The sequence below is a fragment of the Trachurus trachurus genome, assembly GCF_905171665.1.
Source record: "Trachurus trachurus genome assembly, chromosome: 8".
NCBI lineage: Eukaryota > Metazoa > Chordata > Actinopteri > Carangiformes > Carangidae > Trachurus > Trachurus trachurus.
The window spans coordinates 14,376,885-14,521,063 of record NC_139905.1 but is presented as its reverse complement, the minus strand read 5'-3'; the positions used below and the strand labels follow the sequence as shown (position 1 = coordinate 14,521,063).

Here is a 144,179-nt window from a genome sequence, read left to right as displayed (position 1 = left end):
ATTTAGATTGATATCTAGTAGCTATTTAACAATAAGTATATTAACAAAACTTCTACAGCTCATCAGCCTCATATTCATGCAGATTTTCTGGATTTTGTGTTTGCCATTGACTTAACATCGCATAGCAACTCGACTTTTCTCACACAATAGTGGGTCAAGCCCTGAATCTGTCAGCTCTGCTGCTCACCATCCACTTAGTTCTGCTGCCCTCTCTCCCTCCCTCTCTCAGACCATGATTCCCTTTCACTTGGAAAATTGTTCTCAATTAACTCAAATGGGGCTGTCCTAAATGCTTATTTCCCCCCCGATTAATCTATTGACTATTTTTTCGATTAGTCGATTAGTCAAACAATTAATTTTTCAACTAATCTAGCTATTTTTTGGTGGACGATTATTAATTTACAAAAACACTGTGGTACGCCATCTCTGTTTTGCAAAGGCTGCATGATTAACCATTTAACCTTTAACAGATAACAATACTATTGCTTAATTGTATTTTTAGTAGCTCCAACACGTGCAGACTCCCACTCCTGCCTTCAGTCATATTTCGCAGCAAGAAGTTAAATTGGAGGACTGACAGTATGTGCCAGTTATGCAGCAGAGTCTCCCACAGTCCCCCACGATCGGGCCATATAAGTTTAGCTTTTACCGCGCACTGCTGTCATGCATGCACGCTTCTATGTCAATAAGAAACAGTGCTATTCGGAGATGAATGAACGGAAAAATATTGCGTTGCCGAAAAAAAAGAAAAAAATAATTTCTTCTTTTGTGGCGGGCAGCTACGAATACATTAATGTGTGGGAAACACTGACATGTGATGATGATCTAACCTCCATCTGAGCACCTCAGTAGATCTGGAGCTGCACAGCTGTAGCAGCATATGTTTTATAACGACAAGAAAAAGAAAAAACCACATAGTCGATCTTCTTCTCAATTGAGGCTCACATTGCTGACCGGCACAAGCCTAGTCACAGACATTAAATAAAGCATCAAAAAGTTATTAATCGGTTAACAAGCTTCCACTTATGTTTTTGAATGTTAACATCTGTTGTGTGTTTGCGTAAATTGCATCAACGTAATCGACAACAACTCGATGGTATGTTGTCGACGTATTTACGTCACAGACATAATCAATTACGTTGATTAATTGGGACAGCCCTAAACTCAAACACCGCCCACACTGTCACTTTCATTAAGAAAAAGAAAACGATCAAACGTCCGTTTCGGCTCTGGTCAGGACTTTTTAACCACTTCTAGGTGTCCATCTGCACACTGGCAGCTCAATTTCACCACTGTCTCGTTCTCTTCCCCACTTACAGCACTCAGGACTCAGGAGTTTACGTCTCTCACAATGCTCCATGTTCACATCCACACTCCCCCTACACTTCCGTTCATCCCTGCCTACCAAACGTACAGCTGTAGTGTCCCAGTGTCCTGAAACCTGCCCTTGATGTATGACCAACCCTCTATCTTTCACAGTTTCTCTGTCCAGTCCTGTATTTATAAAGCACACAGCTCTATGTTAGATGGAGAAGTGTTTACAGGTGCATCTGTACCTCGGCTGCTTCAGACTTCTCGGTCTTTGACTTGCAATGGAATGTTCTCCAGTTTTTTTCCATCTAGAAAACAGAACTATCTGCAGCCCCATGCTGCTGTTGCTTTGTCACCACATCAGTGTGTACAGACTGAACAAGTGCTACACCACACATCCAATAGAAAAGAAGATGTGGGTTCTTTTTTTTTCCTTCAAAGCAGCTGAGAAAACCTCACAACAGGCAGTCGATCAGGCCAAAAACAACTTGGTACTTAATGCAAACCAGGACAAAAACAAAAACATATCCAATGTGATAGATACTAAAATAAGGTTTGGAGAAACTTCACTGACAGGTCAACTGAAGATAACTTGTATGACTTACACACACAGGCCTAGTTCTGACTCTTGTAAGTTAGAGGGAGATTATTGTTTCTAGTCACAGGCATTATGAGACTTATGTTATTGTCAGCATGTCTTGGGATCAAAGAGCTCCTCGCCACTGAAATGCACTTATACTATCACTGAAATGCACTTGGAAGTGAACAATACAAATAGCTGGATGTATTCCACAGCATGCTTGGCAGGAATATTAGAGGTCAATAAGGATTAAATAGCTCAAATGAAAAAATCTTCTCAATTCAGTTACAGTGCAGCCAAAATTGGCATTAATCTTGTCTTTGATTAAACATCCAGGACACAGATGCATTCAAATCCAGCAGCATGTGTCAAGACTCTGGAGCAAACTCAAAGTAATTCTGTGTAGCTAAATTTAATTTACCTGGTGTATCTATGGCTTCTCAGCTTAATGCATCCTTTGGGGTTTGGTGATACGTCTGGCACACTCTCACTAGACATATTCCTCTGGATCCATCATAGTGTCTAAAACAGATTTAGAAAAGGGATAAAATAATACGTCAAAAAAAAGAAGAAGATAAAGTCAGCTGTAAATGATTGCATTTGGAATAAAAGACTTACGCTGTGCCACTGATGCTCTGCTTTGTTGGGTGGTAAAAAGTGAGATACAATTCTGTGCCAGGGTGAGGCAGAGAGTACAGAAGGTGTAGCTGCAGTCTCCTGAACACAAGCCAGAGCACACGTCCACACACATCTGGCAGCAGATGTCACAGCAGCGGTCAGAGCAATATCTCCAGTCGTTGCACACAGAAGAGCAGCCACCAGCCGGCCCACATCCCCCCTTACTTTGTAGGCAGGAGTTGCAAAGCTTGCAAGACTGTAAGCCCATGGGTCTGCCTGTTAAAAACACACATAGACACCAGGAGATGAGATACTGGAAGAAATCACTGTCTGGAAAAATTGTCTTCTTTTCAAGTCCAGGACTGGATTTGAGGATGGATGTATATACAAAAGGAATTTGGAGGAGAAAAAGATGCTGATAATTGGCTGTCAGCCTGTCCTGAAAATTGTACAAGTTTCCTCCTATCTCGAGTTAAGTCCAAAGTTCCTGCTGCGTGCAGTATTTGCTGCTGTTCTCTGTGAGCAGTTTGACCAACTTTCAGATATAAAGCTTCGGCGTCATACTTTGGCTCCCCCCCGGGGGGCCTTACCCCAGCCCCAGCTCCATCATCCCCTACGTTCACGAGACAAGGATTCAAGTCAGCCCGAACAGCAATTCAGTGAAGAAATCTGCCCTTCAAAAGAAGCATGACAACCTCAAACGTCACTCTCAACAAAGTTTTTCTCTGTTAACACATGAACCCAAAATGCTCATAACACCGAAGAAGCATTTTTCTGTTCTGAGCATGAAATCAAAGAGAGAAGCTCTTTCTCAGGCCGAGCTGTCACGGGACCTACAAGATAGAGATGGTGGTAAGCAAGGATAGGGAGCGAATGGGATTTAATTACAACAACAGCACTAACCATCCAAGTTTCTGGGAAAATAAAGAAAGCAATAACAGTTTCTTGGTTTCCGTGTTGTGTTAAGGGGAAAACAGCGTGCAGATTTCTTGTATAACAACTGGAGCAATTCTTATTTAAAGGGTCATACCTCAAATAGAAGCAAGTACAAGAGACCACGCTTACACACTCGTGACAAACCCGATCTCTGCAGGGGGAATGCCAAATGGATACCTGTGAGTCGCATCAACAACACCTGATCATCATCACAGCAATCAGTCTAAAACCAATCACAGCACACACAGCCACAGCCATTCATTTGTGCCGCCGATCATGTGACGTACACAAACCAATGTGCTTACATAAATACCTAGAAGCAACAATTAGAGATGCGTAAGTGCGTGCAGTCATGAGGGAAAACAAGTGGTTGGTCCAGTGCATTTCAGACTAAAGTAATTTAGGCTATTGGGGTATGAATATCCAGGGTAATTGTGCTCAGTAATTACACTTAGTCTGATACAGCCCTGCAGGAAGGTTGTGAATCAACTTTATGTTCATTTTGGAGGCTTTAGTGTTTGTGGAATTGTACGGCGTTATTCGGGGAGTTGCGTCTATAGTGTTCACATTTATATTCATTTAGGATCTTCAGCAGAAGAGTGGATGAGATGATGTGTGCAGCTGTTATGAAAATCTGGCGTTTGGTGTGCAACAGGCCACGCCGTAAATAAATAGGAATTATGGGAATCAAATGCGTTTTGCCGGGCCCGTCAATGAAACATGACTCTTTAGTTTTTATTTATTATCATCTTCCGCTGCGCAGTAAAACTTATTTACAGCACGGAATGATAACAGCGTTGATTGATCAAAGTTAAAGTAACTCTCGTTTTTCCTTTGTGCTCATGGCAGATGCAACATTTAATTTTATTAAGTCTTCAACTGTCTTTGAAAAATTATCACCTCTTTTCAAAACCCAATGATCCAGCGATTAAAAATTCTCCCCAGGAAACAGATTGCCTTTATATTTTTACTTACATATTGTATTCTCATAGGAGCTATAGTCATCACGGTTAATCAAGGACAGAGAACAGGCTACATCTGTTCACATGGCAGCTCTCCTAGTGTTTTATTATTTCCCTTCCTTCTCCTCTCTGTCATTCTGTCTCTTTCTCTATTTTACCCTCTTTCTCTTTTCACACACACACACACACACACACACACTCTCACACTCACACACACACACACACACACACACACACACACACACACACACACACACACACACACACACACACACACACACACACACACACACACACACACACACAAAAACATACGCACATTCCTTCCTGCTCCCTATAACACAAATGTCAGCAAGCTGAGTGTGACAGGTGAACGACAGTGAAGCAGATTTGACCTTGACGGCTTTGAGAGTGAAGTGACAGTAATAAAAGGCTGTAGTGAGCTATTGTTGGCCCTGGGGCATCCATTAATGAATGACATGAAGCAGCCGTGAGATCCGTGGACAGACTGGAGGGAGGGGAGGGGGGGGGTAGGATGATGGAGGACATGTGGCACCAGCCCACACGCAACCCTCACCTGTGATGAGCTCCGCCGACATCTCGCGGAAGGGGGTGCGTACTTAAACATACACTTGATGGCACCCACAATGGCAGGCTGCATTTCAGACGCTAATGCGGGCACAAGCAATGCACTGTACAGTGGTGTCAAAACACACAGCCACCTACAAACTCTCGCCGTTTGAGGACGTTCTGTCAAAAGGGTGTGTTTACTGTCGAATAAATCACCGGCTATTCATTACATTATTCATGCGCAAAGTAGACCCCTCTGCACCTGAGGGCGACTTACATTTCTTTTCGCCTCCCACTCTCTCTGACTTCCATACCCGGATCACGCATCGACACAAACCCCAGTGACAATTCAGCATAATCCTCGTCTCTCTTCTCTGCTGCAGTGCATCCTGTTAGTCAATTGTTGTGAGTGTGGAAATGAGGCTATTTCAGGGATTTGAGCATCTTATATTCAAAGCACCGAAAGTACAGCGCAGTCTTGGGTTCTTACAGTCTAGTAGAATTTGTTGGTCTTTTCAACTGATATCAGGATAATTATAGATAATGAATTGATAGGGGCGATAAGTGTCAGACGCTAATGGAATGGAGTACTTAACCTCCATAATCCCTCTGTGCCCTTCACTTAGTGTCAGGAAAATTAGATTATTGCTGCTGATACCTTCTTTGCTTGCAGACATCATCTCATGCATACACACACTTCTGCCAACATTAGCGCACACACACAAAAAAAACCCCCACAGTGCCTATATAATGGACTCATACAAACTTATCAATGCCTTTGGATGCATGGGGGCACTATATGAGATAAGTAAGAAGTAGACTAGTTTTAATAAAAATGGGAAGTGTTGATAAGATTTTATTTTTTTGTGTACTTCAAGGTGCCCTGTGGACTTTTTTCACTGCTTAGTAGCGCTGTGGAGCAACACTGTCACTACTGGGACCCTGTGCACGCACTGCCAGGATGTTTCCCAGCACTGTGCAAGTTCACAGTAGGTGGTAATGCAAAATATACGTACATAGAAATGCTAGGATGTAAGTTTTACAAGGTGTTTTTGAGGAAGCAAAATGCATTTACCATGTTTGACAGACTGAAATAAAATAGTACTACTACTGCAGGAGAACTCAGTAGGGCATCTCTAATGATAGAAATTGCTACAGAGGAACACAAATTTACTTTGTAAATAGACGTCATTCTTACAAGTACTGGCATTTCCCTTTGATCTCTTAATGGACTCTCGACACTGGCAGTACTGATCTTGAAATGAAAAACTGCTATGCTCTTTTGGACAGACCATTAGTTGAGGAGTGGAATAATTATGTACAGATTTGGTGGTTAGCGTTGTGTGCCTGAGGTTGTCCCTATATACACTTGTTTGCTTGGGCCTTCACTGACAGAGGGATGGATGTTCTTGCAGTGGTTGTGTGTAACTTTAAAGTAATCACCTGAGAAGAAGTTGATTAAATGGTAAGGGATTATGAAAAACAATATGGCAGTATCCAAAGTCTGCTGATATGTGACAGGCACATGTGTGAAATGCACAATGCTCTATCCTCAAAACGTATATGTTGTAAGGAACAAGAAGCGTCTCATGTTGGATAGCTGTAATTAAAGTTCCATCTTTTCACTACGAGGCTGAACAGTGCTTGGCGTGATGTCCACAATGTTCTTCCACAACCTGCCTTGGGAGGATGGCTTGTGATAAGCAATGAGTAACAGATTAAACAGTAAAAACACTGAGAGATTTACTGAGCCTGTCAGAGAAGATATGGCAGCGCTGGGTGATATACGATGGCGGGGAGGGCATACTGTGAAACGGGCCACTCCAGCATTTCATAGGGATTGGCAAGACACTTATATTTTACCTTGGCCATCCCCCAAGGGCTCTGCTCCAGCACCCCACATCTCTACATCACTTCTATCAACTGGGTGGGAAGCAAGATCTAATTGGCAGTTAGCATGTCACATTCAGCAGTGACAAAGAGAGGAAAAGAGGGTAAGGGAGGGGAAAAGATATTAGTGGACAGGCGGCCTTGTATCAGTGAAAGAACAAGTGTGAATTCATTCCAACTATTATTGTCAAGCTAACTTTTCTGTGACTTTTTTTAAGTACTACCAGTTACATTTAGGTTTTTTTTTTTTTATCAAACTTGTCAAGACATTAAAGGTAGGGGAGGAGATTTTTTCTCGAGCATTTCTACTATATTGCTTGAAATCCTCTTCACACCCCGATTGCAACCAATTAATTGATTTTTCACAAAAATATCTGCACATACCCCTCTTCATGCACTTACCGCGCACATGCTAGAGTCTTCAACGATTTACGATACTGGAAAGACGACGCCAGAGCCAGAGCTTATGCTAGCTGGCTAAATTCAACAAGACAGTTGCAGCAATGTTATGGCAGAAAGAAAACAAGCATTGCGGGTTCCTGTGCTCTGGAGATGTGGCTTTGGAGAGAAATCTGAAGAAAAGGGGCTTGGACTTTTTAATTGTGTATTTTCACAGGATTTCACTACTCTAGTTTACTGCCCTAAGGGCTACATTTAAGGTAGAGATCCCTCAGCTTTTCTACTGACACCATTGTTAGGTTAGATTTTCACTTCTTTCAAAATTTTCAAGAAGTTTTCCAGACACATAGGTGGTTTCTGATTGGACATCCCTCTCAGCAGAACATCCACTTACACAACTTGGTTTGAGTTAAGGAAAGAGTATGATTTGGGATAAAATAAGACTGGAAAAGGTTGGGTTAAAAATACTACACCTTTAAATAACGATTGTTGCAGTGTAGAAAAGAAATCGAATCTGACTGTTGATAAGAAACAACAGCTTTTTCTGCTTTGGCAAAGTCCCATAGCCACTAGACGGGCTTATAACTTTGTTACCTTTTGGCCTGGCAGGGAAGTGCACACTCTTATTAGCATCAACACAATTCACTCTGACACAAATGAAGAGCAACCCAGAGAGCGGCAGAGTCAGAGTACACACAGGTTTTAGTGCTTTGTTTACGGGAACCTGTGAGAATAGTTGTTGGCAAAGGTAAGGGAGTTCTCACTTACTTCCCCACCCAGACCTCCGGGCCTGTCTAGAGATTTGAATGAGCAGCCATTTCAGAGGCCTGCTTCTTTAACTTTTCATGCTACAGCCACTCAAGGACAGACTAGCCATCTGGAGTGTGGGGAGACCTTTGGGACAGCGGTGACTCCAGCAGCACTGATATGAAAAACAAAAGAAATAAACGGCCCATTCTGTTTGGCTATATCCTGATTTAGACTGGCTCACATGGTCCACCGAGATGCCTGTGCACAGAGGTCATCAATTTATACTATCTCAGGAGTCACATCTTTCCTTGCTGTCAGCTGTGGAACATTGCTACCCACATACACCAAGGTAACGCACATGACTTAAGTGTTGGTGCTGAGACTTTATTCAAGCTAAATATCCCATTGCTTCTTAATTACCGGTGTCGTCTTAAAGAAGTTGCTCTACATGTGTCCAGCTGATAACATAATTACAGACTGCCGAACAGGGAGTTTATGACAGTGATGTATCTCTTTAAGTTTAAGTATACGGTATGCTAATGGGTATCAGCTTAGCTCAGGCAACAACTCCACCCACTGTTTGCCAGCTGGAAAGTGACTACACCAATTCCTTCCATCACCCATGAAGTATCAGGTGTGAGATGCGATGGAGGGGTGCCATGACAGGCCTTTCATAATGACTGATGTCATCTGCTGCACTTTCATTTACTGTTCAAAGTGATGGACAAATGCCCAGAGTGTGCCAAGGGACCGTGTCGTCAGGATGTCTTTTTGAGTGAGTGTTTCAGGCACTTGACAAGCTATAGCAGGCTGTTTCTGTCTGTTTCCATGCCTATGGCGAGGCGAGGTGATCGATTATGATTGGTTCTCCGACAAAAAAGTCAAGCTGGAAGATTGACTTAGCAATGTGTGTTGACATGGAGATCAACTGGACCTGCAAGCTCAAGCAGCTGCTATTAATGAAGCCTGAAAGAACAACTGTTTGTTAGCAAGTGGACTCACGCAAATCCTCATTTCCCCCTCATTAAGCACAACACCCACTCGTGGCTGAGCTTGTGTGGCAACAAACTAGTCCTCTGTCCCAATCTAGCACTGACTCATGTGTCGTTATGGCAATTAGACGACCCGCCGTCATGCTTAGTCAACCTTTGCTCTTGACTTTTTACACCCTCCTCAGTTGAATCTTCAGAACATGACCTTGCTTTCTTCTGTTGGCTTTTATCATTTTCTTTTAGATGATACTCTAACTAGACTTTTTTTCTGTTCTCTTACCTGAGCCTAACAAACTGCAGAAACATCTTCAAAAAGATCAAAAAAACAAACCAAAAAAGAAATATCTGTATTGTTTTCTCTTCTCTATTAAAGCGCACTGAAAAAATGGACAGACAGATATGCTGCTTCTAACTTAAACATTGTTGAATCTCCACTGTCTGTGTTTGTGTGGATTATACGCTCTACTGGAGCTTGGTTGGCATCCAGTACTTTCTCTAGCCCATTCATCAAAAGGACCAGTGCTCTTGTGAGTGAGAAGATTTATACACCATGGAAGAGAGGTGGAGAATTAGTCCAGATTTATGAGCACAGACTGCAATGGCAAGACACTGGCAGCTGCTGCTTGACATTTGAACAGAGAATGTGAAAGAAAATTGGAGACGGGGGAAACAGGAAATTGGAACAACACTGAGGTGGAGAAGGACTGAGGAGTGAATGAGACATTAGCTGGTCCAGGGTGGGGGAAAAAAGTCAGGCATGTGATTGGGAAAGTTAATTCCTGGCAAAAAAGAAAAGAAAAAGAGGGGTGCTAGATCAGATTTACATCCAAAGCAATCACCTACTTTATTCCCATTTCTTTTTATTTTCTTTTATTTTTCTGCTGCTTAACTGGAGGCACAAAGTGAATGAAAGAATAATTTGAGGAAAGAACATTTGACATTTTGTGAAATGACTTGTAATGATCTGTAAAGCGAGTGGGTGGGGAGCCTAATGCGGTCTTAGAAAGAGTTGGAGAGAAGCTTCCAGCTCATTATTCTGGTCTATATTATTGACTTCTACTGACTTTTGACCCACAAGACAGATGCCCGGAACAGAAATTATGTTTTTCTGCTCTTTTTCTGGTGGGGATCGAAAGACAAAGCAGCCGACCATCCTTGACCTGAAAGCACCTGTAATGAAACTAATAGTTGACTAAAAAGCAGCTTTTATAGCCCCGGCTCAGCATCCTTCCCACTTCCCACTCTCTACTGTCACATTGTGGTTTATAATGTGGTCCCATTCCCTCAGCAGTGCAGAGGCTGCAGCCTGTAGGTTGATGCCGGGGGACTGCTGACACACTACACATCAGTGTTCAGTTCTCAGCCTTGCAGCAGCTGAGGTAGTAATGATGTGGACAAAACATCAGGTCAGGCTTTGGATACACAACACAGCAAAAGAAAGCACAGAAAACCTTGTTTTGGCTTTATATCGGGGGGGAAAAATTAAAAATAAATAAAGTAATTTTCAAGCAATACAGTAATCCTTCTGAAGTAAGTAAACATAGTCAATGCAGTCAAACAAGACAATCCATTCTCTGTGTAATACTTCCAGCATAAGCTTGCTAGCGCACATAATTTTGTTTTGTATTAGCTTGGAGCTACAGAGCATGAATTTCTGTCATAAAACTCTTGTGTGTTTTGTGTATTTACATGATAATGGGGAATGGCTGACAGTCATTTGCACCAGATTAGGAAGGAGGATGCTGAACCAATAGGGCTGCTCACGGGGTCAAAGTTTTTTTTTTCCTTTTCTTTCTTTATACATAAAACCTCTAAAAAAGACCGTTGTTTTGCCTTGTAGGAGGAAACAGCAGAGAGAACATGAATGTCCTGGTTGGTTCTCGCACAGTGTGAGACTGCCCTTCTCACCTGGGGTATGGGAGGCCTGCTGCAACGGCTGGAATATCAGACAGAGGTGATGAAAAGCACAGAGAGGGACTCTTAGCCTTGGTGTGTACGTAGTCACATCAACTCGGGATGAATCATCATGAGGTGACACAGAGAACCACAGAGGACAGCGGGCGCTCGGCCTTGAGGCAAACATCCGCATCCAAACCGTGTCCAAATCTGACTCACAACGTCGCCGTTCAGCTTCCATTAGTCCACCGGCGCCCTGCACTCCACCGACCGACTTCATCATGATCCCCCCCCCCCCCCCCACACACACACACATCCTGTTTCCCCTTCTCCGAGCGCCAACACATCAGAGGCCGCTCTCAGTCAGGGTCACTCCCTGCCACAGCTAGTCATGGCGGTCTTGGCTCGGATGGAAAGAGCTCCAGGGGTAGTTATACCTGGCATCGGTCCGCTGTTCTTAACCATCTGAGGGCTGCCGCAGCCTGGGTGTGTTGTTGTTGTTGTTGTGTCTGATGGGCAGGGAGCCAGTAGAGCGTCTTCATCATCACAGATGCTCTCTCTTTAGCTGGAAGATCAGAAGGAGACGAGTACAGAGCAGCTTTTTTTTGGCCAAACATAGCACATGTGCAAAATGTGCCCAGGGCAGATTGTTGTGATGTGATAGAGGACAGCGTTCGGTCATAAGGTACGCTGATTCTCTTCTGACCTACCGAAATTAAGGCCAAATCTCTTTTACAGATTTTTTTTTTTTTTACCACCTGAAAACTTTTTATTTGAGTCGACAAGAGGTTCCCTGAGCGCCCCAAACATCTTTTTCTCTATACACTGCATTCAGATTTGGATTTACGATATGACAGAAAAAAAAAAAATGTCTTCCCACCCTCGAGATCAAGGAATGAAAAAAAATGTTCAAGGGTGTGGGAGCTCAGTCACACTGGAGTCTCTTGAGGCAGCTGGTATTGAATCAGGAACAACAGAGTTAAGTCAATAAAGACCTGTGAGGGCTGGACTGCAGGTCAGGATCAGAATTTATCCAGCCAAGTGCCATCTGTAGAATACATGAATTTTACACACATCTCTTCAGCCTTTCTATTACTCTTCACCTTTTAAAATTGCGTTGATATTCTTGCATGAATTATCTACACTTAATTGCAGCTAATCGTTACTTTATCTTCGCGTAATTAAGACATCATAATGACATCAGCTTAGGCACACCAGTCTCTCTTGAAGATAATTCCTAATGAAGTTTTTATCATGTGTGTGTGTGTGTGTTGTGTGTGTGTGTGTGTGTAATATTAGAAAGAGAAACATCAGTAATGACGAAGATAAAGCTGTTTCTGATGTGTCTGACTGTGATCTCTTGACAGTGGCATAAACCCCCAGCTGAAGCATACAGGCTTTGCGCTGGGGAATAGATAAGAGCTGGATTGTAAACCACTGAGACTGCTGAAGCCTGCAGGCATTCTTCCTGGAGGTTTGGAGGTTGGCTGTATAGACTGATGGAGGCTGTTGCGTCAACAGGAGATAATATCTGATTCCCCCTCTCTTACCGCCCGAGGGGGGAGAAATATATGTGAACCACGAATGCGATCACTCTATTCAATCCAAGACTGTCGTCAGAAAGACAACCACGGGCCTGCTCAGTGGTTAATGTTTAATGGACTTAAAGGACATGATTGCCCGTTGGCACTGTATCAAATTTATGGAGCAGCCATATTCAGTGCCACGATAAAAACGTTGGCTCCGTGCTCCTGATGACAAAAATGACCTCCATCGTTAAGTGTGTGTCTGCTGAAGTTACCGCAGCCTTCCAATGCCGAACGTGATGCCTTGACGTCACAAGGACACTAATTATGGTTTTGACATAATCACTCCACAAGAGCGCTCTGTGATTAGCTCAAGTGGCTCCTCTAATGAAAATGTTGTCTTGCTTTGTTAACCTTGTGTGGCTTTAACACTCAGGTGTTAAGCAGCCAAGGACGTGGGCTGCATACTGCTAATAAGAAATTGCATCAAGAATATAAGCCCTCAGTCTGAACAGCTCCATCAAACCTCATCAGCATTGATGCTGTGATAACTGGGTTATGGTTGAATGTACTTTACGGCGCACTTTATTGCTGCTTTATGAAAATCAATATGTCATTTTATGGCATATCTTACAAATACTGTCAATAAACTGTTAACAGGTCATCTAATCTCCTGTGGCCAATTCCATTAAAAAAGAGGGAAGGAGCAGTTTTTCAAGCCTCATTTACAGGACAGGATCATGTTGCTAATGTTTTAATCTCTCTCTATGGGGAATCATTTCCTAATGACGGTTAGCAAAATGCTCTTGAAAGACATCTGCGAGAAACATTGATGCCATTATTCAATACGACCAATCGATTGCATGTCAAAGTCGTCTGCAGCATTTTCTTTTTTTTTGCCGCCGCCAAAACGGCGATTCACGTCAGAACGGCTGAGTGTACACTTCTCTAATCTCAACATAAAGCCGTGTGCTCTAACCTGCCCTGTTCAGAGAGGATAAGTCACTCCACATTTTACAGTCATCTCATTTATGCAGTGCTTGTGTTGACAAAGAGAGGGAGCCGAGCCTTTGGAATAAATCCTAATTTTTGCACACACACCTTGTCTTGTGCTTTCCAGACAAGTGCAAACAATGTGCGACCCACATGGGAGCAGCCAAGCACTCTACCCACATACATTTACATTACACTACAGCACCAACTCCCCAAAACTACATAAATCACTCTTGTCTCTGCTAGGGCTACTTTGGCAATTCAATTGGCTTAAGTTTAGCCAGATAATACAATATAATGGCATGGGTACAGTGCAATAATTCACAACCATTGATCTGATTACAACAAGCACTCTGCCCCATAACTCATTGTGTTGAAGTATATGCAGACTAGAGCAAGCAGACAATAGTTTTATCTCTGTGGGATTGACACAGCCCAGTCAAACATGCTGCATATTATGTTTTGTTTTTTCAATGCAGCCCATGCTAGCTGTGAATGTATTTTGAAATCATTAGAGTCCAAAATTGTCACACTTTGTTAAACTCAAGAGGTTGTTATCACTCTTGCCTCCTACTGTACATTGCTTACAGACAAACTGTGGTATCGCCAGGTTTTAATGAACACCCTGAAACAAGGCATCAAATCCACAGAGACCCTCCACATACAGCACTACAGTAGGTCCAGAGGTCTGACACCGCTTTCCCTTTTTGCAGCCCACTGTAATGTCATTAAAACCGAGTTACAGATTCTTCTCTGTTTAGATGTTGGGGTTGAGCCGGTTTGCCGCAACAGTGACGTACGCACACAGGAGACTTATGGCAGAGTGACGACGGCTACAGGGAAAGAATTTCACAAGCTAAAAACCAGTGTGAAATTGTGAGAGACCTCTGGCTTCTATATCTCTGTTCATCCCACCTAATCTTTAGTGTGCCCAGGGTATTTTATAATGCCATGATATACCATGGCGGGGTTTATGGGCTCAAGGATTTAGCAGTGTGATGCGATCAGCCAAAAGGCAGAGTTGAGAGCTAGTAGGGAAAATAATTTTGCTCTGCATGTAAATAGCTGCTTTAATTACCTTCCAGCGACTGAATATGAAGATGACAAAGATGACCTTTATCAGCCGGTGATCTAAAATTATCACGGATATGCTCTCTAATGCTTTTTCCCTTTCACATTTTCAGCATGGCTTTTGTTTGCAGCCAGCCAAACTGTCTTGTGATTAATGAACTGCTTTAATCATTGATTACTGTGTTGCACTTTAGTTAGAAAGAAACTTCATATAACTCCACAGCGCAATGGTAAACATTGATTATTTCACTATCTGTGTAGTGCTGTTAACTTTTTTTTTTTTTTTACTCATCAGCTCCAAAGGTAATGAATGTTGTAGTGCTACAGTATGAATGAATGAATCCAGCTCGGTGAGAGAGAGAACAAAACAAAACAAGGAAAAAAAGCAGTTTTCATTCTAAACGAGGGCTCACAGAGGAAGTAGAAACAATAAATTGCCAAGTCAGTGCGGTGAAGGTCACAGGGAGTGACACAGGAAGGAAGAATAGCTACAAACATAAAACAGGCCACAACAATGTCTAAACAAATGTCAAGTTGTCAGGTAGCTGGGTGGATTCACAAGAAGAATTGCTCTGAGAGAAAACAGTCTGATAAGGACTTGAGCCCCAGGAGTGGCAGTTTAAACGGCATAACGTGAATGTCATAACGCAAAACCGTTTGCAGTCTGTGGCGGGGACAACGAGAAATGCAACGCCCGCCCGCACACGTGTTTGTACATATATACCATTCCTTGTGTGCTCGTTTTCGGCCAGCGTGTGTGGACAGAAAATTGCCGGTGGCGAGGTGCAGAATCAATCCCAATAATGTTGCATCTCTCAGGTGGAGCAGTTTCTCTTGACAACTTGAATGAAATGCACGCTTCACATCTCCAGTTTAAGACATTCAATTTGCAGCTGCTTCTTGGGGCAGAATTCTGCAGTGGAAGATCAATGCAAAATGACTGGAAAATTGCTAATGTTATTTACATCAAAGTGAGACTGGAGGAGACCAATTATGCCAGTGATTCAAGGCAATATTCCTAAGTGAGTTGTCCCTTGGGTAATAACAGTGTAATATTTTGATATTATGAATATTCTGAGATCTACCTAGTATTGTTTTTTAAGAACTCAAACTAATCTAACTGCAGGTATTTGGTATGCCGCAGTTAATTTGCTGTTAATTAGAGTCATTTATTTTGAAATACTTAGGTTTTTTGTTTTTTTTTCTGCTGGAATCCTAAAGGAATTTCAGTTGTGCCAGGTCCACAGGATGCACAAAGATATACAAATGATGCTTTGTTGCAGGGGAAAAACCAGATCTGAGGGTGACATACGTTACTGTCCTCTGATGTCTTCTCCCCAGATGCAGTTATGCATCTCGTAGCAGCAGCAGCAGCAGCAGCAGCAGCAGCTTGTTTGTATTTTTCATGTTTCAATTTGCAGTGGAGTTTACTAGTGTCTCAAGAAAAGAGCTGTGAGATGATCTGTTACTGGGGAGAACTCTGATTGTTTTCTCTGTGAAGCACTGTAGATGAAGTGTCAAGACTGATGCAGCAGCTTTGTGCAGTCTATGTACTGTATATATGTGTATTTTCCGTGTGTGTGTGTGCTTCTGTCACATCTTTTTTTTTTTTTTTTTTTTTGGAAAGCACATCCACCATGGAAAATCAACAACAGCAACATGTGTATCAAATAGCGACAGTATGTAGTTTACAGAGGAGAACAGATTGAAGAACAAAGCTAAAGTGAAAGGCTTTTTTTCTGTTTAAAACAAGATGGAGCAGCTTTACTGCTCTTTACCCACACACGTGACAGAGAGAGTCTGGTATTTCATGGTCACTTTGTTTCCTTTTGCACAATCGTGCTGGCATGGCATGCACAAGTAAGGCAGCATGGAGCCAGTCTTAAATAAAGCTCATTTCAATCAAGCCATTCCAAATCAGGCGACCTGATGGGAAGAGAGCAGCTTACAAAAGGCCAGGGCGCAACTCCCCCTCCCTCCCCCCACGCCCCCATCTCCCAGACCAACACAAGTATTTATCTAGCTGTGATGTTTTGTGGGAGTGCATTATTATACTACAATAACCTGCCAAGCAACTTTCACTGACCCTTAGAACATGCTGGAACATTCAAAGACAAGAAAAAATAACAGATATAATTACACATGAATGGTGTCTCTGAGAGGAATTGCTCTGCATATGTTTTAGAAGCATGTTAGTGCTGTGCTGCAAAGAGCATCGGTCTTAACAAGTCATGTTCTTGCAGATGAGGCTTTCAGGACCATCAAGGAAATGACACTTGATTGTAGCAAATCACAGAATCGAGCAGACTTCTTTTGTGCTTGTTATATATAAAAAAAAAATAAGACAATATCAGCTGCTTGGAGCGAGGTTTTTGTTCTTTGTTCGATGTTGTTCAAGGTTTTCAAAATTAAATTGAAAATTTGTGTTTAAAGAAAGATAAAAGAAAACAAATTCAACTTTATTGTGCGTTTCTCAGTCAAACTCAATGTCGCCAGAATAATACAGGGTCTGTCATTGCAATGTCTAATCATTTAGTCCACCCAAGGACTCATTGTGATGCCTTTTGGTTGTCATTTAGTTTTCCAGTCATGCAGCAGCTGAAGCACTTTGCCGCTACCTCAGCTAACGGAGCCATCGTGATGTTGGTGGCTCAGCGAATGAATGAGACAGTTTTTTAATGTCCTGTGCTACAATGTAAAGCTGTGTCCTCCCTTGGCAAATGAAAGTATCCATTTCCTGTAAGTATATGTATAAATGTCAGCAACACAATACCTTATTGTTTGACACAAGCCTGTGGTGTCCCCATCCCACTCCCCCACCACCACCACCACCATCATCACCACCAGTGTGGCTTGTAGCATCAGGCAGAGCCTCCGCTTCCTCTGCTGCATAACAGTTATAGAGACGGAGACAGAGCACCTGCCCTGGCGCCGGAGCAGCGTTCCCAGCAGCTTGCTAATGTCAACCTGCCTGATACGCACAGCGGGGTGGGTGCTCCAAGACAGCAGCAATTTTCCACTGCATGCGAATGAGACAGGAGAGCAATCTGCTGGCCTAAGAGCCTCATAATCAGCACATCATTATCAGGAGGGATGTGGGAGGTAGAAGGGGGGCGGGGGGGGTTTGGTGCATTGGGTGCCAGCGGGGCGAGGGAAAAGGAAATAAAGGGAGAGAGCAATGGAATGGGACCAAATGAGTCCCTAGCAGCAATGAGACGTTAAGACATATAGGGAGAAAAGGGGACGCGGGTATCTGTGGAGCAATTCACTGTGGGACAGTACAAAGAAAAGCATAAAAGGGACTGGTGAGGCAACATCCCACAGGCAGAGAGTACCACCTCTGTTTACACTTCAAATAGGCTCTTTGAAAAGCAGCGGCAGACTTTACCTTCCTCACGGTGGCTTGGATGTTCCCTGCTCGTCGCCACCGCTGGTCTTCAAAACTCAACAAAATCTAATGGCTCACACATACATCCTCATGTTTTTTTGTTGCCCTTTTTTTTTTTTCTTCCAAGGCAGAAATATTGTGACGGCTCTTTGAAGCCTCCACCTCACCCTGCATGCATTTTTCAGCAAGTGCAAAAGGAGCAAGGACAACAAAGCCTATATCACAGCCCATATGTAGCCTCCACTGTTCAGCAGGAGTGCAAAAACCATTTCTGAGTGCGCTCACTTGCCTTTCATGCTTTTTGTCTGTGTGATAGAGGAAACACTCTGTCTGGTGCATGCGCTCGCATACAGCAACACTCGCACTTGGTCGGTCTCAGACCAATTCCTGGACCACATAAAAATTGTTCAGGTGTAAGCTATTTCCTATTGCTAGTCGTCTGTGTAATGGTGTGGCTGCTGGGAGGGGGCTTTGAACCACACAACACCACAACACAGCACAACACAGAGCCAGTGCAGAATAAATAGATTCACAAACACTGCTCACTTACTTTTTAGTCTGTGACCTAGTTAATACTTTATCCTTAACAGGAAGGGGGGGAAATACATCTAAAAACAGCCATCTGGAAAGATTTAGTTGTCATCAGGTAGTTTTCAAATCCAGGCTTTTGGTTTTAATGTGTCAGCAATCAATCATAGCTGTCCGGATAGATGTGCCCTACCCCTTTCTGCCGCGTGGGGGCAATAGCGTACAGAGCACTTGTCCTGGTATTGCCTGGCTCAGGTTGTGCGCACTGCTTATCTGATGGTCAATTCATGAAAGAAAAAGAAAAGAAAGATTGCCCAAATGTATAGTGGGCGACCACCCATATGTGGAGCACAACACAGGTGGTTTATGTAAGCAGAGGGAAACCTTTTTAACCCAGATTGAGTCTGTTTACACTTGCAAACAACACACAGAGACGCACACACGCGCGCGCGCACCTGGGCGCCACAGTGTAACCTCGCGCTGGCCACTGGGTAATGGAATGGAGCAGGTGGCTTTGCAGAAGTGGCTTGCTCGGGGACACATTTTGCAAGGAGAGGAATCCATGTAAGAGACATGGAAACATTTTTTTTGTGTCTCTTTCTTTCTTCTTGAGTCTGAAGACTGACTTATGTGACTAACAAATTTCGGCTTAGACAAAAAGCTGTCATCAAGACGTCATATGAACTTGGTGGGCTGCGCGCAGTCACCACCTCGTCACGTCTTCTTTCATTTTATTTTACTCACCTTCTTCTGTGCGTGTGTGTGTGTGTGTGTGTGTTACATTCAGGGGTTATTCGGAGCAGGAGGGAGATGATGTCAATATTCCGTCTCGCACACTTGACAGCCGAGCAAATTCAATTGGACTGACTCCGCCTTGCTCATGCGGGACTTGTCCACGGGCTTTTCATACTACCGCGTGCCTGTCTGCACGCCTGGCGCTCTCTGACGGACTGAGCCCTCTCCAAAACTCTGCCACCCCCTCCCCCCTCCACCACCACCACCACCACCACCCTACAGTCAGTCACTCATCCTCCCCCCCTCCACCTCCCCCTCTCTCATCACCAGTGAGGAGCAAGTCTGACGCACAGGACCAGCAAAAGCAGCCAGGACTCTTCCCGGGGAGTGTGTGGCCACCCGAGCAACATGTTCCCAGCGTGGAGACGGGGAAGGCGCACCGGGGGCTCGACGGTGCCGCCGCGGACCATGGTTACTACGGCTGGACGGTGTGGACAGGTCGGACAGGTGTGGGTCTCCTGTTGGATTCTGCTGTCGGCGACTTGGATCCTCAGCGCTCAGGCTCAAGGTAAGATGCGCAACTCTGATTTTCCAATTCACACAGTTGTTGGAGGCGCACAAGAAAAAAGTCTGTGTTACCGATGCGTTGTAGTAAATAAGGTGCCAAAAAAAGAAGCAAAAAAAGAAAGAAAGAAATGCTCCCGATCCTGAATCCAAACTTGGACCAGTTACAGCCAGTGTTTGACTGGCTGGCTCGAACACTTAATCAGATGCAGTGTATTGTCACATTTGTCCCCCCGAAGAACAGCGTCTCTAAACTGTTGTTGTCGCCTTCACCACACCAACACAATGAACACAAGGCTGTTGAGCTCTTATAGATTCTCAAGAAGCAGCCTGGGTCTGCAAAACTCGACTCTGACATTCAGTGACAAACGCTGCAATTGAAAATGCATCGCCCACAGATGATCATTATGATGTTGTGTATCACTGTGAAGACTTCTGTGTTTGTGACTTTGAATATTCTCGACATTTTCATGTTTGTTTACAGTTCATGATGACATTTTCAAATAGGTTTGGGTGCACTTCAGTAAAGGGTAGCCTATGCATGATCTGTGTAAAAAAAAAAAAATGTTTTTAATCTCCACTGAAATCTGTAGAAAGACCAGCGGCCCCTGTTAAAAAACCTCAGAATATATTGTTTCATTCATTGCCAGTATATTGAGCCGCCCCTCCTGCCTATAGGCCACCTTAATAGCCTAGCAGAGGCAGTCATTAACTCCTCTGAATATGACTATGGGGCAGTGAAGCAGGGCCATTATACGAAAGGCTGTATTACATTTGCCTAATGTCCAATACTACTCATGCACTCTTACTTAAAGGCTGTGTGGAAGTGATGTGTGTGATACTGGGTGAATATTATCAACACATAGTTTTCATTCATGTCCAGCACGGTCAGAGACGAGTGGATAAAGGCCTGAACGTGACCCACACTAATCATTCAATTACCGTGAAATCGGTATCTGTCAGTGGCTGACCTGTACCTCTTGACCAGTGGGGTGTGAATGAGAGTTACAGTAGATGTTAGATAGGGACAGGATACCAGCAGGAGCAAAAAGAAAAGAAAAATCCTTTCTGCCTTCCATGTTTCATGATTGGAAAAGCATAGCTGCCAGATGTCACAAGAACTGAAGGTAAGTTGATAAAGGACAAAAGATATTGCATGGGCTCACTGGGCTATGAATTTCATCAGCAGACTTGATGTATATTCGCTTTAAAAGGCATTTAACCATATGTTTTAAAATTCAGCCACAAGGTCATAGCTGTTATTACAGAGGGGGGCATTCAGAACCACAAAAGAAAGATGCATGTTTGTCATACAAATCCTTGAGGCTGTCACTTCAGTAGGTCCCAAGGGAGAAAAAAAAAGAAAAAAGTCTGGTATTAGAAGTTGATTCATATGAGTGGCTGCTTTATGCACTACCCATCTTATAATCACAATGCTCGGTGCACCAAAGTGCTAAAAGCTGCATAATCCCTTTGCTTGTTTGTCTTTGAACAGGTCGCATTGCTCTAAAGTGCTCCCAACCTTATCTGAAAAGAGTCTCAGGCGTCTCTTATTATGCAGGGCACAGTTCCTCTAGCTGTTATTACCATCCTTTTCTCCAGCTAACATGCCTGGAGTCTGTGAGGATCTGTTGAGCGCGTCTCGGCTACTTCACAGGGCTTTACCTTTCCTCCCCAAACAGACCTCTTTCTCATCCTTGCAGTTGGTATTCAGGCCCCTTGAATGTTCCCGGCTGCGAATTAGCATTGGTGAGAGATTCACCCCTCTGTCTTCCCGCTCTTTCAGTTGAGAAGGACCTCCTCTCTGGTGCACAATCACTGCTCTGGTTTTTTTTTAGCGAAGACGCAATCGCAAGGCTTTGCACTCAGCTTGTTCTTCTGAAGGAGGAAGCAGATCTCGTCCTCGTGGGGGCATCAGTGTTTGTAAATGGCAACTGGCAGGGTGGCTGTGCCTGTGCATAAAGTCAGCGATGCTGTAGTCATACCCAGAGAGTGGGGGGGACCTCTGAGGATGCCATAAATTAGACGATACACAGGCACATGAGGCCCCCAGGGAAGCAGAGGTGGCATGTACTTGTTTTTCAGCAGGTTCCCACTGAGGCTCCTGCTGTGTTTAATACTCCAGGCTGCTCCATTGCACAAGAGGATACCTGATAGAGTCCACGGGGGGACCTTTCTCCTGCCATAGGCTGCTCTCAGCAGGCCATTTTAAGACTCATTTAGACCCCCTCATCGAAACAGCAAATGAATAGATGTGAGGTTTTGTCTTTCTTCACCTCTAGGCGGTCTCGGCATCTCCTCATCCCTCCTGAAAGCCTGCGCCACTGAAATCCATCCATTTGTCTTGTGCGTTTCTCTGTGCATCTTGTTGTGTGCGTCTGTTTAAAAAAAAGAAAAAAAGTGCGTGCTGTGCGTGCTGACGCTTTTGTTCCTGTCTATTGAGCTTTAATCTAGATAGCAGCATTGACATTCTGCCAACTGGTAGCTGCTGCTATAATTTTCTGGACGTACGTTATTATGCAGCCTGACAGCTGTCAGCCATTTCCAAATCTTTAAATCTTATGATAATCCACCATGCTTACAAAAAAGCATTTGTTTAAAACACTCTGAATCCTTGTGTGATTAAAACTCTCTGCACTAATGCGGGCACCAGATCATAATTCATCCTCCATCAGTGACACACTAACACACACACGCATGTGCATGCAAACACATCCACAGAATGATGATGAAAAAAAAAGAAAAATCAATGTGTACAAGATTACACAACTCCATCAGGAGAAATATAATACAGTTTTAATAGAATCAAAGGCATCTTCTTCTTGTTCCAACAAAGACTGATGACAAACTCGATCGTCTGCACCCACACGTACAACACTCCATCACAAATAATAGAAGGCTTAATCTGTTTTGCATGTAACTCCACAAAAGTAGACCCACATACTCACATTGATGCCACACTGGCCTCAGGCATCAGATTTTAGACATGATACTAAATCCCGAGCCCTATCTGATGAAATCATTGCGTTATTTTCAAAAACTTAAAGCACTTTGATCACGTCACAAGTCCCATATGGGGCATAGTCATGTGGTAGTCAGAGCGCTGTAACGTCTCAGCCATAGGATAATTACACACAGTGCATATTTATGACATATGTATCTCCCTGTTTGGTGAAATGTACTCAATTAAACATGTTTACTACTCCAGAGAGCTAACAGATGCCTGCTGAAATTTGGACTAAATGCTTGTTTTCTTCGCAACGTGGCTCGTGCCCAGAAAGACCAGCTAGTGGCTTGCACAGCCTCAGGTGAAACGCGGTGGCAGCCTGACTCCCAAATCAGTCTCCTTCTGTGTCTTCGGTGCCTGACTCCCCGTGTCTGGCTGGTTGGCTGCTTTTTTCTTTGGCTGCCAAATGCTGTCTACACATGTTTATTCATGTTGCCACAGGATGCTTTATTCACCAAGATGGAACATATCACAGCTGAATTATGAAAAAAAAGAAAGAAAAAGTGCTCACTGGCAACAACACTTGAAATAAATGAATGAAGAAGCCGGATACATTTTAAGGAAAGTAATATTTCAGAAAAAAAAGAGAAACAAGCACCTCAAACATGTTTAACGATGAGAAATGATTATGATCTACTTTACTGTTGAAGCACAATAAGGCTGCTGCGCTGTCAACGTTTTTTAGCTTCAGGAGGCCTTTAATTGGCTCAGTCGAGCTGCAAAACTGAGTTTATAGTTCATAATGGAAATGTAATCAAATTAACTTGTACCACAGGGTTTTGGCATTCACCCCTTGCCCGGTAATTGCCATTTGCCCACGGGGCTGTGGTAATGGCTATTTGCATGGGGCAAAGAGTCCTGTCTCCCACCATGTGTCTGTCATGCTGCCATGTTAGGGTAGCTGACTGAAATTATCACTTACTATGCAGGACTTTTGCTCCTTCTTTTTTTTTTTTTCTCGCTGTGCTGCTATTAAGTGCTTACTTTTAATTACTATAATGTGAGTTTGTGGCAAGAATTTTATTGGCTAAAGCAGGGCGCATAATAATCTGGGCCGTCTTTTAATGATAGGCTCGAGAATATAAGGTATGATGCAACCTGTGGGGAGAGGCACATTTTTCACCACACACAATCTCGCTGCGCAGACTGATTTCTTTTACCCACACACAGGCTGTCTTTGTCTTACTGGGTGAAAAATACAGTTTGGGAACGTTGCAGGCCACTCAAATGAGAATTTTCAATAATAGTAGCATTGACTGAGGAGGCAAGTGCTTCTTTTGGGGCCAATTTTAATCACATAGCTGAGAGTGGTTTTGTTTCTATGTCTCCTTGTTTACTGATGAGACTAAGGGGAGAAACGCTGCAGGGGGAAACAGACAAAGTCTTCACATATTAATTCTCTTGGCTAAAAGTCTAATCAATCTGACACAGGACTGGGAGGCACCTCTTCAACCACCAAGAACAAAAAGAAATGTCTTAGAACCGGCTCTGTGCTGGGACAGAAACTGAAAGAAGAAAATGACCTTGGGTAGGCAGGGTGATGTGAAGTGGCGCCATTCATTTAATTTGTCTAATATCATTTTTTGACAAGGGAGCAAAGATGTTGTGCAAGCCGCTTCATCAAAGTATCATTCTGAGAAGCTATTTGAAAAGCCCTCAAAATGGTGTCATTACTTCCATCCAGGGAAAAGAGGGATTGTACTAAGGCAGTATTCTTGGACCATACATCTGTCTTCAAGCCCCCAAGCTGTTCCATGTAAACATTTAAACAACACAAAGGCAACTCACCGAAAAACTGTGGTGAGGAACAATGCTTTTTACAGCATAATGTGTGCACTGAATCTCTGCTCTCATTCAGTCTCTCTCCTCCTGGGGACTGGTGAGTGTATTCTTGTGTTGTGAATAAATGGCAAAAGAGGCAAAGAAACAGAGAAATGGAGGAGAAACTGCGGTGGGGATGTGGGGGATGTGGGGGGTGGGATGTGGGGGGTGGGTGGTGGGTGGTGGTGGCGAGGCCCATGTTTTTCCTCCCTCTCTTAGTAAAAACAACTGGCGGTATCAATCCATTTTCCCCCCTCTGCATTCACATGAATGAGTTCACATCTTGACGTTCAGCTCCTATCCTTGTGCAGACCTCAAGTCAACATCAAAACACTTGGTTGTGTTGTCCTATCACCTGTGGCGGAAAGTAACTCAGTGCATTTACTCAGATATTGTATTTAAGTGCAATTTTGAGGTACTAGTATTTCCATTCTGTGCTGCTTTATACTTCCACCCCTACATCTATTCTCCAGCTTTAGTTACCAGTTACTTTTAAGATGGAGATTTGACACATTGAATTGTAGAGCCAGCTTTTTTAAAATACAACACATTGTCAAATATTAAATCAGTCAGTGGTTTCAAACCTTTTTGGCTTCTGACATTTGACAAAAAGCAGTGTGCAGTCAGGGTCACATTTCAGAAGTCGATTAGTTGTTAACAGCTCCATCTAAAAAATGATTTCTTTTTTCCCCGTCTGAACCTCTCGCATGGTTCATTTCAATAAAAAAAGAAAAGAAAAATCACTTGATCCAATATCTCACCAAAAATCAAAGATCAGAGAAATTCTTTATTCATCAGAACCTTTTACTCTTTCCTCCCCCATCAATAATCCTATGACCCTTCAGATTTATCTGGTCTCCCTGTATATATAACCATACATAACATAGTTCAAACCAGCTCCATCTCCAGCAGCTACGACAGGAACGTGCTGGTGCTGCAGCATTAATCATGCTGTATGCCGTCACTCAGAAGGACCAAACCAATATTTTAATGCCACAAATGGATTTTGCTGCTAATACTTGAAGTGTTTTTACATTGCAGTATTGGCACTGTAACACATGTAACAGATGAGAGTACTCTATATCTTCCACCACTGCCTCCACCAGCAGCAAGATTCCCTGGAAGTGATGGTGTGGATAGACATGCTAAAATTGCTGTTTCACTCATTACAGATAAATAGGAAAGGAAATGTAAAAAAAAATTAAAAAATAAAGTCCACAGTATACGGCAGCAAAGAGGACGTGTTTTTTTTTTTTGTCCACCTCTTCTCTGCCTGCTTGTTTGACACTCCAAGCCACGTCATCCAGCTGATGTTGCCGACTTACACCTTGCTGTTTGAAGAGAGCTTTTTTTGTATATGCACCATGCATGGAAGTGGAGTCAGGGGTCAGCAGATTGGCAGGGATGGCTGAACAGAGAAACAGTTCCAGTCTGTGGCATACTTCCTGTCCACGGGCAGGGTCTGGTCTGGAAAGAAGGAGCCTCCATGCCCTCCATCTGCAGGGCTGGGTTTTCTGCTCTGCTCAGGCTGTGCTTGGCAGCAGGCCTACCACTCCCACTAGGGGGGCTGGCGAAATGCCTCTAGCTGCATCTCCATGCCTTGTGCTCACTATTGATTAGGGCCAGAGCTGACTCTCATTCCCTATTGTCCTGCTCGTGGGCACAGGGGAACCCATATCATGTTTGACATCGGTTTTTGTTTCCCAACACCTGCCTCCTTCCTCATCCCCAAGACAGGCAGAGCTCAGCGCCGGAGCCCTCCCCACTCCTGTCACATTTTGACAGCACTCCACCTTCAACGTAAACACACGGCTTGCAACTGCGATACCGATGGGATGTCGGTGTTGATGTTCACGCACGGAACATGCAAAGGCATCGACTGTGATGAATCTGTAAGAAATTCCTACCTACAATCTCATCCTGCAGCGCCTTTGTGTTTGTTGATAAGGGATCTCTGTCTGGTCTGCATGGCAGAGTGGAGCTGGTTGTCACAGCAGCATGGCAGCGCTTTAATGTACACGTATCATTGATCACTGTCCTTGCCGCTAACATCAGCAGAGTGTCAGCTAAGAAGTGTGACGATGATGGGAGCTGACATTGGAACTGTCGGCCTCTGCTCTATGGCTTGTGTCACATCTGGATTCCCTTTTCTTGGCCCCTCAGCGCCAGCCATGAAAGCGCTTCAGGTGCGAGACTGAAAGCATATGGCAGGATTCATCCTTGGGTGAAAGCCCAGACAAAGCCTTTGTCCAATACTGAACGAAAGGCCGCTTTCCTCTCCCAAGGCCAATTGTATGTCGAGAGATGTGTACGTACTTTCTAATTTCAACCTGATGACATCTGTGATAACTTAAAACCTGTCCAACTTATTGGGTATTTACCCAACTAAATGTCTTTGCACTTTAAGTCGTTTGAATTGACTGTAAAATCCTGTATCCTTTTTTTCCCCTGATATTGGATGATTTCCGATATCCTCAACTGATGTGATTTGAATGTCTCAAACAAATTATACACAGTGGACAGGGCCTCCAGTAAGATACAGGTGGTCTGAGAGATTTGCTGCTTGAGTGATACAAATTATATAAGCGTACAGTACACAGGGAAATCAATACTGCCGAGCAGCCCCCATTGAAATCAACAAATTGAGAAAGTTGTGGTATTCACTGGGCTTCTACATGCTTAGAGGATTAATAGGTACAAGGCCATGGAGAGCCAGTGTTTGACAATGAAGCATGAATCTGCCAATACGCAAATCGAGTGTGCCATGTGTATCTGCCTGGAATGATTTAGGATCAGTTTGGGAGAGCTCCTCAGAGGTTAAGCGGGAAGACTGTGGTGCATTGCACCTCTGAAAGCAACCAATACTGACAAGGATAAAAGAGATCCTGTGCAGATGCATTTGCCTATTTATTTTAATTTCAAAGGCAGCCCGAGAAGAGGGATCCAATGAAAGTGCCTTTATTGCTCTAATGTATGTTAGCAGATGCACAAACATGCACACGGAGAGAAAAAAAACTGTGCATGTACCCTTATGCGCAAACACATTTTCTTTTTCTCTAACACATGCATCCACACACGCGCATGCAGATTGTTTCATTATCTCTAAATGCCGCTTTCTCAAAAGACCAAACCAGTGTTTGAATGCTGTTTTCGGCACAACTAATGAAAGTGGGGCACAGCCACAGTGTCTCGTGTGAATAGACAAAATCAGAATCAGCTCTTTTTTTTTCTTTTTTTCTTTTTTTTTTTTTCCAGTGTGAAGCGTCATGTTCGGATGGTCCTCTGTGCAAAATACTTTCCAATTGAACCTGTCTCCCTGCCATGCCGCACTCTCTGCCAACTGCGATGAGGTGGCAAAGAGTGAGCGAGGGGGGGAGAGAGAGAGGGGAGAGCAGGCAGAGAAATGAATATTGTGGACGTAGTGAGGAGGGAGTAGGTGAGGGTGGGGTGGGGTGGGGTCGGGGCATGGGGGTCTGGGTGGGGTATTGATGTAGGAAATAAAGGAGAGCGCTGCATCAGTGGGGTAGAGATTGCTGTAGTATACAGTAGCACAAATCCTAAATTCTGTGCAGATCCGACGGTAGCTAGGAAACAGCTGACAGTAAAATGGGGGGGATCAAAGGGATTAGTGTGCCCAGTTTGAGCCCAAACAGTAACCCTTCCACTTCTCCCACTGCCAGCCTTTTTTATACATTCACCCCTGTATTTCAGTGGCGCGCTCAGCCAGCTAGACACAACTCATCGCTGGTTATCCTCCCCAGAGTCTAATTGTTTAATTTGGAATCACCCTTTTACACACTCCTTAGCTCTTACATTCTCTCACACATCGGCAATATGCGGAAAAAAAGGTCACGGTTTCAATTTTAGAAGAGAAGTAGGCTGAGTGGGGAAAGACATCCACTCCAACTCACTCACACACACTCACCGGATACACACAAAAGTACAAATTCCTACATACACACACACACACACACACACACACACACAAATAATCCAGACACAACAAAGACGTTGTATCTGATGGAAGAGGATGCACATGTCAGACGCGATCAGCGCTGCCTTTTGTGATCTGAGTGAGATTTCCTGTCACTGGGGCTTGAGACGCGGCCTGTTTAATTCTGCAGGGTACTGCCATGTCCCAAATGCCTTGGCCACTGTCTCTTCTTGTTTCAGAACCAGAGAGACGTACAAACGAGTCCCAGCGTCCCCCGTTGGAAACATGTATTGCACTGCACCAGGAGGTGGACCTCTTGTCAATGCCAGGGCCCCTGTGCGTCTCCGCGCTGGAGATGCAGCAGAAAATGTGAACACACTCTAGGCTGGCGCAGAGCTCTACCCAAGAGAGTAAAGCCAAATCGGATCTTCATCACATGTGACGTACATATGATGGCTCAAAACTGATTTGTGATGCTTGACTTATGGTGGCAACAAAGGCAGGGCTTTGGCGCTCGTTGTTCCCCTATGTGAGCAGATTCTGCATGTGGGCACATGACGGCCACAGCTGCTGTTGGCATTGAAAAAGGCCTCGGGCTATATTTCGGTGTCATTGTCCTCAAAAGCTCTCACAGATTGCTGGTCAAGCTATTTTAATTTGCAAGTGGGGGGCTTTCAAAGAGTAATTTCCTTGTTCTTTGAAAGGAAATATTTGAGCACATATCTTATTGTAGCAATGCTGGTCATGTTCTTTGCCTGTGGGGACAGCAGAAATGGAAGAGTCAGTGGGATTATATCAGTTAAATGAAGTTGCTCCGGCTGATGTTTAATTTCATGAAATTCAATTTAAAAAAAAAAGCTTTATTTCCATTTCTGTAATCACTCAAGGGGTCGCCATCATTAGATTATAGAGAGGGAATTGTGAGAATAAATCACCAATCAAAAAATGTGTTCTTTGAGTGCTTGTTATACTGATCCGCCGGTGTCTTTCAAATGCATTGTGACTCCATCACTAGAGAGAACTTAACTGTAGGGACGTGAGGGAGAAAAGTGCAATAATGGCGCGGTTGAGACAGGAGGAATTACAGCTGTTGTGGACAATAGATGCAATCAGCTACTTTCCCTCTGTTATCTCCCTCAGATGCTCAGATTTTATGGTTGAAGCTTCTGCCATTGTACGCATGGAAAAGTGGACATCCACCCTCCAGTGCCCCCCCCCCCCCCCCCCCCCCCCCCACCACCGCACCGCATTAGCGAAGAACAGTGAGCAGGGCAGCGACAGAGAGAACATGTACTCTACCAGCCTTCTTACAAACGCACACTGCAGAGCTGACATATGCAAACTCAAAGGGTGGCGGTGTTTAAAGCTTTAATCACACCGCTGCTCAGAGCCCAATGTGGCGTTGCACTCTGCATCATTGAAAGCTTGTTTTATTAATGTTGTCCAGAGTGAAGTACGGTGGCTTAAAGGGGGTTGATGGGAGAGAGAGGGGAGGGGGGGGGGGGGGGGGGGGGGAGAGATGCATTGTGTTCTTGATTTAAAGTGGGGTGGAGCAGAAACAATGGCCATGAAAAAAACATGGCAAGTCTGTGAGAAGCAGCCCACTTCCATTACTGGAGTATAGGCACGGTGCCCAAAATGGTGCATGACAAAGTGGTTGTACAGTACGGAGAGAAAACACTCACATGTGATGGGCCTCGAGCTGTGTTTACGTGTCAGAATGTACAGAGATGTCATTTTTTTTCTTTCTAGGATATCACTCACGGAGAGAAACTTGACTCTTGCGCTCCGGTCGGCTCCGCAGGATTAGTTCATCACGCGCTTTATGTGACATATACAAACCAATCAAGGCAAAGTGTGCTGTCTTTGAGCGAGCGGGTGAAGTTAAATCTCGTGTGAGCCCGATGCCTAATTGCTCTCATTAGCAGCCGACGTTCACACCAGTTATTCTGCGCAATTAACCGGCTGCCACCAAGATGTTATGAGGCAGAATATTGCGGTGGGTCAAGGGAGGGGGGATGAAAAAAAAAAAGGTTGTAATTAATTCTCACTTAAATTAATGATTTCATATTTCAAAGGCTGGTACAATGGCATTTTTGTTGAGATTCCCCAGGCGGAGGCTGCTGATGAGTGTTTTTTATTTTTTTTGTGCATATGTGTGTGTGTGTTGTGAAAATAGGAAGCGCGCACAGTTGATGGAAATCAGAAGCCATTGTTGTTTGACAGTAGGCACCTTTGCAGTGATTGCCCGTGTTATTAATTTGCGAGATGAGAGGAGGCAGGCTCCTCCAGCCTCTGATGGTTACGCACCGCATTAAAGAACTGCTGCTATGAATGACACTCAGGGCTAATGAATATGAATACATTTATAAAAATAGGCACGGGCTCTCCTCTCAGTGCAGATTGGGAGTGACAGTCACATTGGCTGGGCATGGTTGATGAGAGAGGGAATCGCTGCCCCTGGAGATGGAGGATGTTTCGGGGATCAGACAAACAACACAAACACACACATACACACACACGAATGTCCCAGCATGATGACATTTAAAAAGGCTCCAGCATTTAAGACTGACAATCTTGTCATCTTGTGATACTATTTACAAACTGGACATAGTCTGATACAAGTATGTGCGTCTATACCTCCCTGTTGTGTCCCTGAAATAATAATTATCCCAGTATCCATCATTGCTAATTGCTCCATTTGTGCATGATATTGCTACGAAGAGATCGTTTATTGTTGTGTATGAAATATTGAGCAGTTGGGTGGGTTGAGGGAGAATTTTGCTTAGTTTTGGAAACACACAGGTGGCATATTGTTGGGTTGTGATTTATGCTGCACAAATATTTCATTTGCATTTCCTCTCACCAAGTTATAGAGTGTTTCCTTGTGGACATGAGGTGCAGTTTTTGTTGTCATTAGCGCGCAGTTCATTGCTTTCAGTAGAGTTTTGGGGACATGAGTCTGTGTCGGTTTATCTCTGGCATTTAGCACACTAGCCATGACCTAATATGGCCATGAAGAAGAAGCAAATACTAAATGAAAGGCATTTTTTTCATATTGTGTCATTAACGGAGAAGGAAGAATGCTTTTAGTTCCTTATGGCTTGTTTTTCTTTTTGTACCTGTTTGAAACCAGCAGCGGAAATATGCTCCTGTGATAACATATATTTCTTGTATCATTGTTATTATTCTTCACTTGAAACCATTTGAAGAGTAATCTATCACATGTGCAGTCCATCTCACACGGGCTCCTTTCATTTTTCTGTTTATCAACATCAAAAAGCGTGACCTCAGAAAAACCCACAGTCACGCCGCCCCACGGCGATCAGACAAATGTTCATATCACTCAGTGAGTTCTTTCTTTTAAAACATGAGAGATACGCCACACAAGAATATGCAAATGTGTTCATCTGTTTCCCCCGCTAGGCGACGATTTTAATTGATTAATTGAAGATGTTTTCTTTTTTTGTGTGTGTGTGTTTTTTTTTTTGATTGGTTGCGGCTTAATAATCCGCAATGTTATTTGTCAGGCTGTTCGGTTTAGTCGCTACGGCGTGACTATTCCCTCCGCCCCCTCTGCTTACACATTTTTCTTGGAAAGTTAATGTCCTTATTTCTTCAAGTTTGAAGCACGGGCAAAACCGATCCCTCAAAGATTTGTGAAGGACTTTGATTGAGATAAGTGGGATACTCATCGGCTCTGACAGACGTAACCTTGAGTGAATGTTCTCTGGCAGCCACTTGAGGAGCATGGCAGACTGTGAACGCCGGACACTGGGCATGACTGACACCATGGCGCTAACCTTGAGCCAGGTTCCCGTAGAGCGGCGGCTCGGTATTTAAGGCCTAGAGAGAAAACTCATTGAGCAGCTGACTTAACTGGGTTAGACTGCACCCATGGATGTGAGCCATCAAACTGAACTAATTAACAGCAGAAACAACCTTGAAAGCTGCAGACAACAGTGTGTTAGCAGCATTCGCCACCCACCCCCCCTCCCTCCACATTCCCCCACCATTTAGTGGTGTCTGTGCTATGTGCTATGCTACTCAATTCATTTATTTTGCACTTGAACAACGGTTACTTTATAATCTTTTCTCACCAGCTGAAATTAGGTTAGAAGTACCTTCCCATCAAGCCGTTCTGTTGAAAATTGGAGAGGCATAAAAGACAGATAAAAGCAATACATGTTGCCCCTGGAAAAACGAGAGAGAGAGAGAGAGAAAGAGAGAGAGAAAAAAAGAAAAAGAAAAACATGGTTGGTTTGAGGGGTTGGAGACACGGAGAGAGGGAGAGGGAGGGAGAGAGCAGATACAAGAGCAATTTCAGAAAAACGCTCATCACTTTCTATGATGCTCATGAAGATTCTGCTTAATGGGACGGCTCATTTATGTACGTTTGCCTGTTAATTTGTATATGCAGACATGTACATGGTGTTGCTTCAGAACGGGTACGCCTGCGCTTTTGACTTGTGTTTGTATGAGTCAAAAACAGCAGAAAAGGATTTACTCAAAGGGGAGACTCATCAAATTCTGTCAGATTTGAACTCTCATACCACTGAGCCCCAGGGATTCTGTTTGATTTCCTCCTGATTCAGCAAGGCTGCCATTTTCTTCTGAGGGTAGTTTGGCGTGAGCTGCTGCTGGGGGGGTCAGGGGCCAATTCAACGTTATTGAATAATAAATAAATAGAAATGTGTTCTGGCTGAAGCTGATCCCTGTTGTTTCTTCTCCTCTCACTTTCCTGAGCAGACAGACAGCAGCTGGGGCCTTGCTTTTTCTGTAATGGCCTGTATATATGCAGGGTTTCATATTTCAATCACCGGCAACCGGCAGCAGAAATAGGTGGTTTAAGATGAAGTTCAAATTGGAAAGTGGCTGTCGTGTCTGCGGGAGGAAACACATTTGAATCCCGGTGGAAAGGGTGCTTGGCAGCTGCATCTGGAATGCAGACTGACAAGTCCTTAGGAGGGGAGTTAAAGTTAGAGCCACAAGTGCTCCAGCGCCTTTCAAGCCTGAGCCAAATGATTTTACAGCGGAGGTCGCACCAGGGACATGAGATTTGAGGAAGTATTTCATAATAGCCTCGTAATCAATGATTCACCACTGGAAATATTAATGAGCCATAAATGATGTATCGGACTCTGATGAGGTAGATCTACAATCACATCGTTAAATGTCACCGGGATCTTCATTCATGGTAATAAGGTATTTGTGATAATTAATACTTCGTGTTATTTGCCTATAAAGTCTGCAAGGGAAATGACGCGCCGGTGTACTTTCATTTGATTATTGTAGTTGCACCGTTAAGGTGTCGAAAACGAGTTCAATAGTTCCACCTTAATTTCTTGCCGTCACTTATTCCTGTTACTCACAGTCTCTCCTCTCTGCTACATTAACTGAATATTCATTATGTGGCTAATAGTGGTGCCTTTGAAGAGGAATGATCATATTTAATTTTCCTGCCTGAGAAGGAACGAGTCAGTGAGGAGAGGAGTGTATGGGGAAGATAAAGGGGGAGGGAGCGAGAGAAATAGATGGTGCGATGAATGGAGCGATGCAGGGGCATGGAGTTTATGGACAGGAGGGGGTAGAGGTGGGTGGGTGGGTGGTGAGGGTTGTGGGGGGGGGGGGGGGGGCAGAGGGGGGGGGGGAGCCTCCAGATTACAATATGATTATATCAGTCTATCTGCCTGATAGCATTGATTGACCTGCACCTGTGTCTCCACACACAACGCCATCATTTCTCGATGCCTGTGCAGTTTATGAGGGTGCATTGTTCTCCCCCTCCCCACACACACACACACATTGTGCTTCTCTCCCCTGTTTTGAAGAAGAGACTCTTTCTTTCTACTTTTCCCCCTTTTTACTCTTGGCAAGAGAGGGGTGGATCAGATTATGAGGGAAAAAGAAAGAAAAAAAAAAACACCCAACCCGTGGCCGCAGCGGTATTTCTTCACTCCAGCACCTGCAGTGCCTGGCTGCATTTATCGCTTTATCGATTACCATCACAAGGCAGTAATTTGCTGGGACTTGCAGGGACATGATTAAAGATCCGCCAGCGATGCATTGTGGCTCAAGTTGGTGCTGGGGTGTCATGTTGATGAACATGCGCTGACATGCATGCACACACACGCAGACACCCAACACGCTGGTACAGTATAAGCGGGGGGAGAGCTCAAGGGAACTGGGAGGGCGAGGAGTGCATTGCTGTCATAGTCATCAATGGCTTTAAATCTCCTGAGCTAACCTTTTAATGCTCTCAGATCCTTATGGCTGGCTGGATAATTGATTGTGTTTGGTCTAATGGGATTAAGAGGCAGTAGTGGCCTTGGGCCGGACACAGTGGCAGTGATGGCGGCAACGGTAGTGGATTGGAAGATGGAGAGGTTGATAGAAGCGGAGAGTGAATGGAGTGTGGATTGAATTGAGACAGAAGCGTGCGTGCGTGCATGTGTGTTTGAGCGAGAGCGAGTGAGACAGGAAGAGTGAGACACGGATGGTGGCGGAGACGGAGATGAGAAGCAGATGTGAGAAAGACTAAGAGGAGAAAGGATAAAAACAGGGTGGATAGATAGCTGCAGGTCTGCTTCTCAGTCCATCCCTAATTAGCTGTATGAGAAAACCAGGGAGCTGATGGTATCCCCAAGTGAAAAGCTTGTTAGCGTAAGAGATGCTATCTGCTGGCTATTGGTTTTGGCTGTGTTTTTGCTCACTGGGTGAGTCACTGGGTCTGCGGTGTGCAGCGAGATGAAAGCGGCGGGAAAATGAGAGCCAAGGTGGTGAGGCCCCGTCCCTCGTCCCCCTCCCCCCCCCACCTCTGCTTATCACCCGGGATAAAGCCTGTCCCATCCTAACTTATCAACAGCCGCTGTGCTGGAGCTTCATCCCTAACACCAGAGCTTGTTTGAATGTGTCAGTCTGCTAGCCCCCCCTTTCTTCTCTGAATTATTTTTAACTTCCCTCCACACTTGGGATGAGATAAAAGCAGAAGTTTGTGTGGGAGAGTAGTGAGGGATGAGGCTGCGGTTAGTAAATTTCTTTGCTGGAGTTTTTCACCGACTGCTTGTCGCTCTGTATATTGCAGTCGTGTGTCTGGAATCCCAGGTCTCTTTATGCGGCGCATGGCTCTATCACGAGCACACTGGCAGCACAGAGCTGTCATCACCAGTGCCAGGTTTTTTTTTTTTTTTTACTTATAATGTCTACGTCCTCTCCACCACCAGCACCTCCCTCTCCATTTATGTTGTGTACAGCCAGGCAGAGCCTCATAGTATGAGGGTTAACAGGGTCTGTCATCGCTGGATTGCTGGCTCTATTCATACGTCCAGCCGGCCAGATCATACCACAGATCCAGGTTTTGTCTCTGGTGAATAGAGAGGCTGCTGCAGCCCACCGGCCTTTTATACTGGGCCACGTTTTTCACTTGGGCTCAGAATATGCCAGGTCAGGATAACTGTTGCCATTTTGGTGGGCGGCAGGCGGCATTTTGCCAGCTTCCTGTGGTGAGAGTAGTGAAGCTGAAAAGTGTTATCGCGAGTATGTGTCTGTGTCTGTGTATGCACCGGTGGCAGTACAAGTGTCGGCGAATGAGAGACAGAAGAGAAAGCACAGCAGAGACGAGAGAAAAGGCAGATGATAAATCTGATGTGTAAAGAGAAGACTGTGTGTGTGTTTGTGTGTTTGTGTGTGTGTGTGCTCTGCTGGGAATATGAGCGAGTATGGAGGGACTGCACAGCACATGAAAAATCATCCTGTGTTTGCGAGTTAGAGAAAATGTGTCACTCTGACCTGGCTGTCTGCCTATTCTTGTCGAGGAGACGACAGGTGAGGGGTTGCTATGGTTACCTGGAGTAGGGGTAGGGTTGGAATGAGTGTTTTTGTGTGGCGGCTTCGCAATTTCACATTTATAACTTTTTTTTTTTTTTTTTTACGCCTCACGTGTTCCAGTTTTGTTTAGGTGATGGGTTGATATTGTAGAGCCATATGGGTGCAGCAGGTGTTACTAGTAGCTGAGTGCCAGCCCGCGCACATAGTGGGTGTTAGAAAGAGCTATCAGTCAGCCCCTTTCTCGCTCCATGGAGACTTCCCAGAGAGCTGTGTCGTCCCTACAAGGGCCAGATGCTGCCTTGGTTTGCTCTGCTGCCCTCTTTCCTCTCTTCCCTCGTTCCCAGGCCCACATCAAACACGCGCAGCACATTTCCCCCACAGCTCTAAATCTCTTTAATTCCATCATCTGTTGCCCATTGAGGGCAGCAATTTAGTCTTTACGCAGCATTTTAGTGTGCCATTAAAAATTCTGTGAGGTTGGTGGCCAGGCCCTGTAGCGGAGAGGTGGCCAGTCTTCAATCTGTGTCTCTGTGTCTAACCTCTGCATCGCCAATCCCTTGAGACACATCCAACCATAAAGATAGTGTTTGAACAGCTCGGCCTAAACACACAGAGAATGTATCACGCATCCCCTCCACGCCAAGCTCGACCACTCCATCACGCTGAACGTCCATCATTCATATATTGTGAAAACAGGCTACACCATGGCGTAGCAGAGAGCTGCCTGAGTAGTTATCAAGTACAATTTTCTCTTTTTTTCTCAGTGGTTAATAGTCTCATACATGTAGAACTAGTCACTTCAGTATCTGGCAAGAGTATAAGTGGAACTTAGCAAAAGTCTAGAGTGGAAGGTTATAAGTGCTGCTGCATGGATTTTATAGACACTGGTTTTATGTAATTTCCAGCAATTTCACCACTACTTTTACAGTGATTGGAAACTGGCTGTGCTCAGTTAATGACTTCCCTATCTCCCAGATGGAGAGCAACACCCACACTCAAAACAATGACAGAACAATGACTTGCAAAATAATTCTTTTCTCGCAGAGTGATACCACTACGAATTGTTTACATCATTATACGGCAGCAGCACTCTAGACTAATCCGAAGCTGCTCGAGCTTCATAAACAAGTGGTTTGGCCCTGGACGGAGTCTGGGGTCTCTGGAGGTTGGGATTCACTGTTTCCCTCCTGCTAATGGGGGGGTTGGATGAACCGGTGTTGGCCCTCTGCCACTCTGGCCTGCAGTTCTACTCCTCTAAGGTGAGACAGCGTCTACGTCCTCAGCATAACTGACACTGACAATAAGGACCAGGTCTTACACAAGTGTCCTTGCGAGCCTCAGACTGACGCAGTTGTCATTTTCAAGTGCATTACCCACATTGTTTAAATAGCAAATACACTGGCGCTCATCTGTACTGTACATCCATAGGCGTGTTGGCCTTATAAGATGAGACCAGTCAGTTGGTCCAGTGCTACCTTTTTAAGGTGATTGCAAGCACAGAGTGAGCTGTAAGTGTGCGTCAGTGTTGGGATAAATCAAATGAAACGTTGCAATAGAGACTCAGAAGGTCTTCGTGACATGTCATGTGTTGTATAAGATTGTCATGTGTCTTGGATGTCGTCTGCACGAGGCTCTTCACAGAGGCGTTTTTTTTCTTACTGCCTGGTAAATTTACCAGAGTGTTTTGCATCCATCACATAAATGTGTCCACAAGTGCCATAATGAATTGAGAATTTATTCTAATTCTCATCATATAACAAAATACTCCTAATGTTGTGATTTTTGCTATTACTTGTGTGTTGATTCACTCACCCCTTCAGAGCGCACAGTCTTGCTGCCTGTTTCAGGAATGAGATGACCGGTCAGGCCTGAGATCAGCGGTCAGAACTGGGTTAACTGGTCAGGGCTGGATTGACAGGTCAGGACTGTACTCTCTGTTCAGTCACAACATGTGAGCAACTGGCTGCAAATCTAACTGTGTAAAACACTTCTACATAATAACTGCAAAATGCTGCAGGTGCGAGAGCACCTGGCTTTTAAAGGGAATGTGAGACGGCACTGTGATTACTTTATTGGATGTTATGCCCTAAACACTCCCATGAATAATTAAGAGATCAAGTACAACCCTTTTGAACCATGCACCATGCACAGAGACTGTTTTTTTCACCATAAAAAAAAGACACAAACTTATCCTAAATTGCACAATGGTCTTCAGACCATGTGCTTTGGATCGGTAAAATAAAGCCTTAAGAGTGGCTGGCCTTTTTTAAGTGGTGGTGCGTGGTGGAGACCTGAACCTTCCTGCCCCCCCACCCACCCAACATCTGTTGATGTGTGGCAAAAATAGATGTTCCAATAAACTCCTATACTGTAAATACAAAATACAAAAAAACAGATATGAAAAAGTTCAATTCAATTAAAACTTCAAGGTTTCATACAGTGCAATGAAAATAAAGTTTTCTAAGTCTAAGTACAATGAAAATCTGTTCAAGTTCTCAGTGACATCAGATGTCGTCCAATCCTGCAGTAAAAATGCATGAGACGTGACTCATAAAGCATACACATGTCAGCCATGTAAACATGAGGCATACATGTGAAGAGTGTATGCACATGAAGTGTCAACATTGTGCAAAGGCAGAGGGTGATTGTCAGTGTGTAGGTGTTGCTTATGTATGAGTACACGTGTGAATACAGGGTGGGGTTTGGTGGATTCACGCACCTCTCGAGGTCGGGGGGGTCAGGTGGAAGAGGCAAGTGGGTGAGTGTCATTCATAAACTCGCTCTCGCTGTTACTCGCCTGTAGCTTCCTCCTGATGGCAGGAGTCTGAATAGGTAATGTTGTAGATGGCTACTTGTCCTTGACCCTCCTGATGACCCCAGCCCTGCAGATGCTCTCAAGCGCTTGGTACAGTAGAAGGCTGTTCCAGTGTTGGCTTTGTGCTGCTCTCACCACTCGCTGTAGTGCCTTGGGGACACGTTCTATGCAACTGTCAAATAGAGATAATAAATAAAACTAATAATAGAGAGAGAGAGAGAGAGAGAGAGATTTTTTTATTGTAGACTTGGTGCAACTACAATATTTTATACCCCCGAAAGAATTACCCTTTCTTTTCTAATGTCAGTTTCCAAACTATGAAAGCCCCCTGGAGATCTAACAAGAGCTGTGATATTATCCCATGGTCTTATCTGGACTTGGACTCGGCCTCATGATAGGGTCATGACGACCAAATGAGGGATCAGTGTCAAGTGTCTCTGCAAGAGGCAACAAAACACGCAGCGAGTGAGTCATAGCACATATAAAATATGCCATTACTTTATCTGCACCGCTATGAGAATCATTCTGTTTTGGTGTGTGCGTGCATTTAAACAGCTATTTTTGTTTAATGCATGCGTATCACACCACATTTGTCAGGATAGATGAAGAATGTGCTATAGTAATCCTAAAAGTCCAACACAACAGAAAATATGTTTATTGTTGAGAAAAGAGAACCGCAATTCATCTGTTTGATGAGATTATTATCAGTAAATATTCCCTGCCTACCTATTTACTGTGGTATCTCATTGGCAGCGGCATGTGCCCATCTGCGAGTGTTTTTCACCCAGTATCTCACAGACAAAGATAAACACTGGTGTTGTTTGCTGGTGAGCTGATGTCAACACCGGTGATGTCACTGATACCCATTGTAACAAACAAAACCGCGAAACAATGATACAGGATTAGCTGCCCGCCGCTCAGGGACAGCCCAAGGGTAGCGGAGAGATACGGCGGCCCATGTATAGCGCTTCGGTTTACTGTAGCACATCTCGCTGACAGATGTCTGTCCACATGTCAGCCAATCGCAATAAACCTAATCCAAGGCTGCGATGGCACCTCATACATACGCCAGCAAGTGACAGTAAGGAGAGCAACAACATGTGGCCTCTCTCCCACCCTCGCCCCCTCCCTACCCTCCCCTGTCCCGACCTCTCGTTATGGAAATGCTAGGTGCTGGATTATTCCTGGTTGCGGCAGATCATCCGCGGCCCCTCTCACCCACCCAGTCAGCCTCGGAGGTGGATTAGAGGCCTGGTAATCTGACTGTGTGCGGTGACACATGTCAACCATCATGGGATGTCTCGAGAGTGGGAGTCAGGGTGAAAGAGAAATGACTGGGTAATCCAGGCTGTAACATCCCCCTGAGTATTTCACCTCACCATAGTAACCTCCTCCCTCCTCCCAACCCCCCTCCGGCCACGCGGCGACACTTCCATATGTGTACGTCTGCATATACGCGCAGACATTCCTGTACATGGGCCCGTGGGCTTCCTTGACATTACCTCCCCGACATTACCTCCTCGACAGAAGCCCGGCCTGGGATTCCTGTCACATCCGTCCGTGGGCAAGACTCACATTTTTCATTACGGCGCAGCCAGTGGCACCGCGCAACCTTTTTCTCCTCTCTTCCTCTCCTCTCCTCCTCTTCATCACTGTGTCAATCATCTCAGTGCTGTCACTTTGGATCTGTCTCTGAACTAAGCTGTCTCAGAGCTAAGATCCAGAGACACTTGAGAGACGGAGGCAGTCTACTCACCCAGACGCTTCTCTCTTGAAGTTGTACCAGCTCCTTTCTGCCTCTCGACACTTAACGTTTTTTTTCTCCCCCCTCTTTTTCCAGATTTTTTTTTCTCTTTTTCTTTTTAGACTGATCTAATTTGCAATATTTTCACATATTAGATGAAGCCTGTACATGCGGAACAGAGTACACATGGCCAGGGAATTGAGAAGTGCAAATAATTCCCTCATGTGGAAAGGCTGCAATTAACTGGGGATGTCAGCCTTTGTAAAATATAATTGAGTTCAGGACGAAATGAACGTCTCTAATCCGGCCGACAGAGCACTGTCAATCAGCGTTCCTTGCATCCCCAAAACCAACTGTCATGCTTGTTTATGTCTGTCTCTCTGCTGAATTTCTGGACACTAATGCTCTGGCAGCTGCCTCTCTTTAATGCGTGGGTGACTGGGTGACTTTGTGCATGCCCGGTGGGAGCGCGACGCTGTGGTATATAGGGAGAGACTGGACATCTGTTTTCTCTGGTCAGGCTGGAGATAACATTGCGCGCTGAGGCATGGTGTCAAACACCTGTGTGATTGAGGAAACATTTTCTCCGTTACTGAGCATAAATCGCCTCTTGTGATGTGCGGAATGATATCAACGGGGAATGCGTCTATTAGCATGGCATGGCTTCACCTCAATTCTAAGGGTCAAATAACAGTCAGCCATTCGCCTGTCTCTGCAGTCAATGGGCCTCTTTCTCTCCCGTCGCTACTGTATGTGAATTACCTCTCCACCCCCCCACCCCCCCACACCATCATTGCGGTGATGTGCGCGACATCTTCCAGACTTACTCCGGCAAATGTCAACCATTTACAACCCTCTCGTACCTACGCCTGTCAGGGCAAAAAAATAAAAACAAGTGTTGACCTTAAAGTGTCTGGATAAATTAGCCCGCTTAGAGCACAGTCATTTTCCTGTCCTCTTTAATTCTTTTTTCTCACCTGTGTGTCTGCTACAGTGGCAGCGGCTCAACCCCTTTCACTGAAAGTTAAAAGGCTGCAAACACATCACATCACCTCGGCGTCGCTCAATAAGGAGCGCTGTGTCTTTCTTGTCCTGTACGTGTCGCACACAGTTCAGTTTTTGTGCGTCTAATGATAGCCTTTCAAGGGCCTTCTCGGCGATCCCCGCAGACTTCCACCGGGGCTCACATGGAAATGGATTAATTACAGGGCGCCTGACAAATGGCTGCCCACTGTTGCAGCAGCTTTGTAAACTCTCTTGACTAATCAGCTGAAGACAGAGCCCGGTCACTCAGCACGACCTTATCACCAGCCTGACACTGTAGCCGTGGCTGAAGGCGGCGGGGGGGGGGGGGGGCCTCTAGTCAGAGATTAATTGCACTGAAGTCTCGTCGCTTGTTCTCCACTAACGGACGCTGTCATCTCGGTCTTGTCAACACTAACAGTGGCTCTTCACCCCCGGACACCTGTTGACCCGCTGCGGCAGAGAAACATCACTCTGCTCCCTCTTCAAACCCTTTATCTCTTGGAGTTTTGATCTCTCAGTGGAATAGATTTAGGATTGACTGTCTGCACCTTGTGCTTGGTTTGCAATGAATCTCTGTGGGTTGTTTTTTTTAGTTGTTTTTTTCATGTGCACTCTGTTGTTGTGCTCTTTTGTTGTTTTCTCTAGGATTGTAGAACAGGTGAATGCATGTTTGCAAGATGAAAGTAGATGTTCTTTTGCAGCTCATTGAAGCCTCATACCAAATGCGTGATAGGTTCTCTTGCATAGGAGAAACTGAATTGTGTGTTTTTACAAACAACTGATGTGCGAATATATAACAGGATCTCACAAAAAAAAGAAGAAATCCCTAATAACCAGAATTCTTTGAGTTCATTGGAGAGACGCACTCTTGAGTTATTTTGCTGTCTCTAACTTGTTTTCTCAGTCGCTTGCCTGCCATATGTTGGTTTTGAAACTAGTCTCTAATCCAGTGCTTCAAAATTAGATACTCAACTCTGAATATTCATTTAATATATTCAGTCGGCATTTTCTGAAACACAGAAAAAACGCCTGCAGCATTGTTTATGAATTTAAATCTTAGAATACAGCAGGAATTGAGAAATGCCCTGGTGTACCTCCAAGAACACCTTTGTTAGCATGTTGTGTATATGTGTGTGTGTGCGTGGAGGTAGGAGGAAGGTGGGTGAGAGCAGGTTGGAGGGGTGGTGTTGGGCGTGTGTGTGATCCCCCTTGACTGGGATCCAGATCCAGGAGCAGAGAGCAGCGAGCCCTCAGTCAGCACATCACATAAAAGCAGCAGGCTTTGCAGGGATGCAAACGGAGGGTTTATTTTTTCCTCACTTGTTTTCCTTCCTCTCTGTGAGGACAGGTTTTCTACTATTGTTAGGAGTACACAAAAGAGTCTAACATTATCGCAGCCGTAATCGGCCATTACAGTTTCTCTCCCACTAGAGTGCTCGTTAACTGTAGGACAAAGAGCCTCCGATACAGACAACGTGTCCTGGTGCAAACAACAGGGGTGGTTCATCGTGCCAGCTTAAACCAACAGCTTGTAAATTGAATCCCGTGGCATACAGTCAAGTTTACAGTGTTCAGTGGAGCTTTGCCACTATCAACCAGCCAGCAGAGCCTCAAACTGACCCTGAGGCTCAACAACACCTGGCTCTTCCCTTGTTAATCGTGGGCGAGGATCCAATCTAAACAAAAGTGTCTGTGTGGCTATTGCAATTTCATGTCAGGCGTGACGCTTATACGTCACAGTATTTTCATACATCCAAAACAATGCTCCGGCTTCACCTCTACAGGTTTATAGTCTATGTCAGCCGTGCTGCATTGCGCCTTTTCCCTCTTTTTTCGGGGTTAGTCTAATTCACTGTGCTTCTCACCATGTCTGCATCCATTTGCAGGTTTTTGTTCCCTTTGTCAAAGCGTATTATTGACGCTAATGGGCTTAGATGCTGCACATGATTGGACCTGTCAGCATCTGGATAAAAATAAAGGCCAGTTGAAGACTGAGTATGCGGCTATATGTGTATACGCGTCTGTGTGTGTCTGTTTTTGGGGACAAACAGTTACCTGTGTGTGTGTGTGTGTATGTGTGTATGTGCACAAGCAACTTTACCCACGCTTCGGGTAGCTCATTCCAGGGGCACACTCACGACAAATATCCAGTTGCATCAAAGAAATTATGTGCGACAGCAATCACTTTACATTCCCAGACCTGTGCAGATGGAGCGTGCTATACAGTGAAATAAACACAGTGGTGAGTGTAGCGCTGCATGGGTAAAACCGAGCCAGCTCTGGTGAAGTGGAGTAGGAGGAGGAGGGGAAAAAAAGCAAAAATAAAAACAACATTTCGTGCGGATTTGCTCCTTGTTATCCTCTGTGTTGATGGACTTAAGGTAGAGAATTAATCTGTTGATCAAAGTAACATTTGTCCTTCACACCGGGGTCATCGGTTTATTTCAAACACCTCCTTCCATCCCTCAATCTGCTCTCTGCTCTTCAAGTGTCTTCTGTAAGTGTGTTGTGGTCAAATAGGATTATGAGGGACTGGACCACATATGGCCTGTGCTGGTCCCCATCCCTACAGGGGCGTGTAATCCCACCACCCCCTGCATCCTCTTCTGCCCTCACTCATTATCAGATGGACAGCATGTGTACCAGTATTACACCACATACCAACACTGTCAGCATCCCCCACCCCACTCCCCACCCCATCCCCCATCTCACACAGAACTAAGAACTTCCCTTTCAGTGAACTGTCACCCAATTCTCCCAGATATCTCCCAAATTGTGGCTGACCAGGATGTTTGATATACTATATTTGGTGAATTGATTGAGGCGGGGGGTGGGGGGAGTAACAGAATGGACTTGCAAGGAGATTATATTGAGGGAAGTAGAACAACAACAATGTACGGATTACAGGCAGGATTTGTGTGAGGAACACATGATATCCTCTCTCATCCCTTTATCAGATTGTCCGTGATGGCGAGGCAACGGTGGCTGGGACCAGAGAGGAGCGCGTTTGGATTCATTAGGACAGAACCAGATCAGGGGACAGAGAGTGATGATAGCGGCTCGTAATTCAATAGAAAACCATCTCACAGTCAGATGAGGCCGCAGTCTGCAAAGTCCGTCCTAACAAGTAACGTTTGAATCAGGCTTTTTTTTTTTTTCCTTCTCAAACAAGAATATAAATCTGCCGGATGGACGGGATAATTGCAACAGTGTATGATTCAGTTTGACTTGATTCATGGATTTCTATAATTTAGATGCAGTACTGTAGTTTAGAACAAGTGCTGTGATTTCACAGACAATGGTACTTGCTCCTTAAACAAGAGAAATCAGACTGATGAAAATGTGTTTTGAAAACCAAGTTTTTAAAGAACGACATCTGTGTTTTTTTTTTCTCTAACGTCCAATGAAAAACAACAGCATCAATCATTTCAGGAAATATCCCAGAGCATTATATATTATAACTCAAGTAGCATGATTAAAGAGCCTGCAAAGTCTGCCTGTGTGTCACAAACTATTTGTTTTGTCTTTAAACAACATGTTTTTTGTTTTTTTCTTGTCAATTCATCTGATCATCTTGATGCTTAAATATTCAGATTTAAAACTTCCGGGTGGTTTATTCAAAGAAACTTTTTACCTCCGAGGTTTGGGAGTCAGAGCGATATAAAAACAGCAGCGACGTAACATTTATTGGAATTTAATTGACTAAAACGTACAAGAAAAACCATTCCGGGTCCTTTCAAAGATCACAAGATTTTCCTGCGGTGAAGTCGGCCACATGCTTAATGAGAGTCTCTGGATTCTCGCAAGTGGGGGAATTATAATTTAACCTATAAGGACAGAAAATCTATTATTTTCCTCCCGCCAAGCTGTACGCAAACACAGTGCAATCAAAAACATGCCCTTTGCCTATAGTTATCTGTACTGACTGGGGGTGTGGGGGTTGGAGGGGGGGTTAATACACACTTCACTTGTGTATTTATGGCCTGTGTCCTGGAGAAACTGACTCTGACAACATCAAACTGACAAAGCCGGGTCCATCACTATTCAAGCCGATACACCTTCTCACAGCGCTGTCCTCCCACACCTTTCCCTCCGCTCCCTCCTCCCCTCCCCTCTCCTCTAAATAGCCACAGCACAGGCTCGCTATGCATGCAATCGCTAGTAAGAGGGAAACTCGCTGAGGGTGACTTTCTGCAGTGTAGTCTCACCACCGCACCAGACAGAGGGAGTCGGGGAAGTGATAGACAAATGAAAGAGCAACGAAATGAAATAGCTTGAGTGTGTATGAGAGAGAGAGACACTGAGAGAAAGAGAGAGAGAGAGAGAATAGAGGAACTAAGAATGGCAAAGAGCTGAAGGAATAATAGAGTGAGAGGAATTGGGAAGGAAACAGATCGAACAAGAGCATGCCATGACAATTATAGGCAACAGAGCCCCCAACGTCAAAGTGGAACCTTATTTCTGGGAGCTGTCTATTCTTCCAAATGTTAGACAGTAAATACCTTGTTTCTATCTCCCCCAGACGTCATTGTGACCACCACTGCCACAATGGAAACCCTGATGAGGAGCACATGCAATTGCTCTCTCTTAATAAAATCTCACAGTTCCCATTACACCACAGCACAATGGGCCTCTCGCCTGGCCGCTGATTGAGTTCCTAGTCTCCAGGAGCTATAATAGCAGGCCGGCCACTCCTCCACTCCCCCCACCCCACCCCAACCCCCCCTCCCACCTCCGCCTACACCGTCTCCTGTCCAGCTCCTCTCCCTCACTCGGGGTTCGATTATTTTTTTTCCTTCCTGTGAGATCTTTCCACTCAATGCCCACCTCCTCTCGTCTCCTCTCCTCCCTCCTCCCTCTCTCCTCCCTCCCTCCTCTCCTCTCCTCTCTTTTCTTTTCATCCTCGCGACATTTCCTCTCTCACAGAACAGCGACAGACACCTGGCTTCTCTAGGTTGCTATTGATCTGATTGATAAGTGGCTACTTTTAGAGCGTTACCCCATCTGATTGATGTGAGGCCCACCTTTATCAGGACGGCATTAGTAGCTGTGGAGACAGAGTCTGTCACACAGAGGTGCTGATTATGAGGGATTTCGAGGTGGTTTGCTGAAAGGGTCACGAGGTGGGTTGGATTCCTTTCCAGGAGAAAAGGGCGAGATGGTTCTCAAAAGCAAGTTAGGTTTGTGGGAAAGGGGATTTATTCGGTGTAATTGCACTTTCTTCTCTGGCAGTACTGTGGCCTTTAGCACCTTGAAGGAGAATTCAACCCAGTCTGGGAACAAGACTTACAAATGTAAGACCAGGTTTCACAGGTCAGTTCATTGGGTTAAAAACAATCAAAAGTACTCAAACTCTCACAGCCAGTTAATGCCAGTATTAACGTCTTGCATAGACGATGTCCATAAATACAGGTTTTTAATCCAACAGAGGAATTTAGTCAGGGATGGCCAGACCTCATCTGACCCCTTGTAGCTTTTTTAAGGTGTGGTTTTGGTGTTGAAATGCGACGGCGGTCGGAACGGTTGTGTGGCTACTGCAAATTAAAGGATGAGCGTGGAAGTCGGATTTGATTTATTAAATTCCACTGACTCACACCCACTTTGAGGGCTTTCGCAGCACAGCCCATATCCACTTTGTAGTGGATCAAAGAGGTAATTTTCTTTTCCTTGTTGACTTGTAATGATGTAATCAAAAACTTTATATGAGCGCATGCACAACAACAAAATTATGCACAGACACACATGCATACATTAAAAACACACACACACATCAGTAAACAGACAAACACACAGGTAGCTCCTCACAGGTGGTAAACCATTAGAGACCTTTTGATTAGCTGTTTTCAAGATGTGAGTCAGGTAAACCGAGGTACTCCCCGCTGCTGTGTGATGCTAGTAAAGGTCAGCAGCTGGTGGCGTCGCCCCCGTCTACACCACACTTACTCCCCGAGCAGAGCCGATGCACCCTGGGAGTTAGCACAAAAAAATGAAAAATATACATAAAAAAACAAAAAAAAAACACCTTGTATTCACCAGGTGGCTTCATGTGGAGGCTACCCATGTATGCTCTAGAGAAAACATATAACATTGTAAGCAAAAAAACAAAGCTAATTTGATTTTGTGCTTTGTGTTGCCTCGTTTGATGAGGCTCCACATATCATGTTTTCCTTTTTGTTTTGTTTTGTTTTTTCTGGCGAGGACATTTTTTTAGATTTCTAAACTTGGCAGAATGTGTGAAAGTGATGGTGAGAGAGATAAAATGAGAGACGTTCATTCTGGCACCGTCCAGTCCACTGTTTAACTTCACCAAAGCTGTTTCCTGAAGGTCAGAGCTATCGGTGCTGCATGGCCTTCTCTCACTCCGATGCACCCGGGGCCTGGAATCAGCTGCTTATGTCATATTCATTTCATATGGACTGGTGGATGGGCAAGCCTTTGATATACTTTACATTGATTTTTTTTTTCTGTGTATGTGTGTGTTACTTATATTTGATCCAGTTGGCTGACTTGTCTATGTGTGAGGGAACTGATACCATGAAGATAAGGGTGTCAGATCAGTCGGGTGCCATGCTTTATTTCCCCCTTGACAAATCCGCCGAAGTTTTCACATCTCATCCCCGCGCCACGGTGACAGGCCGACAGGAGGGGTCCAGTCCGACACACTGCAACGACAGACAGCTCACGCTGACAATAATGCCACTGTTGCTCACGCTGACAAGAGCCCATCCTTTCTCATTTCATTGAGAACGTATGCAGAGAGCAAGAGAGAGAGAGAGAGAGAGAGAGGGAGAGAACGAGGGTGAGTGAAGGAGATGGAGGAAAGGAGAGTGGAGAGTGGAGAGGTGGGAAAAAGAGGGAGGCTGACTGGCACCCAGGCAGGAAAAAAAGACCAATTTTTGAGCTCTGCCACCACAACGGTAATTCTTCAGCAACACCCTTCTTCTGCTGTGTAGGTAGTCTGTCAGACTGATAAACACACACACACACATACAAATTATATAAATCAGGCCTGTACACACGTAAGCAACCTGTCTGCGTGGTAATATTTTGACGTAGAAATCACTTTTAGCTACAGAAAAACAGATGCCAATATAAATGATTCACATGGAGTAGCTAAAAATTGGCTTCAAACACAAGTCTAATTTTTGTATTGACAACAACATTAGCTTGACTGTCTTCAAATGGAGCATTTTGAGAACTGCTGGCTGTTTGCACCGATGACATAAAAACCCATAGACGTATCTGACTTTTTCTGTGCAGGGAAAAAAAATCCCTCAAACAAAACACAAACTCCTTCCCTGTGAAAAGTTGCCAAATTCTGTGTGATCTCACATGACGGTGAAAAGCAGCAAGTCATTTGTTGTGTTAAAGTGTGGGTGTGTGGCTCTTTGAGCCTAATGTGATTTAGAGCTGCACAAATGAGTTTGAGTTGACTTGTCTTATTTGAGGTTGGACCTGCTAATCCAATTTGCAGTGTGAGCTTACATCTGTGATTTTCACACCAATAAGTATGATTACTTTTAGTTTGACCTTTTATTCCCTTTTTAATTAGAATGACAAACCATCTCGGAGAAAAATTTTCAGAGTGTCCTCTTTGCTTTAGTTTAATCTTTGCTTAATCAGTGCTGGAATTATTTATATCTATAACTAGACACACACACGCACATATACATACATATATGTATATATGTATGTAAGTATAATCTGTCCAGCTACCCTCACACCACTATAGGATCTAACAGTTGATATGTTGGGAGGACAAACACAAACACATACATAAAAGGGAGGAGGAGTAGGTGAGTGGGTGAGGAACCCCACCAGACTTGAACACACGTACTGTAGGACAGCAGAAGCCCACTACTCCTCATATAAACATGACATCCTCTGACTGACATGCATTGGATTAGATCAGAGTGGATTAGAGGAATGTGGAGGCAGGTTGGTGAGAACAGATCACCTAGATTGAAGAGGGATTTCTAACACTTCTAAATGAGATATGGGCATGCATTCGGAGATAAGAAGCCACATATGAAAATGGGTCAATTGTTCTGCAGGTTTAGCTTGTGATTAAGAAGATTACGTTCCACCAGTGAACAACAATGGCAGAGTCAGACAGAAGCCCAGTTGTACTTAGCCACTCTGTCAGCCTGGCTGATCCCTATTCTGTCCTTTCACCAGCATTCAGACTTTCATGTTTTGAGCGATGGGACTTAAGCACCGAGGCTGTGCTTGTCAGGGAGCAGATTTTCTGCTGGAACCGAACATAACAAAGCACAGTATAATTTGACTCATTCCCAGACCAAAGACTGTTTTGATGAAAGTTCATGTGGGTGCGTTTCTGGTCCCACCACCTCATCCTCATCCTCATTTTTTTTTCTTTTTTTTCAGAGAGATTAGAGCAGGGGCACTTAGGCCAGAGTTAGTGGACTGCTGCTGATTGATCAAACCTGGCCGTTCAGTCCTGGAGAGCAGGGGAGGGTTTTCCACGCAGTCTTCTATTCCTCCCTAATGAAAGGGAGGCAAAGCTTGTTGCCTCCTTTGATCCAGAAGGGATTAAAAAGAGTGTTGCTTATGGAAGCAGAAAGATCAGGGCTGTCTGTTGCTCCGTCTGTCTGATGTACTGCTGGGAAAGATATACGGCTCTCTGCTGTGGAGTCCGAGGCTGGGGTCAGTTCACCGTGGGGCCGGGGGATCTCATTCACTATATTGTCAACCAACAAACCACCTGCCATTACCTTGACTTTGATCCTCCGCATTGTGCCCCCCTCGCTCATTTCATTTCTCTCTTCCACCAGGTTTGGCGAGATACGGCGGTGTGCCTTCTATCTCTTGTTTCTCTGTTTGATTCTCATTTCCTTCCAGAATCATATCTGTGTTTACTGCTATTACATGTTTCCTGCGTGTCTGCGAACAGTTGTCTTTGTAATGCATCACAAGGCTCCCACTGACGGCATAGCAGATCTGAGGTTTTTTGACAGTCTGTCTGTTCATAACATGGAAAACAGGTTAGAATCAATAAGATTTGATATGCACAGCGGCGCCTTGGACAGCAATTTGAAGGAAGTCCTGAAAAACACTAATAAACTTGAAGCCACGCTTTCAATAATTAAAGCTGATTTTCTCTGAGAGAAAACATTTTTGAGCGAGCTGGTGAGGTGGAAGGCTTTGATACAGCCTAGAAGCCTTCATAAAAGTTTTAGATGTAGAGAGAGTAATTGACATTTTTCGCAAGTTGGCAGTCAGAACCACATATGCTTTGCCAAGTGGGCCCTCAAGTTTGTGCGGTCGGTCTCTTTCCCTTTCTCTCTCTCTCTCTCACGCGCGCACACACACACACACACAACTACATATGCACTTTTTCTGTCCAGTGCATTTTCAGTTTGATCTGTTTTATGGATTTCTCTCACAGCTCGGTTGAAAAAAAAAAATTCAATTAATTGAGCCATGCTGTGAAATATCTATCAGATGAGGATACAGTTATTTGGACCATACAGCATTATTATCTGCATGATGCATAGTGTGCAAAGCATAAACCATGGGTGAAATAGTTGATTTATGCACATACCCTATCTGCGTGATTTATCTGCAGTTATACACACACACACACACACGCATATACACATTGTGGCAGGCACTTTAAGTGATGAAGCACTCGTCAGGTACTTAACTGCGGGGTCCGTGGGAAAGTGGTCTCAGACTCTCCACCCTGGGGCAGTGGGAGTGCAGTGTGATGCTGCGTATACGGCGACATGTGGCTCTGCTGCTGCCAACCTTACACTTGTTGCTTGCCACCCTTGTAAAAGCCACTGTTTGCATATCATCCAAGCAATTCAGAGCTTGTCTGTCTATGCTGAAGGCGGCCACCAGAGGGGTTTCTTGTGTGGCTAGTTAACACGTGCGCATTCATTCCCCACCCTACCCCCACCCCCACCCCCACCGCCACACATATGTTCCCACAGAGGGGTGGTGGAGTTGTTAAAGAGACACCGATAGCCGCTGGCAGAAGCTGCAGCTCCCGTCTGATCGTTCTCTCTAGGAGTGTTGTACACGAGAGAATGAAAACACAGCAAGTGGCATCACAGAGAGAGAGAGAGATAGAGAGAGAGAGAGTTTCTCTGCTCCGTTCATCCTCTACCTAGCTGCTCATTAGGCTGGAGACCGTGGAGCAGCGTGAGGCCAGGTAACTGCGTGCCTGCCAGAGAAATGTCTAACATTATCGCCTATTTATCAGAAGTTGCTGAACTCGTCAATGCACTATACCAAGGCATCAATACATCAATAAATCAGCGTTCACTCTGGGCGTTCTTGACTTCTATAGCTTCCCGCCGCCCTGACACACTTTTATATACTCTGTTTTATTCACTTTTTATGTGTCGGGTTGATGTATTTTATCGAGCTAGTTACTACAGAACATAAACTAGGGATTACAACCTTGTGCATAAAAAAAAAAGAAAAAAAATCTGCCCCCAGAGAGAAATGGAAGCAATCTGTTTTTAATATACCCTACTTCTCATTCTCCGCACTGCCTCCACGCCTCACTTTTCCGTCAGTCAGCTCTGCCTCCCAATGTATGCAGAGACTGAGCAACATTGTTTTTATATCCTATTATTCCGAGAGTTCGCCTGGCCCTCGCAACAACCCGCCAACCCCTCCTCCGCCCCCCCCCCCCTTTCCCCCGGTTTACCTTTCTACCTGTTACGACTTGGAGAAGCAGATGCTGTTATCTCCCAGGCTTTCAACGGCCTGTCACATCCACTAGCTGCTGCCTTCTTCAAAAAGCTGTCTCCACGACTACCTCGCTGGATGCACTCCCTGCGGTTCCTGATACCTGCTGGGAGGCGCAGCCGGTGATGTCAAACTTGGACAACTGCAGTGGGGGGGGGGAATAAAAAATAAAAATGGACGAACCAACACAAGGGTCAGGATGATGGAAGGAAGGAGAAAGCATGTGAGTGGAAGACTGAGTGGTGCCGCTGCAATGAGGTTGTTATTTATTTTTTTCCTTCTGTTTCCAAAGCTGACTTTATCGATTCCTTTAACCTGAAACACAGCCACAGTAGAACCTTCCATCGTCCTATAGATTGGAATTGATTGCCTCGAGGCTCTCTTGTCCTGTAAATATTTGCAAGGGTTTATTGATTCCATTAGTGGCGGGGCTGCTATTTGTGACAATGGTATGGATGGTTGCTGTTGGTAAGACTGAAGTAATGCTGGGAGGCTTGGCCATTCTTTTTTTTTTCTCCCCCCCCCCCCCCCCCCCCCCCACACACACACACACCACATTAAGGTCTTGTTTCACACATGCGTCGTTGTATATGAGCTGTCGTCGCGGCCATTATGAAGCAAATGGTCACCTGCTTGATTTGTGTGCCACTTTTCACGAGAGCAAACTATTCAGGTTGATGATATACAGTACGAGCTCGCAGCCACTCTCATTACTCTGTTTATTCATCTTCAAAGAAAGGCATCGATTCTCTATTTACGGCCGAGTGTCCACGACGTCATGCAGAGGCCACACACACACAAGCAAACGCGGGAGCTGAAGGCAATGTGTTTTGTCGCAACGTGTCAAGGGCCTGACATTGGACGCGACCCTCAGCGGCAGGAGTTGATTTCCATGTTATTGGAGAGGAAAAGAGAAGAGGCCGGCCGCTTTAAAAGAGCTGTTGTCTCGCGCACTCGTAAAGCCTCTATACACAATGCTCATATAGGGGCCAGTGATGTACAGTGGATACAGACTGTGGGTGTTTCATCTAATCTGAGGAAGCAAGGGGGCCAGGAGAGTGCTGCTTTAGAGCACAGGGGAGAGCGAGGTGGCCCACGCACTGCTGCTTTGCTGCCTCCTCTACCCCCCCTCTACCACCACCACCACCGCCGCCCGTCCTCCATATTCCACTGTTGTCTCAGGAACACAAAGACTATTTTCAGGCAGCCAATCCATGGCAGAGTGGGAAACTGCAGCCCTGCATGCCCCTAAAAGCCTTCATGACTTTTTAATCAGTGGCTCAGGGGCTCTGCGTCCGGCGGTTGGAGAGTGGACCCCACTGCCAGAGCTCCACTCCACGGAGGGATCAAATCCCCCCACCCCACCCCTCCCACCGCCTGAATCTCGGGCCTGTCAAAGCAGTCAGGCATGGAAGCAGTGGACGAGTGGCATCTGAAGGTGAGAGAGGGAGAGCGAGAGACAAAGTTGGCAGTGGAAAAGAGCTGTTTGCGGTTGAAAGAAGGGTGGATGGTAGAAAGAAGCCAGGAGGGAATGTTTGTAAAAGGAGAAAGAACCTATGAGAAACTGCTGAGAGCAGGAATGGCCCTGCACCAAAATAGCAATTTCCGAGGTGAGAAGGAGTTTGTTCAGTAAACTTGTAAGAAAAAAGGGATGCTCATATGTATGTGTGTGTGTATGTGTGAATGTATATGTTTTCGTGTGCGCATGGTAGGTTCACCCCAGCATTTGGAAGGTGATGGATTGTTACAGCATACCAAACAGAGTGGGAAAGGTGGGTGGTGTATTCTATTGGAGAACTGGAAAGGTTTTGTGATGAATAATAGTCGTGAGTGAATTGGTCATTGTCAGAACCCTCCAGAGCCTATTGAATCAGCAAGGCTAGGATTTTTACAACGAGCCTCAGCCATGAAGATCAGCCTGTTGGGTCGTAATAGTTGGAAAGTGAGTTGATGGAGGCAGGAGGTACAATAGATGAGGCCTGCTCTCACCACTGGAGCAGCATTCGTCTGTGGGGAAATGGGCCACGGGAGAGACCTGTGTTCCTCCCACACACTGTGCAGAGATCAGAGAGCAATATGGATACATTTGATGATCTCGTAACAGGCACGTGCGGCGCAACACACGCACGCGCGCTCAGGTACACGCACACATACACGCACACATACAATAAGACTCGGAGCATAGCGAGCACGCTGCAAGGCGGGTTGCACGCTGCCTAATGATGCCCTGTTGACCCATCGCTAATGATCCCCCTCAACTCAGCCAGGAACATGATGAGCTTTGATCTGTCTGTCATTAAGGGACTGTGGAGTACATGCGCATCCCTTTAATCTGATGAAGAATTCAAATATACATGGATCAACTCACCAGAGACACACGTACACTCACACATTCAGGGGCATGTATTCACATGTGAATAATTATAGACACAGACTCACACTTGAAGACAAGTAAACACCTACTATATTCGCTCTAGCATCCGCATTTACTGTACATTGAATCTGTATGTATAGACAGACAGACACAGACATACACATACAGTAAATGCAGGGGAGCACAAATAGCCTTTGAATCCGTGACAGAGATTAAACATGTCATTTACCCGCCGTGGTAAAAGAGCAGTAATAAATAAAACAGATGATTTATTAATATCCAGACTTGTAATCCACTGCATTATATGTGTATTAAAGCACATTACTTACCATGGCATGGTGAGCGTTAAAGTGCTTCTAATAAAATTTCTAAGTGCCTAAAGGCATTTCAAAGCAGAAGCAGATCTCTGCGCAGTATCTCCTCAGTGTCTCACTAATGGGACTGATGTAAATATGTTGATTTGTGAATCTTCTCTCCAATTTAGCACTGCTCATATTGTAGATGAAGATTATCCAGGGATTATGAGGCTTGAAAAAAGAAAAAAAGCGCTATTTGATGTGTATTTATGCACGGCTTATAGATGTAGTAATAAGGAATTAGGTCCCATCATGGGTGGAAAATTCAAATGTGGAAAAAAAAAAAAGTGTCACTCCTACCTCCCCCATTTGGCTCACTGTCAGGTTGTCATTTAGCGATATTCATTTCCAAAAGTGGAAATTTAACAGACGTTTATGATGCAAATCACAGGCTATAACTCTGTGTGTTGTATGGAGGGCCACATTAAGCCTTCAAATCACTCACGCCGCTGCTTGGGCGCCAGTAACATTATGCCATATCTGCTTGATCATTTGCACATATTTCAATACATGATTGCAGCCAACAACAGTCAATGCCTCCGCTTTGCAGGTCCTTGGAGGCAGAGAAAGTTCAGGGAATTACCAACATGATATTTTTTACACGGGTGTGTTAAGAGCAGTGGTTGGAACATTTCAATAACACAGCAGGGGGAGAAAAAAAAACTCTCTGAATACATTAACCTGATGGAAGATGGTGTTCCTATTTAAATTTATGTAATTTCTAACGATAACCTCCAGGATATACCTGACCTTGTGTGAAGACTAAAATTGCTGCGGTTGTAATTTTTTTTTTTTTTATAGAAAGAGCTGTTGCATATGTATAAGACCGTGTCAAAAAATAGAGCTAACCTTGGTTTTTTACTTTTCAGAGATTCCAAAACTTCTTTACACATCTCCATACTTCACATTCTCTTGCATATATAATGGACGTATATGGGGTGCAGGTTTGACTCCAGGATCAAACCACAGTGGATTTCCCCTTTAGCAAAGGTTCTTCATCCTGTGCTCCTAACTCAAATAGAAGAAAGCAACCTCGCCAACATCACTGCAGCAACTCTAGGATCCAGTGTTCGCTTGAGTGCAAGCTTGAGAATATAATTAGAAAAAAACACCATTAACCTCATATATTAGATGGCATTGTTGGCACAGGGTTGTATATTGTGCCAGTGTTGTGATAGCTCTTGATTAAAGGGTATGGTTTTCTTGTAAGGCAGCTTGCAATTTTTAGATCAAAATGACACAATCTTTACAAGCAGAGATGTGGACGTGTTGCATAAATCAGGAGAATAACAGATGACAGATGAGGGGTGATTAAGTTTTATTGTATGTACATAACAAATATATAGGCAAATACAGAGGACAAAGTTGTGTATTTAGATAATCAAGACAAATATAGTCATCCTGTTTTGGTTTGGTCTGTCAAGAAAAGTGTCTAATCATTATTCATTCATTTCATCTCCAACATGCATAATTTCAAACTATTCACGTTGGATCATGTTATTATGCCGAGTTTTAACAAGCAGTGTTTCTCTCACTAAACCGTCCTAAAGGATCATGTGGAGAGAGCATGCATCTCTGACTGAGAGTTTCTCCTGCTTTGTTTGAGTCGCACGCTTCTCACTCAGCACCCGTTACTGTATCTGATAATTGAGATGAACAATGTGGTGTGAAGTCATGTAAGAATCAGCCAAACGCTCCCATTAGCATAATGTCAGGGCGTTCAGATCTTTGTCTGCCTGCTGGCGCTGTGTTGGCTGTCTGTCTTCGCGCTGTGCCACAGAGCTGTGTTCCTCCTCTGTCGCTCCTCCTGTTTTGCAGGGCACGCGCACAGAGAAAAGGAAGGCGCTCCTGTCTGTGCAGATGCCTCCGAGGTCAGAGATGCAGTGGAGGAGGAGGAATAGGAGGAGGGAGGGCAGGCTGCTTTGAGATTATATGGAGAAAGTGATTTTGGGGGGGTTACAGGGTACATATCACACCGTCTCAGCTGGATTCGGTACTCTAGCATGGATGATGGGAGAAAATGGTGGTCAGAGGGTCTCGCGGTAAAGCAGTGGAGAGAGGTAGTGATGTGACAGGCTACATCCTGTCTGCTCTCACACTCAGAGGTCCCAATTAGGAACGTGGACTCGTCGGTCCTTCTGGCTGCCCTGATCACCAAGGTGATGATCCTGCCACACATCATGCACCATCTCCCCCGAAATTAGAAAAAAAAAAAAAAAAATCCATCCAATTTCATCCTTTACACGCTCTTCAGCTTGACTCATCTATCAACTCTAACTTTCCCGCCAAAGACCCCATTGCTACTCATGCGTGAAAACGAATCTGTGTGACGTATTTTCGATGCGAGAGCCTCCTGAGATCCTTGTCCCCGAGTGCGCTGACACCAAAGGTGTTTGTTGTCTGCAAAACAGGTAAATAAAGCGTCGCCAACACTGATTGCTGTTCACGCCTAGGCCCAGACGAAGGAAGGGAGACAGACAGGCAGGCCGTGTAAATGTAATGAAGGGAGATAATAATTCTTTTCTCTGTCAGCTGCTCTCTGCCATTAGCATTTACTGCCAGCCCCTGCCACTCACTGCTTGGCGCCCATGCACTCTGCCACACTGATAAGAATCACAATCACCAGCCATTCCGCATGCATATATTACAACGGCAGGCGCCCTGATACCTCGCACCTAGCAAAACACTATTAGCATGCCAGTGGTATCTCTCCAATTCGGAGATTCAAAGGGATCGGCTGGGGAGAAAAGCACGGATGGGACATGGCAGTTTGAGACCTTGCATTTTGCCTGATAATATTCTGGTGTCTGTATCTTGGAGAGGCACAGTCACAAACACGCAAAGATGAGGGTATTCACACACATATTTCCATGCACAGGCACACGCCGGTGCGCACACATGTTACAGTATGAGAGATAAAGGAGAACAAGAAGCAGACAGGTTTTTTAGAACATCAAGAGCAGAGATGACTCTCTCCTCCAAATAAGAAAAAAAAAGAAGTACAACTCTATCTATATGTTAATGGTGGGAAGGAAAGATCCAGATCCTGCCTGGTGCATCAAGCAATTAAATCAAGACCTGCCTGATAGCTACATCTTCACGGAGCTACCCACAGAGGTCCCAGGATGGACAGGCAGCACGGCATTGCAGGTGCGTCTGATCATCTCCATCTCAGTGCGTGTGAAATAATGTTTCCCCCACCATACCATCTACTAATTAGGATCTAATTATCCAGCCTAGTGTAAACAATCACAGCAGATGGCATAGCGCGCAGTATTAACTCTAATGACCTGGGGCCCTGTGGAATTCACATTTCAGCGCGTTTGTTTATTTTCCTCCGTTAGTCTTTGCCCTACTTTCTAAATTCACTTAGGCCCATTTCCAACCTTCTCATGCCTTGAGAAAAAGCTGCCCGCCTCCTATCCCCGCTGCTGCTCTGCACAGTTTTTTTTTTATTTCCTGTTTCTTCCGCTTACTGTCGTTTATCTGTTTTGTGTTGCTCTCTCTTGTTTTTGTTTTTTCCAAACAATGTCAATTAGCTCTCAAAAAGATCAAGCGAAAATTTGTACCTATTTTCTCCCCCACCCGCTACCGTCTCCGTTCTCCCTTGCGAGAAGGGAGAAGAGAAAAAGTCGGAAAAATAGTGCTGTGATGTCAGTCACACGCGCCGCTACAGTGAGAGGGAAGCCTGGATCATTTCCCATTGTGTTGTACTTGCAAGAGCTCTCAAAACCTCACTTGCTCAAGATGAAAACAATTTCATATATCTTGTCCTCACAATGTAAGATATTGCCATAGTGTCTGGCTTAAGTTGATGCATTGAAATGTTGGCTCCACAAATGTGCACACAGCTCACTGCTGCAAGACATAAATCTTATTTGAGTGCCACAAAGTCAGGCAAGAATCCCTGCTTTATCTTTTTACAAAGCTATGACTATCCCTTGGTGATTAAAGACATAACTTTCTTACATCTAGCTACAGTTGTTCAGCCGTGGATCCCCCCACTGTTCATTGGACAAGGCTGAGCCGACTAGAGACTTGATGCTGCAGAGGGCGTGTAATGGTGGCTGTGGGTGTGTGAGGTCTCATTAATTGACGCCAGGCCTTGTGCCTGTGCTCCTCTGCGTGCCGTGTTCTCTGCCAGGAGCTGGACTTGCTAATTAGGCTCCTGGATATCACAGACACGTCCCTCGGCACGGAATACAATATACTGCTAGTGACTCAGAGACGGAGTGCTAAGGGGAAGGAGAGAGCATGCGGGGCAACGGGACGGAGGGAGACGGTGAGACAGGGGAGGGAGAGGGCGAGGCGGAGACTGAAAAAAAAAGATGGAGAGACATCTCGACAGAGAGTGCGGGAGGAAAGGGACACGGAGAGAAAGTGTGAGAGAGCGCGATGACAACTGATGAGAGGGCAGGAAGAGAGTATGAAAACAAGGCCAGAGATCAAGGCCGCCAAGCAAGAGAGACTGCCACAACACACGGGGAGGAAACTGTTTATTGTGGCGGGGAGGAGAGAAAAAGAGAAGAGAAAGTTAAGATGGGAAGAGAAAAAAGCGGAATCAAAAAAAGAAATATAGTGTGAGACAGGCAGAGCATAGCAGAGAGGTAGAGGAAGGCACTCGGAGGAGTAGCAGCGAGGCAAACAGGGAAGGAGTCCAAACAGTGTGTGTATGTGAGTATGTGTGCAACTGTGAATCTGTCTGTGCTGCCCGCTGGAGTGTGTGTCCAGATAATTCAATCTACTGCCCATTGACTGGCCTCCCGCTCCGTCTTCACTCCTAATTAAATCTCCATTTGTTGGCTGGATGCTACTGCTTCTAATTGTGTTGCTGTAGCATCAGATAGACACACAGGCACACCTATAAGCGCACACACTTCGCACGCACACACACACACACACACACGCTCTTGCAAAGGCCCCTGCAGCAAGTTGAGCTCCCAGACACGTCACCGTGGTACATTACACCTCAATTAATCACATCAATTACGCATCAATTAACCCGTGGCGATCCACTAAACACAGCTCTGGTGCAGGCAGCATTTCATCCGCAGAGGACCCGAGGACTTTTCTCTGCAAACATCAAAGCGAACGCATCATCAAAAAGAAAAACATTTTAGACAGCTTAACATGAAAATCCATATTCCTGCTTCATCTCTTCCTCTGAGCAGTGAGCATGACTGTATGGCTGTACGGGCTTTTAAAAGCATGTCACTTGGGCCATGAAGTCTATATTGCCACAACATAGATACAGAGTGCAAGTGCATAGTCCTGCTGAATGTTGGGCAAACATGATTTAGGGGCTATAAATACGAGATGGGGGGGAGACATCAAGCTATGATGGACTGGCACTCACATGCAGCATGCAGATGCTGATCCATGGGCCATTTCTGGAAATGAATGTAGGGGTAGATGGAGGCTCTCCATCTCCACCTCTCTGTCTTATGGTCCTGGCCTGCTTGTTTGGCTTCTGCTGTAATGGGTCGCTTCACCTTGCTGCCTAGTGTTGGAGGACACTCCCCTCTCTCTTTTCATTTTTCTCTCTCCCCCTCTCCTCGCCGTGTCTGTCTATCACTCCTCAATCTCTTTGTTCTTCTCATTAAGGAACCGCATTCGCACTCGCCATCCATCTCACCGTTAACCCTCTTTTTTTTCTCCTTCCTCTGTTTCCACTCTTGTTCGCCCACTTTCTTAATCTCCCAATTTTTTGTGTGTGTATGTCCACCTGCCTTTGTCCCTTCACCTAAGTGACGGAGCGTAAAAAACCGGCGGGGTGCCTGTTGTCACGGTGACGGCCGATTGCGACGGAGTGACGGATCAACCTGACCTTCAGGACAGACTGTGTTTTCACAAGGGAGAAGTGTGAATATTTTTGCCGGAGTGTGTGTGCGTATTTAAGTGTGTGTTTTGCTTTCATGTCTGGGCTCCGGGGTCCTTGTCTCAACTTGTAAAGCAACAAATGAATGGCAGAAGCCAACCGGTAGTTCCTTGTCGTGCATGTGTGTATCCATAAGGGATGTGTTTCATCAGCTCTTAAGATGCTTTTAACCTCCCTTCACCAACCCCCCCAACCCACACTCTTTCACCAACCCATTACTAGGCCAAGGTCACTGCCATGACTGTTGCATAACCCCCATCAGAGAGGCTAGCCATAACCCATCTAACATGTTAAAGTCCAATTGAGGTGGCTAAATGACAGCTCTAAATTCTCCTGGATGATATGATGCACCAGGAGGTGAACTGGAGGTGGTTGATGGAGCAGGGAGAGTCGTGTGCATATGGAAGAAGAGAAAGAGTCGGTGGAGAAAATAGATAGCGAGGTAGAGGGACAGAGTGGGAGTGGATAACAAGGGAGCAGACCTACGAATATTTCAACAGGCAGGGGCGCCACTCTATCGCCGAATCTCAGCGATACAGTTGTGTGGAGTGCCAGCGAGGACGTGGCTGCATAGGCTCAAACACAGGTGTCTGAGGATTAAACAGAGGGCAGGAAGAGGCCCCCCGCTGCTGGAGGGGAGCTGGGGTAAGGAGGCGAGGCATAAAATAAGCAAGAGAGAGAGAGAATACAAGACAAAAGCCGAATGTGAACACCGTCTGTGTGATTGCATGCCAGCGTGGCGCAATGGGGAGCACAATGGGCCTTGGTTTATAAAGCTGCCCCGGTGCCTGTGGTCTTTGTCTAACAGCCATTAAAATTCTGTGTATGCTGCAGGGGACCGGCTGGAGCCACGCCACCATTCAACCTCAGCTGTCAGGTTAGAATAAGGTGTTTTTTATATCTGTGGTGAATGAGCTGTGGTGGTGCAGCTTGACTGTTGTGTGGGGGGCATCTGCTCTGCACAGCAGCCACATTAAAGCCCTCCTGGTCTTTCCCAATGCCAGTTTTTGGTGTTCCCTAGATCTGCCGACCTGCTCCGGTTGGCTTTTATCTGTGCCCATAGTGCGGCAGGAATTCCTGGTCCAGAAGGACTGCCCTCTAGCTCTCCATCTGGATCAGAAGGCTGCAGCATGCAGGCTCCGCCACGCACATGCCAAAACCCACCGCCGTCTCTCCGCTCATCACTGGCATGGAGGAAGTGACAGCTCCTCTTGGCCAGTGCTCTTCCTTTTCTTCCTCCCTCCATTACTGTCTCTTCTTCACCAACGTCAACCTTAGCTTGACATAGAGCAGCCAGTCAGTCGCAGATAAGACGCTTATCCTCCATTTTTAAGTCGAGTCCCCATTTTGTGTCATGCTTTGTTTTTGTCTCTGCAGGCACATGTGTGTGTGTAAATGTGTGAGTGATTTACACTGTGCTCATGTTCCATGAAGTCACAGTGCTCTAAAAGGAGACGACACCTGAGACAACTTATGGATCAGATCAGCCATGATGACGATGCCGCAGCGGAAGCAAACGCGTCACCCTGACACCTAAGTGACAGCCCACTCATTTGCAGCATTCCATCTCTACTGTACACACTGTATATATTAACGGAGCTTTGTACTAGCTCATATGCATACACATGAGCAAAAATAGATGAGGATGTTCCTCCATTAAGCAGACATGTACAAACAGATGCATTACTCATTCATTTCTCTGCAGCAGCTGACAGGCGCTCAACAAAAAAAAAAAAAGAAATCAGAGGTGACAGAGATAACGCACTTTAAAATGATCCAGCCGCTGTCGCAAAAACACACGCTGCATCTGCCTCTGACACAAACATGTGTCAGCGTTGTTTGACCTCAGCGATTCGCTGTGAAGATCAAAAGCACAAAGATGAAGAGGAAGAGGAGAATGAGGCCCCCGGACAAGAGGTTCTCTGTTGGAAACTCATTAGATCCTGGAGCCCTGTGTGCAGAGGAATTGATGCTATCTTGCTTTAGTGGTAAGAGCTGTTCGCAGTCGGCGCTCATTGAATTTCTCACCTGGACTCAAATAGAAGATCACTTCAGTTGTATCTGTACCATGGAGAGCGAGCTCTTTGAGAGTTTAGCAGCAAGGAGTCAGAAGTCAATCTTGCAAATTATGTTAAACATTGACTTTTTCCCTCTCTCTCTCTCTTTATTTTGCTTTTCTAAAAAGAAAAAGAAAAAAGAAAAAAAAGAGCACTTGAGTCTAAATGTGAAATTGGTCACAAGGGCCACATGTAGCCAGAGCTTGGAGATTCCTAGTCAAGGCTCAACTGAATGGTGAAAAATCCCGTGTGAACAGACCAACTGCAAATAGATAAGAAGAGTGGTGATTATTGTGTGTTCAATTTCCCGTTCCACAATTCCACATCAGTAACTTGGTATTATACATTTTCCCTCCCTCAGAGGATTGATGTGCAAGTCTGGCTTTGGCATGTGCAGGTCTCTAATGGCAGCTTGTTGATGGAGTCTGTTTTTTTTTTTTTTTTTTGTAGCCACATTTCTGAGTGCACATCACCACCGTGCCCCTGAACCACGCTGGAAGTGGCTGGGCGTTGTGCATTTGCGCAGGCATAAGTGAATGTTTTAGGATTTTGTGTGTGTGTGCGCGTGTGTGCATGCTGTTTGCGAGCGCGTGTGTGTGTGTCAAGTATGAATGCATTTACTAGAGGATGGAATTACAGCAAAGCCACTACTCCAGCAGCTATAGTGCCTGGGGAAAATAGGGATGGCTCCTCCATTTGGGCTCAGACAGGGATCAGTTTCAAGGGCCTGTTGGATTTGACTGTGTTTGTTTTGGAGAAGTTCACGCAAGGGTGCTAGAAAGAAGAGATTAACCAGGTAGTGGAGTATTGTTATTACCAAACGAGAAAAATCCAAGGACTGCTTTTGAAAACAGATGGCTGTTTGTTTGCCTCTTTTTTTATGAGTGGTGTGTTTGTGGGTGATAGAAAGGGGAGTAAGGGGCTGTTTTTTCGTCCCTGTGCGCTTATGTGTGTTTCCACCCTTATCAGTGTTTGTGCAAAACGTACACGGCGCACGCGTGACCGTGTGAAGCCGAGGTTTACAGTCATTCTTTTTTATTTACCGTTTCAATCAGGTGTAATTTTCTCTATCCCACCCCCAGCGTTCCCTTGCTCGACACGGGACCTGCCCTCGCGTTCACCCACTTCCGCCGCATTTACCGCCATAAATCTCGGGTGTGAACTCGCGCATGGGTGTGGAGAGAGAGACAGTGAGAGAAAGAGAGAGAGGAGAGGAGATGGAGAAAGGCTCCAGTAATCAGCCATGAGAGTGAGTCAGCTAGTGTGGTAGACCTAGAACCAAGGCGCGCTCCAGGCCTTGGCGGCTTACTGCAACTATTAATACAGACTTTAATTAGCCCGCCACTAACACTAGCACAATCGGCTCAGCGTCGCCCATGGCTGGTGAGGCAGACAGATCAATAGGTCTGATCATGCCTTTTTCATCAGCTCAAATGAAAGCACTTTGTCTCCAAGCTCAGCTCTGGACCTTGCGTATCACCTTAAAGGCTTTCTTTGGCTGCGCTGGCTGTGTGCAGTGTTGCGGATGGGGCCTGTATAATCTGGCTGCATTAGGGAACTATAAAGATAAATGAAGGGAGGCACAGAGCATAACTCATCCTGTCAGAGAAAGGGGTTTAAGGCTGGGAAACTTTGTGTTTTCTAAAGCAGCCCCTGCCGCCCCCACCCCCCATGGCTTCCTAGTTTCTCGCTCTCTCTTCCTCCTACTTCCTTGCATCCTTCGTTTTTTTCTTTCTCTCTTTTCTCTCTCTCTCTCTCTCTCTCTCTCTCTCTCTCTCCCTCTCTCTCTGTGTATGTGTGTACAATCTGTGCTGTATTTTTCTCCATCTGTTTTCTGTCTATTCAACCCCTCCCCTCCCCTCCCCACCTCCCTATCTCCCTCCCTCCTCATCCACCTCCACTGATGTAGAGGTATGGAAGTGTTCATTTACACTTCCTCTGCCGCACAAATTGCTCTTCTACCTCTTTGCCAGTGCATTTCAATTTGAAATAAAAAGAGTAAGCTGCTTTTTTTTTTTTTTTTTTTTTGCGGTAACAACTTATTCCATGTGCTTTTTGGCAGGCTTTTCTGTTGACCTTCAAGTTCCCAATCAGCACAGAAGAAAAATGGAAATAGCTTGTTCTGAGTCCTCATTTCCTGTGAATTGCTGGGATTGTGTTGTGTGTCTGCTCACAAGGGTTACCGAATCACTGCCTCTTTTTCATATAGCTACCCCTTTACTGCTTCACTTTGTTTCTTTCTTTTTCTCACTCTGTTTTCCTGCCTGTTGAGTCTTTATCTGTTTATGTGACTCTCATTTTCTCCTTCCTCCCTCTCTCTCTCTCTGTCTGTCTCTTCCCAGTAGATGATGTCCCGCCTTATTTTAAGATGGAGCCTCCTCAGACGCAGGTTCACCTAGAGGGGAACCGCCTGGTGCTGACCTGCATGGCGGAGGGCAGCTGGCCCCTGGAATTCAAATGGATCTACAACGGGACTGAACTCACGCGTTTCTCATTGGAATACAGGTAAGAAATTTAACCGTGGCCCCCAGAGCTGATTCCATTATCTCTTTTTTTTCATCAACTATAATTAGCTTACTACATGAGGACAGTTTAGCAGCATTTAATTGTAACTAATAGCTCAATTGCTCATTTTTATTCATATTCCAGACTCATTTCTATGGATTTATTCAGGACTGATTTGGCTGCACGTCTCCCCCGAGACATAACATCTTGTGTTCAGGGGATTGTCAGATTTATTCCTGTTTGTATCTCACCGTACTCAACATTCAGAGACGGTGTGAGCTGATAACTCCACTTTTCTCTCACTTACTGTTTGTTGAAACCATCATTGTGGCAACCAAATCACACAATGCAATTTTTTTTCTCTTCAGATTTTACAGTGTGGGTGGGCTTTCTTTGCTCTGTCAGCACTAAGATGCAGTTTCACCGACCGTGGAATCGTTCTGGACACTTTTTTTTTTATCACACACTTCAGCCTCTGCACACAATGCTGAAGCCCCTTTACTCGTAACACAGTGTGGTCATGAGCGAGGCTCAGTCTGTGCTAACAAGGCCTACAGTATGTGTTTGTGTGTGTGTATGCATCAGTGTTCCATGCTTATTTGTGCATGTGCTACAGTATATGCCTGCATGTGTGTTTACAGGTCACATTTGCAGTCCACAGTGAAAGTCAGTTCCTATCTTTTCCCAGGCCTGTTTTCTGGACTCTCCTCACGGTCTCACCAGTCCCCTAGACATGGATAGACACTCAGGTTGCCTTGCCTGATTGCTATCACCCGCCACCCCACCTCCCTCCCCACTTACACCATCCCTTGCCTGTCCCTTCCCTGTCTCCCCCCCTTTTCCCATCCTCTCTCTCCCCCTCATCGTCTCCTTCTTCCTCCCCAGTCTTTCCTCAGCATTTGGCTGTGCTCTCACGTGGCTTAAGTCTGTGGGTCTGCCTTGCAGGCCAGCCCTCTGCTTGTTATTCTTCACCAGCCCTGATCAAAGAGGAGGACTGGAATCCATTTAATCAGACCCCCCTTACCCCCCACCGTCTCCCCCCTTCCCAAAACCCCAACACACACACTCACACCCCACACACCATGACTTGCAGTGCAGGAGGAACATGGCAGGGGTTGACTACCGACACTCCAAAGTGTCTATAGCAAACCAATTAAAGGGGACTCAGCTCTGGGGTTATCAAGCTTGCATTTCACACACACCATTTAACATGAATGCACATCGGGGGGGAGAGAGATGGAGCTATGGCTGCCCACGAGTAACATGTGATAGGTGGTCGTATGACGTGATTCAAATGACTGAAGAAACAAGATAACAATGAGGTTTTGTGAGTCCTGCCAGTCAGGAACTCAGCTCTCTCTACAGCTTTTTTTTTTATTTCTGTCGAGTCGCTGCATCAGCACCGAATTGCTCATTTTGAAAATGTACGTCTCATTGCTAAGTGGAATGCCATTTAAAGCGCGTTTCAGGCGCAAACAAGTGAAACATCTCGATTCATTTTGCATCTTAAGTGTGGGGGATAAAAGCGCCAAGATGACAAATGTCGCTGTCTCTCATGCTGATGATGACTAATGGCACTTTGTGTTGTGTGTGTGCCCATTAGGTACCTGATCCCCTCACTGGACCGATCACACGCCGGCCACTACCGCTGCATTGTGAGGAACCGAGTGGGTGCGATAATGCAGTGCAGCACTGAAGTGCAGGTTGCCTGTAAGTGCTGTTTTCTTTTGCATACGTCTCCAGTTCTGACAGAGTTTAGGGGAGGACACTGTTTTTGTGAAAGGCTTGTCATGCATAGTATGCGGTGAGTCAGTCAGAATAAAGGAGCTTAGCTTTTGAAAAAGGTACCTAACGTGGTAATAATAACAATTCCTCTCTTTTTCATCGTCTTTGTTGCTGCCAAGCATTTCCAAAAATTTCCCCCTTCTAGAATAAATTCTTCAGTTAAAACCACACTTTCTGTCCTTCATGTCTAGATATGGGCGGTTTTGTGGAAGGTGAGAGGTCTCAAACCGTATCCCAGGGTGAAGGAGCTCTCATCCACGTACCCAGGATACACAGCTTCCCCAGGCCGCAGATCACCTGGTTCAGAGATGGGCGTAAGATTCCCTCCAGCAGCCGTATGTAAGTAGTACCTTCTCCTCAGCTTGAAATTGTTTGGTCTAAGCAGCGTGTGTGTGTTTGCTTCGGCCCCGCGTGTTTCTGCACGCATCCGAGCAAGAGCTCCCATATATGAGTTGTTGGAGACCGCAGAGCTGCTGAAGCCGAATATCTCTCACTTCAGAGAACTCTAAGAAGTTCAATACTGCTCACAGATTTTCTCCAATCCCCCCAACACCCCCCACCCTCTCCCCCCACACACACCACAAGTGAAGTTGAGCAGAATAGTTGATGAACGAATGTTGGCACAGGCCCTATGTTCATCATTGAATCACCTCTCAGTGATAAAGCGGGTTATTATATCGCCCCTATTGACTTTGCAGGCGGAATGATTGAAGGGTAGAGATAGAGCAGGCAGCAGGCAGCAGGGGAACCAATTAGACAAAATTGGACAAAAGGCCTCAATTGATGATATGTTTGACTGACAGTGCTAACCCTTGGGTTGGTTTGTGTGTGAGAGCACATGTGTGTGCACGTATGCATGTGTTAAAGATCTGTGTGTCAATGCATGTGGACAGTTAGGGAGTTCTGGAAGGGAACTGTATATCTGCGCTCTGTGGGTACTGTAAGTGTGTGTGAGTGGTTGCTTTTTTTTTTGGATTCATGCCTGTTCAAATATGCAATCCTCCAGAAGAGACACTGCGAAGGTAATCACCTGAGATTAATTGTGCCATCCTGACAAATAGCGGTAGGCAGTCCACGACTCCTCAGAATGAAACCACCTCCTCATTTATTATTCAGCGGCGAGCTCTGCCATGTTGTAGCTGACGTGAAGACTTCTGCCCTCTGAGTTGCACGCTGTTGCTTGAGGAGCGGATTGGTGCGTGTCTGCGCTGCCTGCGGGCGGCTCCAGGAGCACGGTGGTGGTGCAAAAGCAGAGCACTGAGGGGAAATTGCAATAAAACTCTTCCCGTGAATGCTCGACCAACTCCAGAGCTGGTTACTGTGCGGCTGACTCTTATCAGAAATGAAGCGCCGAAGCTTTGCCGTGTGACAATGAGAGGCACTGACAGGACGCTCTGCATTTACCGCTTGTTTGCTCGCTTCGTGTCAGGCTGCGCTGACATTCACAGGCATTTGTGTACATGGGTGTTTGTGTGTTCGTATGAGTGTCTGTTGATTCAGTGAGAGCCACCACTCCTAATTGTCCAGGAGTGTGTCTGTTTATCCCGCTCTGATCGGGCAGATGCTGGCAGATACGAAGAGCCTAATCTGGCTGCGTGCTTAGCGTCAGCTCTCATTTAATGGGCCCCTCTCACACGTTCAAGACCATCAGCCCAACCAGCATTCAACAAAGCTCAAGACTGCCGGGTTACTGCTGTTACAAAAAGGATTAGAATTTGTTTCCCTAGATAGATGTGTGTTTTTCATGATGCACCCTCTTTCTTGTTCCCTGTATAGCTTAGTATAAGTACTATAAATGCAATCAATGAATCTAATGTGAGTGCAGAAGAGCAAACACAATGCTATAACAAGAAATAGATCTACACTATGTGCTAAATTTTAGATTTTATCGGCAGGTTGCAGAAAGTCTGACTTTGACTGTTGCTCTCAGATCCATATACTTTAAATACTGTATGTCCACATCAATCATACTGTTAGAGGCTCAGGTAACCTGTCTGTATAAAAACATGGTCCACTCAACATCCATTGACAAAACACAGACTGCAGACCTACAGCATCTCTCAAGATCAGCCTGACCCGTATTTATCTAGTGATTAAACTGACATTGAACTTTATAGAACTGCTCAAGTGATGCAGGAACGGACAGTACACAACAGTGAGATTAGTTCTGAACTATTCCTTTAAGACAGTGTGGCACCTCGTAGATGGAAGTGCTCATAAAATTTGTTTTGCGCACGTCGTTTTAGACATAATTTATGAGCGTGTGTGTGTGTGTCTGTGCCAGTTTACCCTCAGGATTTATTGACTTTTAGAAACAACTACTCACTGGTTTAATGATATGAGTGCGTCTGTGTGCTTGCTAATGTGTGTATTTTTTGTGTGAGTGTGTGTGTTTAGGGGAAGATTTTTGTAAAGCACACCAGCTGACTAAGGTTGATTTTTTAATTGGGAGGCAAATTTGATTTAACCACATTCATCATCACCAAAAGCTGTTTGTGTCTTTAATAGGGTTAGGTAGAGGTTAGGGGAGTGTTTAGAGAATAAACGCACATTAATGCGAGTTTGCTTAACTGAGTGTGTGTGTGTGTGTATGTGTGCGCATTAATATTTCCATCAGTGCCATCACACTGGAGAACACGTTGGTCATCCTGTCCACGGTTGCCCCTGACGCCGGCCGTTACTACGCCCAGGCCGTCAATGACAAGAACGGGGAGAATAAAACCAGTCTGCCCATCACACTATCAGTGGAGAGTAAGTACACACACACACACACACACACACACACACACACACACACACACACACACACACACACACACACACACACACACACACACTCAGGTGCACATACTGTATACACCCACGGATCCAAGCAACAGATTTCATCACCCACTCAGAAAGACAGAGCTCACTGGCAGATTGTTTGTGTCGGGAGCAGATTGCATTAACAGGTTGTTGCAGATGAAAATGTAGCAGACAAAAAAAACAAAAAGTTATTTTTTTCCTTGTAGCTTTTTCTTGATCACACACATTCATTCAACGCAGCAGCCGCACAACAGGTGGCTCAGCCGAAGACAATAGAAACAGAGATAGCGCCCTCTACTGGTCTGCCCTCCTCCTCCTCCTCCTCCCTCTTCTTCTTCCTCTTCTCTGCCCAATAGATCTAATCATACCCATTAGGTACACCACAATAGCTGTCTGGTTCCTCAGAACTCTTTTAACCTCTGGCTCAAACCAGTGAATTACACTCATGAGGTGGAGGATTTTTTTTTTTTTTTTTTTTGGTTTTTCTTTTTTAGGTGGAGCTCCATCAGCACCTCTCCTGACTGACTGGGTGTACTCGGCCCATAAAGTTGACCTTCACTTTAATCGCTGGTCACTAAAAGCAGATTTATGGAAATGACACTGAGAGACAGGGTGGGGAATGATTAAACACACACACACACACACACACACACACACACACACACACACACACACACACACACACACACACACACACACACACAGACACCCTCACAAACACATCAGATTAGAAGGTTGGCCTCACTTATAAACAGGACATTTAACAACTTTGAATAAAGGTTGGCATCGCTCATGCAAGTATGGTTACATGAGGGATCATTAGTGTTTAACTGAACCCGATGCGTTTCCCCGTCCTCCCACCAATAGTCACCTGCTTTCATCTAAACAAAGTCACACAAATTGTCCCACCTACCTTTATGTACTTTCATCTAAACATACAGCATCTGTTTCCTTCCTACTATATAAACCAATTAGCGGAGTCACAAACTGTATTTTATAACTTACTGGCTTTGAAGACGATATTTATGATAACATTGTATAGCACAAATGGTACATATCCTTTGGTTAAGGATATAACTGCATCCCCTGTGATTTTCTGTTGTTTATCTAGTGTGGGTTTTTGACTATTGTATGAGGATTTTTAACCTGTTTACCATGGAGCCGCTGGTTTTTTAATATCAGCTTCCCGCTCGCTCCAACATCTGCTCATCATATCGTTAATACCGTGTTTGCAATTCAGTGCTCAGTACGCATGACACAGCAATCTGCGGGGACCAGATATCACTGAATATCACTGAATCTGACCTTGCGGATCACACAACTGCTTTTTGCATCTGAAAGTCAATAAGGTTTTTTACAGCTGCATTTGTTCATTTTAGCAATTCTGCGGAGACAAGACGAGGGAAAAAAATATGCAGTGGAGGGAGCATCTTGTTCCAAAGGGAGCATACAAATGAGACCGAGCTGAATCTAATAGTAAAAAGCAGACTGACACCAGCTAATGCTCCGAGTGGGCAGACATTTTGCTCTTTGTTTTATTCTTCAGAGTGTGAAATACACTACAGTTGACTTGGGTTTACAATTGTCTTTGGACACAGACAGATGTAAACAATATGGTGATATTAGTGGGGAGAATTTGCAATGCAGGTCCCCGCCTTGTTTACTTTTCCCATTTAATTAGAAGATTACACACTTGAGGTATTCTCAACAATGAGAGCTTATGAACTGCAATACATTAATTAGTGTCAGCCAAGGAACCAATCATGTCCTCTGGAAAGTAAAATGAGTTCTTTGACACGTCAAATGGATTCGGTTGTGTCATTGGCACAAGTGGAAAAACATTTTCTGACAAATATTATGGAATTGAACTTAATATAACAAGTCTGTGGTTTTTATATAATTATGGAAATCTTCAAGACATGTCATGAATCCTTAATTGATATTAATGTGTTTCATGAGCTTGTTCTTCCTCTTTGTCTTCTGTCCCTCTTCCCTGTCTTTCTTCCTTTCTCCTTTTTTCTTTCTCCATTGCATCTTCCTCATTTCATCTTCCCTCTTTCTTTTTTTCTCATTCCTCATCTTTCTTCTCTCTTCCTTCCTACAACTTCTTTCTTCTTCGTTTTCTCCTTGTCCTTTTCTGTCTTCTCACTGTATTTGGTTTTGACTGAAATTTCTCGCTCTGTACTCATGATCCAGGGAGTACAATGTCTGGACCTGGACTGTCTTTCTTTTTCATCATCATCATCTTCTTATTCTCCCTTGTCTTCTATCTCTTCTCCTTGTTTCACCCAATTCTAACATCCACCTTCAGGTCTGAGCCCTAAACCCTCCCAGTAAAGATAGAAACAGGAGTGGGACAAGACTCTGTGACATAACAAGACAGCTATACACAGTTCTGGCTGTGAATCACCACAGAGCTCTGTGTTTATTCTGTCAAGTGTGTCTTTTCTGTTGTAAGGGCGATGTTAGAGTTTGTTTCTCTCTTACTTGTTTGTCAACTCTTTTTCTTCAATCTCATTGATTTTTGTTTTTCCTCTGTGTTTATGGTCGTAGTGTACCAATTCTTATGCTTCAGGGCGATACTTGGTAACCACAGTAACCATGTGTTTAATGTCACAATGCTATGAAGTATGAGTAATTCCCTCAGGCTTGGTCTGCACTTCAAAGTCTGAGAGCGTGGCCACAGGGGTTGAGCCTTCTTCAACTTCTTCGTCTTCTTCTTCCTCTTTCTCCTCCTCCTCTGACTACATGTACTGTACTTCTTCACCACTAAATGTATCAAGATTTCAGAGACCATAAGACCCAAACCAATAAAACTTTCCACATAATCTCACCCTTTGATAAAGCTACAAAAAACATGCATCAGCTAAATACTGTAATCTTACATTTTAGCCAACAGCTTCTAACCCAAGTGGTTTAGATTTTTTCCTCACAAATCCCTGGACTTCAGCAGATCGTTGCAGCCCATTTAATTTCTTCTTTTTCATTTTTTTTGACTCATCTGATGACTTGACAGCAAGCTGTTCTATATGGATTGATTGGCCCTCACTATGCTAATTAATAATAACATCAATAATACCCTGAAGATGATGCTTGTAGCACCATGATGAAATGGATTAGTAGGGATGTGCAGAGGAATTCTAAAACCTCTCAGTCGACAGCAGCATCATAAAATCTTCCTATTTACTGATTAATCAGTGGGTAAATCATCTATCTACATTTATTTATTACTCTCAAATGAAACATATCGCGTCTCTTTTGGAGGACAACTGCTGTTTGTCAGGAGGAATTATCTGTTTAATCTGTATGTAGGTTGCTTTGCGATTATTACACATGTTTTAATTAAAAACAGGTTAAATTCCTTCTTTGGATGTGCCGGCAAAATGTCAGCAACAGCTACATTTCCCTTCCATGCTATTTGTGCTTGAAGTTGTGCGATCATATCTAGATCTGCCCAGATTCACTACATTAACACACAGTTATCAAAACATAGTCTACTGAGAACATTTCTGTGTTTTCATTAAATCTAAGGCTTATGTTTCAGCCTTTTGTAGTGCCTTACATAACCCTGAGTGTGTGCTATGGGAGCCCAGTAAAGGTCTAATCTCACATGGTCAATTTTCAATATTTCATTTGATTTCTTGATGATAAATTATTCAACATATTGAAACTGTGTTTATAAAATAATGATGCAGCTGAAATCACGATTTCAAATCCAACAACTAGGGAGATGGAGTGTTGAATGAGTAAAAAAAAAAGGTCTGCTCCTACATTTAGGCATTATTAGTAGAGGTCTGGAGGAGGTGTTGCCACTGCACTGCTGAGATCCCACACAAAAAAAAATCCTCCTCTGAAGGGTGTGATTTACAAAGACGAGGCACGGAACAACATCAGTGATAATAAAAACTTGATTAGGGACACTATTAACCTCTGAAAAAACTTCACAGACGCAGATGGACACACATGCCCCTCCCTCCCCCGACAAAAAAAACAAACACACAGAGTACACACCGTCAACACGCAATCACTCAAACACATACAAGCGCACAGGCCCGTGCCCGTTACTCCTGGGAGGTGGGGGAAAATGAGATCAGATTCAGAGAGAGATCACTGATTGAGGGCAGTGAATCGATGGTTGGCTGGAGGCTCTGTGAAACCCGTGAGTGATGGTGCTGCATTTAATCGCCTTTTGTGTTTGTCTCAATTATGCTACATAATGGCTTCTAACACCTGGGCTAACACCGTGCTCAGGAAATGCTGTGTGCACTAGAAAGAGGATCTAAAGTAAAGACAGGGGTGTTAATAGTTGGGCGGTAGCGTGTTGGCTACCTGCTGGTGATGGTGACAGATTGTCAGTAGCCTCCATGTAAGGATGTAGTCATGCTCAGTTGGCTATATCAGGCCGACGCACAGGCTTAATCAGAGTGTCTGTATGTAGTTTATGGATTTTTTTTCCCCACTTTTTTTTTTCAATCTACTGTTGTGTGTTTGTGTTTGTGCGTGTGCGATAGATGTTGGAGGACCCGCCGACCCCATCGCCCCCTCTATCATCATCCCCCCGAAGAACACTAGTGTAACAGTGGGGAGGAACGAAGCTGTCATGGAGTGTGTGACCAATGCAAGGTAAAGTTATATTCAGAGGTTCATGGAGTTTGAGAAGAAAGACGAAGAAATATAAATAAATAAAAAACACATGCAAATCTAGATGTTCTCTCGCCTTTGTGTTTCGTATTGTGTGATTTGAATGAATCCTGAAATCTTTTGTTTGAACATGATAAGGAAAGTGTTTTGTACATCATTCATTTTGTACCTTTCCTCCATTCTTCCCTTTGATTCCCGGCTTCACTCCTTTCTCCCTATCTCACAGAAAACCCAGCCCTGAATTCTGACTATTATCTCCAATTCAAAGACTTAATCAGAATGACAGATGTATCCCATTGCTCCCTCAATGCTGTGTAACCTTGAAACAGAATATGATTCTGTATTAAAAACCACACGTCTTATCTCTTGCTCCCTTTTTTTCCCTCTTTTGCAACATTTCCCTCCTGCAGACCGCTCGTCAAAATGGGTATCACTTGGAGGAAAGACGGGGCAGTGGTTAACACGGGGATTCGTGATTTTGGACGCAGGTTGGTCATCAGCTTGCCAGCGGTCAGCGACAGCGGCTACTACGAGTGTGAGGCTTCGCTCCGCAGCAGCAGCGTCCCCTCCGTCACTGCCGGGGCCTTCCTGCATGTACTCGGTAAATAACCCACACAGCTCGCATTTTGAACCTCGCGCAGAGAAGCTGAGCCTAAATTATCCAAAATACTGCATCAGCAGCCTAACCCTCAAGATGAAAGAGCATTTTGTTACCACTTTATATTTCAGTAATTGAGTTGATGTTGTTATCCAGAATGGTGCAAATGCTCGTTCACCAGAGAAGGGTTGACATAAAGAAAAAAAGCAGAGATGATTTGTGAGTTGTTTTTAAAGCCTTTAATAGAGCAATGTTTTATAACTCTGTTTCTTTTCTCCTTTTGAAACAGAGTTTCCTCTGTTTGTAAAAGAGCCACCGAGTCACATCAGTGCAGAGATGGAAAAGGTGGTGGACATCCCCTGTCAGGCACGAGGTTAGTGGTGTTTGTTTTGTGTGTGTCGGGGGGTGGGGGTGTTACTGCATGTCCGAAAGTGCAAGAAAGCATGAAAAAAAAAGAATACAAAGTACAAAAGGGTCACAGTGACAGGGGAATAAAAAAAAAAAATCCTCTCCTCCCTCTGCAGGCACACCGCAGCCAGACATAGTGTGGTATAAAGATGCAGTGCCCATCAGTCCAGTGAAGATCCCCAGGTACAGGGTGTTGGTGGGAGGCAGTCTACAGATCAACGGTCTGCTGCCAGACGACACCGGGATGTTCCAGTGTTTTGCCCGCAATCTCGCAGGAGAGATCCAGACAAACACCTACCTAGCTGTTACCAGTACGTCCCTGTGAAATCCTTTTTCAAAGCTATCTGCACATCTAGCTGCTTAATTCTGCTCATCTTCCCGTCTCCGTTCCCTCCCCTTCTTTTTTTTTTTTACTTTTTTTTTTATTCTTAAATCCGCTCCTCTGTTCTCAGCTCTAATCCTCTTTTCTCCTCTCTCTCTCTCTGTCTCTCTCTCCGTCGTGCCTCCTACACCCATCTATCTATATATCTCTTTGCAGTGACAGATTTGTCACCGTGGATGCTCGGGCAATTATTGGCTATTTATGAATCAGAGAATGTGCGGGAGAAGCAGAGAGAGATGGAGGCGCCTTGTCAGGTTCTCAGAACTGTCCCTGAGAATGAGACCTGACAGCCGCCCCTTTTGTCAAGTCTATTAAGCTCTCAGCTGCCGTCTGCTTTATTAGGGAGAAGGCTGTTTATGTCTCTCATTATCACCTCTGTCTTACCTGATTTGGTTGTGTGTGTGTGTGTGTGCGTGTGTGTGTGTGTGTGTGTGTGTGTGTTGCTGACCCTCCTCCTCCTCTCAGGTATCGCTCCCAATATCACCGCTGGTCCCACTGACAGCGCCGTGATCGACGGCATGTCAGTCATTCTCCATTGTGAGACGTCAGGAGCTCCACGACCAGCTATCACCTGGCAGAAAGGTTTGTGAGTGCTAACAGCATGAGGATGTGGTAGCGGTAAAGAGGGAGGTGGTGGGGAAGGGGGGGGTCTGACTTGCCAAAGTTAGATGGAAAGGATTGAGAACATGCATTTTCTCCCAACAAGCTTTATTTCTTTACTTTTGCTGCACCGCTCCCTGCTCTTTGTTTTCCCTGACACTTCTCCAATACCCTAATCTCTCTCTCTTTCTCTGCCCCTTCCCCACACACCATTTCCCCCCTTTGTCCTCATTCCCATACCATCAATCACTTCCGCCCTCTCCACGCAGGTGAACGTGTCTTGGCCAGCGGTTCGGTCCAGCTGCCCAGGTTCACGCTGCTGGAGTCGGGCAGCCTGCTAATCAGTCCCTCCCACTTGTCAGACGCTGGCACCTACACCTGCATGGCCAGTAACTCCAGGGGCATCGATGAGGCTTCGTCTGATCTACTGGTCTGGGGTAAGGAGAGTAGAAACTGAATACTTCATTCCAGTCCAATTTTATTTTATTATATTTTATTATACTTCTCTTGGTGGTTTTATTATGTTGTTGTCAGGCAATTCTATCTAATATGTTTTTATTTCTGTTTCTGTTTCTGTGTGAACAGCGCCTTGTAACTCATTTTTAAAAGGTGCTATATAAATTAGGTTATTATTATTATTATTATTATTATTATTATTATTATTATTCATCACTATCATTCATCTTCTCCTTACTTTAGAATATAGATAGAAGAAGATAGATAGAAAGCCTTTATTGTCATTATACATCAGTACAACAAAATTATATAAAATATATAATTAAATATATGAAAATAAAAGCGAGATCCTTGTTTTTTTTTTCTTTATTTTTAATCTGTGACATGTTTACTGATGAACGTAACTGGTTCCTGGAATTCAATGTCGAGATATTCTGACTATATCGTCTAATGACTCATGCATGCACTCATTTACTGTGCATAAATTCACTTTAGCAGTCCTTGGAAGCCTTGCGAAATTCTCCACCCATTTGAAATACTGCATGATTCACTCCGATTCAGAAAGACATTCAGTGAAAGATGAGACCAAGTCATGCAGCTTCTCTTCAATCCGCTGTTCAAACACTGTCTCAGAATAACAACCTTGGTGTGTGTGTGTGTGTGCAGCACGAACTCGCATCACCAAACCGCCACAAGACCAAAGTGTCATCAAAGGGACCAAGGCTGTTATGACCTGTGGTGTAACCCATGATCCCAGTGTTACTATCAGGTAATGATGACATCCACTTGTAATAGCAGTTTTTTTGGGATGTGTGTGTGTGTGTTTGAAAATAAGAATACACGTGCTAATGTTAATAAACGCCAGAGATCACATTCATTTTTGTTGTTATGATCTCTTGATGCAAACGGAGCCTAGAAAACGAGCTTGAGTATCGATGTTGCACTTAATTAGCTTATGAAATCTGTGAGAGATCTTGTAGTGTTTATCCCTTGGTCGACCTCCTATGGGAAGATTTTGAAACTCTTAGAGTCAGATTGAGGAATTAGCCCATCGCTTTCCCTCGCTCTTCAGACAGTCTCGAGCATGATGGAGTGTGTGTACATGCATCTGTCTCGGAGGGACTGAAATGATGTCTATGGAGCCCGGTGATTAGAGTGCCTGTCACCTGTGGGCCCACGGCATTGATCAGATCGCGGGGTAAACAGATGAATATGTAAACAGAGTAATAACTTCAGACAGCGCCTTTAATTAAACGCAACACAGAGGAGATTAGCTGGAGAGCCTGAACAGTTGCAATTAATCACTGGAGCTCCATGCGTATGGGGATGTGTATGTAGATGGGGGCGGGCGGGCGGGCGGGCAGGGTGTGGGAGGGGAGGGGGGGGGGTGGCTTCCATATGTGCATAGAGAAGAGGTTGTGTACTGAATGTGTGACAGAGAGAGAGCGTTGGTTCTCAGAGTCTGAACACTTTGACATCAGGCTTTTCATCTGTGTCAACACCTTGTATGTTTCGCTCTATGAACTGACACAAAGCAAAAGGATTTACTGTCACAACACTCAGAGATAGAGTGTTAAAGTTAGAATGTGTTCAGATGAGTGTGTGTGTATGTGTGTGTGTGTGTGTGGGCGGCTTACACTTCGTCACATAGGCTGTACGTACTTCCAGGTACGTATGGGAGAAGAGCGGCTCGGTGATTGACGTGAACACGTCACCCCGCCTGCGGCTGGATCTCGACGGGACCCTGCACATCTCCCAGACGTGGTCGGGCGACATCGGAACATATACCTGCAGGGTGACCTCAGTGGGTGGCAACGACTCCCGCAGCGCCCACCTCAGAGTCAGGTTTGTGTATTTGCATCATGTCTCCTCTGTCTTATCTTGCTGTCTTGTTTTTTTCTCTCATTTATATCTGAGCAGGACATGATGGATGGGTGTTTTCTCCACTGTTGTGGTTTATCACTGCTCTCTTCTCCAATCCCTGAACCCCCCTCTCTAATATTTACAATGCAAGCCTCTCAGTTTGGCTGTTTAATTCTGTTATTTGCTGCCTCCCTTGTCTGATTTTATTTGGCTTTATCACTTTGTCCCCTTCCCCCGTACACACATGCTCTCCTGCAGGCAACTGCCCCATGCTCCAGAAAATCCAATAGCAGTGTTGAGCATCTCAGAGAAGAGGGCCATCAACCTTACATGGGCCCAGGCCTTTGATGGAAATAGCCCACTCATCCGCTACATCCTGGAAGTCTCGGAAAACAGTGAGTGATTCAGTGTTCAACTTCAACTTCAGCCTAAGAACCAGTGCCACCATCAAAAAAAAAAAAAACAGCATCTTATTGTTTCTTCATTTTAAAGGCAATATTGTTACTTTAATATTCCTACCTGGAAGCACTCATTTGCTGCCTCTTATTATATTACATTTCCATTATGTTCCAAAATTGTCAGTAGCGTCCTCTCTTACCCTCTGCAATGAGAAAACTCGATTGCCTTACTGTACCTGTGTGCTTCCATACAGAAATATTGAGGGAGCCAAATTGCGTTGATGTCCAAATCTCTTATCTTCCTTTCTCTTGATAAAATCAAAGAAGTGCGAATGCTTTCACCCATGGAGACTGAATCGTTCAACCATTTCTTCACTGAGGCTCAAGCAAACTGAGTAGATGACACACTCATTACGAGGAAAATGAATCCAAGGATGCAGATGGGATCTGTTTTTTTGGATAATTGAATTTAAATCTGATATTTCGAGGGAGGGAGTATACAAAATAAATGGGTTGTTTTTTTATCAGCAGCCACACCGTTATTACTGAAAATGAAACAATGTTGTGCAGTAATGGTCGGGAATAACATGGAATTCAAATTTGACTAGTGCCGAGAAGGTTTTGCTGGAGAATGTTAATGCTCTGATCAGGTCATTTACTGTTCACTGGCTATTGCTCACAGCTCTGTGTTAATGTGTGTGTCTCCACAATCTCAGACGCCCCTTGGACGGTGCTGCTGGCCAACATTGAACCGGAGTCGACCGGGGTCACCGTCGGTGGCCTCATCCCAGCACGTTCCTACCAGTTCCGCCTGTGCGCCGTCAACGATGTGGGCAGGGGTCAGTTCAGCAAAGAGACTGACAGGTGGGTACAGCTGCTGTGCATTAAGTGAATACTAAAAAGGGCTGCTTGCTGTTGTATCTTCTTTTTCTTTTTCTTTTATTAATGAACATTTAAACACACATTACAAGACAGTTACACAGACAGTTAGACATGTACAAAACTGGGCGATTACAGAACAAACAATCAAACTGAGACAGAACAAAGACAGAGATTGGAGGGTAGAATTACGAGACGGGGTGTTTAGCAGGCATATTGGCTATATTGGAAATAAAACAGAGAACAAGGGGGTTGATAAAGTAAAGAAGAAGGAATAAGAAAGAGGGTGGGAAAGGAGGGATGTGAGGTAGTGTTTTGAGGGATCAGCTCTGGACAAATTGTATGAATGGTGACCAGGTTTTATTGTAGTGGTGTTTTTCATAGTAGTTTTTCCAAATTTGAATGTTCCGTTAGCAGATTGTACCAGTGTTGTAGTGAAAGTTTTGTTCTGTCTTTCCAATTTCCAATTGCTGTTGTATCTTAACATGCACACTGGCCATGAGAGTGGCGTTGTTGCATAGTTTTGGACCAACCCCGGTCCTCCCTTCTCCTTTTGGAAGTTCAATAGAAAAATCCCATGATTATTTCCTGTTAAGTCCACTTTTTTTTTGGTCTCGGGAGAGAGTGAGAGATGAGCCTGGCTTCAGGATGGGCCTTTTTTATGATGAAACTGTGAATGAGCTGAAATTGCGCTTTGTGAAGACTTGATGGGTGCGCTGACCCAGCTTCATCTGTCTTTGCTGTACTTCACGAGAGTCTTGAAAGAGGCAGACGTTCACACAGACTCAAATCTCAAGTGAATTCTCTTGACTGGTTAAACGAAACGGTCATAATCACACAGTCATACACCCCACTCACTCACAGACACACACTCACACCCAAGCGTTCTTAGCTCATCACAATTCACCTGTACACACAACTCTCCGACCTTGACCGCATCAATGCAGCTCTTTTGCCGCTTTCATACCTGCAGCAAGCCATCACTACCCATCATGCACACTCATTCACAGGGATGAATTCTGTGTGAATGTGCCCAGACAAGAGTGCACCACAGGAGGGTGACTGAGCGTCAGTGAGAGTGCAGGGCTTTTCTGAGGCATCTCTCCGGCACACCTCTTTGATCCTAAACACTCTGCTTTATCTCCTCCAGAGCAGTGCTCCGGTGCACTGGGAAGAAATCAAGATGTCATCTTAAATTGACTTAAGGGAAAAGTCTGCCTGGATCTTTCTTTCTTGTTCTTTTATATCTTTCTTTCACCCGCACTGTCTCTCCATCGCGCTGCTCCATTTTAACCAAGGACTCTTTGATCCTCGTGCCACAGTGAGATGTCCCTCTGCGGACAGTATCGTAGAGAATCTGTTTTGGACAAAGACACAGCCACGTTTACCCCAACTTTTCTTTATGGTTTTGTGAGGGGAAAAAAAATAAAAGATACAAAAAGCTGGCTTTATTATGATTTGATGTCTATGATGAAATGGGATGGAAATATGCGAAACTCACGATAATTAATGCATAGCTTCACGCTTTGTCTCTTCCATCGCTCCTCTCCTTCCTTTTTCTCTCTTTTTCGCGCTGCACCAGACTAACTCTCCCCGAAGAGCCTCCCAGCGCCCCCCCACAGACAGTCATCGCTAGTGGCCGCACAAATCAGTCCATCATGATCCAGTGGCAGCCACCCCCGGAGAGCCACCAGAATGGTCCACTCCAGGGCTACATCATCAGGTGAGAGGAGCATGCCTGCCTAATTTCTTGCCTAATTTCCTCCCAGGGATAGGTGGCTGTCTGGGCCACCGCTATTCAGATGTGATAATAACTGTTATGTCAGCTCCTTTTCTTCCTCTCCATTTCGCTTCACTCCTGCTCACCGCCGCAATAGAATAATTGGTGCCAATTAAATACCTTCCTCTCTATTCATCTGTTGTCACCTCTCTTTTTGTAGCCATTTTATAATCGTTCTGCATGGCTTCTCTTCCACTGCTTCTCTTCCTCCTTCTCATTTTTTTCTTTCCAGAGGATATGGGTTCTTCTAATATATTTATATTTCTGTGTCTGCTGTTAGGTACTGTCTGTCTGGGCTGCCAGTGGACTGTCAGATGAAAAACATCACAAGCCCGGACCAGACCAGTCTCCTCCTGGAGGAGCTCATCATCTGGACCAACTATGAGATCGAAGTGGCTGCCTATAACGGAGCGGGCAGGGGCACCTACAGCCACAAGGTCACTGAGTGGACGCTGCAAGGAGGTGAGCGACTTTATTTGGCTTTAAAAATTTCATTCACCACTTGCAGCCTCATGAATGGTAGCTTTGCTGATCGTCAGCCTGCGGCATGAAACTTGCGAGCGAGTTAATCCAATCATCTATTTTTTTAACGATCAAATGAAGAGGCCCGTTTTTCTCCACAGCGAGCTGGTTTTTAATCCTTTGCTAACCTTGAGAAAGGTGATTCACACACATAGTTAAGAAAACAGCAGTTTTTCCTCTCGCTCCCGTCTCAATCACAGCTCGGCAATTAGCACGGATTCCGACAGCCCAGCTTTTAAAAGGCATGGTCATGTAAGTGTTATTCGCCTCTCAGTACTGCTTATTTGTTTTTGTCAGGTTTTATGTGGTTAATTTCCCAGTAAGTGCAGCAGTACTCCAGAACAAATTGTGTGCAGACATGAGCCAATAGCTTAATCAGACTCTTTTTTTTTTTTTTAATTCTTTCCAAACGCTTACTTAGGTTTTTTTTACATTTAGATTGATCACTTTCACTTTTGTTTTTCCTGAAGGCAGCTCTTAACAAAAAAAAAAAAAAGCTTGGAGACATCTGTGGTCCTCTCTCAGCATAGGTTAAATTGGCTCCACACATACATTACCAGGTGATGATGTGCGTAACATTTGTGACATACGGCGCTGAAGGAAGCTGCCTCAGTCGATTCCTTTTCTCATTGTACATGCTGAGCAGTATAATTAGAACACATATCGTGAAGGTGCCTTGGTGTCACGCAGCTACGCACTGTATTTCCATCACGCTCACCGATTCTAGCACTTCATGTTCTTGGCCTCACTCCCTCTATTCAAACTCTTCAGAGGATGAAAGTCACATTTGTCACTGAAAAATTACACCGAGATCGATCCAAGATTATTTTCCGTGCCTTGTCAAAGTACATTTAGATATAGGATGTGAATCAGAAGAATTTTACAGTATGTCTCAACTTTTTCAACCACACATTAACAAATTCACTTTTTTTGTTTTTTTTTATCAAGAACTACAGCCAAAGTTGGCTATAGCTAATACTGTACGTTAGCATGTTGAAAGGTTAATCCATGTTTTTATTATAGGAAGATTAAATATTACTCTCTTTACTGGTTCCCCCCAAAAAGTAAATTCATAGATGACAGTTCAAAAATGCTGCTGCAAGACTTTCACAAACACAAGAAAGAGGATATCGTCCCTGGTTTAGATATGCTGCGCTGGCTTCCAGTTTGATTTTAAATTCCTTTAACTTGAATATAAAGCTCTGAAAGGCTTAACACTCACATATCTCAGAATCCCTGTCATGTTAAATCCACTCCATGAACAGAGATCCTTTACACCAGACTCACTAAATATTCTCAAGAGCACTCATAAGAAAACTGGGAGTGTTTCCATCTTTCTATTCGGCTCTACTCCCTGCTCAGATACAGTTATTACAGAGGGTGAATCAGCAGATATTTTGGTTGCATTAGATTTTACCAGTGTCGTATATTAGCCTATTACCTTGAAGTTAATTTATTTATATGGCTTTTTGTCGTGAGCAAGTCGAAAATACTTTACAGGAAATAGAGCACGAAGCATTTCTTATTCCTACCTGACCTAAGCTTTTAGTCTAGTCCTCCACATCACTCACACAAACACCAACTCTCTTTGTCCAATAGAATAATATCCAGCAAATGTGAACTTCAGCAAAGCCAGGAAGAAGTTGCTGACATTAGTTTTTGTTTCTTAAAAGTCATTTGTCTTGATATGCTTTATCTGATTTTTTTCTCTCTATATCCTCCGGATTTATTGGCTCTTCTGGTTCATTTATATTACGAGCACTGAGGAGGGCTGCGTGTGTGTTTGTGTAAAAACGTGGCTTCTATTTCTGTCGCTTTCATTTGGCTGGATGATAACAAAACACTTCAAATTGCTCGAAAAGTAATTGATTCTATTTGGCATACAGTATTGTTGGAGACTTCAGCATGTTTTCCTGTATGATGTCGGATCAATCAGTCGATCAATTCTCCAGTGGGTACAAATCAGAGTGTGCTGCATCTGCAAATAAACAAATGTAGACTGTTTGTAAAGGAGAACCAAGAGCAATGTTTTTAATTAGCAGCACTTTGAAAACCTGGAAGGTATGGCAAGCATCACCTTTTTTTTTTCTCCCCCATCTCCACTTCCTTTGCGAAAAAATAAACAAATAAAAATTTCATCATCTGGTGAATAACGACAGCGAACAAGGCACTTGTGTTGTTTAGCTCAGCTCTCATTAATTGGATGTTCCCATCACTCACTCCATTAAAGGCACATGAGCAGATCATGATGTGCATTTAAATATTTTCCGACAGAATCCAGGATAGCACGGGGAAATGGCGACCAATTCTGCCCAATCAGCTTCATTAATGTGTGACTCCCTGGCTGTTTTCCGCTGTTACATCAGAATGGCATGCTCACTTCAAACAAAATGCTGCAGGGTTCACCTGGAAGTCGCCTGAGGCAACCGCTCTCACACCCGGTTTGATTGGCGTATTCTTACCTCCCCAAATGAGCCAAAAAAAAAAGAAAAGAGAAAAAAATAAAGCTCCAGCCCGATTCTCACACTCTAAACGAGGCTGGACTGAAATTGCTTGCAAGTTTTTTTTTTGTTTCTCATCCTTCCCTATCTCATCACTAGTGTCTCTTCACACCTCCAACCAATCCCTCTCCCCTCTGCTGTCTGCACTTCCCTCCACCTCCTTTCTCCCCCTCTCTATCTCTCTCATTTTTTCTCTCTCTCTCTTCTCTCCTCTCTCTGGATCAGTGCCCACTGTGCCACCAGGAAATGTACAAGCCGAGGCTGTCAACTCCACCACGATGCGTTTTACCTGGAGTGCCCCGAGCCCTCAGTTTATCAATGGAATCAACCAGGGATATAAGGTGAGTACCCCCTCCCCTCCCCTCCCCTCCCCTCTCTGTCAACTGGCGCACTCTAGTGGTCAGAGGCAGAAGAGCACTCTTCCATCAAAATCTCATTATAAGTAGTGGTCGTAACATTATGAAAGAAAGCAGAATTTTCTATGTGACTCATAAACTGAACAAATGTTCAGAGTTTTTTTTTTTCCTTTCCTTTTTTCTTTTATGTAACCAATTTTAATTTGAATCTCCACTTTATTAAATTCTGAGCCTTTAATGTGTCCATTTAAATCCTGCACCCTGCTGCATCTTTCCCAGCTGTTGGCGTGGGAGCCCAGTCACGCGAACGAGGTCACCATGGTTACGGTGCGTCCCAACTTCCAGGATAGCGTTCACGTCGGGTACATCTCCGGCCTCAGAAGGTTCACAGAGTACTACGCGTCGGTGCTGTGTTTCACTACCCCAGGAGACGGGCCCCGCAGCCTGCCTCAGCGGCTACGCACCCATGAGGATAGTAGGTGTCCCCATTCAGGGTGTTATATAGCATTTGCAGATAATTATGTGTCAGGCTGTTGTTCTCTTCATTTATTTCCTCTTTTTTTATTATCTTTTATAGCTCCTGGTGCTGTGGGACATCTTAGTTTCACTGACATCCTGGACACCTCTCTAAAAGTCAGCTGGAAGGAGCCACAAGAGAAAAACGGCCTTCTCACAGGTGATCATTAAAGATAACTGCGAAATATTAACATGTCTTCTCTGATTTGCACAATCTTTTTGTCACCGAGGTATGTTCACCGGCTGTAGAAACATAGAACTATTTGGATTTTAACTTTATTTTTTTCCTTTTTTTCCTTTCCTTTTCCTTTTTTCCAGGCTACCGCATCTCCTGGGAGGAGTTCAACAGGACCAATACCCGGGTGACCCATTATTTGCCCAACCTGACTCAGGAATACAAGGTGACGGGGCTCACTGCCCTCACCACTTACACCATCCAGGTAGCAGCCATGACTTCCAAAGGCCAGGGCCAGCTGTCTGCTTCCACTATCTCCTCTGGGGTCCCACCAGGTCAGTGGTCAAATGAGAACATGAACTATTTAACCTTCACTGAATAAGCTACAGCAGTTTTTTTTTTAATTGTCTGTGTGCTGTGGAATTTATATAAAGCCATGTCTAACAACTGTGATGCTTTGGATGTCACTTTAATTTATCCTCTTCCACAGAGTTGCCCGGTCCTCCCACCAATTTAGCCATCTCCAACATCGGCGCTCGCTCTGTCACTCTGCAGTTTAAACCCGGTTACGATGGCAAGACATCCATTTCCCGCTGGCAGGTGGAGGCTCAGGTTAGACACCACATATTTATTTTAACATGATTACAACAGCTTGTTTTTGTCGTCTGATGTTTTAATATTGACAGAGGGGTTTAACTAGCATATTTGTTTCATTTGTTTGGCTGCCGATGTCACCCTATTTCTCTCTGTGTGTCTCAGATTGGGATAATAGGAGAGAATGAAGAATGGCTGTTGGTGCATCAGCTTGCTAATGAGCCTGATGCTCGATCACTGGAGGTCCTGGACCTAAACCCGTACACTATATACAGGTGAGCATCCACCGGTTTGAACGTATGTTAATATGATATAATAAACCTAATATCACTTCATGTGGATGCTACAAAGTGCAGAATCGTCCAATTTTGGACTAAATCTGTCACTTATCACCCTTTATCTTCATGTTACTGTTCTTCTGAACATGTTGATTTGGTTACATTGTTTTCTTCAGTTCTTTACTCATGAATAGATCCTATTATTTGTTACTGCAATGACCTAGTTTCCCTTTGGGTATCATTAAAGTTTCATCTAATCTAATCTACAGTAATCTAATCCCTTCTTCATATCATTACCACGATTAAACTCCTGCCTTTAGATGTTTCATCCACCACCTACTGGGTTTCTTTGCTCCAGGTTCCGGATGCGTCAAGTGAACATCGTGGGGACCAGTCCTCCCAGTCAGCCCTCCAGGAAGATCCAGACCCTGCAGGCCCCACCAGACATCGCCCCCGCCAATGTCACCCTGCGCACCGCCAGTGAGACCAGCCTGTGGCTCCGTTGGGTGGTAAATTCTCATGACTCTTTGCAGATTGAGTCTGACTCAGTGTCTGTGAAGTTGGCTGAGTTTTATTGCATTATTATTAGATTTAAATATGCATGTCAGAGTTGTTCCTATTCAGACTATTGGAAATGTGCGCTGTTTTGGTTTGGCTTTGCATGCATATAAGCTATTTCAAATTGCTATCTCCTTTCTGTCCTTCTCATTGGAATGGTAGAAAATCATGTTGGGACAAGACAGAATTGGCAGAATGCCCTTGGATATTAATTGGATGCAACATTCATCAGATAAGCTTTGTGGAAATTTGATTCAGGCGATTTCATTTTGCCCATAAAAATCACAAAAATCTATTTAACTTATATTAAAAAGTTTGACATTAAATGATGACTTTCTGGTGTCAGTTGATTTAAAATTGCTTTTAAATCTCACGAGCAGCCCTTTTGTCACAAAACCTCAATTTAGAATTTAGAGCACTTTTTTTAACAGCTAATGTCACATTTCCCCTCTCGCTTTAATCTGATGTCGTGCTCTCAGGGCTCTTATATGATGGATACAAGTGATGGCACTGATAACATTTTGGAAAGGTGCATGCACTCTGTCCTTCATTATCGCTGCTCTCAGCATCAGCATTTGGCCAATGAATTCTTTGCTGCATCTGTCCGTTATCATTACCGTGCCTGTGCCTGAGCAAGATCCTCCTGCAGCTCCTGCAGGATTATAAAAAAGGTATATGTTACCTGGATTTAACAGCGGAGGGTGTCCGCTGTGTGATACACCTCTAAAAATTAATGACTGAGCTCAATGATTGTGCCCCTTTTCCAAAGCTGGGTGTTAAAGTGTAGTATAATTTTGTGGACCGTTTCATTGCCATGGTCACGGACGTCTTAGACTGAACCAAGGCCATGTTACTTTCAAGAACAGAAGCTCTTTCATAGAAAATAGCCTAGTGCATATTTATGTGAGTGTGCTCACTTATCATGCTCCGTTCTGTCCACGTGTCCATGTTAAAATATTAAAAACAGGTCGTTTTTATCTGAACCGGCTGAGTGACTTCATGAGCTGTTACAAACAGCCTCAGAAAACACTTTTTCACAACAGTTAATTTCAATATTAATGCACTAAAAACCACACAGGCCCCTTTTCATGCCTTGCATAGCAATTGTGTTTTTAATTACTTTTCAAAAGGTGGATTTAAAAGAAAAAAATATTCTCACAGCCTCTTCCAGAGTGGGAGTACAATGGGAATCCAGATCTCGTCGGCTACCGTGTCCAGTACTCCAAAGCTGGCTCTAAAGGGGGAGTTCTTTCCCATGTCATCATGGACCGGCTGGAGAGGGAGTTTACGATCGAAGACCTGGAGGAGTGGATGGAGTATGAGGTCAGAATTCAGGCCATCAACGGTATTGGCTCTGGACCCTGGGGCCAGCCAGTCCACGGCAGAACCAGGGAGTCTGGTGAGGAGATGAATTATGTATTACAGACATTAAGTTACAGTACGAAGCACATATGTGGATAAACCTGAAGTCTTCTAAATGTTATTGATTCCCTCCCTCTGTAGTGCCTTCCAGCGGTCCCACAAATGTGTCAGCCTTCGCCACCACCTCCAGCAGCATCCTGGTGCGGTGGGGTGAAGTCCCAGAAACAGACCGCAATGGACTCATCTTAGGATATAAGGTCACTCCACAGCTCATACATCTGAGACCATTGAATCAGCATCACAGAAAACATTCATTCTGTAGATTAAACTCCCTAAAAGTCAGCTTACTGTGTAACATCCCCTACGTCTCTCAGGTGGTGTATAAGGAGAAGGACTCGGACAAAGCTCCCAGCTTCTGGGAAGTGGAGGGCAACACCAGCCACAGCGTCCAGCTGAGTGGTCTGGGCAAGTACGTCTTGTATGAGATCCAGGTCCTGGCGTTCACTCGAATCGGAGACGGAAGAAGCAGCTCGCCATTCATCCTGGAGAGGACCCTGGATGATGGTAAACAGATCCATTTTACCTACCAATTCAATCTTGTTGTTATTACTGAAATTGTATTTTTTAGGGGTGCACCGAAAGGCATTTTTTGGGCCGAAGCCGAATACCGAATAAAATCAAAACGCTTGGCCGAATAACCGAATAATACCGAATACTGAAAGTGGTTATAAAGTTTTTAAATAAAAAAATTTTTTAAACTTAATTTTCAAAGAAAGTAAATGTTTATTGACTATTCTGACAGTTTTTGAATATTCCAGTTGCCGTTGCTCATCAAAAAAGCACAAGAAGTTAAATAAAGTTTTTCATTTATATCGGCCCATTGTGAGTGCTGAAAGATCTATGCAAGTACATTCCAAAAAAACCCAAGTGTCTTTTCAAACAGTGGTTCCTAACCTTTCTTGGTCAGATTTTTTTTAATTCATCAATTAGGCTGCTAGACATTTCAGGCGACCTCATTTGAATTTCAGGCGACCCCACGTGGGGTCCCGACCCCAAGGTTGGGAAACTCTGTTTTAAAAGACGTCGGCCACGGACGGAGTTGGCGACATGCTGGGACGAGGAGCTTTCGTTTTAACTGCTGCAGCCGTCTCTCCCTTTCGTAGCCTACTCAGCATGTTGTTGTTTGGTTTTTAAATGATTCCTACAGGAACGCGGTCCCCTCACTCAGCCTCTCAGTGGCCGTGTCTCCGCTGCAGACAGGACGCACCGGCACCGGGCTCTTGGAGCGACGTGCAACGGTGCGCGCGGTCGCTGTGCAGCTTCCCCCCACTGCTCTTGTTGCTGTTGTTTTTCCAGCAGTAGGAGTCACCTACTAATAAAGCTCCATGGGGTTTAAGCTGCCGTTTCCATGGACGCGCGATCGCGTATTTATCAGACTTTTTTTTTTTTTTTTTATATATATATTCGGCCTTGCTTTGCGCTCATTCCACCGAAGGCCGAATGTTGCTTTTTTTGCAATTTTCGGCCGAATATATTCGGTTACCGAATAATCGGTGCACCCCTAGTATTTTTCTCGAGACAAAAAGATATACATATAGGCCTATGCCACTGTGAGATAATTTAACTTGTTAATCAATTTGTATCTCGAAAATTTCCTGCTCTAAGTATTTTTTCAGCAGAATTGATTGAAATGTTCTGCCTTATTACTCCTTGAATGATGGAACATAATAGACAGGGGTGTTTTTTCATCTTGTTTTGATAATAACTGAATAATGGCTCTGCATTTTCAGATGAAGGTGTTTATTTGCTGCTGTGTTTATCAGTGGATTTATGCTACAAAAAAAAGATCATTTATATAATTTTATGTGCGATAGTTCCAGGTCCTCCAGTCGGCATCCTCTTTCCAGAGGTCAGAACCAACTCAGTCAGACTCATCTGGCAACCTCCTGCACAACCCAATGGCATTATCCTGGGTGAGTTAACAATGTACAGACTTCTCATCTCCGACCTTGGATATTATTATGAGAAAAAAGGCAAAGAATGTTAATATGGCACCTTTCAACACGCAGGTGGTTTAAAGTGCTGTAGCTATGACACAAAAGGCATTAGGGCAAGATGTAAAAGAAAAACAAGACACATAAAAAGGATTTAGAATGAGTGAAATAAACTGGAATATAAAAAATAAGCTAAATGGAGTAAGAAGCACTAAGCAGGGGAGTAAAAATTGCAGCACCAAGTGAAGCGAAGTGTGAGATATGAATATCCCAAATTAAATGTAATAAAAAGGCAGCGGCAAACAGAGATGTCTTAAGCTTTTATTTAAACAAAATATGTTGCTTTGCTTCCCGCTCCAAGAAATGAAATTCCCTTCAACTGTCTCCATGTAGTGTTGTTTGATTTTGAAGTGCAGCTGGAGTTTTCTCTTTGCTTCAGCTGTTTTTTTTTGTGTTTTTTTTTTATTGCAAGACTTTTATGCATGTTAAATGAGTTTGTCTGCTCCAGCCTATCAGATTACGTACAGAAGAAACTCTTCAAATAGCAATGCCGCCACCGTTGACGTGCTGAGCCCCAGCGCACGACAGTACACAGCGACTGGACTGAAGCCAGAATTGGTTTATGTATTCCGCCTCACTGCTCAAACACGGAAAGGTTGGGGAGAGGCCGCCGAGGCTTTGGTGGTCACAACTGAAAAGAGAGGTAAATACCGCAGCTTAAATGTATTATTTAAATTAACCACCTCTAAATATTAAGTCTGAGAGTGACCGTGTGTGTGTGTGTGTGTGTGTGTGTGTGTGTGTGTGTGTGTGTGTGTGTGTGTGTGTGTGTGTGTGTGTGTGTGTGTGTGTGTGTGTGTGTGTGTGTCCTTCAGCTCGACCCCAGCCCACGAGCCGTCCTGTCGTGCCTCAGGAGGAAGTCCAGGCCCGCAGAGTGCTGTTGTCATGGGAACCGGGCAGCGACGGCCTGTCCCCGGTCCGTTACTACACAGTCCAGTACAGGGAGCTGCCGGACAGTAACTGGACCGTCCACTCTGCGTCCGTCAGCCACGAGACAAACTCCTACATAGTGGATAGGTAAATATGAAGTCCACTCTAATCCCTTGAAACAACAACATCAGGCTTCAGTATCGACTGCTCACACACTCGCTCGTCTCTCTGCAAAGGTTAAAGCCGTTCACGTCTTACCAGTTCCGCATTAAAGCCACCAATGACATCGGGGACAGCGAGTACAGTCAGGAGAGCGAGGCCATCACCACGCTGCAGGACGGTAAGACCAAACATTGTCCCCGTGCGGTGCGCCATCACGATCTGTTCCTCCGTGCTGATTTGTAGCAGAACACGTTTGCAGTTGTTGCGAACATGCCTTTACATCCAGATTCTGACTTTGGATTTTCACTGTGAATATTTAACGTGTGTGTGTGTGTGTGTGTGTTTACTCTCAAGCTGTTCCCTACCAGAATGTTTGAGTGTTATATCACTCTCTCCACAGCTGTGTGGGGTTTGTTAACACCATTTTTTTTTTTCCTGTTGTTGTTTATCTTTCTCCAGCCCCAGACAAAGCCCCAAGAATTCTGTCTGTTACACCTCACACCACCACCTCTGTGCTGGTCCGTTGGCAGGTACACTGTTGAATTACTAAAGCAGCTAACCCACACCCTGTGTTTTGTGAATGAAAGACTGAATTCATCAGGCTGTGTTGTAAATACCGAGCATTAAGCTGACTCTTCTCCTCTTCTCTTCGCAGCCTCCCGCTGAAGATCACATCAACGGAGTCTTGTTGGGGTTCAGGGTCAGGTACCGCGAGTTACACTACGACCGACTGCGCAGCTTCACTGTCCGCACAGTTAACAGTCCCTCTGCCAACTGGGCTGATCTCACTGGTGAGTTTCCTCTTTCATCAGCCCACTTTGAGTTATATGGAAAAAGTGATGCAATTGTGTTTATTTTCAGGTCCAAGTATTGCTTTGATGCTGCCATTGAGGCTTAAGCTAAATAAAAACATATACTGCCAGTCTGCTAATATTGCCTCTCATTTCTGATCCTGCTACCCTTGTTTTCTCATCCTTTCTCCAAACTCCAGCTCCTTACAGCGTCAGGAACTTGAGTGAATCTTCGCTCACCCAATATGAACTGGATAGTAAGTTTTTTTTGTTTTTGTTTTTATATATGTCTCTCCTCCATCACTCTCCGTCTGTTTGCATGTCATCTGCATCTAGTTCACTTGAACAAAATGTGCCATTTGTATAATAATTCACAGGCGAGCGCGCATTGCACCATCTTCCCACTCAGCTGTATCCGCTGAGGGCCTGCTGCCTGATTCCTATGATGTGCACATGACTTTAATCTCTCCACGCTGCCCTGTCATTATTCCAGCGTGTTTTCCTTTCTTTGTAATCACTGACAAATCTTCCACATGTCCCCACAACAACCTCATCTTTTCATCAGTTTGCCTTACAATTCCACCCCTGCAATCTTTTTTTTTTTGTTGTTGGTTTTTTTTTCTGTTCAATTTGGGATGTTGTCTTGCCACAGGCATCACTATGACTTTGTATCTCCCTGGGATAAATTCTTATTCTGCTCTTTTATCTTAGCTGTTATGTTATAATGCTGTTATGGGTTCTCTCCTTGCAGATTTGAGTAAACACAAACGCTACGAGATCCGTCTCAGCGTGTACAACGCTGTGGGGGAGGGTCCTAGCAGCGCGCCACAGGAAGTCTTTGTCGGAGAGGCGGGTATGTTTCTTTTTTAACAGCTTACCTTTAATCTTTTTTTTTTCTTTATGCTGAACATTAAGTCACATAGAAAATGCAAAAAAAAAGTGTTAATTTAAACTGTCTCCATTTTAGTCCCGACAGCTCCTCCGCAAACTGTGGTGGTCCAGTCGTCAACAGCCACACAGCTGGATGTCACATGGGACCCTCCTCCTCTGGATGCTCAGAATGGAGACATACAGGGTTACAAGGTATTAATTATGTGTCTTTTAATGTGTTGCCACAAATCAACTCAACTTACATCATACCTTTTTTTTCTCTTTCAATATATTTTCATTGGAAAAAAAACAAAAATTGAATGAATTCTGCATCCTGAACTCTGTTATTCTGTTTATAGATCTATTTCTGGGAGTTCCAGCTCCAGAACGAGACAGAGCGTCTGCGCACTCTGTTCCTGCCTGAGCTCGGCGTGAAGCTCAAGAACCTGACAGGCTACACCACCTATATGATGAGCGTGGCCGCCTTCAATGCTGCAGGGGATGGGCCACGTTCCCTGCCCACTAGAGGGCGCACTCAGCAAGCAGGTGAGTGACACTGGATCCAGATGTGGAGAGAGAGAGAGAGAGAGTTTAGAGTTATCATTCACACGACCAGTCAGTGGCTCAGTGGCGCTGATCCTCCAGCTCAAACCTTCTTCTGCCAGAACCATGAAGCGTCTCACACTCTGAGCCTCTGTGTTTCTGTCTGGCTTCCTGCCTTTCCTGTACTTGTCTCTTTCCATCATCTGCACAATGATACCGCTTCTCATTATCTAACCGCTTTGTTTAATTGCTTGTGGAGAAGTCTCTCAAGGTAAGCCCTTCTCTCAGAACAAAAGATGCCTCCCAAAGTTTAAGAAACCAGTGCGCTACACAATATACAACCCTCTCTCTTCCTATTCACCAAAAAAAACTGATCATTTTCACTAAAAAGCTCCGTCCTGTGAGATGTAGCATGAGAGATCAGAGTTCTCTCGCCACCCCCTCGGGGACCAGCCACGAGGGTGGAAGCCCAATGACAGCGGAGGAGCAATGAATACAGAGTGCGGGGGACACATGTAGATTAGTTTTTTGGCTGCAGCTGCACAAAGACGTCTGTGTTTACCAGCGAGCGAGAGTCCCTCCTCTGCGGTTTCAGCAGAAAAATGGTTTACAGTTTACATTTCTCTCGTCTTTTTCCGCCCCCTTGAAGGCTATGACATTGGCGAGGGGTACAAAGTGCTGAGAACTTAAAAACACAGGCAGGAATTTTGGCTCCCTGCACCACGGGGTACTGGGAAGTGAGCCAGCACAAGCTTTTGTGATTTTTTTATGCAGAATTGTGGCTAAATCCTGACACTTAGCTGGATCTGGTCTGGGTCAGCAGGCAGAATTCTCACAGCTCTCGCTCAAGGTCACAGAACGATTTTTGCACGACTCGCCTGTCTACCTTGAGTTTGCTTTTCTGGTGACTCATTTGGTTAAACAGTCACAGATCTGAGCCGCACGCCATGCTTACAGTTTTGACACGCACCGAACATTTTATCGCTCGTGCTCTGATAATGAACAACGAACAATGAAAATTCTTTCAGCGTTAATCTCACACTATTCCTGTTTGCTGTCATCCCGCATAATGTGCTTTTTCATGAATGTGTCAAATCACCTTTGCTGCTGTAACTGCGAGCGCCACTTTTGGTTTTCTACTCTGATGTGCAGCTCGGATGCTTCTTTTTTGTTGACAGTGTAATTTATCCAAATGTCTAAAGAATTTCAAGGAAATAATTGGGAGAGCACCTGCAACAGAAGCAATTTAACAAATTGAAAATGTCCTAAATTACTGTAGCGAGAGGGAGGAAAGGGAAGAAACAAATATTGCAGAATTTCAGCAGATTTGGAAAAAATGAATGAATGAATATTTTGAGCGTGTGTATGTACTCCAAGGTGGTCTACACCCAGCAGCTCAGTGTGCAGTGTGTGTAGTGTTTTTGCCTCAGCACTGTGAAGAGATCCAGCTGTCATCACCTCTTTACCCCTTTTCTTCACCCAAAGCGCCCAGTGCTCCGAACTTCATCCACTTCAGCGAGCTGACCACCACCTCTGTCAACGTGTCCTGGGGAGAGCCCAAGCAGGCCAATGGCATCATCGAGGGCTACCGCCTGGTTTACGAGCCCTGCACTCCTGTCGATGGTGAGAAACTCCTGCCTGGAGCCTAATAACTCTGCCATGTCTTGACATTCCTCAGCTGGCTTTGTCAGGCAGTGATTTACAACCTCTAGCCCCGTTACTATGTTCGTTTTTTAACCCACGCTGCTTAAGCTCGTGCTCTAATCTGTTACAGATGAGTATTGGCCCTGCAGTAGCAAATATGGCACGGCTGATAAAATATGCTGGAAAGCTCTGGTTAAACTTCGCTCAGCTTCCTCTCTGACTTAGAGAAACATGACTAATAGCTGGCTAAGTGTCGTTGCCTGGTCTAGATTGTCAGGTAATTGGGAGCAGAGGTGGAATGCGGCGCTGAGGCTGCAGCGGTCCCCCGGCCGTCCACTAATAGACCCAGAGCAAAGCTGAACAGAGTAACAAACACAGGGAACATCAGCTGCTCTGTCCTGGTGTCTCTTCCTGTCTGGACATCTAGGAGGCTGCTGGAATAATACACCCTCTCTGTTGATTGTGTAAATATGTGTGTGCGTCTCTTGTCTGGTCTCTAACTGTCCGTCATTGTGAAGTTGTTGACGTGCCTCTGTGTGTGTCTGTTCAAACAAAAGCTTGGCTATTTGTCGCTTGTAGAAAGCAGCATCTAGAGTCTTAGTGTTTCCTGTACAGACTCCTCTCCTCGCACTCCAGGTGTCAGTAAGATAGTGACAGTAGATGTGAAGGGCAGCACTCCCTTGTGGATGAAGATCAAAGACCTAGCCGACGGCGTCACCTACAACTTCCGCATCCGTGCTAAAACGCTGACTTATGGCCCCGAGGTTGAGGCCAACATCACCACTGGGCCTGGAGAAGGTGCTTCTTTTTTTTTTTATTCTGATCTTCATGTCACTGATTTAATCCCTTTGAGTGCCTCTCTGACAGAATGCCAGTTTTTCTAACATTTCGTTTTTTTTTATCTCCTTCCAGGAGCCCCGGGCCCTCCCGGAGAACCTTTTATATCTCGCTATGGCGCCGCCCTCACGCTGCACTGGACGAGCGGTGATCAAGGCCGTGCACCCATCACACGATATGTCATTGAAGCCAGACCCTCCGGTGAGCCACACACACATAAACAGCTCTTTGCACAAGCCTCTCCTCCGTGATATGCTCACCTCTTTCCCCATATTGTCCTCAGATGAAGGATTGTGGGATATCCTCATCAAAGATATCCCTAAAGAGGTGACGTCCTACACGCTTAACCTGGACATGCTCAGAGAGGGAGTCACCTATGACTTTCGAGTAATTGCAGTCAACGACTATGGCTATGGGTCACCCAGCGCCCCCTCCCCTTCCATATCAGGTACTTTTAACATGACAAGTTCATGCACAGCTGTGTTAATGAAATCATACATATTTTATTTAGGCATTGATTTCTCTAATTTGTTGTATTTTCAGCCCAGAAAGTTTCTCCCTTCTATGAGGAGTGGTGGTTCCTGGTGGTGATCGCTCTGGTGGGCCTCATCTTCATCCTCCTCCTTGTTTTCATCCTCATCATCCGAGGCCAGAGCAAGAAATACACCAAAAAAGCAGATTCAGGTATGAAGCACGACTCGCTGCTGAACCGAGCGCTTGCATTTCACTTTCTCCAACTGTTTCTGCAACTCAAGCTATCGATTGGAATTAGTCCTTCCTCTCGGACAGCTCTGCTGAGAATCGCGTCTTAATGAATGCACATCCGAAAAGCCTGTTCTATAAAAAGGAAGCGTGAGGGTTTGCACAATTAAAGAAATTCCCTATGTTCCCTTACATTGTTTGGCCGACAGGAGACCAGCTGAAACAGGCAAATGAATAAACATTATTGTTCATGTTTAACTGCGGTGTGGATCAATAGTGGGATAAATGGCTTTGCAGTGGTTTAATGCTCAGGTCATTAGTCAGACTGAGAGTAATTATATAACTACAGCGTTAGTGGCTCTCGCACCACTATATCAAGAAGCCAATTTTCATGATTGTGAATTATCCCTGGTGACATTACCGCTGCTGGAAACTCTTTATCAAGGTTCCTGTCTTCAAAGCCAAAAGCATAAGGCATGGGGAAGTTAATCAACATTAGGGGACTGGTTGTTAATACATTGTGGTTGGTTGGTAACTAATCACAGTGAGAATACCCAGGGTAATGTTTCTCCACTTGGTCTGGCCACCCATAAGCTCAGGGTGGTTAGCAGTGGAGACACACAGTGTTAACAGGACGAGGAGGGGGGGGGGGGGGGGGGGGGGGGTAGTGAAGGGTCAGGTCAAGCCCTCAACTGGTGACTTTTTAGCTCAGTCAGCGTTTAGCATGATGCCAGGGTTAGCAGGGTCAGTAAACAGGGCCTGGCTAGACTAGTACAGACAAGGGCTGTGTTTGTGAGGGGATACAAAGAGAGATTCTTAGCCCCTCTCAGCCCCCTCGTAGTTTTTCCAGCCATGAAACTGGACTGTCTTACTGGTGACCGTTTGTCTTACTGGACAATCAGGCCTGGCCAACTGATGATGATGTATTTGTCCGACAGACAAAGTTATTTTGATAATGACAAAAATTTGTGTAAAAAACGTTTTCTTTTTTCTGTCAACCCCTTAAAACCCACTGGCCCACCGGCCCAGCATGCATTGGAAGCAATGCAACCCACAGACCAGTGGGTTTTAAGGGGTTAAAAAAGTTGAAATCTGGAGTTTTATTGTGTAATGTTCAACTAACAACTGTGCTTGAGACCGAAAGTGATGCTAGATTTGACCAAAGATCACAAAATCGCTTATTCTATTCCACGACCCACGCAGTGTCGTCCTCATACCCCTGTCCAGGAAACCACTCCAACTGCACCGCGCTGCCTCTGACCCATGGAGAGATGGTGCGCCTGGACGAGGGACGCTTCCCGGCCCTGGAGCTGAACAACCGACGCCTCTCGGTGAAGAACTCCTTTTGCCGCAAGAACGGCATCTACACACGGTCAGTGAAAAGAACTGCCGGCTAAAAGATGCCATCAGTCATCAGCTATTTCCACTTCATTTCCCAAAGGCAGAAATCCCACTTCATAGAAATATTGTCAATGCAGTTTTGCACTGAGTTTCCTCTTCCAGTTGAGGGTGTTACTTATGATACTGAGAGGAATTAATAATGTAGTATTGTGTGGCCCCTTTCCTCCCTCAACAATAGTCTGTCATTCTTGAGAGACCAAACCGAGCCTGAAGGAGCCCGGCTGCTGATCTGAGCCTCCTTCCGCTCCCCTCGTTGATATTCCATGTTTGTGCACGGCAACAATTTATATAAGGGGACAACACAATACCAGCTAATTAGCATTCATGAGCGTCTGCATGGGCTCTTTGTCTGTCCATCACCGCCTTAGACAAAGGGTGCTTATGGGTCAGAGCCGGCCATTTTCCTTTGGCCTTGAGCCCAGAGTTTGTCCCGAGTGCGGTGCAGTGAGAGCTATCTCAATGTAAAGTACAGCGCTGTCGGCGTTGAGTGCACGTCCTTCCATCCGTCGGCAGGACTTTGGCAAGCCAGCTCTTTGGTAATATTTACATAAACATGAGATAAGAGGAATTTCACAAACACTGCAGCATGCCGAGCGAAGGGAATGTAGAGGCATGGGTCACATACTTGGTGACTGGTCATGTGGTTGCACTGGGGGATGGGGGTTCAGAGTCTGCTTCTTGTCACAGTGGAAAATAAAGGGGAACATTAGCGTGCACATTATGACTGAATGTGCTAGAAGGGGGTGCATTAAGGGCAGGGGAATCTGTGCTGTTTTCTCCTTGACCAAGGCGGCCGAGAAGAGGATCAAAGGGCCCTGAGATCCTCCCTCTCTTTGAAGGGCTCCAATCTGGTTCCGTACTCTCTGCTAATGATCTGTGGACTAAGGAGGAAGAGTGGGAGGACTCCCTATGGGATATTTGAAAGGGTGAGGGAGAGAGGGATGAATTAGACAGATAAGGCGAAGAGAAAGAGACAGAAAAAAACACGGCGCTTCTAAATAATTCAAAGCTCGCTGGCTACATTGAGTGTGTATGTATAGGTAGCAGGCTCCATCACCGCTCCCCTGCACTCACATAGCCCCATCTTTCCTTTTTTTTTTTAATGTCTGATTTAACCTTGTATGAATTCTAAGTAGATGTTGTTGTGTTTTTCTCACACACTCTACCCCCTCATGTCATCCCCTTTAACCCAAAAAGAGATGTCCTCTTTGTTGTGTCAATCCTTTCATGGCCGTTGTCATGTTGTGTCTTCTAAGCTTCCTGTTCTTGGCACTCCCAGTGATTAAGCTCCTGCGTATATCTCAGCACATATTAATTTTTACTTGAGAGGTCGTCAAGGTTGTCTGCTTTATGCGTTTGGTATTACATTTGACATCACAGAGTTTTATGCTTGTCTTTTCTGCCCCCACATACAGCGTTTTCCATTTCAGATCATTTAAACATTTACTTTCATGCCATTCCCAGTTTATGTAATTCTTTTTCTTTTTTTCCTCCCCGAATCCAACTGAGCGAACTCTTCTCTTAGTGCTGCATTTGCCTGAGTTGCATACTGAGTCGACTGATGTAGCTCAGTGATGTGAAGGTAGTGGTCCACTTTTCGGCCCGGCCTCAGTCCATCCCATTCAATCTCAGCAGACCTTGAACACAGCAGCAGTCATTACAGCAGACGAAGAAGAAATAATTGCCTGCAGATTTTTTCTCTCTGCTTCACTTTACAGACTTAATGACTGGAGCCAAAAGAAGCTAGGGGTCTATTTACTTGACCTGCACTCATAAAAAGAACTTTATAATACTTTGCCGAGCTCAGGGCCGTGCTTAGTTCCACAGCTTTTCGGCAGGAGGTCTGAATCTATGACTGAGTCGATCTGTACACTCATTCAGCTCTAATCACCACACAGAATCCTTTCATGGAGATACGCGTATGTTTTTATACAGAATCCTGTTTGTGCATCTCATGACGGTCTGAGCGAGTTGAACTCATGCAGAACTCTACCCCCCCCCCCACCCTCATCTGCCGATGCTCCCAACAGACATTTGGCAAAGATGTGTAGGAAATAGCGAAAGAATAAAACCAAATCTAATCTCTCCCCTGCTTTGTGTATTAGTGGCTTTCAGGAACGCATAAATAACCCTGTCCTCTGCTTGTCTGAACTAAGCTATCATTTTCATCAACGAGCCTGCGATGAATCTCTGCTTGTTCGCCACGCTGAATACCCAACCCCCCTGTGGGATGATGAGGCTTCTTCATTTTTTTTTGGAGCTGCTTCGCCGGCTTTCATTAGTCATCTGAAAGGTGTCAGTCACAGGGATGACAGGGCTTTTAATGTTTGCTCAAATGCAAACAGGGAGCTCTAGAAATTCCCAAAGAGAGATAGGATGATGATCAAATGAAACGTTTCCCTTATATAACCATTGTGTGTGTGTTTATCTCTCTCTCTGGCTCTATCTTTAGCTTTCAATCACTCACACGCAGATAAATACATCACCGTCTCCTTTTCTCCATCTGTCCAGGTCTCCACCAAGGCCTAGTCCTGGCAGTCTGCACTACTCGGACGAGGATGTCAGCACCAAGTACAATGACCTGATCCCTGCAGAGAGCAGCAGTCTGACTGAGAAACCCTCTGAGATCTCTGACTCTCAGGTAAGCAGAGTCTCTGTCTCGCAGCCCACGTCCCCGCAATGAACTTGAATTTCAAAGTAAAATGCAGCTGGTTGAATTTGACAAATGACAATGTCTTTTTGGGGCATAATTGAAAGCTTTCAAGATTCAAAAACACTCATATTCCATTCTGTTTTACTTTTATCACAGGGAGAGAAACCTCTGTTCTCCTTGTCATAATTACTTCTTTGTTAGATACAAAAAAATGTGATAGCTGACTAATTATGTAGTAGTATTTCTAATGATGAATTAATGATAATCAGCAAGTCATTCTGCAATAACTTATTCTCTTATTGAAGCACGGGCCAGTCATGGCTGACATCTTTGGATCTGAGTTTTAGTGTTGATTTCTCCCATGGGAAGAAAAGTATGGGGCCTCTTCTCATGTCTCATTTGTCTTGGAATATCTTCACAACTAATTAATTTTCCTCAAACAGGAAATGTCATGTTAATCTGGCCTGCTGGGTTTCATCTTGTCACATGATAATCTGTACAAGCTCAGTGTGTGTGTGTGTGTGTGTGTGGAAATGGAATAGGGAGTTTCAGTGAAGATATAGAGGGAGGGTAGAAGTGATGAAGGATGATGGATACAAAAGGCAGAGGGGGGTTGGATTGTAGCAAATTCTAAACATCTGTCTTCCCACACTTGCTCCAGGTCTCACCGGCCAATTTATCTGGTACCTGCGCAGTCAAAACAATGTTCAATCCGGTTTGAACAAACACGACGCTCCCGGGAGACACAAACTGGTGTTATTCTTTTTCCTGCGCACAGCCCACCCACTGTTTACGTGCCACTTGTGCAAATAAATGGTGCTTCAACATCTGTTAAGCCGTAGTGTGTCAATAGAGCGGTATATGGGCAGACACTTGTCAGGCACACAAATGTGCCAAGTGTGCTGTGTTTTCTATGGGAGTAATTTGCTCTCTTTTTTTTCCTTTTCTTCCAACTGTTTGTGTTTCTCGGCCTGTACAATGTGCTGGAACAGGGACAGGATTCACCCACACAAACATTTGTTACTATCTGTAACTATAAGGCGAACGGCTTCATATTACGACGAAAAAACAAATTAATCCTGTAAACATTATCTCTGTCCAATTCTAGGACGCTCTTGTGTACAGTTATCACAGCTGTGCTGCACAGAGCCATGGGTGAGCTCCTATTTGTGAAAGACGCTCGAGAAAAGTGATTATATGCCCCATAGAATTGCACATGGATTAATAGATTTCCAGTTGTCTCTGTGTAGATATTCCCCTGCTGTGTTATGACTCAGTATTGTGTGGTGAGTCGGTAAGGATGCTGCAATAGAGTTATAGATTTGTGAGTATTTAACGTAGCTGTCACTATTTGTAGTCTTTTGTTTTGCACTATACACTGGTTTCTATGTGTAAAGTTGTTTTAAATAGCTGTTTTCCACTCGGCCTCACAGGGCAGCGACAGTGAATATGAGATGGATCAGAGCCGACAGAAGACCCACTCCTTCGTCAACCACTACATCAGCGACCCCACCTACTACAACTCCTGGCGGCGGCAGCAGAAGGGCGTCTCTCGTCCACCAGCGTACGGCTACTCGCAGCCCGAGCCCCTGGTGGAGCAGGAGTCGCGGCCACACCCCCCACCCGTGCCCCCACTGCCCCCTCTCCTCCCCCAGAGCGCCCCGTCCCCGCAGCCACAGTGCCAGGGCCAGGGCACCCTGTTTAGGCCCAAGGGAAGCCGGACTCCCACCCCCTCCCTGCTGTCCTCCGAACCCCCCAGCCAGCACGGCACCCTCTACCGGCCCCCCAGCAGTCTGGGCTGTGCCGCTCAGGCACCTACCGCGGGCTTCTCCTCTTTTGTTTGACACACAGCTCTCCTTCCAATAACAACAGGACCCTGAGGACGAGTCTTTGATTTTGTTGTTGTTGGTTTATTTGTATTTCACTCTCTTTTTTTTTTTTCGATTTGTTTTTTTTCCTTGACTCTGTCTTACGGACAGAGTTGTTGCTCAATATTAAGCATTGCAGGCATCTTGAATAGCGCTTTCTCCTCTGTGAAGAGTGTGTGTGTATGACTGTATGTAGCACGTATGGTTGGTTAGTCCATGTGATATGTATTTCATGAAAAGACAATCATTTGAGAGTTTTTATGCGTTGCTTAAATAAATTTATTTGAAGGTTCAACCATGTAAACAAGGGATAAACAGAGCCTGAGGCTCTGAAAAAAGAAATCCTTGTTTTAAAACACTGTATTATTGTTTAATATGAGAGCTTTATGGAAAAACAACCACCTTGGAACCATATAGAGTATGGACCACTTGGCTTGCTGAGACTGGACAATGGAAAAACCGACTCTGATGGAAAATTATTGTTTGAAGAAAGGACAAACTTATGGTGAGAGACTCTGACTTGGAGAGAGACACTGATGGTCACAGTGGCCATTGGCTGCCTTGGACTTTCTCACTTTGCCTAATCATTGTTGGAAATGCATTGTGTGTTTACTATATGTACTTGTCTTATATTGTTTACCAGATATTTATATCAATCAGCTTCAAGCTCAACATTTTCAGAACATCACTAGTGACAATGTTATGAATCACATTAAAGCATTGTGGCACCTTTATAGTAGTCTGGGGAATGTGTTGATTGTGTGCTGGTACTCATGTCAGTAGATACACAAACATAGTCGACGTTCATCATCGGTGCATTGGTTTGCTTTTATGTTGATCACAGAATATGACAGAGGACCAAAAGCACAAATCTTCTTCTTCACATGATAATATCTGATCACAACCACATCAGACATACTGCTTTTAATAGCTGTCAGTGAAGTACAAGAATAACTCACTTTGATCGAGTTACTAAGACATAAAAAATAATAAAAAAATCAGTCAAAGGTTGAATGACATAGCAAAGTAGATCTATGCAGGTCTAAACCATGACGTTGGTGACCAAACTCAAAGCTCTGATTTTGAAAGAGAAATTGGATGCAACGTTTACAATAAAACAAAAGTGTTTCTGTGACAGTTTGAAACTGCTCACTCACAGATAGTAGACCTTCAAAGTAAGAGCTCTTATGTATTTAACAATCTGAGTTTGTTCATGATACTGAAGAAGCGGTCAGCTTAATTGTGTAACTATGTTTATTTAAAAAAAAAAAAAGAAGCTTTATTTAAGGATGGACAACGACGACAACACGTGTTGTGCGTGAATTGCATCACCAAGGACTGTGTTGTGATATGATCTGTCTTCAGCGTGTTACAGTGTAACATGGCGTTGATGTCGATGACTGACAATGTGTTTTATGCCCTCGGTGCACATGTGTACATGTGTTAGGATGGAGATGGTTCCTACAACCATATGAATATGCTGGTTCTTGAATGGGACATTGCTGTGCTGGAGTTGGACCCATAGTGTATAAACTTTAGACAGTTGGTCCACGAATATCATCTGTCAAATTTCCAGTGTGAACATAACTGTATACATCATGAAGGAAACAATATGGACCTATTCATGGTAGCTCTCTAAAATAAAATATTCTATTTTGTAATGGCTTTTTCTTCATGCCTCGTCTGGATATTTGAGCATATAACAGGATACAGTGCTGAGAAATGTTGGAAAATAAGGTTTTGACATGTGAGAAGACCGTTCAAGCTTTGAATTTCTGACCTTGCTCACAACTATTTTACGCAGACAGTTCTAAGTAGACCCTTTTACACAGTCTGGAAGACAAAGTGATTAAAGGTGACACTCGATCCTACTGCACAGAAATGACCTGATTCTCTCAGCCACAACAGAGACATAATTGGGATGCAGAAGAGCATGAGTTACAGAGAAGAATTTGAAGAAGAACCTGATCCGGTGCAAGCATGCTGAAAAGCTTGGCGGGGAGGAGGGAGAAACGGAGAGTGTGCCCGGGTAATCTCCTTATTTCAGGCCGGAAAACATTGATCTTAAGAATGGCAAAAAGGGGGGGAAAGAAACAAAGGGATCAGGCTGCAAGGTTTTAAGGGGAAAAAAAGAAAAAAGTCAAGTCAAGGGTACAGATAGTTAGCGTCAGAACATCTTTGTCAAAAATGAACATAACAAAAGATGAAAAACAAAATTATTAAATGTCTGGAATATTATGTGTGGATAATTCATCATTAGGCAAATGCCATAGTTTTTTTTGAGTCTCATTACAATGATGCAGAAAATCTCAGTCTCAGTATTCCCCAACATAAAGTCTGTAAATGCTGCAGCTCATGTTCACTTTACAGGCTAACAATACAAGAAACTAAAGCTCGGTTTGAGAAACTAAATATAACATATTGCTTTGTGACATATTAAATTATTCTATTTTGTAACTCAAAATTATGGTAATTCCTCACACTCAACTCTACCATGACTATTTTCACCTTCTGCCAATTCACTGCAGGGAGGCACACAGAGTAATCTTCTGTTCACACACTTTCCCACAAACACACACACACACATAGAGAGAGAGAGAGACGTGGCTTCACATCAAGAAATCTGTTACATTTTTACATTTTGGTTCACTCCCTCTCCTCATGGGACCGACTTATACGGAATGTGTCCTAATTCTGACTGTGCTTGTTAGAGAGCGTCAGAGTGCATTTGCAACACAGTTAAGTCATCTTGACTGGTGACTACGAAATTAGGACAAAATCACACTGCGTGGTATGGATCGAAAATCTGAAGTTACGGCTTTTTGAAAGTTTCGATGAACAAAGACTCTGGTTTATACGCCAGTGACGTCTGTTTTCACATAATTCACAGTGGCATCGCTTACCCTATCAATACACACTGTCGGTTCAGGCGTCTTCATAACAGTCAGTTAGACCTAGTTTTGTGAGCATGCTCTCAAACCCCTGGAGTAGGCTTCTCCACTGTCCTCTGCAGGACAATGCAGTGAGAGTATATTCAAACAATCAGGGCTGTTTAGACTTGTGCTATAGTGCTTGTCCCCCTCACACAAAATGAATGGCTGCTGGTACACAAGCTGTTAGACACAAAAATACAAACCTGCGACCAATTTGCTCAGAGGTTAAAGGGCACAGTCTCTGTCTGTAAATTATTTAAAGGAAGAGCGGTGACACCCAACTTCACCCTCTGCAGTGAAACAACAAAAACAGAAGGCTGACAATATGCCAGTCACATTTGGGCAGGTCTCCAAATTTATTTTGGTTTCTCTCTGCACTGAGGATAGAAAGGCAGAAATAGTCACATCACACAGTGCCTCTTGTGAACCTGCTTGCACCATAGCAATGTTGAAGAGATACACAACAACAGACTGCTACTACTGTATAATACTGTAAACCATTGCCAGAAGTCCAAAGTGAAAGTTGCAGGAAGGTTAGAGGGATCCCATGTCCAATCTGGGAGAAACCTCAACATCTGACCCTCTAAGCCGTTCTGTAAGCAGATGGAGGAATCAAAGGCCAGAGAGCTTGGGATTTCCCCGAATGTCCAAAATGCCACAACGGAAAGTGAACTTTTGAAAAGCTTCAGATATGTAGAGAGACAAATCAAAGCTGAGACAGAAGTGCACACTCTGCTCTGATGCTCCACTGAACAGAGCTGTCAAACATGCCAAAGCTAAACCAGCGGGAGGCTGTTGTGGTATTGCTTCAGCAGCAGCACCTATAACTGAGCATCAGTGAGCAAGGGGGGAAAATAATGAGTCGAGTAGGATTTTACATGGCTTAAAGGGGAATCATCCACTCTATATGAAAGGAAGTTGGGATTTTGTTAGTTTGCACCCCTGCTGACAGTGATTTTCTGTTTGCAAAGAAGTGTAGCTTTTTACGCGATGCACCGTTTTCTTGGTGCTTTCTTGTGATAAAGGAACACAATGGGCATTGAATGTATGAAAAGTGTTGTGTTCTCCCAGCAGAGCAGGATCAGGGCCAGCAGAACAATCTGATCAGCTCCATGTGAATGCAGGTTTTACAGTAATCAGGTTATTGCAGTGTTTGGAAATGCGCACTCAGATTTCCTGTCTCAATCTGATTTCAACGACCACGTCATTTTCGGGAGAAAGGTCACGAGTAGTAAAACTGATAGTTTTAGGGCGTGGGCACAACATCATATTTCAGTGCAGCTTGAAGCTGGACAAAAGGCCACTGCAGTCAAATTCTCCCCATAAAGAGCTCTGTTCTCCCATCAGCTGGTGGGACAGACTATACTGGGAACATAGCCAAAGGCAGGAAATAGCTTGTGAATGTGTATGATGGACATGCTGCTCCTTACATTATGAAATAACAGGGATTTTCAAGCAGAGTTACAGTAACCATGGACTAATCGTCTGTAACAGGCAAAAGTGAATAGTCATTCTCTGCAGGAACTGAAGGACACAGACTTCTGCCCTTTGATAATTATCAGCCAATTCACACATTCCTTTCTCTTGAGCTCAGGGTGAGTTCGCACAGCCTTGGGGGCAATCCTCTGCTGCTTCCCACTCATTTCCATTGCAAAAGGTACAAGTGACCAGTCGCTGACAGGAGGGGGGCAACAGGTCAGCTTGGAATACACAAGGTCAAACAAATGGTTCGGTCACTCAATTAAACCCTCAGTTCACTGCAGACAGCGGGAAAAAGCTTTTGGACATCATTCTTTGAAGTGGCCTTAATTTGACTAAAATTTGAAGGTTGTGACTTTGAAAAAAAAGAAGGAAAGGAGAGAGGACAGGAAGCCAAAAGCAGACAATTAACTTCTTGAGCTAAATTTAAACTTTCACTTTTAATCCTGCTGAAAATAAGCTGCTCCTGTATAATGACGACATCCTAATTCGCTTCATCCTAATTGTATGTGAGTATTTTGGAGGGTTTTGCTAGCACCGAGAGTTAAAGGTGTAGGGAAATTATCTTGTCTCCACAAAAAGACACAGTCACTGGGTGCTGCCTATTATCCTCATTACCTCGTGTAGTCTGTTCTCTGTGGTAGACAGAAAGGACACTGAATTTTACAATATAAACACAGGATTAAATGCTGAATGTATAAATGACAGAATAATGGAATTCAGTTTTATATTTAAGCCTCTTTGTGTTTATATTATATCTATTAATAGCTACACCTTTTTATTGGAAATGGTGGTGTTGACGTTTTCAGGATGATTTAATTTCCTGGTTTCCTCTCATTAGTGTACGTGACGCTGGCCCCGCCCTCCGCAGTGAATGAAGCGATCCGGAGCCAGTATGAGTGGCCGCACGCTGGCAGCCTGTGTCTTTAAGGGGCCATGTAAAGAAGGCGTGTTCGAGCGCACTACCGAGGCAGGGAGGCATTGTAGTGAGTTACTGCGCCTCAGAGCAGCAGCAGCAGCATCTGAGGATGCGGTGACAGCCACGATTCTTTATTTCCACACGAGAATAACGAGACGCGTTTCGTCTGGCTGCGTTGTTTGGAGTCGCGAGTGTCGATCCGAGCGTTTCACATCGTTTTTCTTTTTTTCTTCTGTTCCATGAACGCACCCCCCATTGTCAAGCTGCTGGGGGCCTGAGTGGTGCTGCAGCCGGCTTTTATGAATGGGATGCTCGGTAAGTGCGTGCGCTTTTATGTCTGTGCTTACACTTAAACTTCACTATACCAGACGTGCCTTTACGTTTGTATTATATACAGCTTTATTAGGTCTATATATTTAACAGAGCAGCTTTACTCAGTGGTTCAGTGGAGCGCACCGTGCATCAAGGCCGTGTGGGCAGCTACTTATTGTTCTCGTGCTATTGACCCACCCAGAATCACAGCTTTATTCTAATATGATCGAATCAGCAGGCAGAGGTAAACACAAGAAGTAAAAAAGATTATTTGAAACGTTTTTTTTAAAGGATTTTAATTCTGTTTAGCCAAATGCTGTGATATTTCCTACAGCTTCTTTTAAAACGATATGATTGCATTGGTGTCATCTTTTATTCCCCTTGAAGCTAATATGCAACGTGTGTCTTATTCTAAACTGATGACTTTCCTCCTACTCTGCCTGCTCTGTCCTAGGCCTCACCCAGGCCAAAGGTGTGTTCATTTCACATGTTCAGTGAATGTGGTGAAAATGTGAAAATGCCCGTTTTAAATGCAATTCTGATCTTTTGAAATATGTGTCAACCTACGCCAGAGTGAGTCAGCAGGACACAGGAAGTAGAACTGATGCACCCTGTCACGGATTTCACATGATAAGTGACTAAACAAGAGATAGAGATTAAAAAAAAAAAATGTAGACATATTTTCTGTCCCAACATGCACCTGTATTATTTATCGAGTTCACTACCCACGTATGCCCAGGGCCTGCTAGCTTGGCAGTCCTGTTCAGCTTGCTTGGCATGGGTGTCACAATGGCATCTGATGAGCTCATTGACTAGAATAATAAGGTGATGAGCCTCAGGTCTGTAGGCCATCACTCCATCACTGCCACACTGATAAGAACTCCTCAGCAATTGTTTGAGGAGATAATGTTATCAGAAGGTTCTGCTTGGGAGGCAATTTGGGAGACTTTCTTTGTTTTCAGTGGTTTAAATACGACATTTGACCTTTGTTATCCAAAGTACGCAGGCTTGTTCTGTGATGGATTTAGGCTGACGACACAGCAAACAAGCAAACTCCATCGCTGAGATTTATGTGTCACAGGCTTAGACCGTTTACATTTTCACAGAAGAGCCTCTGAAATGCCTCTCAGAGCAGGGCGACACATTTTTAACCAGCCGACACAAGTTCTGCTCCTTCGACTTTCTTCTGTTTCTTAAATTACAAAGCGTCTAATTGCCTGCAGGAGACATATGGTTTGTGCCTGAAGGTGAAAGTTATTCATCCTCTCTGCGGTGTTGGACACTGTGCCAAGCTCTGAGTTACTGGGCACGGCGCAGTGTATAGACAGCATGTGCTGGCTGGACGCCCAGGAAGCACAACCTGCTCAGAATTTTAGTTTACCAGAGTTGGAACAAGTTTGTGCACCTTACTTTCATTTTGAGGACGCTCCACAGTCTCCAAGTGTTTTTTTGTGGTGGTGCTGAAGTGCAACTTTTTTTTGTGTGTGTTCCTTGTGGCTGGCGAGCGTATAGTCCTGCACCCATGTTTGAACATGTCTGCAGTTTGTGTGCTCATTTGAGGCAATGTGTGTGTCCTGTCCAGCCCCTCCACATTCCAGGAAATACCAATATAAACTGCTTTTTTTTTTCCTGCTGGGATGCCTTAGTGTGGTGATAGTGAACTGCTGGATTATTATAGACAACGTGACAGTTTGTTTGAATGATGGACACTTTAACTAACAGGCTGGGTTGTTGTCATCTGCCTCAGTCTCTAAACCACAGGCCTCAAATTATGCGCAAGTAGAAATATTATGCAGTCATTGAAAACTTCATTTATTTCTCTTTATTTTGATTTATGGGCGTAGTTGCCACAACTAGTTACCTTTTTTTATGACCTTGTTGTTGTACCGTCATTAAAACCCTAAGGGCGTCTCATGTGTCAGTGTGTGAACGCTGTGTTTGTTCCTGTGTCTTTTGTTTGGAGTCATTGTTTTCTGTTCTTATTCAGGCTGCATTGTGACATCACACGCTGGGCTTGGTGCTAAAAGTTCTAGGAAATATTCGTTCTCTTTTTCCATCCTGTTTCCTTGTCAGCTGTTGTAAATAGCATACAGAGCTGTATAGACAATGACGTTTAAAGAGTCTTTCAGAGGTCGTCGATTTTCATCTTGGATATTCTTTGCTGTTTTAAAGTGTATTCATCCAATAACTGGATATTAATCTCTGAAAGAGAACTCATGCACAAGTTCATAATCATCATCCACTTAAGAGTGACACAGATAGCCACTTTGCGGAGTAGATTTCCCACACACGCACAGGTGGAGTGGTTTCTGGCGTTGTTTGAAAGGTAAAGTCTTTGACATGAAGAGCCCTCCAGAAGCTGCTTCTTTGACTTCTCTCCAACCTGTGCATTTTGTTGCTTTTTTTATGCTCCTTTGACTCTATAATTACAGCACTCTCGCACTTTAAAGCGAGATTCTCTGGATCCCATAATTTCGCTGCATTCTTTCCATGGAGGGCCACAGGTCTCTGAGTGTTTTTCTGCTCCTTCTCTGCAGCTCTGAAGAGACACCTGGCCCCGGCCTGCATGTGTCGGTCTGTCCTGACTGAGTTGATGGTACATCTGGGCCTGAGGCCAGAGCTGTCATCAGCTGTGACTCAGCCACCCACAATGGAGAATATCCGGTTGTGTTTAGCCTCTAAAATAATTAAGTAACTTCATCCTGAGCTGTTCCATGTGCTGTTGTTGAACACACAATCCCAGCAGTGGCCCCCCGGACCCATGTCGGGTTATTAAAAAACTGAGTGTTGATGGAGATATGAGCTGTGTTTGTTTGGTTAGCCCATCAGTAATACAGCAATGCTGTAGGACAGCCTTGTTTACATTATGGCTGGTCAGGAAGGGCAGGAAGAGTAGATTTCCGGAGAGATGGGAGGATTTACCGCCTCATTTTCTCCCTGCCCTTCCTGTGGACGTACCCCCGGACACACCACCACGTCTCTCCATGAATTGGCGGCGGCTGTGCATCTGAAGTCCAAGCTAATTGCCGCGTTCGGGTCGCTGATGTTGTTCACTCATCTTGCTGTAATTAGTCATATTTTTGCATGCATGTGCCACTTAAAGAGTGCCCAGATGTCTTTGTGGAGATAGAAGGTAATTATTCATGACCTGCAGCTCATTGTTGAGTTGTCGTGATGACCAGCTGGATGTGGATGAGAAAGCTCTGGGAGGTTTTTAAGCCGTGTGTCATTACAGAAAACATTCAAATATAATGTTAAGTGGTTGTTTCTGGCACGTTGTCTGGTTGATATCAGCAGTGTCACTTTTTCCTCTCTGCTTATTCTCTCAAATGATGGTGAGACCCTCCAACTCCCCTCCGCCCCTCCCCCTGCCATGTTTATTTAGATGCGGTGCCCAGTGCACAGATGATGCTGACGTCGAGCCATGCTGGCTGCAGTTTCTAAAGCGCTCTTTGTAATTTTTTTTAAAATTCAGATCAGAGGCGATAGCAGGGCAGGAACGTCGCTGTATTGTTTGTGTAGAAAAAGCCATTGTAGATCCATGAAAACAATGTTTATCGGTCTTGTTGAGCCCACATAGTAATTTTCGATTCTTGAGCGCGTCGTCGTAGTTAAGTATGGCATTCTTGTTTGCCCTTCGCTGTCGGTGCCTGTAATGAAAGCTGTCGGCTTCATAAAAGCAGCAAGGAGAGGGAGAGATGGAGTGTCGTGTCTGGAGGCTGTGTTGGCTGTAAATGTAAAAGAGACAAGTCATCTCCTCTCGGGTGTCAGAGGTCAGCTGGTACACGTCAAGCTGACTCGCTGCAGGCCTGTTCTCTGCCAGGAACCCTGTCATTGGCTGTTGTGGGGCTCTGTTCTGTCCTGGTCATCATCTGTCTATCACTCCTCCTCCTTCTCACTGGCTTGCCTGACCTGCCTGTGTAACTAAAAGCTACTTTTTTTTTACAGTTCGCCTATTGATGATCATAATGATGCTTTCAGTCTGAAGCATTTCTCCATTAACTGCTCCACACTCATGACATATTGCATTAATGGCCTGGTTTTAGTTGTATAATCATTTAGCAGTGTATGCATTGCTGAGAGCTATTTTTGAACACTGCAGAGTTTTGTAAGTTTGTTCTTCCAGTCAAAGCTGCTTACCTCAAATATTCCACTCACAGATCTGAGGATAGCGACAGATTTAGCACTCGCCGATATCAGTGGTGCCAGTTCCAAAACCTACAGGCACTTTTATTAGCAGGAAAGCTTAAAAAAATCTGTTGTACTTTGATCCTTAGCAAGCAAAATGTCCTGCTGGGCTGAGTGTGACATTAGCTTAACAGGCCGTCTGGCACCAGCTTGCCAGGTAAAAACACTGATATGTGATTTATGTTTTATTTATGTATTTGAGAAATGGACACATGCGTTTTTTCTTCTTCTTATAACTATATATTTTTCTGGCCTTTTTAGGAAAATGTGTCAGATTTTCTACAATATACTTTTTTAAAAATTATATAAAACAGAGAGAAGCAGCAGATACTTGTATTAAATTAACTGGAAAAAGGAATTGTTTATTATTTTGCTTGATATCACCCGATCATAAGTTACATTTCTATCAGTCAACTGATTGTTGCAGCTCTGCTTGTCAAAGTGATTAAAAAGAAAGAGTCACAGAAACACAAGCCAACATTCAGAGGCCAAGGTTTGCTCTGAGCAGGCGATGGCCGGCGAGTGTCGGCAGAATCTGTGACCATGCCCAATGTTTCCCCATCATTTCGAACATTTCACAGCAACAGTTTGGATTTGCTTTGCTTTGTGGACTGCAGAGGATTTACACTTTGATCGAAATGAGCCATTGGCTCTGGGGCTGCGTTCAGAATTGCATGGTTGGAGAATGGCATGGCAAATGGGTAGTGTGGCAGAAGGGCACTCAAGATGCCCTTTAGGTCAACAACTTCATCTGAATCCATTGCACCACGAGCAAATGGTATGCTCATTCAGAGGGCTGGAGAATGGAGCATCCCAGCGACGGCTAAATCTGGCTCTTATAAGCTTTTTAAGGGCTTTATTTGTAAATTCTCATTAGATCAGTGTGTTTTCTCATCGCTGCATTCATCTCAGAGGGCAGAATCAGCTTGATGTATGTTGTTCCCTGTCTGTGTGATTGAGAGATAATGTGATTTCCACTGTTTGTCCTAGGGCTGCTCCTTCCTAAATGGGATATTCAGGCCTGCTAACTGAGTTGCATGGCAGATACCTATCTACTAGGAGCCATTTGTCTGCTTAATTACTGGAACATGTGTGCGAGTGTGCGTGTGTGTCTGTGCCTGTGTGTGTTCTCCTATTACTGAACAGCGGTATACCTCTTGCTGCTGGTGCAATGGAACGGGGTTTGCTAAAGGTATGATCATGATCCTCCAAATAGTTTTCAGTTGTTGTGATGAGAGGAAACCAGCAGTTTTTAGCGCCTGTTTTTACAGAGGTCTGGATGCATGAGTCCTCCCATCCCCTAATGCCATTTCACCCTCAGGTCATTCAGTTGTCCATCCAGGTCAATGGCTTCAAATGAGGCAGACAGCCAGCCCCCACCAGCAGCAGCCTGTCCCAGACAGTGGAATACACTCTGGACAAATTAAGCACAAAGAAGGTGCATCAATACTCAATTAGGGAAATGGACCATTAGTCATGTTTGAGAGGAACGTGTGCGTGTGTGTATGGGTGTGTGTGTCTGTGAATGATCTCTTGTGTATTACTTTTGACAGGCCTATAGTGTGAGACTATTGACAAGAGGGGAAAAGTTACGTCCGTCCTAACCACAAATTATCTAAGAGGTCAATACTCCTCTCTGGTGTTGATCAGAAGTTTTTACTATGCAAGTAAATTCATAGTCTTCTGATTGTGTGTGTGTGTGTATTTGTGTGTGTGTGCGTGCGCTGAGCTGTAAAACAATAATGGATGCATGTTAATTATATTAGTGATTTCTGAGTCATAGTTTAAGCTTGCAGCCACTGTTTGTTCACTTCCTCTGATGTAGCATCTGTCTACAGTGTTGAGAAATGACTGCAGCATTTCCTTTGAGAAGCCAAATCCTCCCAGGTGAAAATACTGAGGTTATCGTCTGATTTATATTACTGCATTTTTTCTTCTTCTCACTGTTCAGTCAGATATTCTTTTTTCTATTTGCTTCCTTCCTGTGTTATTTCTGTGCTTTTCCCTCAGAAGAATTGGGTGTGTATTTTCTTCCCACAAAGTATAGCGGCTATAACCATATGATATTTAAGCAGATTTAGAACCCTCCATAGACTCAGCCTAGGTATTTAAATTGATAATTGAGTTATGTGATCCATAAACAGAGCTAGCATTTCATTCCCACAGCAGATATGCTTTTGGGGGGAGCAGGGTGGAATATCATTTACACAAACAGATGCAAAAAGTAGAGAGATGTGGAGCAGCCAAAGCTACAATTTGGAAATGGTCCCAGTGTGCTCAAGTTTATCTCGGTACGTGTGTGCGTGCGTGTGTGTGCGTGCATGCGTGCGTGTATGCATGCATTCATGCTCTGATGCTTTTTACTTAGCAGCTGAGAAATGCCACATCCACAGGAAGACCGGTCAGTCAAGCTCTATATCACTGAGAGAGCTTTGACAGTCTGTGGGTCAGAGATCTGTGCTGTGTGTGTGTGTGTGTGTGTGTGCTTAGTTTTTAAGAAGCTTGTAAATGGTTTCCGATTTCACAGTCATATTGAAATGGTGCAGATGTGCCTCGTTTTGCCCGTTCTGTCTGTTTCTGTCCCACATTCAGCTTCTCCAGCAGCCAAAACCCAGAGTGTTGTGAAAGTCTGTTTATAAAGTCAATCCCCCCCCTACTGTGACCCCAGAGTTCCCACGCTAACTGCTGCCTTCTAAGGCCCTTTCCCACTTTTTCATTCACGTGTACAACCACATATGCACACACGCACACAAAGATACACATAGCTATAAATACAGCTGGGCTGTGAATCGGGTTTAATGTAACTGTGGAACTGTGCTGCAGAGTTTCCGGGATCTGGTTTAGATTCGGGTGATGGAGAACAGTCGGCCTGTGAGCCTGCAAATGAATTCCTGCAACCATGTCCCTCCAATAGGCACCATTGAGCTTTTCAACTTGATCCTGGCCTTGGGAGGGGGGGGGGGGGGGGGGGGGGGATAAAGGAGTGGGAGGCGGGCTTTAACCATCTGCCCTTGTTTCATCTGCTGGTTGTTTTTTGTGGTCTGTTTATGCCACCCAGAAGCAACTATTCACGAAAAAAAAACTTTGTTTTTTGGCTGGGTGTGAATTATTTCCCTCTTATTGCCCCCCCACCACCACCACCAAAAAACACATATCAGAACACGCAGCTTCAATAATAAACATGTTTCTGCGAAAAAAAAGTTGGCTTGTTTGTGTGGTTTGGCACAAAAGCATTTGGAGTTCATGGAAAGTGGTTCACATCGTTTCAGCCTCAGCCAGAAATGCTACAGTTTTACACATATGCTTCTCTTGTTATAGATGGCTCTACTTCCTGCTCTAAGGCACTGGAACATTTCAATGTTGTTAGTACTTTTCATTTTTCAAAAAACTACAACGTGGACAGAGTGAGTGAGTGAAAACATAGCAGACACCAGATTAAATGGGGGCATTGTCTAACTGTAGATTTACACAGACGGAGGCCATTTGTTGCATTCTTGCATGAAGCCTGAAGCCGTCTGCGGCCCCTGAACAGGAAACACTGTTGCTTGCTTGCAGGAGGGTGTTTCTATGGAAACCAAAGCAGGTGAAGGCATTAAAAGGAAGTGGAGTATAGAGGCTCAGCTGGCAAAGACGTGGGGCGGAGACAGAAGAACGAGGTCAATGCACTAAAGAGCCTTCCACATTAAACAACCGAAGTTGCCCAACGGCACCTCCACCAAAAAAAAGCTCTGAATTAAGTGCCTTTTTCAAGCCTCTGCCTGTAAGAAATCCCAAAGTCAAGGTTAAGTCGCAGACTGTTTTGATGATCTCCCTCTGTAAAGATGGGTAAACAGAAAAGAGGCACAGCGCAAAGCCGAAGAGACGCACAGTTGAGACAGCAAGGTAAGCGTTTTTCTTCAGGCCTGCTAACGTGCAAACCACGGAGTTTCCACCCACAAGTCAGAGGTGCATGTGTTTTTGATGTCTGTCTCAGAGAAACTGCACGCACTTCAATTTTTTTTTGCAGACCACCATGGTAGTGTTCTGTTTTTCATGTGTATTTTATAATGGGGTTGGGGATGGATGGCTAATGAGACACCCTGCTCCTCCAGTCCTCCAGTGGAGCATCAGAAGAAAGCAGCCGTTGCAAGATGGCAGCCCACAGTGCTGCTTCCTGTGTCTGGGCTACACGTTTTCAATAATGCAAAAACGTGTTTTCGATCAGCTGTCAGTCACAAGCCTCTGGGGGCTTCGACACTGAGGAAGAGGATGGCCAGAGAGTTCCAGTATTATTCTGGCATTTCTACGGTTGAAATTCCAATTTACATTTCTGTGACCAGGAGATAAGTTTTCGGTCTGATAATCTGTGCTCGCAGTCAGAGTTGAGCTTTGCATCAGAAAATCTCAGGCAAACCACAGCTCACCCCCTCCACATCGTGTCAAGTGTGTGTGTGGTTGGTGTCCTTTTGCTCTCAGTTATAATGCTGTTTTTAAAGCAGAATCCCGTGGTTTCCACAACTTTCTTTTTTTTTTCTTCCCCCAGCTCATCTCCGAGGTCATCACAAAGATGTTTCAACATTATTGCTTATCATTACAGAGCTGCGTAATTAAAAGCTTCAGCCCTTGTAATTAGTGGATGATTTGAAATTCCTCAGTGTTTTTATATACTTGACGGGCTTTAAACGAGCGAATAAGAATATTCTACACAACAGGATATGAAAGCTCTGCAGTTTTCCTTGCTTTATGCTGCAGTTGATTCAAGCCTTTCGACACCAAGTGGTGTGCACTTGACCTCACTGACCTAACGCTCACTTAAGTATTTCTGAACTATGTTTTATGTCCATGAGATTTATTATTAAATCAATTTTTAAAGAGTCAACACAGATGCATGATACTAAATGCTGTGTGTAATTAACTTTTTATTTCTTTTTTTTTCAGGTTTCCAGGCTAATTGGATTTAAAGAGCATCAGTATTCATTCCAAGGTATCTAGCAGACGCCAAATTCAAGATCTGGAAGCTCTTTTCGTCGTCTGACTGAATCTCCTCTACCTCTTTGTGGGACACAAAACCAAAACGCAACCATGCCCATCTTGAAACAGCTAGTGTCTGGATCTTCCCAGACTAAACGGAGGTCACGCATGGACCTGACCAGGGAGATGATCAGTGCCCCACTGGGCGACTTCCGCCACACCATGCACGTAGGTCGCAGCGGTGATGCTTTCGGAGACACCTCCTTCCTCAGCACGCGCTCAGGCGAGCCTCCCCCTGAAACCACATCCTTCCCCCGCTCTCCACGACCCGGCCTCCTGTCTCGTACCTTCAGAAGCAGCAAGCGCTCCCAGTCTGTCACCAGAGTGGATGAACAGAGGGACAACGCCCTGACTGCCCCGGGTGGGTCACCGACCTATGTGAAGAATGCCATGTCTCTGCCGTTTCTCAATGATGGGGACAGAGAGGACAGTATGGTGGCGAAGAGTCTGTCCTCAAGTCCTTTCAAGCAGCACGGGGACGTGGATGGAGCTGCAGCACCTCACTTCCTGGAGCTGGAGGAACGAAGCTTCGGTGAACTGACCGAGCTTCCGGAGAGCTCCCACCACTATGGAGGAGGAATGAAGCACGCCGTGTCGGTGATGTCTTTCCATGTCGACCTGGGGCCCTCAATGCTGGGTGACATCCTGGGGGTGATGGAACACGGGGACGACGACCTCGGCTACGAGGAGGGCAAGAGCAGCGAGGGCCGTGCCTCGCCACCCCTCAGCACCCACGGTGAGGACGAGGATAGTGTGGAGAAGGGAAAAGATGAGGACACAGAGGAGCAGATGGAGGCAGAGGAGGAAGAAGAAGGGGAAAGGGAGGAGGAGGAGGCGGAGCTGCAGCAACAGCCCTCTATGCACCCAGCTAGCTCTATTGATCTGGGGCCAGAGAACGGCGGGCCATACACCCCAGAGTACACTCCTGAGACTCGACCCAAACACTTGCAGCATCTAGACAGCTGCTCCATGTCCAGCTCCGGCTCTGCCGCCCTAGATGAGAAACCGCACAGTCAGACCTATGCAGGAGACACGGACAGCGCCACCTTCAGTGCTCCGCCAGAGGAGGAGAGCAACTTCTCCTCTTTCTTGGAGGATGAAGATGATGAGATACGTGTATGAGATTCCAAAGCTTTCAAAAGAGGGGGGAAAAAAAGAAAAGAAAGTAGGACAGAGCTCTGGAAGGGGTTTATGTGAAACAAGCAAGTCCTTTGACAGTGTGGATTTGCACTTGAAGACACTGTAGTCGGGTACTGTGGGAATGGGTTTGTGAAGAAGACGGAGGACTTTTACTTTGTAGGTCTGCAAAGAGACTGTGACTCCATCTGTCAGAGAGCCTCACCCTCCAGTCTCTGTTTGTCTGTCTGTCAATCTGTCTCTCCCTTTTGAACAGTGAGGGCGCAGACATGGAAGAGCAGCCGCTTTTTGAATATGGAACATTCCAGAAGTACGCGGGGAGGACGGGGTTAGAAAGGAACTTTTTGTAGGGAAAAACACTTTCCATAACTAAAGCTCAGTTCACGCTCTCTCTCTCTCTCTCTCTTCTCTCCTCCTCTCTTTTCTCACTTGACGTGTCACATGTGCTTTTTTCATTTGCTTCGCCTCTCTCTTGTTGTTGTGCTCTCTCCGTCTGGCTGTGGGACATCATGAGGCCTGAGCTGAACAGAGGGTCTCTGTCACCACAGCAGGATCACTGGTGGGTATCTTGTCACAATAAAGGGGGCTGTGTTTTGTCACTGGAGTGTGAAGTCCTGCCTTGAGCCTCCCCTTTTTTCATGAAAAATATCATACTGAAGTACCATAAAGCGCCATAGATGGTCAGAGTTTTCTCCCACTATGTAAAACTCAGGGTCCGTGTGACGCCACGCAAAGGCTGCCATTTCCTGCTGTAAAGCTGGACCGCAAAGCCCAAACCAAAATTCTCTTCTGTTTTTAATTCACTGTGAGAGTGCCACACAGGCTTAAAGAAAACAGGGCTATAAAACTAATGGAGATACACTGGTCTGCATTGACTGTAAAAGCATGGCGATTCTACATACAGGAAGCTAGAGGTGTGAAGGGTGTTGTGTGGCACACTGGAGAGGGACGGCACACTGTGTTTGTTGTCTCGCGTCTGTGAACTGATTCTTTCTTTCACACGGAAGGAACTCTTATAATGGATTTCCGTGAACTGACATGAACAGGCTAGCTTCCCTCTACTAATCTGTCATTGCAATTTGAAACTGAAAAGAGTTTTGATAACCACTTCCTTCCCTTTTCTTTCACATACGTCCACACGACTGCAGTGGTGGCGAGGTAAACTGTGTAAAAGATGTTGATCCTTTATTTTTGAGGGACTGCCTTTTCTATATAACAGTTTCCACCACTACTTTAGGGTTTAGGGTACGTATGGTTGAAAATGAGTGCACCAGCAGGCACAATAAAACCACACTACTTCTGTTTTGGTGTTCATTACCTGTCATTTTTATCCTTTTTGAACAAAAAAAATGCTATATTTGTGTTATTGTGTATCTGAAGAGTGGATGAAAGAAAATAATAAGAAGATGAATCCGGCAAATAGATGCAAGGACGTTTAGTAAAAGATTGCTATTTTTATTCAAGTTGCATAGTCATTGCAGCTTGACTGTATCTCTTGCATCATTAAAAGCCGTGACCAGAAGTATTGAGGCTCACTTGTGCTGATTGATTTCACTGCCTTAACTCAAACTGACATGTGCCAAAATGTAATTTCTTGAGCCAAAAAAAAAAAAGGTGATTTCAGTCATGAAGCTCACTTTTGGGGAGAACCTGCCACATCTGTCTGTCACTTCCTTTCTCTGTAATCTCTGTTGAATTTAAGTGAAGATTGAGTTCAGCTTGCAGGTTAAAAAGAATCAAATGGAAATAAGTAGTGTTTTATGATGTCATATCATGCGGCGACGGTGGGGGGTGGGGAGGGGAAGACTGACTTTGCATAACTGGATATTTATATTTCCGATCATTCAGACACTACATAATATATTCAGGTAATTCCCAGGGTTAGATTTGTGCGAATGGGGAGTCGTCTTTGTTGCGTCGTTCTATATGATGTATATTATGCCTTACCGTTGTCTTCTTTTACTGTATAGTTACAGCCTTTTTTCTGTATTATCCAAAATAACCTATATTTTTCAATAAAAGAAAGCCTGAACATGTTCACTGCTGTGTATTTCATTGCCTTTTTTTGTCCCAGTTCATCAGAGGATAATGCAGCAGAAATGCTACTCAATCAGCAGCATTAACAAAGGAATTCCTTGAGTGCCTTCTCCTTTTCCTGTTACTATTCTCTGTTTCTCCCAGAAGAGGAAGGAAGGAAGCAATTGAGGCCTTTAGTTGGACGAGTCTCTTAAGTATTAACTATACAAGCTGGAAGTGGTGTGATGACTCATGGGTAAATGTGTGTGTGTGTGTCAGAAGGTAAGGCTTACTGTCAAAGCTGTTGTTTTTGATACCCCCCCATGGAGCAGCTATATTCTCAATAGTACAGATGTGAAGGGGGGTGAAGGATGGGTGGATTTAGAAGGGAAGGTTAAGCATTCAGGTAATTTGCCCCCCTGATTGGACGATGGATGAGTCTGACAACCGAGTAAGAACGAGACCCTACTCATCATCATGAACCCAGAATTGTTCTGTCGCTTCTGATTTTTACACACCACGCCTCGGCTCTTCACACACGGCTGAACCTCCCCTCTCCAGGTTTCGGTCAAAGTTCAGTGCACTCTGTTTTGTTAACTCTCTCTGCAGACAGTCCAAGGTCTGGCCCCTGCCTCCCTCCACACAACAAACTGCACGCTGAGAACACAGCTCCATCTTTCTTTTGGTATCTTTTTCTCTTTTTTTTGTATGTTCGATTCAATCTTTCATCTCTACTTTAGGGGATGCTTTATCTCCTTCCACTTTCAGTTTTTCACAGTCACATTATACCAGCGTCCAATCTGCTGGAGGGCCCGGAAAAGTCATTATTCTTAGACTTGTGGTAGAAACAGGCCATTTATATTGATTGTTGTGGTCAATACAAACCAGCAGTGCTATTGATCCCTCTTTTCTCTGTATAAAGTCATTACTCTCCTCAGATAATCTGAATTTCTTTTTTGTTTGCTTTTTGGGGAAGGAAAGACTAAATCTTCACAAGTCACCACATTTGCATTTGTTTCATAAGTTCCAGTTTTTAATTGCTACTTTTAAATGAATCATACTGTATATCATTTTCTGGTGCTGCTGAGTGGCTGGTTGGGACAAATGACTTTGTTAAAGTCTTGTTATCTACTGCCATCTAGTGGCTGTGTGATGTTCACATCTGCTGAGGGGTGTGTCAGCGCAAAGGCTGATTTGACTTTGAAATTTAATTAGATCGTTTCAACCCTTCTGTATCATCTCATGAACCAAAAATTTAATTATTGATGAGTTTGTTGTGTTTCATTCGTGTCTCCCCTGACTCCTGCCCTGCTTTAAAAAGAAAAAGTCTCACACTCATCAGCGAGACTGACATATTGGGTAATTTGTAGTAAGAGGCAGGATGTGAAAACAACTGGCGATGCTGTCCCACACATTTGAACTTGACACTGGAGACAGGCTGATTTGTTCAGGAGGCTCAGTTCACCTTCCTACCCTCCTATAGAAACTCATTGTAACCCGAGTCTGGCCTGCAGCTGTTTCTCCCTCTCCAACACCCTGGATGTAGTTTCTCATCTGCTTCAGAGCCTGTCCAATGTCATTTCCCTTTGGTTTCAAACTCACATTCAAAAAAAGAAAAAAAAAGAAACTTACTCAAGCCACCAATGGGAGGCGCTCATTGCCTTTAGGTTTGTTATGTCAGGAGCCCCTTCCTGGACCCACAACCTTTTCCACCAAATTCCATCAGCAGACTTGCAGCTCTTCCAGGAGGCCGACGGCATGCTGAAATCTGGAAAGTATTAAACAACCTGCTGGTGGAGGGGACTGGGGAAGGAAAGGTGGTGGGGGGGTGGAGGGAGGTAAAAGAGAAAGAGAGAGAGAGAGAGAGAGGAGGGAAGTTTAAAAAATGGGGGATGGGGGAAAAAGAGAAACAGAATACAAAATTGTTCATGTACCGCCCTTTGCCTTGCTCTGTTCCCTGTCCCCTGCCACACACGCACACACACACACGCACATAGACACACATATAAGCATGTGAGCCCCCCACTAAAAAAAAAAAGTCCGACCACTCCCCAAGCAGCTCCAGCAATTTTCTTTTATGTTGGCAGCCGTAGTTTGTGAGTCCTTTTTTTTTTTAATGGGTCATAAACAAACAGCCGTTTCTGCTGTGCAGTTCTGCACTGTGGAGGAGAGATGGGGGAGTGTGCGGGTGTGGTGTGTATGTGTGCGTGTGTGTGTTTGTGTATGTGTATGAGAGTGTGTGGAGTTGTTTTCTGGCATAGAGCTAGAAGGCGAGTGCCATGGTTCGAAAAGCCCCAACTGTGTGTTTGTGGCTGTAAGCAAGAATGAAAAAACTGGATGCCTTCCAGACATCCTTTCCCATGCTTTGATACACATATCTCTGACCAAATGTGTGCACAGTGTCTGTGAGGGCACACTGTACCCCAGTGAGAGGACCCGCCCATAAAAGATGTATAGAATCTTAAGTGTGCCAAGTTAAGCTTTCATGCAAGCAAGAAAGAAATTCCTCTTCCAGGGAATAAGCTCTGTCCTCAGTGATAAGTGTCGGTGCAAAAAAAAAAAAAATTCAGAACTGTCAATACCCTTTTTCTTCTGCTCAGTTCTGTTCTACCAGGTCGTGCCGAGATAAAGTTTGACTGCATGTCAAATGAATTAACGATCATCACTATACATTTGTCAGTCAAGAAGTTTCTCCTTTGCTCTTTTCATTGATTAAATTTCAACAGTTATTACCCCAGCAATTTGTCTTCACCTTTTCAAATGCTCCGTGTCTGCCTTCAGTCTAGTCTGCCGTATAAACCAAACAAAGTGGAAGACAGTCAGACTCACAAATGTTATCATTAGGAAACTTTTTTTTTTCACCCTTTGTGCTCTGAAAGATAGTTTAAGGAGAAAGCAAAACGCAACAGCACTACGGATATTGGTGCTAACAGGAGCGGCAAACATAAACATTCCAGTACCCAGTGTTGACCTCTTGACCTCTAAACTCTGGAACTGCTGGGCCGGCAGCAGGAGACCACACACACACACACACACCCACCACACTCATGCATACACGTGGTGGGGGGAGGAGCAGGGAGCTTCTCCGGTGTCCTTGGTTTTAAAGACCTTCAGATGCCTGAGCTGGAGGGACTGTGAAAAATTAGCCCATCCTCTGAAACATCAGTGCAGTCTTCCCGCTCAGGAATTGCAGCAGGTATGTCAAAGTGTGGCTTTCTCAAGATGGAAAAGTTATTCCAGGGGGGAAGCAGCTCCTGCAACGAGCAGTTTCCTTTATAAATCTGGAGATTGTGTCATAACCTCTTTGGGCAGGACTCAAGCCTTCAGCGTTAAAATATGTTGTTTTTCCATCTTGCAGAGCCACAATTGCTAAATCAACCTTCAACCCAGCAGCAGACACAAATTCAGCAAACCTTTTATTGTTCTTTTTGCTACCGATGAACAAACAGCAGAGCTATATTTGAGAAGTTTTGATGTTTTCTTTTCCAGTTACAATTTCAGAACATAGTTGGGCAATCATATCAACTTCCACCACGATTCCTTTTGATGTGCTGTTTTCTGCAAACAGCATGTAACGCTAAAATCTGAACACGGAGACCTCATTTTTGCCACAAGCATCAGAAACAATGATTCATCCCCTCATTTTCCATTCTTCCCTTCTGTCTGAGTGGTGCTGTGCTAACAGTTGTCTCACTCTGCTGAAGAGGGGATCGGTTCCTGCAGCCATGTGTGTCCCCAGGAGGTCTGGCCTGGCCTGCACTCAGCCATGACCACATAGGATGGGGCTGGGGGCTCTGTGCTGCTCTCTACCCCCTCAACTCTGCCAGAAGCTGCTTCCTTTCCAAGGCCTGCCCACGGCTGGCTGACACTGAAGGAAGGAGAGCACTCCATATACCTCCACGCATGCTGCACTCCTCCATACTCCCAAATGTTAAAGGTCACTATCAAATGTAAAGCCCCATGCATAAACTTTTGGTAAGTTGTGGATAAATAATGTGATATTTAAGCATATTAAAACAAATCGTCCTTTTAAAATCTATTTAATTTCCATTCAACAGTGAATGTCACTCATTGGCGGGAACAGTCAATTTATCAGTGAACCTGGGATTGATAAAAAGAGGCTTCAGATGTTGATCTCACATTGAGGCTACATCCTTGCCAACATAGACTTGGCGCCATCCCAAGAGGAGGCTGCATGTCTATACAATACCCCCCTTGTTTTGTTGACTCTGCATGCCAACTGTGGAGTGAAATGCTCCAAAGATGACCAGGAAGTGAGGGATCACAAAGGGTCACCTCCCATAGGCCAGCTTTGATCTTTGACCTTCCAGTCCTCATTCAACTTAATCTTCCCTCTCCCCTGACATAATGAGTAATACCAGTGCCACTCATTCACTGCCTGGACAGAAGGGAGCTGAAGGACAGTCTCTGAGTTTGATGCCTTCAAATATTTTGGCTGATAATTATCTGGGAATAAGCGCTTCCTTTTGTCTGACACATTTCTTTCATCCGGCGACGCCTGTAGTTGGCAAACTTAAGTCGTTTTTTTAATATGCGTCAACCTTGCATGTACAAAAGTAATTTTTCTGAACATCTCCGTGTTTCTCCAAAACTAATTTCAACTTTTCACATCCTCAGCTGTACTTTAAATTAAACTCTACTCTACTTTAGCAGATATTAGTTATTAAGTTTAAAGGTTATAAGCGAGTGCCAGAGAGTGTACTTGGTAACTCATCTCAGTGGCAATGACATCACTTCAAAATGTTTTTTAAGGACGCAGCTATACTGAGGGATATTCAACATGTTGCTCATACTTCATACTCGGTTGGGTGGGATGAGGGGCTACATGTGTTCAGGCCTCTGCATTCCTCCCTTAGCTTTATAAAACACACAGTGTCCTCTGTTCACGTGGGCTGAACCCCAGTGATTTTATAGTGCACCCACTAATATCAGCAGTGGCTGAGCCAATCAGACAGAGTTTCCATTACAGTCTATCACCTTCCTGTTTTCATGTGACTTTATATCCAAGCCCCAACTCAACTAGCGGAAAAAAAAGTGCAAATGGCTTCAAGGCTCGTTCACTTCCCCCAAATCTCAACAGCATCATAAATCAGGGCGTGTCCAGAGATAGACAACAACACTTCAGGGAGAAGAATCCCAGAGCTCCATGTGGAGAGACGACTTTAAAACACACTGTGCTGGGTGTTGGTTCTCGATTTTACAACTCCGTCATCCAGTTTGTGCTCCCCTCCCTCTGGCCGCGGCTCCCTCAGGGCTGAGCTGGAGAGCAGTCGGGGAAAAGTCCGGCCGATGCTGGCTCTCTTCATCATCCTACCAGCCAGGCTCTGACTCTCCTCCTCTTCCTCCTCCTCCCCCGAGTTTACACAGCCAATCGGAGCCATCAGACGATAAACAGATGCATTGTGTGTGCTTGTGCTTGTGCATGTGCATGTGCATGTGCTGGGTTGGGTTGAGTCATATTTATTTTATTTTCTCAGCTTATTCAGTCACTGAATCAGACCAGATTTACATTTTGCATTAATAATGAAACAACTGAATGCTTTGGTTCATAAATTTCAGCCAAACTTATTGATTGAGGAAAGCAGCACACGCAGTGTATCAAACTACAATTCGCCTCTACTTCTATGTATTTTTCTGTTTGATGCTCCATGACAGAAGACAGAACAGCAGAGGTAAACACTTACACAAGCTGGCGCCATCCTGCAGGTGTGAATGTTACAAATCTGAATGTTGCACTCAAATGCTGGATTAAAATCAATGTCAAAAAACAGCACTGAACAAATATTTGATCTCTTTAAACAACCTTAACACTCTTCCATCTATCACGAGACATGTTTCCTTTTTGTTTTGTTTCTGGGTGGATTGAGGCTTGAAATTTGAATCTATCTGCAGTGTTTATTTGAAACATAAACACTCGGTGTGACGCTTTGCATGTGATGTAGAGGCGTCTGGCTCTGAACTCAGGAGACGCAGCTGAGCATGAGGCCATCCCCTGGCCTCCCTGTATCAGACAATTGACTTTTGGCAGCGTATACCTTGGATGGTAAAGCCACAGCTAAAGCCCTCCCTACCCCTCTCCATCTGTGACTGTTTATTTTGATTGACAGCTCACTGGGACGCTCAAAGAAGCAAAAGAAAGTTGTACTAGATTCATCTCAGGCGAAGCGCTGCCTCATTCACACCACAATCTCCAGAAAAACGTCATGTTGACAGCGAAAAACCTCAAGCTTTCTGGGAGTGGAGTCGTGTGTAAATGTGTGTGCGCGCTCAGGAATGCGCGAGTGCTTACGTGGGTGTTTGACCGACTTGGTGAGTAAGAGCGAGCTTGGATAAAACATGAATCAGAGTAGGATGGAACAAAATAGAGAGGGAATGGTTAAGTAATCATCCAAATTCACTTTTTTTTTCTCTCAGTATTCTCTTGCTGCATGCTCCAGCTGTGCTCCAGCTTTGGGCCAGCCAGGAAGTGTTGGAGGGGGAGTGTGTAGGGTGGAGGCAGGGTGAGGTCACCGTGCTGCTGGCCCCTGGGATGGGAGGATAGCTGAGAGGAGAGACACTCGGCCCACTGTTACAGCTCTCTCTATTCATTCTCCACCTTATTGTCAACTGAGCCCTTCATCGGCAACATATTAAATGTCCTAAGTGTTCAAGCACACGGTACATCTGGAGCGCCACACAGTGCTGCCATTTTGAACGCTGACCTTCTCTTTCACATAAGGTGCCCAATTGCACATACAGACAGGCACAGTGCACAGTGAGACACAGTCACCCACAGACCCAAAGGCATATTTAGAGACCTCTGTGAGAGTGCCTGGCCCTGCGTGCTTGGGATGCCTTGGGTGTGACCAGGGAGGCCTGCACTGCAGTGTGTATGCAGTGTGAGTGAGTCTGTGTCTGTGTGTGTATGTGTTATGGTCGCTGCAGCTGCCTGTCATCTGCTGCCTGTCCCCTCAGTTCTCAGTAAAGGAAGAGAGCCAGCCAGACAGCCACTCAAGTACACACACACACACACACACACACACACACACACACATAGAGGAAGGGCTATTCAGTGGAAAGAACTGCTGATAGAACTTGGAATTTCCTGGTCACCAACAGTTTTAAAGGGAAATTAAGCATTGGTCATTTTTCAGACCTGCGCTGTGCCACCGATTGACTCAGACAGCTCATTCCAATGGGGAAATGGATGAATCACATAAGGTAGAATTTAATAATGGAAGCTACCTGCTACTGGTCACACAGGGATTTGGATTCGGTGGTGAGAAGTGAAACGCTCTTACCGTCACCACAGACTTTTCCAGGTTTCCAAGAAGTTTCCAGTCATCCATTGTGCAACAATTACACCGAAGTTTGTCTGCTGATCCTCACGACTTGGCCTGCATGCCCGACTCCCTCCTCCCACAGCCATGTGTGTGTAGTCTTTTTTTTTCTTTACAGACTGAAGATCTACAAACCTAACCATGACCTCAGAGAATTAAATGCTCTCCTCGGAAAACCCCCACATCCCCATAGTGGCATTTAAGGCTGTCAGCTGCATTGTGATTGTATGCACTTCTCTCTATCTCTCTGTTTCTCTCTCTCCCTGTGTGTGTGTGTGTGTGTGTGTGTGTGTGTGTGTGTGTGTGTGTGTGTGTGTGTGTGTAAGAGTGACCAAGAGTGAGAGAGCGGATGATTTTGTTTGTGGCTTCAAATATGTCACTGTTTTCCATGGGCATGTGTCTCCAGCTTGTTCTTGCTTTGTGTGTAGTCACATGCTGGTCCTTGTGATATTTACAGTAAACTTCACGTCAAACACAGAAAGAAGACTGACGTCCAGTCACACAGGAGCTCAGTTCCTGTCCATAGGCACACTGTGACACTGAGCCCAGGTTTCTGTTTTGAAGGGGTAACTTTATAAAGGAGAAATATAAAAACAATGCCTGTTTTCAATTAAGTCTGTACCACCCCCCCCCCCCCCACCCCCCCCCCCCCCCCTCACAACTCTGAAGAAGTGGGGCGTTCAACCCAAGCTGCCATGCTACATTTTTTTTCTCTCTGACTTCACAACTTGTCTAAACCAATCTTGGTAAGTAGGAGATTTAATATAGCTTTTCCGCTCACACATTTTTAACCTCAGTTTTGAGTCTTGGAATACAGATCAGACCCTGTGATACTCTCTTGTTTTGATTATTCTAGTTTGAAGAAAAAAAAAATGCTACAAAACAAAAGTGATTGTTAAAAATGCTAAAATATTGTTGTATTTTTTTCTTCTCCTTGCAGGGCTGCTTGTTGTTTCTGACCACACCCAGTGTTTCCTTTGTCATGAAAGGGTGAAATTCATTACATAAAGGAACTTAGCAGAACACATGTTTTGAAACACTCATATGGGTGTGGGGAACAGGCTAAGGTCTCATCTGGAATGCATAAAGCATAACAATACATCCCAACATCTCTCATCACGCTGGATGAAGCGTGCGGTCAGGGTGGGATGGGACGGGAGTGGGTGGGATCTGCTATGTTTGAGATCCTGGAGGAGTAGTGTAGTGTGGGCTGTATAGATTTAACTGTGTATTTCTTCATAGATGTGAAGAATTTGCACCCTTGCATAAGGATGTTTTTTTTAATATATATATGATCTGCAATTATGTAGGGATCATCTAATTTTGAGGAATTTTAGACCCATTTGCATTTGCAACAGTGATGAGCAGCTGCCGTGTTTACGCTCTACATATCACAAATATAATAAAATAAAATCCAAACATGATTTTTCTTGAATTTATCATTGGTGCATGTTAGTGTGTGTTTGCTTATTACTGTAGCACCAAACACAAAGTGAAGCGGAGGCTCATTAGTTTTTCACTTATTAAGCCATGAACCAAAGCTCTGACCTCAGGATGCCACTAAACAAGTCAGAAAGGGACCACCACAGTTATTACAATTTGTCCTGAGGGGAGGGTGAATGTCTGAACAGAGATTTTATGGGGAATATATTCAGTGGTTGTTGAGACATATCACTTAAAACCTCAAATATCAGCCTCAAGGTGGTGCTACAGGAAATGTCAGGGGATCACCAAAGTTATTAGGATTCATCCTCAAGGGACAAATATCTGTGCAAAAAATGTCATCCCAATCCATTCAGTAGTCGCAGGGATATTTCAGCCAGGACAAAATGATGGACCAACTGACCAGCAGACATGCTGAATAACTTTGCCTTCCTGCTATTGAGGCTAATAGAAATATATTATAATAATGAATTTATCATAAATTACTGCTTTAAGTTCAGGGAAAGGCATTTTACAGGGAGTGTTTGGGGTGATCGCCAGGTCAAGGAGGGGCTGTCAGAGCAATTTGCCTGTGAATTTGTGGATGTTTCCAAGTGTGTGTGTGTCTGTGTGTGTGTGTTTCGCCTATGTGTGAATTTGCAGCATGTGATAGTGTATTGGCTTGTCTGCCAGAGTTTATCAATCCATCCTCAGTGGGTTCAGTGCAGATCTTGTGGGCGGTGGTGGCTGTTCTGGGCTGCAGTCCAGACCAGTGCCGAAGCACACACACAACACAGATCCTCTCTGCTCCAAGCCAGGCTTTACAGCATGGCCACAGTTTCCTTTGGCCAGGCCGCGATAACCTACAGTCACTAGACTAGCCATATGTGTATAACCATATTCACTCGAAACCTAAGTTGTGACTTGCCATGTCCCGTTCTACAAACATCGCCAAGAAAGAAAAAACACACCACGAGTGTTATGGATTCCATGATCTAGCTTGGTTTCATATATCAGCAGCCTGATGACTCATAATTGAGGCAGTGAGGCTGATCAAGTCGGAGATAAAAACTAAAATTGTTCAGCAGCTTACTCAAGAATGGTTTTATTCATGATGTTTTTTGGCTCTTCTTTCACTAAAGGCAGCAGCGAGTCCTTTACCAGCTGTCCTAAAGCTATTAATCTGCCGACTCACCTCTCAGTTCTTTTGCAAAAAGACTTCATGAGAGTCTGTGCCAAGTATAACCATGTGTAAACCCACCTGATGACTTCAGGGTATCAAACCCACAGCGCCTGTGCCAACCATGTAAACACATCTTAACTCAGAGAGTAAATGAGCTCAAGTTCTCTGTGTTTACATTGGCCCGTTATGACCTTTGACCCCTGCAGCAGCTTTGTGTATCATTTCTGCAAAGCTACATTAAATACAGATAGACCTCTAATAGCCAGTTAGAGTCAGATCCTTGCAGGTAGCCCCGGTTTTTAAAAGCTACAAAGTGCTGGCAACACTTTAGGAGAGAAAATATTTGCTGGCAGACACCTTATTTCACATAAACTCTGAATTGGCAGCCGGTAAAGGAAGTGCTGCACTGTTAGCTGTCAAAGGAGCACAGATACACTGTCTGGAAAAGATAGCCCAGCAGCAGGAATGAGAAAACCACTGATAACAAGGAGACAAAAATTATTTTCTTCCCCGAGAGTTGTAGGGGATTTTACCCATACATCTTAAAGCAAATGAATCACGAGGCAACGAGAGCTTGCTCCGATGTGCTTGATTGGAATCAAGAGTAACTAGCATGGAGTGTGTCTGATGCAGCTTAGATATTTATCCATAGATTGCAGATCTGTGAGAACGGCTTTGGAAATGAGAGGAAAAGCGATTCAATCTGAATTCTTTCGTAGCTTTTATTGCTTCATACCAAACCCCTGAGGCCACTATCACTGATTCCAAGCAACAGTTTGTATGCTGCTCTTGCCTGTTGGGATATGCGTGTGCTGATGACATCGACTCCAACAGGAAGCCAGGGGCTAATGATTAGCACATGTTTAGGATCACTAGGGTGCCACAATCTGGAGTTCGTCATGCCGTATGTCTCTGATTTATTTTGTTGTTGTTGCTTCACAGGGAGGGACAGGCCCATATCTTAAGGGAGAGACACAAAGCCCACTCCCCTCTTTCGCTCTCTCTCCCTAGTTTTCCCTCTTCATCACTTTGGCCGGCTTTATCTGATTTAGCTCCTAGCCAATGGAGATCTTCGGCTCAGTCATGGTCCATTTTGCAGCTTCAGAGTTTAAGATGAGAGAGGTGAGGCAGGACATGTATACGCCTCAGATGCTCTAATTTGATCCTGCTTCACTTGTGCACAGATTTTCGGCGTGTTGTGTTGCTTTGTCACACACAGCACAGATTTATATATATATATATATATATATTTTTTTTTTTTATAACCAAATACAAGCTGCATTGAGCATTAGAATTCAAGGTCTCATCATATCTATAACACGTGAAGCCCTCTGTGCACATTTATAGTCCATGTCAACACACATTCTCATACCGGCGTCATTGTGTGCTAACAGCTTAACATGACCTCGCCAAGTGTGCAGCCCTGTTAACGTAGGTCTGGGTCTGGGGGGCTCGAGCTCCTCCTGCATGATTCTATGGGATGTTATCTGATAGTCACTAAGTGGCGAAACATAAACACTAAGAGCAGCACAGTGAGGCCGGCTCTGCCCCGAGTATACCGGACAGCACCAGGAAAGAGCCAGACACATCCTGGAAAGCAGAGAATGCTTCTGCAAGAGGAATAGTGGTTTCAAATGAAGACAGGATGATGGATTTGACACTGTATTTTTTTTTATATATCAAGCTCGGCCACAGCGCAAACAGGCCAAACTAAACCACGTCATAATAAAAGACTGAAGATCTATGTAGAGCCGTGCTGTGTGTGCCGATTCAGTGGTTTCCCAGCTGTTAGCCAGAGGTGTCCACTGAGATGACCTAAGGGTTTTCTAGAGCACAGGCGTTGTCAGCTACTCCTGATGACTTTTGACCGGACTGACTTCACAACTTTGGTGTTTCCTCTTGTTTTGGCAGTCACTTCCATAGGTGAAGGAGTACTTGGGGCGTTCCATCATTCCTTCAAATCCCCACAAGTAAAATTGCCTGTCCAGCTGTCCCACTAAGACGTCCTCCAGACAGCCAAGGCAGGGAAACATCCAAAACCAAAACCTAATTGTCTCACTCTTCCCTCCGCCTCGTGTTTGCTTTAAGAGCAGGAGCAGTCCAAAAAAGAGTCATTAGGCCACTCCTGCAGGTGGAGCCCAGTCAGTGTTGTGTACCAGGGCTGGTCTTGAACTGAGGCTGACTCATTGTGTCGCTAAACGGTGGGCCATTCCAGTAAAACACCTCTAGTCTAACACAAGTCTTGTCTTGATTTCTGATATGATCACAGCCGTTGGGTGTTTGAATAGGTAAATACAAAAGTGAAATCATTTCCATTAATGCCAAAAACAAAACTGAAAGTTAAAGTGCTTCCCAGCCTTGCCCAATCCGGAAATATTGGTATTACAGATAGCAGATATGTACATGTACAAAGCCATATCTAGCCTTTAACAAGCTCAACATGTTATCATTGTGAGGATATTAGAATAATTAGAGAACATACCCTGCATGTGGAGTATTCTCCTAGAGAGGGTTGATATAACAGACTTTCCCTAAGAGTCACAGCCCAGTTTTTCATAGCATCACAATTTGCATTTTCATTAAATAACAGTGAAATTGTTATGACGCTTCTGTGGTATCATTTCAGATCAGCTGTTTAACTCGAGGCAGCGTTGCTTTTTTTGCTTCAAAGCTCAGAGAGGTTCACTTAGGGGAAACAGAAAGTTATCTAGTTAGTCTTAAAGAAATCCCCTTCCTGACATTCACCTGTGTCCTGACAATAAAAAAAGGGTGTGGTGAGTTTTATATTTCAGCTGGAGCCTCAGCATAATGGCAGTGATAGGGGTAGTTAGTTCCTCCTGCCTGTTGGCTTTGTGATCCCTCACTTTCACAAGGAGAGGAGCTGTGTGTTTTCATTTAATGTGTTTTGGGTGTGGGGGGACGGGACGGTCTTGGATGGTTTCCAGTGCTATCAACCATGTAAAGGAAAAAAAAAAGATCATAACTCTTCAGGGTTATGGTTGAGCTATCTCTGACAGCATAATGTAATCAGTCAGAGAGAGTGGCACCAATAAGCACGCATAGTAGAGTGAGATAAAGCAAAGCTGCATATCTTTTGGGAGGAACTATGGAATTTTTTTTTAGGTGGGTATATTTATATTTATATCAATATTTATCACAAAACTTCAAACAGTAATTGCACACGAGATTCATTAAAAAGACAACATGTGCATGTATTTATAAGTATTATTAAATATACAGCCACTGTCTAATGATACATTTATTACGCTCTCATAGCTTGTTAAATTAAATAAAGTTGCAATAAAGAATAGGGTGGGGCACTTTGTAGCTCACTGCAATGAAGCTTCATTAGCTGAGGAATGTATCACAGATGCTGTGTTCTGACAGCGTGCTATAACAACAACAGCAACAGTGTAACTTTTAAATTAAAGTATAAGTCACTCTTTGAATTGATGAGTGTACATCTGCAGAGAGAAAGCTTGTAATATTCTGCTTTGCGCATGTCCACCTTATGACTAATAGTGTAAGATTGTGTGTGAATCCTCCCTGACCAAAGAGTTGTGTTAGACCACTTTGACATTTACAGTCTCTACACACACACACACACACACACACACACACACACACACACACACCTGCTCCAGCTGGGCAGTCAGGTTTGACTTCTCACACTGCTGCCCAATTACATCTTCATAAACAGCAGCTTGTCCAGCTGAGTGGTCGGCTGATTGTCAAAGGGCTCGCTCTCTCTCCCTCCCCGTCCAGCTCTGCCAAGGGGTGCACGGTGCTGCCTCACCCGGCATCCCACAACGGGCAGCGGCCCACAGTTCCTCCCCTGTGCGTGTTTACAAACACAGACCACAGGAATCCACCTGATTGAGCCAAAAAGCTGCGAGGGAGAGAGGAGACGGGCAGGCACGAGCGGCGCGTTCTACCGACTGCAGTGTCGGATCACGCTGGGATGTTTTCAAAACAACAAATTGCGTGCTTGTTCCCCCGGTCCCCTTGTTGTCATTTGCTTTCTGGTTTGGTTTACAACTTCGTCACTTGTGAGGAAATGGCCTGAGACCGCAGTGTAATGAGGGATGCAGAACCGCCGCACTGGCTGTGGTGGGCAAAATCTTTGTCACTCATCCTTGAATCTAGTTGCACAGAGAGGTTCAAGCTGTTCCATCAATTTAGCATGACCGAAACATTGCACCCTGTTAACTCCCTTTGGCACTGGACACATTCTCCCTTCTCTCTGCAGACACAGGGGTAAACAGGAGGCCTGCTTCACACACACACAGAGGCATTCTGGGCATACCGCGGGGCCTCAGGAGGGCTGGTGCTGGTCTGTTCACATGCAAGCACACACACACACACACACACACACACACACACACACACACACACACACACACACACACACACACACACACACACACACACACACACACACACATATTATTTGGACAAAATACTAACTGGCCATGTGTGTTTTATGAAGCTCAGTGTTGAGTTCTGCCTGTGAGTGGGGGTCAGTAGATGTGTGCACGCACCTTCAAGCATCTGGAACAAGGTGGGGAGTCACTCTGACTGTCCTGTTGCTCTGTAGTCAGAATTCCAGGTGTGGCCTTTAAAAAAAATAGAAATATATAAAGAAATGCATAAAAACAGTAGAGATTTTGGGACCATAATCATATCATACGCTGGCGACACATTCATTTTTAGATTACTGGGCATTATAGACTCAACAAGCATTGGGGAGTCACTCTGACTGTCCTGCTGCTCTGTATTCAGAATTTCAGGTGTGGCCTTTAAAAAAACAGAAATATATAGAGATGCATAAAAACAGTAGAAATGTTTAGATTACTGAGCACTATAGACTCAACAACCCTCTGTGTGATTCAGCAGGGACTCCAGTAAGAGCAGTCATTGCTCTTGCACTGAGGCCAATGGGGATCAAAATGAAATAAAATGAAATAAAAAGTAAAATAAATGTTTAATTAGTAGGCTTAGGTGTGAAATAATGAATGCTTTTTATGCATAAACACAGAGCCTGTTGCTTGTAACCTTACATTTTTGGAGGCTTTGTGGTTTACACAATAATACCATAGGATACTCCATACAATCCTGTGGACTTTAGTGTAATCCAGATGATAGGCTACCACGGGAAGAAGGGGGAGAAAAAAAAAAGAAAAGAAAAGAAAAAAAAAAACTTTTGGAGCGGGCCTCTGGTGACGTGCAGGGCCTGCAGGGCGGTGTTCTCAGGCGGAGAAAGAGACTGACTGGGGTGTGTGAGCCACATCTGGAATAGTAGCGACAGAGAAAGAGTCGAGAGAAGCAGACGCTCGGAGAGAGAAACTTTCTCCCAAACTCTTCACTTCAGCACTCCTCCTCCATTTTCTCGCGGAAACAAATCTCCTTTGCTTTTGCCTGTTTTTCCTCTCCCCGTAAGTTGGATTTAATGTGTTGGATTTTTTTTTCTTCCTCTTCCATTTGTTCCTTTTGTTTTTGTTCACAGATTTTTTTTTCATTGACTTTTTCCTCCCCCTCCCTCCTCATACAGCAGGACGTCATTCCTGGACTTTTAAATCGACTTTGGATTTACTTATATAGAGAAAAAAACCCGCTGCTTTACCTCACGGTGACCGTGTGTGTGTGTGTGTGTGGGTGTAAGGAAGTCCGTCTTTATTAAAAGGCTATAAGGCGGTAGAGGCGGAGGCATGGCGGCGTTACGCTGGAATGTTTTCCACGCAGATGGGTTGAGTTTGTTTTCCAGCAGCATGCATTGATTATACCGTGAATGAGTCTCGCTCTCTACTCATATCGACTCATGCCGAGGTTCCCGCCAAGCCTCTGCCCTCGAGCCTCTTTGCTTAATATGCAAACACGCACCGCTTAAATTAATGACTTGTAATTAACCCATTTGAACCTTGTAAATGGATCAAAAAAGAAGAAGAAAAAAAAGTTCAGTGTAGCCAAAATCAACTTAGGAATCGATTCGGGTTTCACGGTCACAGCCTTCTTGACTAGGAAACTCAACATTGACCATTCAAGCTCCCATCAGGAAGGAATTATAGCTCCTTCTCTCCTTCTACGTTTGAATGTAAGGGGATACTTTTCACATTGAGGTAAACATTGGGTTGTGTGCAGGAATGAGGACGCAGCGCCCCCTGGAGTCCAGATGGTTGCTGATAGTGATAGTGAGCAACCAAGTAGCCTAGATGTGGTGGGACGGTGAATTCAATGTTTCTTTCTCTCGTGTTCTCCCTCCAGATCTACTTGAAAACTAAAACAACATGCTGCTCATCCTGCTCGGAGTGCTCATCTTGCACTTAGTCATTCTCATCCTGCTCATTGTGTCAACAGCAGCCAGTGTAAGTTTAACTTTTTTTTAATTTCACTTCCCTTTTTTTTAACTGATTTAAATGCAGAACATCTCGGAGTCATGGTGTTAAGACCATAGCACGCACTCTGTCTGCTCTTGTTGTTGGTGTTGTTTGATGTTGTATCCTGGCGTTGCTCCTGCTGCTGTTGTGATGATGCTGTTGTATTTAAATGGCTCTGTGTTGTTGTGTTTACCAGGCCTGGACTGTGGGTGGGGACAAGAGCTCAGATCTATGGTACACTTGCATGACATCTTCCGGAGGGTACCACTGCAAGGCAGCCAGCAGTGAAGGTTTGTCAGCATTCCTAAAAAGCAAAACGACATGATGTTCACGCCATGTGCCTGTTGTTGCCTTTGGCGTCAGGATGTAATGACTGAACGGGGTTAAATCTGTGTCCTCCATCTTTTCCGTCCGTCTTCTAGACTGGATCCAGGCGGTGCAAGCCCTCATGATCCTGTCCCTGCTCTTCTGCTTCTTCTCCCTCATCGCCTTCATGTATCAGCTCTTCCGACTGGTCAAGGGCGGACGCTTCTTCTTCACCGCCATCTTCCAGATCTTGGCAAGTGAGTATGACATCATCAGCGGCGCACTTGACGGGTCACACCCTGAGCCAGCTGCGGGTGGAGCGGGTGAGATCATCTGCTTCAGATTTCCCCTCAGATCCGCCTCACCTCTCCTCTCCTCTCCTCTCCTCTCGTTTCTTCCTCCCTAGGTTTGTTCGTGATGTGCGCGGCGATCATCTACACCGTGATGAATCCAGAGAACGATCCCAAAACACAATACGGCTACGCCTACGTGTTGGCCTGGGTAGCTTTCCCTCTCAGTCTCATCAGCGGCCTCATTTATATCGTCCTGAGGAAGAAAGAATGAGAAAGGGAGCAGAGGAGAAAAGAGGAGGGGTAGTAAGGAGACCCCTTACCACAACATCGCACTGTGCCTACTGCCCACAGACCATAGACTGACATCCAAACAATACATCAAAAGTACATGTGTCACCAACAGTTGTAAACATAAATAGGAGGCATGTTTCACTACGAAGGATCTATTTTTTTTTTTGCTGTATTTCAGTTCATTATTTCCCATCATATGCTGAAAAATATCACACCAGTTTGACAAGCATTTGTGTCCTCAATGTTTTTAAGAAACGTGTTGGTGACATGTCGACTTTTGTTGCACGCTGGCACCCGACTTCCATAGAACCATCACGCGTGGTAACAACGACCCTGCCTTTCTTCAGTACAAAGATGTACATAGTGTCTGTGGTTTTTAGACATATTTATAACATTTTTACATACATTTTGTACATAGTGTTGTCAAGTTAACATTGTCATGCTCAATTTTGTGATAGAGTTTGTGTCTCTCACAAATCATGCAGCTGTGCCAAAGAGAAGCCGCTTCAACTGCCAGATTACCAAGCTTTTTTTTTTTTTTTTTAACTGTGTTGTCTTGTTTAGGTTTTTGTCAAATGCTTTGAACCATGTGCCTTACTTAGAATATGTGTTCATCTTGAAGGATAAGAGTAAATCCTCAGAAATTAAAAAGAAAACAATAATTTTGAATGAAAATCATGAAGTTTTTTTTTCCTCTTCTGAATTATCATTGTACTTGATATGCCAAATAAAAAATGTTTTGCATTTTGTAATCTAGTTTTGAACAATGGTGCTTTTTTATCTACTATTCTTGAAATGTATAGCCTACTTTGTGTTGCAAGTGTGTTGTGTCCTGTGATTAATTTGCTTTGTACAAACCCAAGTTTCAATTTTTGTCAGTATTCTTCTAAATAAACCTTTTGAAATTAATTCTCACTGCTGGAAAGTTCAGTCATATGATTTTTTTTTCAAAAACAGAATGCGGTTAAATGAACAATGTGCGGTTCAAGCTGATTATTATACATATTGGTTCGAAATTCCGATCTTGTATTTCTTGTTCAGTGGTTTATAGGTCAGCACTTTTTAAGCCAAATTCGAATTTTCCTCTTTGAGGACAATGAAGTTCATCTTAACCTTGATCTTACTCTGAACTCTAGCTGGATGTACAATTTAATATTATGGTCTGCTGAGAATAGCTAATGACAGAAGTATGCAACACTGACCTCCTACTCACTCTGTTGTAGTAGTTGAGTTGTACCACACGGTGGCGATATAACACAAACACTCCCATGTAGTCGTTCATCTGAGGGAAACATTATCTGTTAGTACAATACATGTAGACAGAGGATATATGTGAATAATTTCACCAGATTTGTGAATTCAGTATCTAGGCATGATATTAGGCTGTATCCTCAAATATGCAAAAATGTAAATCTTGCAAATCAAACCATTTGAAAAGGTTTAATTGACATTTTTTTCTTAGCATGATAATTTCCAAATGAAAGTGGCACAAATCTATTTACATGTACATTAAATGTTTATAGTTGCACAAGATTGTAAAAAGATAGTTAGAAAAGAGGGACCCTTGATCTCTTGGTCATCATGATTCTCCAGTCTGTGTGGACTACAAGCAGGGTTAAATGGTCTTTTGGCTGTCTTTGATAATTACCATCAATTGGGCAGAACAGCAAACACAACTTTCTTCTGCTCTTTTAGCAGGACATGTGCATTTCAAAGCTCGTCACATTCAGAACTGTCCCCCTGGAAAGTGGAAACAAATGGTGGGAACCAAATTATTCCATAGGTGAGTTAAATAAATAGTATATAAGTAAATAAAACACTACACTTACATATACTTACAAATCATATCTATATTAAATCATACAGCCAATAAAGTAATTCTAATTAGGCCTATAAACTAAAATAATGTAACTAAATGAACAACACTAATATTGTAAACTCATAATTACAATAACTCAAATGTGATCAGAGAAAACTAATTGAACAGACTGTGTTTACTGCAGCTCAACATAGTTTCCTTTTAACTGTGCTGCAAGATAAATTGTCAGCCAATAGTTTTTCCACAGAGGAAAATATTATCAGGCACCCATTACTGTCGGGTTCCACTAGGTGGCGACTGTAATACACTTTTATCATCTTGACAACTCCCTGGCGTTTAGCTGAAGGTTTTGAGAAAATAACCCCAAACTGTAGATAGTTATTTGAGACATATGGTGCAGAATACATTGTTGTCTCTCTCATACTGCGCAGCCCACTCTGTTTCCTATTTAAAGTATATACAATACTGGGGTAACATGACACTAATCTTCTCCCATGCTCCCCCTCAGAAGTTGACACCACAGTGGATTATTGAAATAGGATTCTGCCTTTGATCAAAAGAAGTTTAAAGATGTCTTTTACTTGACATCAGAGGCAAAGTTTATATGGCTGCCAGTGTTCAAACATACAGAACTACTCAGAGCCGTCTATGTAAATGATATTAAATGACTGCAGAACTTCTTGATGCATCTTACCCCGGTACTCTAAATGTTTTTATATTCAGTAAAAGTGCACATTTTCCTTTCCTTAACCCTGACCCTGTGTTTTTGCAGCACCTTTTTACAATTTTAGTTTCTTTACGAATGCTCTCAAAGATCCATCTGCATTAACTTCCCCATGACATGAATCAGAGCATCTTCAGGCTCCAGACATTTTCACAGATCTCACTGGCAGTCACGAAAGATAAACACCAAGCTTTTTTTCCCCCTCTCCCACCGCCTACTAGACACCAAGGTACCATTACCATTAGTTCAAATACTACCCATCACCATCTGTGCGCACACCCGTATGCACACGCGCAGCATGTTATGCAGGCAAACACCACGGTACACCACACAAACATGGGACACATCCTACGCAACCTATGTGCGTTTTGCGCAACAGCTCATTATGGCTGCTGAACATGAAGACGGAAGATTGAAATCTCGTTTTCGGGTTTGTTCGCCGAGAGTACTCTTCCTAACTTCATTAATCCTGACACAAAGGAGAGGCCAGTTAATGCTGCAGCGGTAAACGTCCCTGGGCATGCAGATAACATATTGGGGATGTCAAGAAAACTCCGGAGGCCTATAATGGCCTCACAGCTCCATTTCAAACGTTGTTAACCTTAAGGGTTATTTATCACTGGGAGGGTCACTGGGGGGCAGTGGTATTTACTGCAGGACATGTAGGATGGGGGCGAGGGGACTGAAAGGAGGCCACCCTCATCACCATCCACCGGGTACTTGGCTGTAAACATACATCAACAATGTCTAACTACTAGATAAAGTTCATGGTGCTGACAGACATCAGAGTATTTCACTGACACGTCTGATTCTTTTTGGTGTAAAACTATTTAAAAAGCAACAGTCAAGGATATTTACATGAAGGCGGCCAAGTGCTTTCTTGGTATCCCAGGAACATATAAGGATCATTTCCATATCCTGATGGTTGAGAATTGCTCTGGAGAGGCAGTAATGATCGTGAAGCAGGACATACAATGGACTGCAGCCAGCTGATGAGTCCCTGAATGGGACATGTGAGGACTTCAGAGGAAGCTGCGGCCCTCCTCTCTTCTTTGGCTTTAGATTTGTTGCCTTTTTATGCAGGGTGTCTGTCTCCCAGAACAAACCCTGGAGCCTTCAGATGTTACTAACTGACAGAGAAAACGGGCAAGCCCAGTTTATTCAAAGCTGATTTCATTACGCCCATAAATCTATGAGAAATCAAAGCCCATCTTATGCCTTCCCCTCTCCGCTCCCTTTGTCTTGCTAATACACATTAGTGTGCGGCTGGCTGCCCGCTTTGACAGCAACCCGGACAGGATCTGGGCAAAGTTGCAGATGTGGAACCTGGAGGCACCTTTGACCCATGACTCCTGCCGTTAAATCCTGCCACTAGCATCCTCCTCAGACCCCCGACTTGCACAGGAATCTCCCAGCTCCATTTCCTGCCTGAAACTCACAGGGAGACATGAAAATATATATGGAGGACAACGATAATAGCTGTTCCTGATTCCTGCACGCAAGTACCTAAAAGCTAATGGCTGCACATATGGGTCTGCACACCCACACAAACATAAACGCACGGCTAAACGCGCTCATATAGAACATAAATGCATTTTATCTAAATTAAGAGAGCGAGCAGAATCCAACAAACACCAAATCTCCCATCCTTCAATGCTCTTTATTTCCAGGGCACAGATGTGAAACATTTTCCTGCAGCAGTAGAGCTGACAGGAGCAACAGAGCTACAGGTTATCAAACGCAAAACTTAAACTCAGAGTGTGGACAGAAAAAAAAACAGTAATCTATTTCCATTGAGGGTTTAGATTCAAGTTTAAAAAACTGCGCAACAATGTGTATTAACTCATCCCCACTGACCCCGAGTAATATTTGAATCAAAACAAGCTCCTGTAACTTGAGACTTAATTAAAACAGTTTGTCATTAATAATTTAGTGCCAGCTACAAGACTCAACCAGTCATAATCATTGAGTGTGAGGAGAGGTGGTTGCATAGGGAAAAAAAAGAAGAAAAAAATCAATTATTCACTGCTATTTTTACACACATTAAATCAGGTTTCATAAATATCAGGAAGGAAGCTGGGAAGAGGCACTAACATTTGGTGCCTCAGTATGGTGTTTCCCTCCATACTTCTGTGCCTGTCCTTCTGTCACACACACACACACACAGATCACATATAGTCTTACTTAAGACACACTCAAACACTATGTGGCCACTAGCCAGCAACAAAGACCTTCTAATCCAGCGCTGGTGGCTAACAAGGGCTTTCTATACTGGTGTGACGAGGCTACAGAGGCAAAACATTTCTCCTTTAATTATACAACAGTGAGTTGGAGAATGTCTTGCCGCTCTCTGGTGTTTCAGGCCCGAGCAAAGCTCCTCCAAATTAGAGAGCAGTGTGACAGTGTCGAGATGCATCACTGTGGGGAAACATGGAGCGGCGGTTACACGGCTGCTGATCCATTTATGGGCTTCAAATACACTTCCCACATTTGAGACGGAGATGAAAATATGCAGATAATTTGAGAGAGCCTGTGAGAGCTTGCACATTGAGGCACATGAGGATAATTACACCCAAAAGTGGCACAAAAATCATTTGAAAACACTACTGTCGAGAGAGTCTCGTCTCTTCACACATTGTTTAAGTGAAGGGTTGATCTCCTCTAAAATTAAGATATTACAATAAATGTATTTGAATTTTCAAATATGTGTCTCTGCTATGACATAAGTCTCTTTATTACGTAAATGCCAGGCAACTGCCCAGTGGTTCACATTTAGAGGTTGACAGAAAGAAATCCACACTGG

At 44.4% G+C, this 144,179-nt stretch overlaps 3 protein-coding genes across 4 annotated transcripts; all 3 read left to right on the top strand.

The window, feature by feature from the left end:
- Positions 1 to 65,623: 65,623 nt before the first annotated feature.
- Positions 65,624 to 104,661, top strand: LOC310990316 (protein sidekick-2-like). The gene is made up of 44 exons (XM_083977653.1): positions 65,624 to 65,778; positions 67,382 to 67,488; positions 67,755 to 67,902; positions 70,181 to 70,314; positions 74,880 to 74,991; positions 75,420 to 75,610; positions 75,897 to 75,980; positions 76,132 to 76,326; positions 76,863 to 76,979; positions 77,267 to 77,434; positions 78,120 to 78,222; positions 79,122 to 79,298; positions 79,575 to 79,711; positions 80,431 to 80,578; positions 82,176 to 82,316; positions 82,654 to 82,835; positions 85,622 to 85,737; positions 86,032 to 86,227; positions 86,330 to 86,428; positions 86,587 to 86,778; positions 86,934 to 87,055; positions 87,203 to 87,312; positions 87,674 to 87,824; positions 89,035 to 89,272; positions 89,377 to 89,492; positions 89,610 to 89,799; positions 91,110 to 91,208; positions 91,738 to 91,932; positions 92,105 to 92,306; positions 92,396 to 92,499; positions 92,781 to 92,851; positions 92,977 to 93,112; positions 93,313 to 93,369; positions 93,864 to 93,965; positions 94,080 to 94,195; positions 94,342 to 94,528; positions 96,011 to 96,148; positions 96,806 to 96,967; positions 97,082 to 97,207; positions 97,290 to 97,454; positions 97,550 to 97,690; positions 98,936 to 99,080; positions 101,621 to 101,750; positions 103,196 to 104,661. Exons 1-44 carry the CDS (start codon positions 65,642 to 65,644, stop codon positions 103,604 to 103,606), a joined length of 6,498 nt encoding a protein of 2,165 aa, XP_083833779.1. The 5' UTR covers positions 65,624 to 65,641; the 3' UTR covers positions 103,607 to 104,661.
- A 4,392-nt stretch (positions 104,662 to 109,053) lies between these two features.
- cdc42ep4a (CDC42 effector protein (Rho GTPase binding) 4a) lies at positions 109,054 to 121,644 on the top strand. Of its 2 annotated transcripts, none has more exons than XM_083977317.1 (2): positions 109,054 to 109,276; positions 118,379 to 121,644. In XM_083977317.1, exon 2 carries the CDS (start codon positions 118,523 to 118,525, stop codon positions 119,591 to 119,593), a length of 1,071 nt encoding a protein of 356 aa, XP_083833443.1. In that variant the 5' UTR covers positions 109,054 to 109,276; positions 118,379 to 118,522; the 3' UTR covers positions 119,594 to 121,644. The 2 variants fall into 2 exon arrangements, with proteins under 2 accessions (XP_083833443.1, XP_083833444.1); XM_083977318.1 differs by lacking the exon at positions 109,054 to 109,276 and adding an exon at positions 116,437 to 117,343.
- A 15,173-nt stretch (positions 121,645 to 136,817) lies between these two features.
- Positions 136,818 to 139,742, top strand: LOC310990336 (peripheral myelin protein 22-like). The gene is made up of 5 exons (XM_083977682.1): positions 136,818 to 137,004; positions 137,831 to 137,931; positions 138,140 to 138,233; positions 138,366 to 138,506; positions 138,656 to 139,742. Exons 2-5 carry the CDS (start codon positions 137,854 to 137,856, stop codon positions 138,811 to 138,813), a joined length of 471 nt encoding a protein of 156 aa, XP_083833808.1. The 5' UTR covers positions 136,818 to 137,004; positions 137,831 to 137,853; the 3' UTR covers positions 138,814 to 139,742.
- Positions 139,743 to 144,179: the final 4,437 nt, after the last annotated feature.

Bases quoted from the DNA above. Each gene is read 5' to 3' on its own strand.
- LOC310990316 (XM_083977653.1), top strand. From the start codon at position 65,642: ATGGAGCCTCCTCAGACGCAGGTTCACCTAGAGGGGAACCGCCTGGTG. The intron at 67,903-70,180 runs GTAAGTAGTACC...TATTTCCATCAG, and splicing joins ATTCCCTCCAGCAGCCGTAT to TGCCATCACACTGGAGAACA. The intron at 77,435-78,119 runs GTAAGGAGAGTA...GTGTGTGTGCAG, and splicing joins GTCTGATCTACTGGTCTGGG to CACGAACTCGCATCACCAAA.
- cdc42ep4a (XM_083977317.1), top strand. From the start codon at position 118,523: ATGCCCATCTTGAAACAGCTAGTGTCTGGATCTTCCCAGACTAAACGG.
- LOC310990336 (XM_083977682.1), top strand. From the start codon at position 137,854: ATGCTGCTCATCCTGCTCGGAGTGCTCATCTTGCACTTAGTCATTCTC. The intron at 137,932-138,139 runs GTAAGTTTAACT...TGTGTTTACCAG, and splicing joins TTGTGTCAACAGCAGCCAGT to GCCTGGACTGTGGGTGGGGA. The intron at 138,507-138,655 runs GTGAGTATGACA...CTTCCTCCCTAG, and splicing joins CATCTTCCAGATCTTGGCAA to GTTTGTTCGTGATGTGCGCG.